This window comes from Anguilla rostrata, chromosome 15, assembly GCF_018555375.3.
Source record: "Anguilla rostrata isolate EN2019 chromosome 15, ASM1855537v3, whole genome shotgun sequence".
Classification (NCBI taxonomy): Eukaryota; Metazoa; Chordata; class Actinopteri; order Anguilliformes; family Anguillidae; genus Anguilla; species Anguilla rostrata.
This window is the reverse complement of record NC_057947.1, coordinates 8,779,863-8,908,599: the sequence shown is the minus strand read 5'-3', so window position 1 is coordinate 8,908,599 and position 128,737 is coordinate 8,779,863. Positions and strand designations below refer to the sequence as shown.

Genomic DNA, 128,737 nt, shown 5'->3' with positions numbered 1-128,737 from the left:
CCCCCGCCTTTTCCAACCCAAACCCAGCGCCCCCTAATTTAGCCCTAAACTCAAATTTTAAAGCCATTGGTACCTTTTGAAAACACCTAAAACCCCCTTTTAAAGGATGGAAAACAAGGTAAATATCATGAATACTTAATTTAAATGCAAATCATATGTATAGGTCATTTAAAAAAGAAAATGTTCTCCCTAAGAAAAAATCAGTATTGACATTTGATGGTCATGGTAACATAAGAATTTTTTTTGGTTCATTCAAAATAATAAAACTCATGCCCCAACCTTTTTTTCAAGTGCTGAACACAAACCGTAAACTGCCTCCCCCTCAGATTACCGTTTTCCTAACCCTAACCCTAGCCGAACCCTAATTTGAGCCCTAAACTCTAATTTGAAGCCATTGGTACCATTGAAAACACCTGAAAACTCATTTAAAATGGATGGAAAACAAGGTAAATATCATGAATACTATAATTTAAATGCAAAATCATATGTATGAGGTCATTTAAAAAAGAAAAATGTTCTCCCTAAGAAAAACATGCATGTATTAGACATTTTGTATGGTCATGGGTACACATGCTACTAGACATTTTTTTTGGTTCATTCAAAATCAATAAAACTCATGTCCCAACCTTTCTTCAAGCTGCTGAACACAACCGTAAACTTGCCTCAACCCTCAGACTTACCTTTTTCCTAACCCTATCCCTAGCTGAACCCTAATTTGAGCCCTAAACTCTAATTTGAAGCCATTGGTACCATTGAAAACACCTGAAAACCCATTTAAAATGGATGGAAAACAAGGTAAATATCATGAATACTATAATTTAAATGCAAAATCATATGTATGAGGTCATTTAAAAAAGAAAAATGTTCTCCCTAAGAAAAACATGCATGTATTAGACATTTTGTATGGTCATGGGTACACATGCTACTAGACATTTTTTTGGTTCATTCAAAATCAATAAAACTCATGTCCCAACCTTTCTTCAAGCTGCTGAACACAACCGTAAACTTGCCTCAACCCTCAGACTTACCGTTTTCCTAACCCTAACCCTAGCCGAACCCTAATTTGAGCCCTAAACTCTAATTTGAAGCCATTGGTACCATTGAAAACACCTGAAAACCCATTTAAAATGGATGGAAAACAAGGTAAATATCATGAATACTATAATTTAAATGCAAAATCATATGTATGAGGTCATTTAAAAAAGAAAAATGTTCTCCCTAAGAAAAACATGCATGTATTAGACATTTTGTATGGTCATGGGTACACATGCTACTAGACATTTTTTTGGTTCATTCAAAATCAATAAAACTCATGTCCCAACCTTTCTTCAAGCTGCTGAACACAACCGTAAACTTACCTCAACCCTCAGACTTACCGTTTTCCAAACCCTAACCCTAGCTGAACCCTAATTTGAGCCCTAAACTCTAATTTGAAGCCATTGGTACCATTGAAAACACCTGAAAACCCATTTAAAATGGATGGAAAACAAGGTAAATATCATGAATACTATAATTTAAATGCAAAATCATATGTATGAGGTCATTTAAAAAAGACAAATGTTCTCCCTAAGAAAAACATGCATGTATTAGACATTTTGCATGGTCATGGGTACACATGCTACTAGACATTTTTTTTGCAGTGTGTAATTTTGGAGAAACAAGCAAGAGAGAGTCTCAGTACTGGCCCTTTTTTAGAGAGAGGAGCACATAATTCACAAAAAATAAATGATATTTTTAAAGGAAGGATGGTTAACAGAGTAATCTGCTTGTAGCAGCAGTCCCGTAAAAGTCTTCATTTTAACAGCACTGAGCAAGCGTAATACAGGCTGACACGGACAGACAGCAGTTCAGTGAACCGTTGCCCACGGAGATCAGAAAATGGCAGAAGCGGCAGCCCATGATCAAAGCGCAGAAGAGGAATTCTGGGTATTCTGCCAGTTTCATGTGAGCACCCCCTCCAAACAGGTTCACAAGGTTCAGTCACCTGCTGAGGACCCCTGTTCGTGGAGAATAACGGCCTGTTCACTTCAACAACCTCGCTGCGAGCCTGAAGCACATGACACCTGGGCTCCATTTTGTGCTGTTGTCTAGTCTCCCTGAGCTCTTCCCCTCTTCTCTTCGCACTTGCATGCATTCATCTGTCACCAGCGGTAGAAATGCATGATTGACTGATTCATAATACTGCTGTTAATATCTAATTGTGCTACCTTTAGTGATCAGACCCCTTGAAAAAAAATGTACGCAGTGAATGTAATTTTTGCAATTAAAGACACATTGATTGAACAGAAAGGGATGATTATATCTCCAGGCTTTGCTTCACAATACAATCAGGATACCTTTTCAGCCCTTGTCCTCAACTTTTACTGACAATTGAGTGCAAATGGTGCCTTTTTGTTTTTATTGCAAACTTGTTGATGAGTTTGCAAAGGAGGATTCTGAACGTCGGAAAAACGGCAACGGAGCCGGTGCATCCACAGGGAAAAAACTAAATAAAAAACAAACCGAACACCCACCCTACATACTAGGGACTTACTAGACTTACAGGGACACAATTATGAAACACCTAACAAGATATGGATATCATGTAACTAATCAGGAATAGGACCACACTTCACCTTCAGAACAGTTCTTTGAGGAGGTGGAATTCTACTTTGCCCTCTGTGCACCAGTCATGAATGTTGAATGGTGCTTAGATATGGTGCGTGCCGTGGCTATGGCGGTCAGTGTTCTTTCTTAGGCTTGTTTAGCATGGTGTATGAGAGCGCACTCTTGGAATCTGTGGACACCATGAAAAAAGACAGCTTTGCGCCATTGGGTGTGCCGGGGTTTGCAAAATGGCTTCCTATCCACCGCCAAACACTGCCTGTCACCTCTGCGTGGGATAAAATGCCCCTTATTATATGTGAATGTGCATTCAGACATTTCTTAATTCACCTGTGAGAGACACACTGTACCCATGTGAACATTCAAGACTGCACTAGCTGCCCTGAACACAGTTACTCCTCACAGGAAATGAGGTACTAACTTTACCTCATATTCAAAGTTTGACGCTGTTGAGGTTCCAGAGCCTTGCTTCATACTCGGAGCCCTGCTTTTTGACTAGTGACCGGCCAGGAGCAGGGTTACATTCAGTGGATGGGGCAACAGGCTGGAGGGGAGGCTGGAGGACAGGCTCTGTTACCCTCCTGCTGCCCCACGCGCCTCCTGTTTGTCGGGTCGCTGGCGTCAGCATTTGACCCTGCCCTGCAGGTGCACGGCCGCAGTCTCAGACACCTGAACACTCCTGCTCTGAGCAGAGGAGAGCAGGGCTTCCGGTCCTGTGCAGAAAGACCCAGAAGATCAATCTCAGTTTAGCGAAACAAATATCCTTTCGGATACAGAAATAATGATCCGTCTGTCTTCACAGAGTTTTCCCTAAGCGTCCTAAAAAAGCTTTAAAGTTTGCATTTGACTCCATCTCTTCAAAACTTTCTGAGGGACATTGTAAAATTGTGATGATTCCCCAAGTTAATTCAGTGATCATATGTGCAGTTAAAAAGCCCCAGTGTTTTCTCATTTTGTCAGTCGCAGTAAGTGCAGCAGACAAATTGAGCTTTTGGACACAGTCCTGCATAAATTAGTCTGTGCAGAGGGAAAGGGAAATAACTCTCTCAATAACAGTAGTCTAGATCTCTGCTTGTTAAGTCAAGATCTTAAGCATCTTAATATGTGAGCGATCCATACGATGGGGACGGGCAGGCAACAAACCACAATTACAATCCTCTAGATGACTCTGGAGAGGTTTGGCACTCTTTGGAGAAAAGGTTTGGCACTAGGAGGACTGGGTGGCCCTGCTTCTGGATGTCTAACAGAGGTGTCCAAGGTTACGTTGATAGATGTTCCCACATGCCGTGCTAATTATAGTTTTGGACTCTGTGCACGGATGAGGGTTTAATAATGTCTTTCTCAGTGACTTAGAGAGACTGTCACAGACATTTCAGACATGCAGCTTTTTTAAATATGTGTGTCTCTGAGTGTATCTGCAGAGGGTGGCACTTTACAGCAAAAGAGACTGTTTATAACAGAACAATATACAAAACCAAAAAAGGTACATAGTGAGAAAGGACTTATAATGCTGCTAACATGCAAGTCTTGTTTTCAGTAGATCCAGGTCATGACTAAATACAATATTTTAGAAGATGGCCAGCCATTCTCTGTGAAGTATGTACATCACTTTGTGATTTATAATGACTGGGAAACAGTGACCCTGGCTGCACTATAATTTTCTCCTCCTAAGCAGCATTTGTGGCCAATTTTATTATTTTATTATGTATAAAAGTGAGAATCCCCATTCAGGGGCCACATTCAGTTAGGGTGGCCACAATACAGGCGGGCATTACGTACATAATACTAGACTGTTTGTTTTTATATGGTATACAAAATGAGTAAAACCTAACAAGACATTTTTAGGAATTTATATGTCTAGCCTGGATGGATTTTTTTTGTCCCAAAAAATAAATATCCAGGGAAAAAAGAGAACATCTGAATAACCTACATTCAGTTCTATAGTAAACCTAGCTATTTGGGCAGTGTGTCAGGCTGAAGACACTAACAGAAGCTGAATCCCATAATGCACATCAACTAGTACACAGCAGCCTCAGTCCAGACTCACACACAGGATGCTTTACATGCAGTTGATTTGAGGACTGTCTGCAAAGAGAGGACTGAATGACTGGACTCATAAATGTGTAGCACTTACAATGGACCAGATTAATAGCAGAATGTTGTATTTATTTATTTATTTATTTATTTATTTATTTATTTATTTATTTATTTATTTATTTATTTATTTATTTATTTATTCTTTGAAACAAACACTGTTTTCTGAAAATTGATTTGACAAAGTACTGCTTTTAATAAACTTTAAGCAAAATAAAATGAATTACTTAAATGCTCTAAATTGTCCGTAAATGTGTCACATCAAGTAACACATGCTGGGCAGCTTGTTCTAAAAAAAGACAGGACAGAGCCTGCTTGCTATCCAAACAGCATTACATACATTTTGCCCATCACTACCTCCTACAATAGAGGCTGTCATCTTCAAAATGCAGAAGATTCCGGAAAACGCATATCTGCATATCTCCCAGTGAGGAAGCCTGTATCCGTACCACACAGCAGGTCATGTGACCAAAGCCAGCGTGATCTATTAGCCCTGCTGACGAGGCAGCTCGGAGCTCTTAGCCCGGGAGAGCTTCTCTGACACTGCGTTCCGGAGGAACGGCATTATTAGATGCTCTGTCGCTGCTGTTTGTCACACGGAGCGGTTAGCCCTCCCCGTATCATAACGCGAGACCGCGAGACGCGTTATATTCCCACTCACGTCTGCCCGGGTCTCGGAGGGAACGGTCTGGAAACGCTGCTGCTGCTTTGGCTTTTAAAAAGTCACGACAGTAAAAAGTGAAAATGTTTTGTTTTGGAAAGTTGTTGAAAAAGAGTCGGAGCACCGTGATACATTGTGAATCAAGCAACAATAGCACTGCATTAAAATGCAAGAATAAAAGGGCACACACATTTCCATTGGCTCATCATTAACACCAAGCTTTAGAGACAGGTAGATTTTTGGGGGCATGCCATAGTTGCTCTCATCTTTGATTTCATAATTTGACTCAAATTAGCAGATCTCTCAGTCAAACAGGTGCTTAATTTCCTCTTGGGAAAATGACAAACTTGGCTGTCTAGGTAACAATACAGACATCAACATATAAGAAGTGCACTCAGTCAAGTAAATCAGTGTGCTGAGAAATGACTGGAATATATGTAGGGCATTATACAAATGAATGCCATTGATGGTCAGGTCTGTTGTCCATGACTGTGAGTGATTTCAGCTGTCTGTTTGCAATAGGGTCATGGAGTGGTCCTGCCCCAGTTTCAGTGAAAAAGTCTGTTCAGCATAAAAATTCAGTCATGTACTATATAGTTAGAAAAAACTAACAGGAAATCATCCTGAAAAAAAGTTACAAGAAACATCATAAAAAATAATTTACTGACAAAAATTATGTTTAGTTAACTTTATAAAATTATATTTTATTTTATTTTGTTTTAATCTGTTTTAAAACCAGTATTTTGTAGTTTATACTGATTTGTGTATTTCTCGGTAAGATTTTGTTAAAAAAAAAAAAAAAAAAAAAAAGTTTTTTCATTTTATTTTTCCCATCTCCGCGAGTGAAGGGTATCATTCTCACCCACATGCCCCAGTTAGGCTTTTCACGCTGTTTTCAGACGTGAACTGCACTCATTTAAAAGAAAAAAAATAAGACGATTTTTCTTTTAAACATTATCCATTCAATATGAATGGATAAATAGTAAAATAAATAAATAAATAAAATATAAACTGATCAACACTTTTTAATCAAATGAATGTCCCCTCTCCCAGCATTGCTGCTATTCCAGATAGGAAAAAAACATTTTGAACCATGAGAGGAGTTACTTTATAGATTCAATGCATAAAATGCACAGAATATTCCATCTCTGTTTACATTTTTAATCTCTTGGATGTACTTTTTCATACATCTATTACATTGCATTTTATATGCCTCAAAAGTGCCGCTAGTCCATACAAAAATATTTTAAATGTTTATTGATAATATCATGGGTGGTAGTAGTAATAGCATTCCTTTTTAATTATAATCATGTGAGTGCACTCTCTTTGCTTCCTCATATCGAAACCTTGGCATCCAGAGCAATAGTTTTCTATCACAATAAAGGATTCATATTTCATAATCAGTGTTAATAAATGAGCTGTCAAGGCTTAAGCTGCAGGCCCATATGATAAACCACATATTGATGCTACATTTTCTCCCCTCCCCCACATGGATAGTAATTAAATTATTATTGGTTACATGAGGTGGGGGTTAGTGAAGGGGGGGGGGGGGGGCTTTTCAATCCATAGCTTTATTGCTCTGTCAATTATTTCCATTATAGGTGGATTTATAGATGGAATTTTTTTAATAATGTGAAAAGACAGAGAACCTGACTGACCCACAATGCAATGCGCTGGGATAAAATAAGGAAAAGGCTCAGATGTGAACATTGGTCTCTATGGCTATAGTTGAACTATGCCCTGTGCTGTCTGTGTTGACAGGAAATGTCTATATACAGAACACAACTGGCAAAGGTTTCACATTTATAGCACAAGCAACATTTATGAGCCATCTGTTAGGAATCATATCCTAACCTAGTGAAGCACCAGCTCAATGATGCCCAGGCCTGTACCATCAGGAGGAGCAAAATATTAAAATATATATTTTTTTCATTTAGATAGTGTCAATTTTATTTATTATCGAACAGTGCTATCATTAGTGGAAGAACAGACAGATGGCTCAAACAGACAGAAACATGATAACTTTAAGATTCAAAAAATCAATATAATGGCCATGCTAAATGGAGCCTTTACCGCAAGTGCATCTTATACAGGCGACACCAGATAGCATGATAGCCTGTACATTTAAACGCCATCTGAACCAGATACACAGCCTGAATTTATGTGTGCCTGTAAATGCTTCACAAAAAAAGAGACCACCCTCTCATTTCCATGCTAGCGTTTGTCTGTGTAAATAGCATCACAGACTTCTGAGACGGTTGTAGTTTGTGGCCAGGTTTCCTGTGTGAAGACTGCGTGTGAATGCATTCACACGTTCAGCTGTCTCTCAGTAGCATCGCGCGAGCCTTGTGGCCGCCGCAGAGTGCGAGGAGACAGACGCTCTCCCCACATGCAATCTGCTAATATATGCTAATTTATGCACCTGCTAATTAAAACCTTCTGGGTCAGATAGCTGACCACGGCGAGTCAAGTACATTTTTGTTACCCCCGAGTTTGAAAAAGAGGGGCAACGGGTGCCTGCTGGGGTAGATTCAGCTGCTTCTCACTCCCCTCCCAAACTTCCCTGCCCCCCACATCACCAAATGTGAGTGGTTCCCTGGGTCCCCTGGCTGCTGTCAGTGACTGAACTCAGTTGCCTAGCAACCGGCTGCCTCCGTGAACAGTGAGTGATAGGATCATGCAGTGTGTGCGCAGAGAGGAGAAACCAGGCCACATCAGGAAACGGAGAGCAGGCCCCAACGAGCAACACCTTCCTAAACGGCCACGATTCATCATGCACACTACACAGAACAAACTTACAGCAATGATTACATTTAAACATAGCACAACACATTTACACACACAGAACAAACCTACAGCAATGATTACATTTAAACATAGCACAACACATTTACACACACAGAACAAACCTACAGTAATGATTTTAAACATTAAACATTAAACATTACAGGCATTTAGCAGACGCTCTTATCCAGAGCGACTTACACAACTTTTTACATTGTATCCATTTATACAGCTGGATATATACTGAAGCAATGCAGGTTAAGTACCTTGCTCAAAGGTACAACGGCAGTGTCCTTACCCGGGAATCGAACCTGCGACCTTTCGGTTACAAGCGCAGTTCCTTACCCACTGTGCCACACTCCGTCCTTTATGTTTGCATAAATGATTGCATTTAAACATAGCACAACACATTTACACACACAGAACAAACCTACAGTAATGATTACATTTAAACGTAGCACAACACATTTACACACAGAGCAAACCTACAGTAATGATTACATTTAAATTAATTATTTTTTTTTTTTTGCACTTAAACTCGAGTTCTGTTTACAATGCAATTTCACGCGGTGATATTGTCACAGCACACATAATGGAGTTTAAAGGGAGAGTGACTTGTTATAGCATCAACTGGACGTATCAGATATTCATTTCAGCCCATTTGGGTCAAGTCAGGGGTTTCCCCAATAATGAACGTTCTGCAATGCTCCTATTGAGAGAAATCAACCACTTATCAAGAGGACATCCTGATTTCTGTCCTGCTAGCAGCCTCAAAAGTCCAGAATGCAACAGCATGGGTTCCTGGGTGACTGGGGGCGTGGCCACAATCTCTGACTTTGCTTTTAGTCTTTTCGCTAAGTACTACTAGCTAATGTTAATGTCAGTTTAGCTGGCTGTGTACTCCGCACCCCTTATCACAAAGGGGGGTGGCAAAAGGAGTCCTGATTTTTCTTGGAAAATAATGTACTGAAGCCATCCAGAGGAAGCCTGACAGGACAGCAAATTAAAAATATGATGATAAACCCTGGAATGAATTTCACATCATGGCTACACGCTTACTAACAATGTAAGCGTTTTAGCCTGGAGTTTTCCATTAACTGATTCCATATGAACTGTTTAGCCTAACAAAAGTATGGAATTTTCCACCAGCAGTGGGAAAGGAAGAAAAAGTTAAAACAGTGGATGAAATGCAGACCATTTGCTGCAAGGCTTGGCTGTTGTCATGGTAATGCTTTGGAACATTAAGCCACTGCTCCCAGGCCCTGGAAGAGGCTCCTCCATTGATCTTTCTTGGGTTTAGTCTGATAGTGCTCTAAGCAATAGACCATCTGTGAAGAACAATAATGAATTAAGCCCTTTAATGCGTCCTGCTTTCACCCACACAAACCTGCAGGCACAGGAAGGATTTGTCAAAAAGACATTTACATTTCAGATTTCCTGGTTTCTGTTGCACAGGGAGAGTGCAGTGGTAACCCAAGCTGGTGTACACACTTACTCTCATGCATAAATGTGTTTGCTTGCGCATTTCTTGCATAAATTCAATGTGAACCATATCTATTTGATTTTTTTTTTTTTACTAACCAATAATCACGTTCACAAAAAAACCTGAAATGGAACAGTTACTGTACATAAGAATGTTCTATAATCTGTCATGTATCAATATACTGACTGGGAAAACACAACATGCATGGAACTGTGGGAGCCACCCTGGAGAACTGCTTTTAGATATACGGGAGCTGATTATGAAATATAAACTGGACCTCCCTCTGACCTGCTGGGTACACAGGCTCAGAGGTAAAGATGAGCTGAGACAGAGCCATAATGGCCTACGGTTGCTGAGGGAGAAATGGCAGAGAATGCACCCATTGGAAACCATACTGACCTCTTCCCCCTACCTGCAGGGAGTATCGAGTAACAGGATACTCAGGTTTACGCATATGCCCTTGTGTAATACGGTCTTCTGTAAGACTTAAGAGCCGATGACACACTTCCTCAATCTTGGACCGTAAGCAGCAGCAAACCCTATTTGTCATTCACTGCCATAGACATTGTGCAGAAAGGGATAAGCTTGTCCTTCTGGCTCCTCAGAGTGTTTGTTCTCAGGGTATTCTCCATATGAAATTCTGTTATTCTTCATATGAAATGTTAGCGCATGAATATATCAGCCCATAAAGCCTGCCGTGAGAACATTTGGGCAGGGCTGAGCCTAAATCGTGCAGGAGGTCTCAAAATGCCCTCAGCTTTCCCACGGCTGTGTGAGAAGAGCAGGGCCATGGATGCTGTCACCGGGTCACACGCTAATAAAGCTGCTCTGCTAAGTTAGCCCGCGATTGATCCGGGTTCTGCCCGTGTGAAGCCAAACAAGTAAAACTAATGAGAGGTGGCAGGACAAATCGGCTCTTTAATTTACCACCTCCCAGGGAAGCTGAGTCACTGCAGTCCTGCTAAAGTCATGGTAATTACAGACCGGGATACGCAGTGACCAGCACTGAAACGAGTTCGCACGGCGCACAGACCACAGCGGGAGGGGCTACTAACTGTCTGAAATTACCTCCAGAGCCTCACTATGAAGCAAAGGCCCTCCGATCCTTATATGACTCCAGAACAGCCAATGCTGTACCCCATGTTAGAGCAGTCTGTTAGGAGCGATGAATGGGCTAAAGATTCTCTGCTGGGTTTCATAATTTGAGACTTTGATTAGTGAATCTGGATTTAGCTAAAAGGTGATACAGAAACACAGAGCATGAAGGATTTAGACACTCCACTCCTTCCTCTGTATAATATCTAAATTTGCAGGTAATGCAGACTTTCCTGTAAAATCCAGACTGAATTTTATGAGATTAACATTTTTCCTCTTGCATATGATCAGGTTACAATAGATCCTATAAGAATACCCCATTCCGACCACCACCGACTTCCTGTGATATTCAAATGATCCATTGATGTTTCTTAAGGCTGATGTTACATTCACCTTTAGTGAATTCACCTTTTGGACCTCCACATTCAGCAGAGGTGAATGTTCCCCTTTCCCCATCTACTAATACACCAATGGCATGGGATTGCACAGGCACTGCGATTTATACTGGCTTTAACAAGTCTGTGCGAATGTGTTTGTCATACTGCAAGTAGACACATTTTTAAAAATATATATATTTTAAAAATTCAAGGATATCCACCCCAAAGTCTTGACAATTCGAGGTCTCTTGTGCAATAGATTTTAATCACAATAAGACTTCCTGTTGAAAGAGGTTTGTGATTATTTTTCATTTTCACCAAAAAAGAAAACACTGAATTAGCACAAAGAATAAAGCTACTGACAGAACGCTTTACTTTGAACAGCTTGTTACCATCTCAAACCTCATTAAATAGCCACTTGAAGTAGCCTGCACCAATACGAGCCATGTAACACCTCTGAGCAGATCAAAGTGGAAGGAGAACGGGTCCACTCTTGGAGCCATATTACTTCCTGCTGTTCCTTACAGTCCTGATGATGTCTGAAGCTCATTAGTTCCAGTCTTGGCCGCCATAGTTGCTTCATTCATCACCCGGAGCCAGCAGTGGGCAGGCTGCAGAGACCCCTGCTTCAGTCACGCCCGAGTCATCCACCCGGGGCTCCTCAACTTCCACACTGGGACCAAGGCTATCATTAAACACCAAAGGTCCTGTCTCCTAGCCTGACTTCCACACTGGGACCAGGGCTAACCTTAAACACCAAAGCTCCCGTGTCCTAGCTCGACTTCCACACTGGGACCAGGGTTAACGTTAAACACCAAAGCTCCTGTCTCCTAGCCTGACTTCCACACTGGGACCAGGGCTAACCTTAAACACCAAAGCTCCTGTGTCCTAGCCTGACTTACACAATGAGCCCAGGACTAACCTCAAACACCAGAGCTCCTGTCTCCTAGCTCGACTTCCACACTGGGACCTGGGCCCTCGCAGGAATAAAGTTGTACCATTTGATTAAGTTTTTCCTCCAAGTTGTCTTCATTTCCCCCACAGAAAGCTCCTCTGGCTGCCGGTGGACACAAGCACATTGATCGGCTGGGCCTCTTAAGCTCTGCTTTACGGTTTCACCTGGTGATTGAGGGTGATTGTCTGCAATGCGCCAGCATGTTGTTTTGCTTGGCATGTTCCATGCATGTTTTCAGCTGAGAAAACAGAGTTATAGCCACAAACCATGACTGTGCCATCATGAAAAACATCAGTAAAGCTCTTCAATTACTGCTTAACGATATTCTGGGCCGCAATTTGACATTTCGTCCTTGTAGGATTCTGTTCATATGTTCTCATGGCATCCACAACCATCCTTATTAGTCATCTGTGATCGCTCGGTGATGGCCTTTCTTTATTTACAATAGCTAGATTAATGCCAGGAGGCATTATTTCCCAAGACTCCCTAAACATTTCAGCCTATGCACAGTATGCAGAAGGGGAATCAGGAGAACGAGATGGTGTAGAACGTGGAGAGTCTGAGATTTTGTGAACAAACTGCAGTCTGCAACACCTCATCATTATTGGCCAGAAGAACCAACCGTACTTGGTTCCTTTCAGAATTATTTAATTTGCTACATTAGAAGTATTCCCTGACTGAAAATCTAAAGGAGCTACCAGTTTCTTGATCATTTCATCATATAATCACTGGCATAAAATTCAGAGCACTTGTCAACTTGGAAACACAACTGAAAAGTTTCCAGCAATTAAATAGGTCTGGAGAAGCCAGTGCCTTTCAGAAATTAAATTATTTTATTTTTTGCACATTGTTTGAAATAGGTTGGTTTACTCTCCAACCGTAAGGTGCAGAGAAGAGCGAGAGGTCCAAATTGCGTAATGAGCTCTGGGTAATGGCTAAAATATTGATGTTTTGGCTTGGGAGAGCCACAAGGGAGCCACACTCTGAAAAAAAATGTACTCATCAATGAGCACTTTAAGATCAGCGACTTGATCAGCTGGTATGGCCAATGCACAAATTAGCTCTATAACACGTCTGAGTAATAAAGCAAGCAGCCACACTGCTCCTAGTGGACTCTTAATCCTGCCTCCTACAATTACAGGCAGCAGTCTTAACAGACACCAGTTCTGAACTGCATGCCCACTAAGCTAGTCACTCCTTAAGTAAATCTCAGCTGGCTCATTGGTAGCATCATTTCATCCTGCATATGCTAATTGGTGGAGGCAGCAATTCAGCTCTACAGAAGTAAAGAATTTGTTTTATAAATCAAGGTACAACTGAAGATTAAATGCAGCAATGACCCCAAAGATGTCATAGCCAAGGCAGGGAGGCAAGCCAGTCTGGCATACATGGAAGTGTTCCAGGTAATTGAAAGGGGAGTCAAATTTGACCCCATTCTTATCACAACCACTGGTGGTCAGTTCCTGAACATTGCTCTAAAAAGACTGCAGTTCACCTTATACCAGACTCTAGAGGCATTACCTTGAATCTGTCCCTGTTGATGTCACAATACAGCAATTTGTGTTTTTCTTTGCTGAGCCCAATGGATTTACCATTTCAAAGGAACGCTGATTAATGATCCCAGAGCTAATGGGTCAGTTTGAATTATGGAATTTAGCATTTTCCTGAGAACATGGCACCTCAAGCCAATCCCCAAGAACAGATGATGTTAATTTAGTTCTTGAGGCAATAACTAATGGAGTTAATGCATGGACTGTAGCTTGCATGTAGCTCTCATTTTAACCGCAGTCACATAATAAAAAAATAAAAAAAACATTGTTCATGTTCAAGTTGCATTTATTGTCATTCTTCTCGTTACAGATGGTGTACAGAAAAGAACGGAATATACCTGGGATCACAGTGCTGTGTAAGAACAGCCATAAGCAAACAGAAATAAATATACAAATTAATTTTATTTTAAATTCATTTTATTAAAATTTAGAAGAATACCTTTTAATAAAAGATGAGAATGTCTACTTGAACCATGTGAATTATTTGATTACAAAATAAAAGTGCAGAGCCAAATCAAGAAAATAAATATGTATTTGTATGTGTACATCGTACTCACCATGGCTCAGCCAAATCAGACTCATACACATGAGGGGCCCTGTGCTCTGGACATTTGGCAGAGATACTTCAGTGAAATCAGCTGCTCACTCACTTCCTGTGCCCAGCAGATCATTGCTTTTCAATTCAGGTTCCAGTAAACCCACCTAAGCTGCCAGTAAACCTTCCATTTCTAGTGTTAGTTCATGTGCATACACTGGTATATTCACACAGAAGCACAAATGCACAAACGCATTCACATATACACACACACACACACACACACACACAGACATGCACTCACACGCACACATACAGGCACACCCACACACAGAGGGAGAATCATGCACACTGAGTACTTCAAAGGTATGGGACCAGGGAAACAGATGCCTGTGGTAGGTTGGGATATTGACAAGGACTAACTTGTTCCAGAATAAATGTCTGTATAGATGCATTGGGTGGAAGATTTATTGACCACTTTGCATAAAAGCGCCAGCTAAGAGGATTCATTTATCAATTGATTTCCCTGTTCATTTTTTTTCTATTTCACTTCCTGCTATAATAAATCAATCATAGAAACGGTCCTCATTATCCCATACAGTTATGGAATATGTTGTGTGTGTTGATCACTGCACCACTCAGTGTATAAATAAATGTGTATATTCGTTTCCCAGTAAGAGTTTAAATGGGAGGCCACGGTGAGCAGTCTGCACTTTCAGCAAACCCCAAATATTAGAGTCAGGGCAGGTCCAGAGCCGTAGGCAAGCAGAGCCTCCCCACTACCCTGCAACGGCAACTTGCACTGCCAGAAATAGTGATGTTCCTATGGTCTAATGCAGTGGCTCCCAACCTCCCAATCACTGTGTATGCTGGCTTTTGTTCCAACCACAATTGGAATCCCAGAATTTTAACTCATTTTGTGTTGAATTGTAAATTCATCTTAATTGGATGCTTTTCATATTTTTATTTTTTATTTCTTTCATATTGCAGTTGTGGTTGGAATGTAAACCAGCATACACAGAGGTACTCCAGGACCGAGGTTGGGAACCACTGGTCAAATGGCATAGAATTAACACAAGTAATACTAATACCAAACCAAAACTTGTTTTTTGAATTATCACTGCAAAGATTTTATATGAAGCAAACAGAGATAACATGATTGCAGATCCAATCAAGTAAAAGTAACAAAGACACACGTGAGAAACAAAGCTGATGTCAGCTGATTGATGATGGCTTTCCATCTGGTCATTATGGAAAGCAAAGTGCACCAAAAGCATCTTGTCTTAACGCGTCAAAAAAACAACATTTACAGAAGTGAACAAAATCTAAAGATGTCCAGAACTGCCATGTGTTGATGTGAACAACATCCTAAGGCAATCAGGCAAATGTGCCAAAAGAGCCCATAACTGTTAAAATTCCATCTACAGACATCAGTGAACACTGAATTAGCCAGCCATGCAAAATATGTAGGCCTATAAGAAAGAAAAAAACAAGGAAAATGATTGTGTTCTTGCAGCTTGCTACATTAATAGAACTATAAATAATAAACATTAGCAGTTTTATGCTAGGCTGTTGGTTATAGGGTGATATGCTTAACAATAAACATTATTGCTCACGAGGGTTTATGCTGTTGACCAATGTTCACTTATCACATTGAACATGAATAGCGTATTCTTGGCTGAGATTGGTTAAGGTGTCTGACCAGGGAAAATTTAACATCAATGCAGGTCAATTATAAATGTCTGTACATGTAATTGTTCCTACACATTAAGACGAGACATTTTGGCAAACAAGTGGCCATTTTAGCCCAGAAGAGGTTTGATGGCCACAAGCATAGCCAGACTTCACATCCATGTTGAGCGTGGGATCAAAGAGTGTCAAACATGTGACTCAACGCAGTAAAGGGGGGGACATCATGCGGATCTCAACTTTACGAAACGTATCAATTATTACATTATCTGAAGCCGACAAGACCTTCAGACTTTTTTCTCTCTTTCATATTGTCTGCTTATACAGCCCACATCTTCTTTAGCCACGTCTTCTTTGTTGGTGGAAGAAGCATTAGCTATGTAAATGACGTGGTGACATAAATGACATACAGAGTATTGTAATTACGTCCTCATAACAAATGTAAAAAAAATGTTGCTTAATACGTTTTGCCTAAACAATTGCATTTGTGGCACTTCATTTCTTCCAAAATTATTAATAAAAAGTAATCTAAGCTAGTATTGTAAATGGTACAAATGTCTTGCTTCATTTAAGCCATTTTTCAAGTCTCTGTGGTGTCCACATCTGGAGTTGTAAAGCTTTAAATAGGGTACTCCCTAAATGGGCAAGGATTGGCCAGATTTGACATGTGTGCTAAGGGGTTAATTACAAATCTAAAATTATGGAGTACATAAGCAAATCAAGAAAAAAAATCTTTCGTCCCAAACATTATGAAGCTCACAGTGTATATAGTTAAAAATTCCAAAACCATTTCTCTCACACAATGGCCATGGATGTTTAGGAATGAACTACTCCCATCTGGCAATGCTCACCCCACAAACAAACGATTTTTCTATTATTTATTTAACAATGATTGATTTCATGCTCCTGTGCCGTAATATAAATCATTCATATTATGGCAATCCATCTGGGCTTTTAATGTTTAACAGAAAGCCAACAAGTTAAAGATCAATTTGGGTTTGAGTGCTCTCACTGTGCTGCTTTATTTTTATTTATTCACTGATTTATATTTATATGACACATTTTCAAAGCCAGAAGCATGACCATGAAAAAGCTTTTACCCCTTTAAAAAGAAACGGAGACTTAGAATTTGATGGCTGTCGGGGTGAGATGTTGATGAATGGACAATGTGAAAAGGGCTCTTCCTCGGGTGAGTGGCAGTTATTTTATAGACATGTGGATAGACAGGTTACGGCTCATTTTAAGGCCTGGTGCAGCCCATCGGCCCTGTTGCATTCTGCTTACTGAAGCAGCTTTCGGGGGGGTGGGTGGGGGGGCACTTTATGGGCCAGGTGTCCCAGCGAGTTTGGTGGAGAGGAATAACTCATTAACACCCTTCAATACAACGGCGGTGCGGGGGAGGAAATCACTTAGAGTGTAGTATTTGTGTTTTAATTTGGATCGTGTGGATCAAAGGGCATGGATAATACGAAGTGCCTTGTCAGTTCTAATTATCTAATTGGCTGTATTTAAAGCAGGTCTGACTGGCTGAAGATGAGCGCTAGGCTTGTGCGTATACTTTCTTCTTCAGCCAAGCTTTAAATATGGATAAAAGAGTTCACCAAGTGACTACTCGGTCTGCATCCCTCCTGTTGAAATTAACGCGGTTCATTCAAACGACAGGTAACGTGCAAAGTTTAGCACTGCAGAAATTGCTATTATGGTTCTCAGTTTGTCCATGGGTACTTCTTGATTACAGCACTTCTCAACATCGTTTTTCATAAAATCTGATCTCTAGCTCTGAGCTTTTTTGGATTCCCTTTGACCCCATAGGAATGCCCTTTCAAGCTTTGTTGTGAATGTGTCGTGCTGGTGAAATCTTCACCCCTGCCGAATTGGAGCAAAGAGTCTCCTTACTTGGATCTATCCTGCATTCTCTGTGATGGAAGCCTCCATACCCCAGTGCATCATTCTGGGTGAAACAGTCGGTGCTGTTGTGGCTTCACCTGGAGGGTTCCACTCTGCTAGGTGGCAGGTGGGGGGGGTGGGGGTATAGGAGAGGGCGTTTGGTTTAGGGGGGGTGCACACTCCAAACTAAACAATGTCCAGCTCACACTCGTAAGTCACCATCGTGTGTTTTGTATTTCTCAGCTCAGGAAAAAGATTGCCTATTAGCCACCTTCTAAACACAGTGAGTCTGTTCACACAACTGAAAAAGTACCCTGGTTTGGCGGTTTTAAAAAGATCTGAATTGTGGGAAAAAGATAAACACATGGCAGACATTATAGAAGCATTCTCTGGAATGATACCACGACCCCAGGCTGAGCATACAGAGAGGATTCAGCCGGTCCTGAGAATGAGAATGCTTCCTCCTGGCACCCCTCTCAATCTCAGACAGCAGCAGTGCAGAGTCTCTCCTGTCACACTCAAAACTCACCTGATCCTCCTTAGCCAACAGAGTCCGCAGAGTCAAAAGCTCCTGAGGGCCTTTCTCGAGGAATGCTTCCTATTTCGCCATTTTCTTTTTGTTTGATAATTGCATTCGGAAAAGATATGACCAGCTCTCCTGCTCTCTTTGTTTTTAGATCCCTGAGACAGCTCGTCAAGCTTGTTAGAGATGTTACAACTGATCCTTTTGTGATCAGGTTACTGGAAAGGAATAACTCATTAACTGAAGTTAAAATTTTTGTACATTTATTCACCAGCAAATTGTCACCGTTGCAAAATATTTAAAATGAATTCTGCTCTGCATTTTTTGAATTAGTGCGTCTATCTTTGCTCTAAATAATACTTGAAATATGAATCTCAGCAGTAGCAGGAGAAGTCCTGAGGGAGTATGTCCTGCCAGCCAACCAGCCAGCCGGTGGAGCGAAAAATTAATCACAGTCCCCTCTGTGATTTTCCCCAAATGCCTTTTGATTGGTTATTTCCTTTGCTCCAGTACCTTTCTCAAGAGCTCTCCAGCGGTCATTAGGAATCTGTGTGTCCTGCCCCAAATGTTCCCAAAAAACTTGGGAGCTTAAGTGGCAGGTTTGCCCTCCAGGGAGGCTGGCACTAGCCACTGTCGCTGAACCCCCTCCCTTCGAACCCCCAGGGGACACTGGTGCTGTCCGAGCAGTAGAGGCCAGAGCTGCTTGTAGTTTCTGCACTGAGGCTTTGAAAGACAGGGAATGCAATGGCTGAGTCTCACAAAGAAGGATCAGAACCAGGGAGGGAAGAGCAAGAGCATTGCCATAAAAACAGTAACACCTTACTCGAGCGACAGTATGTGCTGTTAAGACTACTCAGTAGGGCATTCTTAACAACACACACTATAGATGTGCCGTACTTCTAACAAATATCATTCATGCGAAAAGACAAAAAGCATAAAAAGCATGCTTTGCATTTCCTCTACTTGATTCCTGCCTCTTTATATAGCGATTTTTATGAGCCATTTTACAGTGAAACCAAAAACAAGCGTCAGCTTCACAGAACAGCCTGTGCTCCATTTTTTTCTTTTTCTGAGTCCAACTAAAACCACAGCTACTGTGGCTTGGCTTGCAGATACAGGTCCGACTCTCAGTGCTATCATAAGCATGACGTAACTGCTGTCATAACCCCTAATGGCAGCGTTATTCAGCTTAAGAGCAATCTCATAGCCCTGTCGTAATGTACACAGTTATAATTATAAAGTATGTAATTATACACTTTGTTTTCCCCTTTTAAAAAAAAAAAACAGCTGGATTCACAGAGAAAATGTTCACTTGCTCAGTGGGTTGGTGCTACAAATGAAGACAAGTATTTTTCACTCAAGGTTTAAAATACAATATTATAGACTTTGCTTATTTTTTGTACAACAATCTGCTTTGATGAGTGCCTTTAAAGTATTATAACGTTACAACACTTCTGCTTTGTACATTAAACTGTACCCACTCTCCTACATTGGCGTAGCACACACCATAATTTGCTTTATGTATTTTTTTTCACGGTTAGTTAATTCTTTCATTTAACGTTCTTGAGTTTTTTTTTTAAGCTTTTGTTTCCTGGTCTCACTTCTTGTTTCAACCACTGAGCCAGATTGTAACACCCCCATCTGAAACTGAGCATGTATTCCACAACAGAAAATACATACTCTCTATTAATGTTTAAGTTGTGTGCAATTCCAACATCATCATCACGTGCGATGCTCACGTGTTCATGCATTTATATGGGCGGCACATTCGTAACAGCATCAAAATAACACAATGTGGGAGCATTTGAGTTTAAACCTGGCCTAACTGACAGTTTGTTTAAAATGCATTATTGAGCACCAAACTTGCACAGTGCTGAATGTTTATCTTTACAAGCTCCCTAAACTGGTTTACTGCAGACCACAAAACCACCAGACCAGGCGCAGGCGAGAAATATTCTGTTTGCGAGACACAAAACTAGGAATTCCACTTGTGCCCAGGCGTGTTTTCACTGATGTTGTCATGATAATAGGGCACTGGTGCACTGGGGCTTGTTGTTAGCCTCACTTGAATTAATAACTGAACTGACTGAAGGAGAGAAAGGGCTGGAGCTGGCAGCAGGCTTCTGTCACCCACACCAGGGGTTGAGAGTCTTTAATAAACAGGCCCAGATCCAGTAAGCATTTGTCATAAACTTTGACTTGAAGTAAAGGATAGAAGTTGCCTCATTGTAAATGTTTATGATTGATTGATAGCATTGTAAAACAAGATAAAATGGCCAACAAAAAAAAAAACATATCGAGCTGTAATCCTTTTGATATGATTGAGTTGGATGTTATATAATTGTCAAGTGTTATAAATGGAATACATTGTGAAGAACATTGCGGCTTATTTGACGATTTTGTATCGTATCCATTTAAGTCAAGAGAGTGTTCAGTATGTCTGGAAATTCTCACTCGTGTGACCTCTGAACTCCCAGCATGCCTTTGTAACACCCCATAGAGTGATCTCCAGTGGAATCCTGCTATGCTGTGGTTGCCTTGACCATATTCTTTCATTTCTGCAATATTCCAGTTTACAAAAACCAAATCCACTGCGTGTTTTGTGTGGAATTACACTGAAGGCTCTGAGAGAACTGAATCAGCAATGCCTGACTGCAATGTTCTAGGTAAATAAGTTAAGTAAATTAAAGTCACAAGTTTGTTATTCATGCTGAGGTTGCGTAACGCCGATGGTTTACTTCATTGGGGGGTGGGTGTTATCACATAAAGCACTGAGATATATGTGATGACTGTCTGCTTTACTGGTGGTTCACACACAGCAAGTAGTGGTATATGAAGTCCAGACCCATTTACGGTTCTTACATAAGCTGTGTTTCACACTCAGCCACTGAAAAGAAAAGATTGCTTTTAACTCAGAGCATAAAAATGACTTGAAAAGTCCACAGAAGGAGGCTGAGGACAGAGCTGGCTCTAAATTTTAAACATTCACACTGTAAGTGTTCTGGTTATTAGCACAAACACAGAGACACTGTCAGGACATGATATAATATGACCTTTAGGGAACACAAGTCCTGAGAACTTGTGCAAACAGGTCTGTGTGTAAAGTGTTTGATGCCACAAGGGAACCCTTAAAAAGGTCATAAAGTCATGCCATAAAAGTGACATAGGGATGAGAATAATATTATCATAATGTTGAGACAATGACGATATGATAATGTAATGATATCATCAGTGCTACTGTGGCCTTTGGATGAAACGCAAATGTAGTCCACTGCAGCACCCTCGCCGGTACCATTCCCTGTGTTACTAAGCACACTGAAATCCCAGGGAAGCCGTTAGCACTGCAGGGAGACTCTTATTATGGAAAGCTCTGGCAAATGGATTGTTTGAGAGAGCACAGAGGTGAATGGGTGTCTGTGATGTACCACTCAAGCCGGATTGAGGGAGGTCGTGCGGCGAGCGGCCTCTGGGGCCGGCATCCTGGGAGGACTCGTTAGCGCTAAACGCTAGTGCTTCACGCAGATCAGAGTTTAACCGACAGACCAGCCTGGGTGGGCCTGTTTACGGGAGGTTTCCTGAGTGACTGGAGAACACCGGCCAGCCTGTTAATTATCCGCTGGCTACGAGACCACTTCTGTGGCCCTCCAAGCCAGCATACCTCCTCCAACCCCTGGATGCTAGCAGCCCTTGTACCCGAGGCGATCTCAGGAACCATGTCAGATTTATGACTCACCTCAAAGTCTCAATCCTTAATTTTTTCATAATAAAAATGCCACATTTGGTACATTTTTACTTTGGCATTTTCATAGCAATATCCATTCAATATATTGGCATTCTGTAATGGCTCTCCTATATTCCATTTGTGCTGTCGGGGGTGACAATCCTGCCAAATGTATTAAAATTTGTGTACACAGGAACTCACAAGTCGAAGGCAGAAGAAAAAGCACCTATTGTATACAGTTGCAAGGAAAAGTGTGTGGACATTTTGGATTTCAATCAGGACAACTCACATATTAAAATATTTACATGGATATGTAAATACATATTTTCGGTTTGGCGGTGAATGGATCTGCTTCAGGTATTAGTGCACACACTGGCATGCACTACCCTATCTAAAAGGGAGTACTATGCATCTCCCCTACTAAACAGGAGGAATACCAGTAAACCCCCCATTATCTAGAAGCAGATCCAAACAACAGGTGGTGCTGGGGTGGTGGAGAGTGAGCGCAATTGTGAGCAGTGAGGCATGCAGAGCAGGCAAGCAGCAGCTTGGTTTAGAAAGGCACTCCGATGGTAATGTGTGCCTGTGATTGGATGGGTAGGAGAAAAGTGCTGTGTGTACACAATTGGTTGCTTATGGAGCATGCCACACACTTCTCACACTTCCGAGTACCGCTATCAAATGAAGCAGAGAGACAGAGTAAATGAAAACCTAGCAACAGACAGCTACTATGCTTGGATCGCCCAGCCTGGACCAGGATATAATTTTCAGCTCAGACGTTCTGTGCTAACTGATGGGACATAACAGGGTTCGGCTAGGCTGGGGCCATTGTGTCTCCTGTGCACAACCCGCCAAAATCTGACCCCCAGGCTTCTTAACCCCACCCCCAAGCACACTCCCTGAGTCTGAAACCAGCTGGCGGTCCCAATATGCTGCTCACACAGCACCAGAAACTTCATCGGCCTCCCTGTTCAAAAACATCCGATAAAATTTTATTTTCTCTCTAATTACCCTGAACGTTCTCATGATCCCAGGGACATGTGGAGTATAATGGCTCTCATGATGTTCAGATAGGCCACAAATACACAGTCACTGTGTTTTTGAGCACTACACCCTCCTGCTCAAATAAGGCTGCTCTGTCAACTCAGCCTATAACTCAGCCCAGCCTGTAGGCCTGCCCAGACAGGAAATGACAGATACGTGAACTCTTAATTTACTTGTTAATAACACTGTCATATAAACCACTGTAAGAAAAGAATGTAACAAGTAACAGAAATGTAATAAGGGATCACAGCAAATAAAATTGGTTGAGCAGGTTACAGCTGCGGTAATAAGCTAACTAAAGCTCTGTGCACATTCCCATAAAAGGGGCGGAGTCTGCAACAATCAGCCAATAGGTGTACAGCATGGATCTCACCAAACCAGTGTATTGAAGCAATCACACCAAAGTATATTCATTAATTCAAGAATTACAGAATGGGACTCGGACATATCACTGTCCTATAATTAAGGGATTAGTGGATATGGACATGTAAGACTCAAGAAGCTTGCATCATATATGAAGGCCTACTGTGATCCCATTATTGAGAATCTATACCTTTTGTATCCTTGGAGAAAGCCAGCAGATTTATTCAATCTCTAAATAGTATTTGCCCTGCAAAGAGCTCTGATGGGATCCTCCAGGAATGGAGACATCTTTTTCCAAGAAGTTGATTAGTCAAAGGGTGGTGCTTTTTTACAGTGCTTTCCGTAATGTTTGAGACAAAGATGGCCAAATTACAGTTTTCTAAGAAGGATTTAAAAGAGCCTGCAGAGTTCAGGAAAGAAGGTCTTGTGGACAGATGAGACCAAGATTCACTTGTATAAGAGTGATGGCAAGAGCAAAGTGTGGAGGTCAAAAGTAACTGCCCAAGATCGTAAGCATACCACATCATCCATGAAACACGGTGGTGGGGTGTTACGGTTTGGCCATGTATGGCTGCCACAGGTACTGGCTCACTTGTCTTTATTGATGATATAACTGCTGATAGCAGCAGAACAATGAATTCTGAAGTGTATCGATGTATCTTATCTGCTCAGGTTTTCCAAACTCATCAACTCCAAACTCACTGGAAGGCGCTTCATCCTACAGCAAGACAATGATCCAAAACATACTGCAAAAGCAACAAAGGAGTTTTTAAAAGCCAAAAACAGGAATATTCTCGACTGACTACATCAGTCACCCGATCTGAATTTAATAGAACTTTAATTGAGCAAGAGCTGAAGATGGCTGTAGTACAGGCCTGGCAGAGCATCACCAGAGAAGTTACTCAGCACCTGGTGATGTCTATGGGTCACAGACTTTAAGCAGTCATTGCATGCAAAGGATATGTGACAAAGTACTAAACATGACCACTTTCATTTACATAACATTAATATGTTCTAAATGTTATGGTGCCCGGAAATGGGGGACTGTGTATAAAAAGTGCTGTAATGTCTACATATTGAACACAAAATTTATAAAGATGCCCTTTAAGCAGCATGTTTCAGGTCCATTAACCTGAATATAACCTGCCCCAGACCAGGTTAGCTGTGCAGCATGTTACCATGACGATAGACCCCAAATTAAAAGTAAGTCATTTTTATGATATGGAAAACTCGGGGCTACAGCTTAAGTTAGCTTGCTAACCCCTTAAAGTTGTGTAGTAGACCCCCAAGGGCTGAGTTCTTTCTCAGTCCATATTCTTTGCCATCCCAGAATGCATTGGGGAAGCCCAGGGGTTGTGTCTCATTTAACGGGGACCTCAGTAAAACATTTGACTCCAGAGGCAGAACTTAAGGGCCTTTGCTCGTCTGAGTGCACGATGAATTTTCCCTTTTAGACGCCCATGCTCGCCTAAGTCCCAATGGCCAGCGAAGTGCCAATAGGTCAAGCTTGTCTAAGAAATAAGAGCAGCCAAACTGAGAAAGTGTGAGCACTGTGAGAGAGACAGATTGCACCCAGGGACTGAACTCTAAAAAGAACCTGTCCTGGTGGGACATCGTCACCCTGGAACAGAAGCAAATACCATACTTGCTTCAGAGTGCTTCTCTATGAAAAGCTTCTGTAACAATGTCAGGAGTTATAGGATATCCCCTGCTTTATTGGGCTGGAACTGCCGGGGCAACAAGGGGACTGGGGGTCTGAGTGTGGAATGTTAATTGTGGAATAGGATAATTGGTAGACTTCCAGGTGTTCATTGCAGAAACTGGTATAAATGCAGCAAGGCAAGATCAATGGGGAGAGATGCCCATAGGGAAGGGGTGGGGTTTCCTTGCTCAGCAGGTTATTTGCGTTTGGTTTATTGCTAGTGGCCGGCTACAAGTCACATTCAGGATTCTTTTTACTGTCTTACTTTTGTTTTCTTTTGGAGTGAGTGTTGTGTATTGTCTGTGTCTTGTTTGGTTGTGTGTAAGTGGATGACAGGCGATGGCAATCCAGTGGAGGATGCAGGAAACAGGAAGCTTCCAGCAGGAAGGGGCGGAGTAACCCTCTGATCTCCACAGGCCTCAGCTCCCCAGCATCACAGGTCTGTCGTTTGCCATGGTACTGATTCATTTTTAATCTGCCCATTGCCAGCTGCAAAAAGCAGGGAAATGAGTCCGGTGGGAATGTGCTTCATCTTCCTTTCATTTTACTTCTCAAACAGCTTTTTAGTTCCTCTGGGAGAAGAACTAAGCCGGCCTGAATGTCAGGAGGTCGACTAATCCCTGAAGCCCTTCTGCCGTACAAAACGCGGAAATCTCAGAAACCATGTCCCTCAGACGCTAAACATCACACAGACCGAAAGCAGGGATCATTCAATAGTGACCTGTGTGTTTATTTATTTATATTAATTTATACTCACGAACACTCTGATTGGTACAGGATGGGTGTGAGACCATACAGGGAGAGACTCCCCTGAACCCAGTGGAAACAGGGCGGGTCTATTCTGAGGACTGTGATGAGCTGACTGAGCTCTCTAGCCAGTGTTCCTGTATGACTCATGAATAACAGTCTTTTACCCACAGCCGCTAGCTCAGTGTGGCCTGATGAGGAGGATGGCTATCTAAACCAATCTGCCAGATGACAAGGCAGCTGTTTAAAATGACACAGCAAAAATGAGCTACATGTAGTAATGTATGATCGATGTTTACAGTTCAATCTGCAGTACTTCACTGTGTGAATTTGCTTGTATTTCCCTGTGCAAATGTAACCAAATGCATTTATCTGGTTTCTCTATCAGAGCACAGTATGTGTGTTTATACAGCGCATTCTGTTTAATATGCAGGAGCTGAGTTTGCAGATGCCTGCTGCTCTGGCCCTTTAGGGTTTTGCCTGTTTGTCTATTTGCTTACTGGCATCCTGGGAGACCGAGGACCTGGATAAATGCGCTTCTGTGTGGGAGCCTGTACTTACAGACGGATGTCTGTCTCTCCCTCTCCCCTTCTCCCCCCTCCTCTCTTTGGCTCTCTTGCTCCTCTCTTTCTCCATCTGTCTTTCTGTGTCTCTCTCTCTTTCCCTTCTCCTCTCTCTCTCTCCTTCTCTCTGCCCTCTCCTCTGTCCCTCTCTCTGCCCTTGATACAAAATCCAGGACAACACCCCTCCACCCTCTCTCTCTCTCTCTCTCTCTCTCACACACACACACACACACACACACACACACAGATTAAAGGCCTAGATAACAACCTGGAGAACTGGTAAATTAAGTCATCCTCACCCTCTTGTATGCATAATATGTCTGTTACATGCTACATGCTCCCATTCACCATGGGTTGTACAAAATATCCCAGCATCCCACTGCTGCCTATAACCAGTCTCGCACTGTTAACCCCCAAATGTTATAACAAATCTACAAGCTTTCTCTCATGACATGTCATACGGTTAGGTTAATGGTATGAGAGGCAATATGCAGCATCCTCCTCCCACCGTATCCTCCATATCCTAGCAACCACAAAACTGTCTGCATCACTCTGCAGCAAAGAAATGGCATACCCACGAACCACTGTCTTTGATTATTAATGCGCGGCAAGGAAACAGCGATCCTTAAAATTAAACAGTGACAGCATCTGAGATTAACATTATACAGAGTTGTGCATCTTCATGATTCTCGATAGTAGCATGATTTATTTCCACCAATATTCAGAACAGAATTATTTAATATATTTAATATGGTTGTACTATATGTTGTAGTTTGTAATATGTTTAAAACCATTACATTACATTAGCAGATGCTCTTATCCAGAGAGACATACATAACTTTTTGACGTATTAGAACTACAGGGCAGCGTCTTGATGCTCTGTGTGTTTTCAGCAGTGTAGCACTACATGTGGTGCCAATGTTTGTCAATGGAGATTGCATGGCTGCGTGCTTGATTTCAGTCACACCCATTGCTAACAGGTGCATAAAATCAAGCATACAGCCATGCAATCTCCATTGACAAACATTGGCAATAGAATGGGTCGTACTGAAGAGCTCAACGACTTTCAACATGGCACTGTCATGGATGCCACCTTTCCAACGAGTCAGTTTGTCAAATTTCTGCCCTGCTAGTGGAAATATATAGGAGTGACAACAGCTCAGCCACAAAGCAGTAGGTCACACAAGCACACAGAACACACAGACTGCCAAGTGATGAAGTGTGTAACACATAAAAACCATCTGTCCTCGGTTGCAACACTCACTACAGAGTTTCGAAATACCTCTGGAAACAACGTCACCACAAGAACCATTCGTTAAGAGCTTCATGAAATAGGTTTCCATGGCCGAGCAGCTGTGCACAAGCCTACGATCGCCATTTGCAATACCAAGTGTCGCTGGAGTGGTGTAAAGCACACTGCCATTGGACTCTGGAGCAGTGAAAACGCATTCTCTGGTGTGACGAATCATGTTTCACTATCTGGAAGTCTGACGGATGAATCTGGGTTTGGCAGACTGAATAGTGCCAACTGTACTGGCCCGAATAGTGCCAACTCTAAAGTTTGGTAGAGGAGAAATAATGGTCTGGGGATGTTTGTGCTAGGCCTCTTAGTTTCAGGGAAGGGGAATCTTAATGCTACAGCATACTATGACATTCTAGAGATTTGTGCACTTCCAACTTTGTGGCAGGCCCTTTCCTATTTCAGCATGACAATGCCCCTGTGCACAAAGCAAGGTCCATAAGGAAATGGTTTGCTGAGTTTGGTGGGAAAGAACTTCACTGGCCTGCACAGAGCCCTGACCTCTACCCCATGAAATGCCAACTGCAAGCCAGGCCTTACACCCAACATCAGTGCCCAAGCCTCTCATGACTGAATGGACACAAATCCCTGCAGCCATGTTCCAAAATCTACTGGAAAGCCTTTTCAGAACAGTGGAGGCTGTAACAGCAGCAAATGGGGGTCCAACTCCATATCAACGCTCATGGTTTTGAAATGAGATGTTCAACAGGTACATATGGGTGTGATGTTCAGGTGTCCACATACTTTTGGAAATGTAGTTCAAGAGTTATTTGACGAAGATAATTTTTGATGCAAATTGTGCCATTAGGCTTCAAAGGCATAAAATGAGGCCAGCTAATTTCAAATCTGATTACATGGTACCCATTAAGCACATCAAAACAAAGGCTTGTGAGCATAAGCAGTCATTTGAAGAATAACATATGGTAGCTTAATTCCTGTATGTGCCTTTTTAATGAAGTACTTGTATTAATTATAAATGAAATGTGTTACTGCCACAATAAGAGCATGTTCAGTTATGCAATTAAAATAGCTTTATGTAGATGCAAGCTGAAAAAGACAATGTGAGAGGAGAGAGAACACATGGAGCCAAGATCTTCATTACCGTTAGACAACAGGCCAACGCATTTTGTGTGAATAATTCCTCTGATCCAAAGTGATTAAATGTCTTTATAATGCCTTATAAGATTAGTGTTTTTCTTTTTGTATGCAGAAGTATTTCCACACTGTTTATTTTGTGCTGGCTTCCCATAATCCAATGCAATTACTGAACAATGTGCACCAAAAATAGGCTCTGTTCTTCAGGTTTCGGATGATTACAATTAACCTACATCTGGAGTGCTTGTGGCTAAGAATTATAATGTACTATATATTCCAGAAATAAACTGTCAGGAGCCCTAATGCTTTTCTCAAAATAAACGTAGTAGAAAGTGAGAGAACATCTGTGTATTTGGCAACCAAACAGGAAGTAACTGTTAGCCATAAGATGGTAGTGATCATATTCATCACCCCCAGATACTAAATGATTAATCCTTTAGAAGAAAGAAGACCAGGCAGGTCCAGATTTTCATTCTTAAAACAGGACTAGTGTTGCAATGCATAATTTGTATCCTTCACCTCTTCCCAGCTGAGAATTAGCTCAGATCTGAGTCAGCAATCACTTTTAAAAGTGTGCTGCCATAGAAGTTTAATATCCATCAACATGCAGCACTAGTCTTTGCTTTCTTAGCATTTCTATTGCCCACTGAGCAGTATTGAGAGAAGTACAATGCCATAAATAGTAATATGCTTTTTAATTAATTGAAGTCTGTTCAACTAAATGATTATTAAATAATATACTGGAACTTAATTGAGGGTAGTGGGAAGCACAAACCCATTCCACACTGTGTGTGTGTGTTTTTAAGAAGCCTGTTTGCAAACCTAATGGAGCCATCAGACATACTACCAAGTACAAATGTACACAGAAGCATTAATGTACAAACCATATCAATGGGCATACACAAACACTACAGAGTAACAATTATGCAATTGTTAAAAATATTTTTGATAGCAGGACAATGCTTTACCAGAATAAGAGTATATTTGAGTGTCACAGAATTGAAACCTTTCACAAACGGTTTAGTTCTTAGTTGACTTGAAAAAGGTTCCTTGGAAAAGTCCAAGCATTTGGTCTACTGTTCATGGAAAGTTCAAAAGAACAGAAAAGTAACTGGTGGCTTTTGATCTGGGAAATAATGATGCTCGAGCTACTATTATTGTTGTTGTTGTATTCTTTTTATTATTATCATTTGTAAAGAGGAGGAACCATAAAAGGAACACACCTCTAACCCCATCTCAGTTTAAGCGGTAATTATATTGAGCTGTTTTTTCCCAGTCAGATGCATTAAGTGTGATAATGTTTTAAGAGCACCTGCTTGTGTAGGTGTGTCATCAACAATTTCTTTAGCACCATGTGTTGGCAATGTCCCCTTGATATGAAAAAGGTAGAAAGGGGCCCCATGACGACGCAGCTCTGGCTATGTTTACACTGCAGCGAAATACGGCTGTCACTCCTCATCGGAGTGCGTAATCCTGTTATGAGTCACAACTGCATTCTACAGCCAAAGTCACTACCCAAAAAACTCTGACTACCGGATTTTAGTGCGGATGAGGTTAGTCTGAGTAGCATGTACCAGAACTTCACCGGACAACTAATAATGTGACACAAGGCACTGCACGCTACCAAAATGCTGCGGTCTACACAACACAGTATGTCAGTGAAAATTAGCTCATAATTATGAAAAACAAACATCATGGTTTGTCACGAGAGGTCGGATAAACTTTTATTTGAATTATCAAATGAAATAAGAACACTTCTTAAACATGCCATGACAGTCCCCATATTGCGCTGTAGTAAACATTGTTATGGTAACAGATGATATTTACAGTACATATTGTGAGATCTGACTAGGAGAGCGACTCCTGCTACCGTACATATACAGTGAGCTCATTCACTTTGCTCTGATATGTAATGTGTACAATACACAGTGATATTCACTCTTGAAAATGAATACGACTGTCACTCCAAAACAATTTAATTGGAAATTGGAAAATTAAATAAATATATTTATTTATATATATATATATATATATATATATATATACAGTATACTGAATGCACTGCACCCATATGTTAACATCACACTTTCCTCCAGAAGAATCGGAGTTGTACAGTCTGCACTATGTTCTTTACATGTCACACATGACCAAAGGGAGCCGCACAGTCTCAGAACTCACACAATGAACCAAGGAACTGAAGCCCTGGTGCTTGAAGCCCATCCTCCATCTCCCAAGTGACTCCAGTTCCCAGTCATCAGAGTGTTAAATGGGACATCTCTGGGTGAGCACGGGTGATCATGCCACCTTTCAGCTAGAGAACATAATCTTTATTGTATTCAGTGGAGCCTTGAGCTAGAGTACACCGACACCAGTTAGAACCCTACAAGGAAGGGCAGATCTGAATGCAAAGCTTCAAATCAGGGGCTTTGTGAGCCTCGGCCTACATCTCATTCACAGTGCATTTTTATTGTGGATTCGGGCTGACCAGATTTTGAGTGGAACTTGGATTATTTATTAATGCTCACACATCAGTAGACCCCTATTTCCAGCTTAATGTCCTGCAGAGTACCTCATCAATCCCCGCTAATTGGTTTTCAAGTCTAGCCACTCCCCTGAGACTGCACTTGCAGTCATAGAGGCTCTTCACTCAGTGTGCGATAAGTCACTTGTCTCCATCTTTATCCTTTTCGACTTTGTCTGTTTTGTTCGACACCGTCAGTTGCCAGATCCTCCTCTCATCTCTTGCAGAGATGGCTACTTGAACCTCCTCCCTCACATGGTTTGCCTCATATTTTTCTGACTAAACTTACCCAGCGGAAATATGTCTCCTTCCCCCACCCCCTCTTGACGGGTGTCCCACAGGACTCGGTGCTTGGTCCTCTCCTCTTCTCCCTTTACAATAAATTACTCAGCCCTACTACCTCTGCTCACAGCATGTCATATAATCGCCATATTGATGGCACAGCCCTTTTTCTCATTTTCTCCCTCAGGTACATATTTGTACCAGTGTGTCTCACTGAAAATGCAGCCTTTACATTATGTGCACTAGGGATGTCAAACAATAGGCCTATTTCACAAGATGGCGACCAAAACCGGATGTAGGGATACTTTGTTTCCGGTTACCGTTGCTACGGACGCAAGTCCATTTCTGACAGCGAAAAATTGAGCCTAAACAGCGACGTGTGTTCTCACAGTCCCTGATAGCTCTGCCAAAGTTCACTGTCCGATGTTATCCGCATTGTCGAAGCATTGCCAGTGAACGTTAAGCGGTCTAAACTGGACAAGGGCTATAAATTCTTTTTTGAGAAGTTTATATTCGGTTATGAAGGTAAGTATAACGTTAGCTCTGGTTCACAAGAAAGCTAAATAGCTAGCTTGCTAACCACATCAAGTTAGCCGATTAAAGAGATGTTGCACTTCGACATAACATAAATTCTTTTCTTGAGGCGGCTCCATTGTGTTTTCGTAGCGTGAAGCAACATCTGCTGTCCGTTAACAGCGTCTCTGTTCCTCTCGGTTGTCCCGAAAATGAATGAATAGGGAGCCTGACAACTGTGAGGAAAAGCGATTCTGTTAATGTTGACGGTCAGCAGGGGAGGCAAATGCTATGTAAGTACAATGTGTTAGGCTCCACAAAATTACTTATGTTATTATACCGAAGTGAAATATCTCTGAACTAAGTTTTGTACTACCGTTACTATTTTGTGACATGCTGTTTGTGCTGTACTTGTTCTAATAAAGATTTATATTGCTTGTCAGATCGCCTGTGTAATGGTGTTCAGTTCACTACCGAGCTGTTTTCTTTCATCGCTGATAAAAACTACCCACACATTTTTAAATCAGCTGATATATCTTAAGTAGGCTTGTCGCAATGTCCGTCAATACATTTTGTAATTACAATTAACAACTAAAATAAACGTGCATCTGCAGTTTCAACATTGAATATCCAAATATGTGCTTGCTAACAAGCTAGCTGTCTAAAATGTAATTTGCTAATCATAACATATAGCTCGCTAACTGATTTTATGACATTCCAAGTTCCAGCGCACACCAAACTACGGAGGAAGAGGTCTGCATGCTATTTCGCCGAGGCTCTCAACCAGGCGAACGTTTCCCTGCTCCTGTTTACAACCTGAGGCACTTCTCCAAAGCGCGCAAAGAGTACAGATGAGCTGCTTAAACTCTGAATAACTCGCGATGTCGGTGTTTGAGGTGCTTGGCTAAGTTAGCTAGCTAGATGCGTTTCCTCTTTCAGTTTAAAATGAGCAATGACAGTGTTTCCAAACGTGTTTTTGACAATGTTGTCTTGATTATATAACCAAGGGCAAAGTATTCACACACATGAATTATTATTTTTCGTTTCTCAAAGAGAAACAAAAAATAATAGAGAGCCTATGTTTGGTGGAACTGTCATGGCAGGCGCACTGCCGCTAGCCATCTTTCCCGAATATATAAATTCAATTCTGAATATATAAGTACAATTCCTGAATATATAAATTCAATTCCCGAATATATAAATTCAATTCCCGAATATATAAATACAATTCCCGAATATATAAATTCAATTCCCGAATATATAAATTCAATTCCCGAATATATAAATACAATTCCCGAATATATAAATACAATTTCTGAATATATAAGTACAATTCTGAACATATAAATACAATTCCTGAATATATAAATTCAATTCCCAAATATATAAATTCAATTCTGAATATATAAGTACAATTCCCGAATATATAAATTCAATTCCCGAATATATAAATTCGATCCCCGAATATATAAATTCGATTCCCGAATATATAAATTCAATTCTGAATATATAAGTACAATTCCCGAATATATAAATTCAATTCTGAATATATAAATTCAATTCTGAATATATAAGTACAATTCCTCAATATATAAATTCAATTCCGAATATATAAATTCAATTCTGAATATATAAATACAATTTCTGAATATATAAATTCAATTCTGAATATATAAATACAATTCCCGAATATATAAATTAAATTCCCGAATATATAAATTCAATTCCCGAATATATAATTCAATTCTGAATATATAAATTCAATTCCCGAATATATAAATTACAATTCTGTAAACAATAACTCAGTTTATAATCAGGCATATCACAAGACAGCCGTTTTTATTTTTTGAATAATTTATTTTTTTTTCTTCATGGGCTACTGAGTGAGAAAAACAAGTTTAACATTAGCATCAGTAAAATTTGACAGTACAATCAAGGATAAGAAAACAAAAATGTTAAATAATTAAAATTTGAATGAGGCAATAATTCGGACTTCATTAAGGGGTCCTTATTTTCTTGGTATTAGGACCTTTCCAGTAGGGGCACCAAATTTCACAGGGAATGGCCCAAAGAGCTAGAGAAATAGAAAATAATCTCTTAACCAGCGAGAGTTTCATAGAAACCCTTGCTGCAGCATGCGACAGAAGACCGTGTTATGGCTCAATGGCAAGCTCCAGCGCACACCAAACTACGGAGGAAGAGGTCTGCACGCTATTTCGCCGAGGCTCTCAACCAGGCGAACGTTTCCCTGCTCCTGTTTACAACCTGAAGCAATTCTCCAAACCGCGCAAAGAGTACAGGTGAGCTGCTTAAACTATTTGAATAACTTGCGATGTTGGTGTTTGAGGTGCTTGGCAGGGAAGGAAGAATGCAGGTTGGAGAGTTCAGTGGTGCAAAAACGATAGGCACTGGTCTACAGAGATGTGGAGAAAACTGATATAGTCAGATGAGTATTCACCATATTCTCCACAAATGGGCGAGGGCATGTGTGGCGTACACCAAGAGAATACACCAAGAGAATGGTACATGCCTGAATGTTTGACCCCTACAGTGAGTTCGGTGGTCCTGTGGGGGACATTTTCCTGGCGTGGTTTGGGTCAGCTTTTCCCCTTAGAGGGATGAGTCACTGCAAATCAATACAAAGTTATTCTGAGATATCACCTTTATCCTATGATGAAACATTTCACTCCTGATGGGAGTGATGAGCATGAAAATGATGTGAATCATATGCTATGGCCTTCACAGTCACCAGATCTGAACCCAGTGGAACATCTAAGGGAGATTTGGGACCGACGTGATAGCGCTCTCCGCCACCATCATCAAAACACCAAATGAGGGACGGTGTTTCCCACAGGTCTGGAATATACTTGTGGTGGGTAGCCAGCGGAAAGGGCCGGCATTACCTGCCGGCACAAAAATGGTCTACTACATGTGACAGACAACAAATACGTGTGACCTTCAACACAATATTTAGATCTATGGAATATTTCTATTTATTTCACATTAATTGTGCCGTCTCCCACAATCCATACATTTTTTTGCTGTGGAAGACAATGAAATACTTCTCAATCAAAAGGAACACTGATAAATGCACTCATATGCACTCTGGATGTAAGATTTTAAAGACATCCACAATCTAGGCGTAACAGTTTTTATAGTGGCAATATGGTGTGGCACGGTGTGTTCTATTACAAACATTATTTAACTCAGTCAGTGGGTTTACATGATGTTTGAAAAAGTCGATTTATTGTATTAGTCCGGCTAAAACTGGACTTCTAAAAATCATGTGAACACTGTAGTCCGACTGAAATCGTACAAAGTCTGACTAACATACCCAGACATCCGTCTTTCCTGGCGTGGTCAGGAAAAGGCAACACTCAGCAGGGCCCACTGCAATTTTCCTCATAGCCTCCCCATCAGCAGGGCTTCTCCCAATTGTCCTCATAGCCTCCCCATCAGCAGAGTTTCTCCCAATTGTCCTTATAGTCTCCCCATCAGCAGAGCTTCTCCCAATTGTCCTCATAGCCTCCCCATTCACAGTCCCGCTTGCTGCCTGGCTGTTGGTGTTCTGGGTGCCCCTGCATTCCTAAAAGTGGTCCTGTTGAGAACTGGGTTAATAAACAGGCCAGTTTAGGTGACCAAATCTCCTTTCCAACGGTCTTAGGAAGTTTCCTTTTAATTCGCTGAGGGCGACTATTTATGGGGGCGACATAGCTCAGGACGTAAGAGCGGTTGTCTGGCAGTCGAAGGGTTGCCGGTTCGATCCCCCGCCCTGGGCGTGTCGAAGTGTCCCTGAGCAAGACACCTAACCCCTAATTGCTCCCAATGAGTTGATTGGTACCTTGCATGGCAGCCTTTCACCATTGCCATGTGAGTGTGTGAATGGGTGAATGAGAGGCATCAATTGTAAAGCGCTTTGGATAAAAGCGCTATATAAATGCAGTCCATTTACCATTTATTTAGCTATCCCTTCGTTTTTAGAGATCAAATCTTATTTGAAACTTCAATGGCATTGAGAGAAATTAGTCTTAGATTGTCCCTCTTCTGCATAACACAAGGAATAATAACAACACAAAATACAAAATATATATATATATATATCACTGGAGAGTAGAAATGCCCAGTTACAAACCTTTTGCTCAGTTTCCCCCTTCTTTGCTACTCTGTGCATCTCTTCTCTTTTTGGTCAATGAGCACCTTGTCAATGTCTCAGGTTTCCAGAAATAACAATGCCTCTTTCTTATAAAGCACCCAGTGACCTTTTTTTTTTTTTGAAAAAGAAAAAATGCTCTGCATCTTATTTTTCCACCTCTTGCAGGGTTTTGGATTTCAGTTATCAGGCCAAGCTGCACACATAAATCTGTAAACCTGTACAATCCTGGAGGCAGGAGGAGCATTCTAAATCCTAGAACTGGTGAGATCTAATTAACCCCACAGTGACAATCCATTCTGAAAAACAAGCCACACTTTTTATATAGCAGCAAATGATCTTAACCATGCACGCATTTCCATAGAAACTTCCAGCCCTCAACTTGGCCTCACATTTTCAGGTATATCTAGTGACACCCCCCACCCCCCCCCCCCCCCTTATGCTGATCATGTCCCTTTGATTCATATTTAATACTCATGTTTTTTTCTTTGGAATGGAAGGCCTTTGGGTATACCTTTTCAACAGGAAAACAAAACGTGTTTGTGAGGATCATGTGACACAGAACAGCCTGGCTAAAACCATTCTGCTGACTGTGCGCACGCACAAACAGAGCAGAGCATTGTGTGAGACGCACCACCCTGAAGCAGCAGATAGAAATGATTGTTTCAGGGCTACAGGTGCCAAAAAGAGCCAAAATTCATGGCAGCCATTTTCCTTGACTTCACCAACTACCTTTTAATGACTTTATTTCCATAGCAACATGTTTCCAGAATGTTTAGTATAGTAAAAAAATTTAGTATAGTAAAAAAAATACTATAGTAAATAGTACATTTCTGGATCTGGAGATTTTCAACTTGACCAGGAAAGGATAGAAGTGCAAAAACATAAACCAATTACAGCTGTGTTCATTTGCACTTTAATGCATTTACTGGATATAAATGCGTAAAATGTTGAAATAACAAGGCAACTTAGAAACTGGATATAAATCTGTCATGCGCACAGTACTACAGCCCAGTACTATAACAGATATTGATCAGTGCTAAATAAGCCTCAGCTTTGCTCTGAAAGCTAACCAGAGTTCTGACATCCGGACCCTGGGGGAATGCAGCGAGGTATGGCTGCCTGGTGTGCGGAGAAGGCAATGGATGCACAGGGAGGGCAGTCCCACATTCAGTACAGCTCTGGACTGGACTGGGCTCTGGGACAGGGATCATACTTCCCCACCCCATTACACCTCCCCCCCCCCCCGACCCACCCAGGTGGGGCTTCCCACACTTCAGCAGCTTTCCCAATTGCCAGCAGAGTCCCCGATATGGAAGTTCACCCAGAGATTCCCCCATTTCAGTGTGTCAACAACAAAAGACCTCTGTACCTGGGCCCTGACAGAAAAGCCAGATTCACTCGGACACTCAGTACTGGGGCACACAGGCAGTCATAGGGTCCTCTGGATTACGCACATCACACATTCTACCCCTGAAACAGGTGCAGCAGCCAGATAGCAGTTTCTGATATTATGATTATAGATATTATGAATATCTATAATCATAACTTTAGAACAAAAGCTGCAAATTATCACTAAACACCGCACAATCACAAGAAACTACATCAGGCAGGTTAGTTTAAAACATTTTAATTAAAAATACTTAAGGGTTATTTTTGGCTTTACTGTACATAAACAGTCTTACATTGCTATACAGTGTAGCACTCCGTTTTGTTGAGAAAGTGCAAAGAAATATGCAACAGCTGTGGACTCTAGCCAGCAAAATATACTCCTGGTGAGTGTCACCATAATCTCAATATATTTAAATACTTCTCTAAGTAAATCTGTTTACAATTGAGGTGAAACTAAGTTATAATACAGAACAGTTATCCTTTTGTCTGAAAGTGTTAACACAAAAATCCCGACGGTTTCATGGTACCACACTCCAAAAGCCTACTGGCACAGGTGCGTTTTATATTGGACTTCAGTCAGTATGATCTACATCCAAAGTACGTGCAAATTAATTAATTTTCTTAATGAAGAATACAAGCATTCAGTTAAGATTTAGTGAAGGACAGCAACGCCCGGAATGTTCGATGATCGTCACAGTGCTATATTGACTCCATAATAATCTATAAATTGTCAAGCTACATTTAGAATCCGTGATGAAGCAGCAAAAAACATGGGCCCAGCCCATCTTTTAAATGTCACGTTATTTCAGTCACTAGTTAATGCAGGTTTTGGTTAACTTCGGTGAAAACATCCAGCACCCTTAGAATTATCATCCTCTTTTCCGTAATGCAGCACGCTACAAAAACCGTTTACAGCAGCAGAAACTGTCGTCAAACCAAGAGCAACGAAAATATACATCACTGCAAAGTAAACATTTCATTTTGGGGGCAACAGTGATGTAGGCTACCCGAGCGGAATTAGCTACCGTGCCCTTGGCTTTTTGTTATCGCTTCTTCTTTTGTTTAAGAGATTTTCTTCGTTTAACTATCATTTCGTACAGTTTATCCATACCCTCGTGAAGGCCCTCGCCAATAATGGCACAAGCTGGCTGGACGTGATACGTGGTGGCCGGGCTGAGCTCCTGAAGCGCCAGCTGTTTTTCAATGTCAGCGACTGGAAGAGATTTGGGAAGATCTTGTTTGTTTGCAATGACCAAAAGGGGAGTCCCTTGGTTTTCTGCGAATTTGGTGACTTTGTGCAGTTCGGTTTTGGCTTCTTCTAGTCTGTCCACATCCACAGAGTCCACCACGTAGATTATACCATCCGTGCACCGGCTGTAGGATTTCCACAAAGGCCTCAATTTCTCCTGTCCTCCGACGTCCCAGAAATGACAGCTGATGCCCTTTGCGGTACCGTTGCTCAGTTTAATTTTTTCTGTGTTAAACCCGATTGTGGGCACCGTGTTGACAAACTCGTTGAATTTCAGTCGGTAAAGAACAGTCGTTTTCCCTGCCGAGTCCAACCCCAACATTACAATATGAAGGGACTGAAAAGCTGATATGTTGGAAAAACTGTTTCCCATTTTGTAGACTGTAGACAGGTTAATTAAAACAATGGCATGTGCACAGCAAAAAAAAAAAAAAAAAACGCTGCTGCTCAACAACGTTTGATTTCGTCGGATGCCACCCAGTATTTTTTTTTTCGAGAATAGTCACTGCAATCCGTTGACTGACTTTGTATAGGCTATAACCCAAATAATGACCAAACCTGCACGGTCTGCAACCGCAATTCACTGGACCGGTCTCATAGTGCAGTTTCACTGAACGAACACCCTGTTCCGCCTCTGCAGCAGGCATACAGGGATCACTGAGAATGCAGCAGCGCAATTTTCATTTGTAGCATTGCCTAGCCTGCTCGCTGACGAAAAAGCGAGTCAACTAGAGGAACATTTAGCTATGCCGAAAACCCGTATGGTCTCCGAATCACTATACTGCAGCTGCAGCAGTGCACTGCCTCTTTTATCGCCTGTGGATTCAACAGAAGGCGAAGCGGTCTCCCGGTCGAGTCAAACGCACTAGCATTCAAAATTCAGCCGCAGCTGCAAAAATGGCAGGTAAAGACTATCCAGGGTCGGTCCTCTGGGAATCCAAGTTCCCGAGTCTTGCGATAAATGCAAAAATAAAAAAAAACGCTGTATCTTCTCAGGCCTCCTATTTTCACAATCACTTGCAAATGGCAGTGCTTGCAGATGTCAAGGAACCACCATCCATGATCCAGCTCATTCTGTTGCCGTCGGGTGCGTGCGCTGCTGAGGCTCCCGAGTCTGGCTGACAGCACCACGCGCAACTCCGAACGGAAGCCCCGCCCACTCGAACCAGGCAAAACATCCTTGCAATGCGCTGTGAAGCAGAGACTGCGTCTGGTGCACAAATCATATTTTTAACCCAAACTGTAAAAATCGAATCGTCCTACGATACATGCAACATTGTGCATGTAAAACTAATGTGTATATATCCGTATAGTAGCCTGTTTCTAATATAATATAAAATATAAATCTGTGATCCTCGTTGTCTTATTTTCCCGACTGAGAACGGGGAACTGACAGAAATATGGAAAGACAGGTGATCTGTAGAGAAAATCCTCGTTTTCTGGAAACTTCAGGATTTAGAGGTCAATGTTAGTAGCGTGTTTTTGTTTTTCTGTTTTGTAAGATTCGGGTATAATAATGCATTTTTTGTTAGTATATTTTTGTCCGTAGTTGACACTAGGCTATTGATAAATAGCTGCAACTGTTTTTTTATCAGGTCGCTTTCGAAAAACCGACTATACTGATAGCTGTAGGTCTATACCTCTTCACGAAATACGATATAGCCTACGATCGTGTTGTATTGTGTAAAATGCATCGGATGTGTCTTAACCTACAATACCAAGAGTAGTTTGCGGACTTTCACCGATAAAACGTAAACTCCACTATTGTGTAGGCTACTGCTTCGCGTTAAGTTAGTGGTCACTTCAGGTTCTGCTATGTGAAAGGCGGGTTGTGGCAACATACATATTTATATTTCATTGACATTTTTGTGTTGAAAAGTCGGTGAAACGCCGTTTATGCGCTCAGGTGAAAACCCGGGCACATTTGGTCGTGAAAGTTTTCTTACCAACTGGATGCAGCCGATATATTCTGATATAGTTGTGTTTTACAACGTTTACGATAAATTAACAAAATACTCAATTGCACATTTGTGTTTTGGTAAATCACAAAAGTAGATGTCAACTACCGAGGACGGTTTATTGCTCATTTAACAGCCTTTCTGTAAATTTCAGTACCACCTACTGGTAGCGAATAGAACTGCACGCACGCACCAAGGCATGGTTGCAGGAGCCAATTCGATCAACAGGGCAGAAACGTGCAAACAGCTGGAGCTACACGCATTACATAGCCAAGGGCGGTGATTTTTAAATTGGTTCGCCGAAATGTGCTTCACACATTTACAGTGGTTTATGGTTTCATTTGATGCATTTACCTCTGGTAGAGGTTCTAACAGGGGACATCAAAGTGTAATTTTCCTCATAAGGACAGCTTCCATTACTCTGCATTGTACTTGATATCACGCCTCCTTGCATTTCAGGGTGATTCGCTGTCTTTAGATGAATGCTTTGCTCTGTGATTTGGAGATAACATTCATGTTCGGGGAAAAATAAAGCCCTTCAAATATTTTAAACTCTCTTGTCATATTATAACAGTTTGCAATGTGAAACCATGTAATACCCTAATAGGGAGGTCGTCAGACCCGTTTCAGTAATTTTTCAGAAAATGTATTTTAACAGTTTGTTTTTCATAATGTCATACATGGTACCATTAAATCAAATAACAACATATTAATAGCTAACTTGTCAGAAAATATCTGTTTTCCTTAATACTATTTTAAAAAATTGGCCACTTCCCGCTTCCTGTGTAATCACTCTAGTTGCAGAAGGAGGTGGCTCGTTCTGGCTGCAATGAAATCATTACTTCCATGCACAAACATAAAACAAAATTGGCATCTAGGCTCACTTTAACTGGTCATTTAACAAGAAAATATATAAAATATATAGAGTAGATAAAGCTATTATATCATTTCAAAAGTGCACAAAAGACACTGACACAATTGTTTGGTCAAGGTATAACTTAGATCGTGCTCTGCTGCCTCGCTGGATATGCTGTCTCGATGTGGGGTGTTCTGAAAACCTTGGACCCTCCACGCTACAGATATAGTGCCACTTATATCAAATAAGTGTCATAGAAAATGCTGCTGGGGTTGAAATATGCAATATTTCGGCAAATTAAAGTGTATTCCTATCTACTGTATTGGACAGCTGGGCTTGTAACAGGAAATAAAATGCAAATGGCGTTCACATTAAGTAATAACAACAATCAGCAAATTGAATAAATAGATAATTACAATTTTTTATGTATGACATACAAAAATAAAGCTTGTTGGCTTAATTCATAGTGCAGATATGTCCACCAAACAACAACAAAAATGCGCAACTACATGCATTTAACTGCTTGTGAAAATGTGGGCAGTTGTGGGAGAATTCATTTAGAGATGCATTCACAACTGTGCCAAATAATGCCAAATGTTCTAAAATCTAAAATCAAATACTTTTGAAGAGAGAAGAGCACAGTATATTATATTATATCATTTCATGTGTTTTTAATGTCTCGGGAATTTTCACGCCAAGGGGAACAGCATATCCGTTGTCTTTTTTGTCTTTCATTTCAGTGATTATGGCAGGCCAATGAGATCTGATATTTAATTGAATCATAACAAAAGCGCCAGCAGTTTCTATGACTTTTAGAAATGTTTGGAAGAACCTCTATATTCTACCAAAACAAACAATTAAAATACTGGTTAACAAAGGTCAAAGGAGGTCTAGGTACGAATCAATTATTCTCTCATTTAACTGTTATCCACTTTTTAATTTAAGCTAGATCCTCTGGTGATACACTATATAACTAAAAGTACGCACGTTTTGGTGAGCTGAGCCCACCCCTGCCCATAGCCACCGCCGGCCGTGTATATAACTATAACAGTACCTGGACACTCCTTGGTTTGGGCTCAGCCTCTTAGTTCCAGTGAAGGCAAATCTTAATGCTTCGGCATACAGTCACATTCTAGACAATTCTGTACTTCTCCAATAGTTTGGGGAAGGCCCTTTCCTGTTTCAGCATGACAATTCCCCCGAACACAGAGTGAGGTCCATATAGAAATGGTTTAGTCAAGAACGATGTAGAAGAACTTGACTGGCCTGCCCAGAGCCTTGACCTCAACCTCATCCAAAACCTTAGGGATCAACTGGAAAGCCAACCACAAGCCAGGCCTAATTGTCCGATCAATGCCCGACCTCACTGATGTTCTTCTGGCTGAATGGATGCAAATCCCTGCAGCAACGCTCCAACATCTTGTTCTAGTTTGTTTGTGAGTCCTGGCGCCCACAGTCGAGGTGTGAACTGTCATATATGGTTTTCAGTGCTCACATTTTCCACCTGGTGGTGGCTGTGTGAACAACAAGATTCCACAGCTGGCCCTTACTGTGGGGACAGATGTGTGGGAATTCAACATCATGCTCATTTGGGCCCACCAACAGCCCACCCATCTTCAAGCAGCTAAACGAGTAAGTCCTGCAAGGTGTTCCTCCCACAACATAAGCACTGTACCTGGACGACATACCGGTGCACGCCCCCAACTCCTACGCAGCGCTAGCTAACCTGCAGCTAGTGATCAAGATATGTCCAACCCCCCATTTTAACCCCGCCAAATGCTAGCTGTTCCAGTGAAACAAGCTTCCTGGGCCACATCGTGGGGAGAGGGGGGATTGCCACTGGCATACAGACCTTTTTTTTTTTTTTTAAACTCCTGAAAGTGAACTATTCCATGAAGACAAGCATTTCAAACAGTTGCACCTTGTGTTATGGTTTGCCTTTGTGAAATAAAGTTTTCAAAACCAATGTTATGGTACGGTATTTTTGCATTTTTCTATATTTGAGCTTTGTCGGCACTTAGTGGACAGGAAAGAAATTGTCATTTTATCATTTCCGGGTACTTTCCATTCAAGGGGTTCTCAATCTCAGTACAGGGGGCATCCCAGTTCTTCTGGCTTCAGCAGCTGCTGAATTTTAATAAGCTGTTAATCATTCTTGATTAGAGTGTGCAATAGCGGCTGAGGGATGATTTAGGCACGTTAAAAGCTGTGCTCATCGTGACGAATAACCATCCCATCTTGTTTTCATATCACAGGGCCTTTAATCAGCTAATGGTTTGATTTTCTGTAATAAGCGATATGGAGAGAGTCATGTTTGTTTGCTAGCTCTAAAGGTACACTGAAGAAACAACATGCCTTTTGGGATAGCAAACAACTGTAATCAGTATGCTGTGTTTGTACACTTATAATTGTGAGCTAGCAGGCAAATATAATTTATTCTGATGCGGCTCTGCTTATTTTAGTAGCTAGAAAGCTAACATAAAATACTGAAAGGGGGCGTTTGTAAATAAGTGTATAATTATTTTCAATGGTCAGTCTGTAATCTTTATATTACAGATGCTGTTATCCAGGGAGACATACAATACAAACAGGAATAATAAGGGATTAAAGTTGTAATAATTCCCAAGAGGGGGGAATATCATCCTAAGTGTGAAGTCCTTACTTCATTGACTGTTGAACATTAAAATAAGTTATACTAACAAGAGAGAAAACTACCTAGTACTATATTAAATTAGCCTGGCACACTAGCACCACGGTTTTATATTTGATGTGAATGTTCATGGATAGCCAGTGGTGTGCAGTAAGGGGGAATTGGGGGGGGGGGGGGGGGGTTGGGTGATGTATCATCTTCGTCAGTTAATGGTGTTCTAGTTTAAGGGTTCCAGGGATCTCCAAGGACACATGCAATATCAAATATCATCACTTAAAAAATATTCAGTTTTCATGTATATATCTGAATACATTTAAATTTCCACATTCCTTTGATTTCCATTACAAAAAATTGAGAAGTGTCCATGTTATGCTGTCATGACAAATGATACGAACGCATACTTTTTAACAACAGCACAACAACATGCACATATTGACCACTAGAGGGCAGATAAATACTAGAAAGAGTGAAAAGTCCCGCTTTCGTTGTGGACGACAGATGCTGTGGACAAGCAGTATCACATATATGTCAGGAAACAGTATTGGGAATATGGGTATCAGGAGAGAGACTGTGTCAAACTGAAATGTTTTCTCAATATATGGTATTTTGAGATGTTTTAGAATTGTTTCACAAATACCTTTTCAGTTCTGTACACCTGTAGTTATTATTAGGGGTCCAAGCACTGCAGGTTTTTGTTCAGATTTCTAGAGGTCCATGCACGAACTGTTGGAACCCTATTGTTTTGGTTTGAATGTTAATGTGAATTTTTATTATTATTTTTCTGCCCTAAAAGTTTTTTCACAGCAAAACCTATAACCATAGAGCAAGCAAATTTGGCAGTTTGGTTCCCATTCTCACCCGCTACTCAGAAAACAAAACTTATCAAGATTGACCAGATTGTAGCGCTATAGGAATTAACTGACATTTACCTATTTTGCCTATAACTTGCCTATAACTTATGAGGCAGAGAATGCCATTCTCTGCCTCATAAGAAACAAAGGAAGAAATACCCATAAACACCGTTCGAAAGAAACACTCTTCAGGAAGACACTCTTCTACTGTCCACTGAAGACTTTACAAGCAGAACTACAGAGGCTACACTGCAAGATGCAAACCACTTGTTAGTCGCGAAAACAAGACGGCCAGGTTACAGTTTGCCAGTACCTAAAAGAGCCTGCAGAGTTCTGGAAAAAGGTCTTGTGGACAGATGAGACCAAGATTCACTTGTATTAGAGTGATGAAAAGAGCAAAGTGTGCAGGCCAAAAGGAACTGCCCATGATCCAAAGCTCACCCCCCCATCCCCCGTGAAACATGGTGGTGGGGGGTGTTGTGATTTGGGCATGTATGGCTGCTAGAGGAACTGGTGCACTTGTCTTCATTGATCATATAACTACTGATAGCCGCAGAATAAATTCTAAAGCGCTCTGCTTTCAGGCCTCCCTCTCTACAGCTGCCACATCAACACTACCCTGTCACAGATACGCAAATACGTCATTACCACCCCTGCATTTACCAACACTCCACTCTGCTAGTCTCTGCAATAACAGTGCCATGTTACCATTAGCTTACTAGCAAGCATACAGTGGCCTGTTACTGCCCTGCTATTGGTGAAGTCGTTACCCTGCCAGCATTTTGCAGACCAGCGCAGACAGTCCGCTAGCAGATAGCCCGCTAGCTGATAGCCGAGGTAATTTAAGATATGGCGATAGACTGTGAATGGTCCTGCTGCTAACTGACCGTTGCAGTTGTGATTTGCCAACTGCTGGCACACCAGCAGTAACCCCTGACAGCAGCCTGATATGTGGTCGCTTGCCGGATTGTATCCCAATATACTTTTTACTGTCAGTATTTACTGCCGACCGACAAGGCCTAAATTGGGACTGTAAAACACCTGGCCACTGTAATTGATAAGCCCCGTTTAACAAGCTACCATTTTACAAGCTGATACGGGAAGGGCAGACTGTGGTTTGTGGTAAATCGGATAGCAAAACATTTCTCAAGGGCGAAGCAGATAAAGGCTGTGTTGGACTCTGACACAGAACAGGTCTTTTTTAGTAGCATACAAAAGGGTAGTTTCACATGTGAAGGACAATTGGACAAATGGGGGATGGGGAGTACACATACTAACTAACATTCTCAACATCCTGCCCATGGTCAGATAAATGACAATTATTAGTTATTACAACATGCCCTGAGGTTATCACTGGAAATTCACAATGGGGAGGTTTCCTTTTCTCCCCCTATGTTACCTGTGCAGAGCGTTCCAGCAGAGGCTCTAGCAGACGGACCTGCATATCTTCCTCAGGTTAGACATGTGCAGGGCCACACAGGTGTGTGTAAGTGGAGATCTGAGATGTTCTGGGAGAAGGAGAGAGAGAAGAGGGAAAAGGAGAGGGAGAGGAGAGAGAAGGAGAGGGAGAAAGAGAGGGAGAGGAGGGAGGAGAGGGAAAATATGGAGAAGGAGAGAATGAGGAGGGAGAGGGAGAAGGGAGGGGATGGCAAGGAGAGGGAAAAGAGAGAGAAAGAGAGGGAGAGGAGGGAAAAGTGGGAGAAAGAGAGGGAGAGGAGGGAGAAGGAGAGGATGAGGAGGGAGAAGGGAAGGAGAGGAGGGGAGAGAGAAGGGAGGGAGAATAGAGGGAGAGGAGGGGAGGGAGAGGAGTCATCCAGCTTCACTGACAAGCATCACAATCCGATGCCTGGCTTGAGTAGGGCAGACTTTTGGCAGGTCTTTAAATTGGCAAGACTTTCACGGTTAAAACCATTCTGTGCCCAGTGCATTGTGGGCAGCAGTGGTGGCAGGAGAGGGGGCAGGTGTACATAAAAGGGACTAATGAACGATTTTGCCTCGTCAGCACTTGCCGGTCTGTGCTCGCATTAATTCACCACAATGAGCATTTCCATCACTGTTATCACTGTTCTGGGGGTCATGCAGGGGCCAGACTTTGCCCATTCCTTGACACAGCCTGGAGCTCCAGATCCATCACCCAGCTCCTCTAAACTGCACTGTACTGAACTATGCCATTTTGTCTTCTATTATTCCTGTTAGCTTTCACCTCAGCTGTAACCTGCTTAACCCATTTCATTTGCTGTGACAGATCCCTTGTAGCATTTCTGCCACATTCCATTCTACTGCTACTTTACACCAGGCTGGCCAGTGGAGGATGGGCTCCCCCTCTATAGCCAGGTTCCTCTCGAGATTAGCTCTGCTTGCTGTTTATGTTGTATTTCTTGCCTTGCTACTCTGTAAAGCGTTGTTGTGACAGTTCTCTGTAAAAAGTGCGATACACATAAAATTGAGTTGAATTCAACTTTCTGTACACAAAAAATCTGAAAGAGAAGAGTGGAGGAAAAAAAACATACCAAGTAGTAACAGATAGTTCTCTCACTGGATACTTTCGGAATTAATGCCCTCCAAAAATATGGTATTGGTAGAGCTGAAATTTGTTGCAAGAAACAAACCTTACATCAGCAGCAAGAAACCGAATTTGCCAGAAAACACAGAGACTAGCCAGAAGAGTTCTGGAACAAAGTTGTATGGACAGATGACTAGGGCTGGCTGATATCTCTAGAAATGATATTGGCACTTGAAAATATTGCTATAGGTGATTACATACATTTACTAAAGCAATGAAAAGCCAAAAGCGTGGAGAAAGGAAGGAACAACCCATGATCCAAAGATTCACTTCCATTACCATTTCATATGTGAAATATTGAGGAGGAAGTGCCAAGATTCGGCCATGTATGGCTGACTCCAGAACAGGCTCGCTCATCTTCATTGATGATGTTATGGAGGATGGCAGAAGAGGGATGAATTCAGAAGAGTACAGACAGATTTTTTATGACTGAGTACAAAGAAATTAATCCTGCAGCAAGTCAATGACCCCGAAGCACACTGCCTATGCAAACAAGACATTCATCCCTGGGAAAAGTGGATAGTTCTGGACTTGCCAAGTTAGTCACCAGATTTAAATCCAACTGAGCATGCGTTTCACTTGCTGAAGAGGAGTCCGCAGAACAACAGAAAGTGGCTGCAGTGAAAGTCAATGAAAGCTATTTATGAAAAAATATGCCAAATGTTTGGGTTAGAATAGACCAAGCTAACAATTTCAAAGAGATCCTTTTATAACAAACTGAGAAATCACAGTCAGAGCCAGTTATAATGTTTTTCGCTAAATGTTCATTCATAAGACAAACAACAAATTATCAAAATCACACCTATTAAAATGCCCAGTAATTCATGGATTCCCATTCAACAAGCAAACAATTCAACCCAATTCAACATCCCAACCACATTTTCAGAGATTGTCCAAATGTTCTCCCACAAAGCTGCTCATTAATTGAAGTCCATAAATTCCCCTGGAGAAAAATGTCCTTCTTCCATTGTCCAAAAGTAACAACAACAACAAAAACCCAAACACATTCATTTGCTCACCCACCTGTTATCCTTGGAGGGTTTTGCTGGAATATACTTTGTTGCTTTAGAAAAAAAAGTCCAAACACCCAAAAAGTGTTAGGTTACTGCAAAGTTTTTCCTGTCCCCTCTGTGGACCCAGTTCACCCTGTATTTTCTGGCAGTGGTCACTCGCTTACCTATGGAGCTTCTCACCTGCATCATTATCTGCCATTTTAGATTTCTCTCAGGCACCATTTCATACTGCCTTCATCTATTTCCTGTTTAGCATCCATTTTGTTTCATTTTGTCACTTCCTTCCAGTCACCCTCTTGTGAAGGTCTACAACACTGTCTACTTTTTTAAGGACCAAATGCCATTTTTATACTATTAGATGGCATACATGAAAAGCAGAAAGAACAACAATAGCTCTGTATACAGAAGCAATGGTTACCTTGCTAGGATTATATTATATAAAACCACTGCATAAACTGTATTATGCAAACCATTACATCCTTTGACACCTATATTATTTATTTTGTGGCAACATCACCATTTCAGACTCATTAAGTATTTCTAATGGTATTAAACTTTGAAACCATCTCACCTGCTGAAAGCTCTTTCACAAAAGGAACAGAGTGAGTAATTAATGCAAATGCAGTGATTCATCTCTCTTGTCTTGACTTGAGTAAAATGCAGAAAAAAAACCTTTTCTTTATGCCTCTATTCTGACACCTCGGTTTCTTGGTGTCACTAAAGAGGCACTTCTGCAGCCTCTGCACCACTGATCAAGGCGATAATGCAGGGATAAGATTGTCTCTGAGTTTGTAATGAAATGGAACCAGAGACACAGCCAGTACCACCTCTGAGAAGCATGTCTTGTAGATTATGGCTGCATTCCCTATCTCAACATCCTTAGTTCTGTTTCAAAAGAGAGAGCAAGCAGCAGAGTGCAGATCACTGTGGATGATTCACCCTGGAAACCTTCTTTTGAAATGGCCATAGAGTGTGTCTTAGAGGCAGAGAGGAAGACAGATAGATACAGACTGACAAATGCAGAGACATATGCAAATGCAGTACGCTCAGGGCAAGGGAAGCAATCACTGGGGTGGTGAGCCATCAGGAAATCTCTTCCAGCTAACCAAGAGGACTGGGACGATATTCTGTTTAGAGACTTATCAAATAAGGATTTCCACCAAACTACAGAATGAGATAAAACATTCCAAACTGACAAAAAAATTATTTTTGTAATTTTTATAGTTTGAATTACGCCACTGCTGTGTGTCTCAACAATTGATTTAAATTTATACAGCAAAGCGGAAGTGCTAAATGAGAAACCTTGATAAATCGCAAAACATTTTTTTGCATGCAATGACTGCTTGAAGTCTGTGACCCATGGACATCACCAGGTGCTGAAAATCTTATCTGGTGGTGCTCTGTCAGGCCTGTACTGCAGCCATCTTCATCTCCTGCTTGTTTCGGTGCCTAGTTGCCTAAAGTTATGTAAATGAAACATAGTCATGCTTACTAAAACAACCATGATTGTGTGGTTGAGCTTTCTTTTCGGAATTTTGAAACATATGAAACTTATTAGACATATTCTTTATAAACCTATTAATTTCAAATGTACTGCAACAATTCTTTCAGAATTGTGTCCTGTTCTCTCTCTCTCTCTCCATCTTTGTCTCTGTCTCTGTCTCCCCCCCCCCCTCCCAGCTAGCCTCGTCAGCCTACACTCTAAACCAGCTTAGTCTGGACGGGTGTTAAAATGAGGAAAAGTTTCTGTGATTTTTTAATAGTAGTAACATCAACAGCCACCACCTTTCTTTCAATCTGTGTTTGTCTTTGTCTCCTAACAGTGATTTGTACGAGACCCACTGTTTCTCAGCGTCATCCCACTGCTACAGGTACTCTCGTCTCGCCTGAAAACAAGGAGAGGTTGATAAGGAGATTACATCACATCAGACAATTCAGCTGTAGCATTTCTTTTTTTCCCTTTTCTTTAAAATTACAGCTGCCATTAAAGGCCAGACACTACCTTCTTAGAGACAGTGGTGGCATTTGCTATTTTCGACAGTCCTAAAAGGAAACAGTTTTGACTGCATCACATTCTCTACCCCATCCAAACAGGTTCTCTTTATCATTCTGAGTTTCACAAATTGGTGGCAATGCCCTTTGGCCACACATTCGTCTTCTTCAATTCAGAACTGACACGCCAATTCCCCTCATATGAATATTTCCTGTGAGACATTTTCTTCAATATTTTGTTCTTCTCTTTCCCATAATATAACTGTCTAGACTGTCCAATATCCCCAGAAATTGTCTGTAGGAAACTTGGAAGGAAGATAAAGCTGGGTGAGGGTGCGCATGCCCTGACCAGAGAGGAACCAGAGAAGCATTGGGACAGAGGCCCCTGTATTCTGAACTGATACTCAGTAGCGCTCATGCTCTCTCCCTGTAGGTACACCCGGGCTCTGTGCTGCATTTACAAAGCACACTGTGGCCTTCCTACGGGTCAGGGCCAGAGTTGGACTCATTTTTATGCCCAGAAGTTTCATGCCTCAGACAAGCCTACTGTGTGTGTGTGTGTGTGTGCGTGTGTGTGTGCATGAGTGCTTGTGTGTGTGCTTGTGTGTGTGTGCATGTTATTTTTAAAAGTAATAATCAGAAGGTATCATAAAAAATAATGTGAACAGTTAAGCTATCACATATAACAATCAAATGACATTTACATTGTGGCCAAAACATGGTCTCTGCAAGTATCTGTCTCCCTCTGCTTTGTTAAAGAAAGAATAATACTTGGCTACTAAGAAACTATTAAGTTTCTATATAGTTTCTGTTCAGCTACTAAGAAACACTCCTGGATGTCTATCATCACACACCAACTTTGCAGTATGTGTGGGTGTAGCTTTACAAATAACTGTGTTCTTGGCTATAAATAGCTGTACGAAATTAGTATTTTACCTTATTGAACCTTTGTTTTGTAGTTGTTCAATGATCATGACATGCACTTTTGTACGTTTCTTTGGATAAAAGTGTCTGCTAAATAAATGTAATGTAATGTAGCCCACACTAAAACATCAATAAATGCCTGAGCAGTGCACTGTTATTTGCAGCTTTGTTTATTGCACTATCATGTAATACTATCATAAATTTATTTTTCAGTGGATATGAGCATGAAGGCCCCCAGTTGCTCCTGTGTTAAAGTGCTTCTGAGTTCACTTTTTTTTTTTTTTTTTTACAAACTTGAGTGTTGAGAAGTCAAAGTCCCTAACACACTTCCTAAGGCTGTTCTCTGCCCCCTCAACCAGACGTTGAGCTGGGAGAATATCCGTTCCCCTTGTCTGTAGGTACTTTGAAAGAGATGCATGCTCAAAAGGAAGACTTGAGCAGTGAGCACTGTGTCACACTTCAGAAGGGCTTCTATCTTTTTTGTCCTGACCCTCACTGTTAGCTTCATGCTCCCATCGTCTTCGGTTGTGGCTAAAGTCAGAAGCAGGTGAACAAACCAGGCATCCTGAGGTATCCAAACACCTGGGTGTCCATTGTAGTGCTCAGATGTGTTAAATGAGGTTTTTGCTGGGGAAGATGGGAACTGCTGGTGGTTTGTGAAGAGTGAGGCATCGTATATGAAGAGGACCTTCACTAGGGGCAGGGGGAGAATTTTGAATTCTGAAGCATTTTGAACGGCCATATTGAAGGACGGTAGGCACTCAGAGATGGAGTGGAGAAGCTGCTCTTGACCAATTGTTGCTGCCTGACGAGACAAACCGTTGGGAAATTGATCAATCTCTGCTGGGTCTATGTTTGACTCAGTTAGGGGGGAGTACTGAGAGAAGGACCCAGGTGTAGAGCCTAAGGAGGCAGGAACCAGGATGAAATACAATTCATTTTTTTGAATAAACAAAACTAACATGGGGAAATGGTACTTAAGCAATGAACACAAACGTGAGGGGAAAACTACCAAAGACTTGAAATAGAACAGTAAAACACGAAGAAACTAGGGTATGCGCCACAATCAAATACACAGAAGAAGAAGAATCCACGACTGCGTGCCAAACAAAGCAAATGGGGCAGCTCAAATACACACATCAATGAGACTCAGGTGCAAACAATCATTAAACGATGATTCAATAATGGCACAAGACAAACACTAATTGCTGCCCTCTGGCAGTGAGCAGGAACTATGACAAATGTGTAGTGCCCAGCTGGGTCATGCACGGCAGCCATTTTGCACCAAAAAGCTCATTCCACATCAGCTGAGGTGGAGAGGGAGAGAAAGATTAGAGGCAATTAAAGTGGGGGATTATTAGGTGGCAGGATTGAGTGAGCCAGGTTGGGAATTTAGCCAGGACACCAGTGAACTCTTTGGGAGCGTCCCAATACTGGAAAAATGTATCCTCCTTTCCTCCACTACCGGCTCTCCTCAGTGCTTCGGAAATCAATCTGTGTGCACTCCCTCCCTCCTGTGTCTCAGTATTGGAAAGAAAAACCATCCATCCCAGAGAATCTGACACAATCCAAACTTAAGAAAGCGGAGATGACAGAGAAATTGCATTGTCCCCAATTATGCAAGATATTTAGTCAAATTTGTGCGTGGTTCAATGGGTTATGACCCATTGCGTCCTAGCCGAAAGCTGTGCCTACAATGGATATCAAAATATCAGATCATTTTTGTGACATATCTTACAGACAAATTGGGGTAATTTAAGATGAGCACGCAGGTTTATATATTTCCTTGTACATGAATGTTAGAGAAATGAGCTTGACTCTAAACATAAATAAGCTAGGCAGCTACAATTATGTGTGAATATGCATGAATGAACTTATTCAACCAAACATTTCCAATGGATGTATTTTTTACCAACACATTTGATTTCAGATGTTACAGTGGGAAATAATTGTTTTCAGTGTGAACACTGAACATTGGAAAACAATAACACATAATATGAAGTGACATCTGTTTCACTAATCCACAGAAATATTTCTAAAATAAATGCAGAGCAGCATTGCCAGTCTTATTTCTGCTTATTTGCTTATCTTCAACGAGTAAAATATCTCAGTGTTGGCTCAAAATGGCTGTGATGTAAGGAGGTGTGCAAATGTGGCCCTTTATTTACCAGTGTTATGTTCCCCATCCAGCAGCCCTCACCAGCCATTCTCCCGCTACGTGTAAAGTACCTGAAGATTTTGGGTTACTCAGACATACAAACCCAAGGCTGGTAATGACTAATATGACACATGTACAAATGTACCAGCTTAAACATACATAATTTTCCAAATAACAGTTTACCCTCCAACGAGGACGAGCTGTTTGAGACAGACACTATTGAGACAAGGGCGAGTCATGTGACTCAGTAGGACAATAAAACTGGAAACGAATCCCAGGCTCGGTCTGTAACCTTCACACAATGACAGGAGCGAGGTGCTTTCACATTATTCACTGACCCCTGGGGCCCCACCCTCCCCTCCTCTCTGGGGCCCCTCCTCTCTGGGGCCCGACCTTGTTGGTTTCTCATGGTGCCTGTCGGACGATGAGGGATTCACAGGCAGAGGACTGTTCTTGGACAATGATGCGGCCTCCTGCTCTCGCTGAAAGGCGGGTGTGTGGGGGGGGGGGGGGGGCTGTATTGATCCGTAACCAGGAGACCGGTAGGCATGCAATCTATGCATAATCCCAAGGGACAGAGGCAACCAAACAGACACCACATAGCATCGCCCACACTCCATTTACCCCACATACCACCACCCAGCACCCCCTCCACGCCACATAGCATCGCCCGCACCCCCTCCACCCCACATAGCATTGCCCGCACCCCCTCCACCCCACATAGCATTGCCCGCACCCCGTCCACCCCACATAGAATCGCCCGCACCCCCTCCACCCGACACTGTTATCTGTAAATAATTACGAGACCTCTAATTCACCACTTTATGAGACGTTAACACGTGACTGCCAGCCACGCTGTCAGAATGATTTATTTGTCTCAACGCTGCCACACGAGTACGCCTAGTTGTGGAGAATTCTTCTCAGCTCCATTTAAACAAACTGACAGAAAAGGCAGAAAAGCTCTCCATTTTCTGGTGTACTTCTGCCTGCTTAGCACGTAAGAAGAGGAAACTGAAAAGCTGTGAAACGGAACGGCGCAGGTACAATGAAACAGAGGGAAGCAGGACTACAGGCATATTCTGCACAATGGGAAATTAATGAAAAAATAATGAGAACCTCTGCTGCATTCTCGCTTATGGAGGCCGACCCTCACATGATAACCATGTCTGCTGCACCTGACAGCTCCTGTTCAAACTCCCCTCCCGGGGACGGTCCTGAGAGGAAGGGTAAATTAATAACGCGCCTTTGATTTTTCACCTCCGCTGTGATTTTATGAGATATACGGGGGAGTGTATTTGGAAGTGAGAGTCAACCACAATCTGGTGCACATAGGGAGAGAGCGAGGGAGAGAGGGAGGGAGGGAGGGAGGTGTGATTGTGGCTTTTATGAGGCCCCGTACGGAATGACAATGGGTGAAAATGTCACAGTGAATAGTATGAAATCTAGCTGGGTTTTTTTCAGAGAGCAATAAAAACTCACCGGGATCATCATTATTAAGTCAGGTCATTATACATTCCTTTCATCTGTCAACTCGTTCTCTATGTGAACAGAGGCCAGGCTGACAAGAGGAAGAAATAAAGGTTCATGGACCCATGTCAATAAAAACAAGATGTATGTCCTGCCTCCTGGGGCCCTAATCCAGTTATTCAAAGAGCCCTCCAGGGCACCGAGTAGGACTGTCAAAAATATCCTAAAAATATTCTTATATCATTCAAATTTTTTCTAACTTAAATTTGAGAATTCAAATCTTAGTTTTAGGTCCTACATTTTCTAATTAACTAAACTAATTAATGTTTCAAGCATACATTTTCATCACATTCACGAATGCAACTCTATTTTCAGTGCCTACATATTGCCCCCTGTCACATCTCATAAAGAAAACAAACAAGCTAAAGCTAGCAACAGTCAACAATTTCCCTTGCCAGTATAAAGTGATGCGTGTCCAGCACTATTGACAGCTATTATATATAACTCCCAAACAGCAAGAATGTAGCCAATGTTACACAAAAAATATTTCCTTCTTGTTCTGATGGTTTAGGTAAGTATGGATGGTGAAACTAATTTATTTACTAAATATGCATTTGCATGTAGTGCAAACATTTTGGCTTGTTGAATATGTTTTATTTCAAGTTTCTGTTTAGTAATAAACAGGGATAGTCCACTGTTAATGATCACAGCTACCAGAATAGTTGGCCACTGGTCCTATAGCCTAAGGTCAACCACAGTGACTTTATCTACAATGAAAATTATCATTTAGAATTTTTGGACAATATTGAAATGCAATTAAGGGCTATTGTGCCATCTTGTATAATTCTAAATAAATGCTGGTGAATTACATGGCTGAGACAATGTACTTTATTTGCTAGGTTGGTCCATTTTGATAGTTGAGATAATTTCCCATTTGTATGAACTGCACTAATAGAGTGAAGACCAACTACTGAATAACTAAAAAACATTGTATTTTGAACAAGACAATAATGCCTGTAAGAGTTTAGAGCGAGCATCACTGCATACTATGATATTACATATTGTGCCGGACGATATACATATGCAAATGATATTTGAATATTGAAGGTTAAAATTCAAACTCAAATTCAATTTGACAGCCCTATCGCCTAATTTCAGTTACGTTAAAATGTAAAAGTTATGAAAAATTGAATAAATCATACTGTGCATTTAAAATATTGATTTCAATTTATAATTGCGCGCCTGTAAGCTCAACTGATTTCAATTCATAATAGAACATTTGTAAGCTCATAATGCAAATATTAGAACTTGTCTGAACTCGGTCAAGTCCAAATTTTACATTCGGTCAAATCCGTCAAAATGGCTCATGTTTTTGCTGGACTAACAACATCTGATGGTTTTTTCACCAAAGAAAGTAAGACTAATTAAGAAAAATAAGAAAGAAAATTAAGATTGCTTGTCCTCCGCCCCTTTATGCTGGACTTGAGTAATTCTGTGAGTTAGCTTGTTGTATTTCAAGCAGCTTTATTGTGTGTTTTTGTATACATCTTTTAAAATTAGCAAAACAAAGTATAGCAGAACGGATCATCTAGTAAGGCTCCAGACCTGTGGGAGAGGCTTAAACCTACCGCTAACCCAAACTGCTACACTAAATAACCTAAAAATGTAAATTCTAAAAATGTAATTTGTTGACTGAAACACATTTAATATTTTGACATGTTCATCAAACAGATTTACAAGCTTTACCACCAATTGATAGTGTGAGGAGTTTCTTATCACAAAAAAACATCACAAACTGTGTATGTCATTTTGGGGTGTCGTGGAAAGGGAAATTATTTACAGGGTTGCCTTGGGTTTGAAAAGTGTGGGAAGCACTGCCCCAAGCACATTAGATGAATTTTAAAGGTATTCATAAATTGATTTAAGAAATGTATAGAAAACATGTGGTGCCAATTCTTTTTCTATTCTGTTATGTATTATTGAAGGGCAAAATGAGATTCAGGGCTCTATTTTCCAAACACAATGGTGCACGTCGCATGGGCGCTGTGGGTGTGGCTACTGAATCTTTGTATTTTTGTGACCACAAGCGAGGAGTGCACAGCTTACAGCACATGGAGCAGCTGGGAAATGGGCTGGATTAGGCTGAATATATGATCAGCGGGTGTGTTGCAGCTGGATTCAATCTTAGCCAATCAAATAGCCTCTTTTCAGTTAATTTAAGAGCCATTCGCATTGGGTCCTGGCATACTGCCAGTTTCTGTAGTCTACAACTGCAGTGGTAGAGGAGGATACACTCATCAGAAGAAACTCCTCTCAAGAGGTGTGTATGGCAGTTGCAGAAAGTGCAGAGTGGGGCTGTAACTTTTTCCAAAAAATGAGTTTGATTTACTCTCAAAAATAAGACAATTTCTACCATGACAATTTAAATTAAACTTTGCGCCTAAATGTATAATTATTATGGAGCGCCTTTAATTTGTCATTAAACCTGTAGTTAAATCGCTTAAACACGCTATGCTATAACAAAGAATAATGACAACAATATCTTGAAGTTTAAATAAACAAAATAAAACAAGGAAAGAACATAACAATGCTAATGATGCCCTTCGGAGCAATTAAATGACTCGGTAGATTAACTGTCGCTCAAACGAAAGAAAAATGAAAATGCATGAGCAGGGTGAACATATATTGGATTTCAGAAAAGAGCACAGGGGCGGGAGGGCGAATTATGAATATAACACTGGGCTATTTGTTTATATACAGGCTATGGAACCAGAAAAACCTGGACAAACTGGACAATAGGGGAATTTAGAAATCCCATCTGGACAGATATTTTCGGTCAATGTCAGGGAAAAAAGAGGACATCTTCAAAACAATATTATGGCTTACGTAGACTAAACTGATCTGACCAGGCTCCTTTGGACGGTTAGTTGCAGCTTGAATGCTTTGCAAACGACTACCGCCTTCATTTATTATTTTGCTCCCAATGGCATAAAACCCATAATATTTCCACATGGCTCTCCTAAGACACACTACAGCTACACTTTTCTTGGCTCCTCCATTTGGGATGTATAGCCTAGCATGACCCGCTCATGACTTTTGTTTTTAGGCTATCTAAAAGTATATGAGAGATACTGTATTTAGAGATACAGTAACTTATGGAGTTTAATGAATGTATGTCACATGTAGCTATTATTTTAACATAGATTTTTCACATAATTAAGACGAAAAGATTATTTCATTAAAGTTACGTTAATTGCCATTCTTCTCATTATGATATATATTATATAAACGGGTGTAAGAATAAGAAAAGAACACAGTACCCTGGGACCACAGGGCAGTATAAGAACAGCCATAAGCAATTAAAAACAGGAACTAAAGGAAAATTCCACGCTCAAACACTTTCATTGTGTAACCGGCATTTCTGCTTGATTAATGCTTGATTTCTCTCAGTAGAACTGTAGATGATTAGTGGGGATTCAAGGCAAAACCCCTGACAACTTGTCCATAATGGGCTGAAATGAATATCTGATACTTATGGTTGGTGCTATAGTGAGTTGAAGACACACTCTCCTATTAAACTCCTTTATGCCTGTGGTGGCAATAGTGCTGTGTGACATCATGTCGCCTACAGAACTGAAGTTCAACTGCGAAAAACTTAAATACTACACAAAATAGAAAAATAGTGCCTGGGTTGTGTTATACATCTCCAATATGCGGATTCTAGCAATGCCTAAGTGTTGTAGGCTGGAGTTGTCATAAAAAAAAGAAAATATTATAAAAACATTATAAAAAAAGAAAGAAGATTTGATACATGTAAAGTATGCATTTTTCCTGCTTGGGGGATTTATATTAAAGTCAAATTTTACAGCACATGATCCATAAAAACGGTTGAGTGGCTTTTGAATGGGTTACGGTCCTATGTGCGTTTTTTGGGAAAGCCCTGAAATGAGCAATTCTCCGTACACTGAGCTGCGACTGGCACCACAGACCTGGTCTGAGCAGGCAGGCAGTGCAGGCATGAGTCGCAGACTACACTGACTTCAAAATTGGAATCCGCTTCATCAAAATTGATTAATTTTCACAGACGAACCCCCAACAGCGCCTTTCCTCTCACTTTGGCGCACAGTGAGTCACCAAATTACCACACAGACTCAGGCGTGTCCAAATCCAGTTTGCCAGTGCAACCACTGCCACACACTGCAGAAAATAGAGCCCTCAAAAAATAGGACAATATTCAGCTTTGATTGTTTCAATTTCACTGCTTCAGTTTCCCCATCATTAATCAGCGCATTTAATTAAGGTCGGTTTGCTCTTATGCTGGGAGATTACTCCTGATGCCCTTTTCAAGGCTGTAAATTCCTCTGTAGTTTAAATATTGTAGGGTATTGATTTTTCAGCATCAGCGTGATTGGAGTCCTTTTAAAAGTAAAGTGTCAGCTAGAAGGCATCCTGGCAAAGTGGCAATGGTTTCCCATTGCATTCTTCTGCAGGGCTACCCCACAGTGTACGATCAATGCTGACCATAGCTCTAAAAACAACATTCAGTTCCTGTGACCTCAGTGCACTGCAGGCAGATTTACTAAAGTTGCTGTACGGCATGTTAAGTACAAGTGGAAGAATATCACATCCAACCACCCTTTCTTTCACTGGTAATGTGCCTCTAAGTGATCTGAAATGAAAACATAATACAACTCATTTAACAGACATATGACTCACATAATAGACAACAATTAAGCCATCAGATCAAACTTGCACAGGAATGAAACCAAGCCATGAAATGATGTTGCAGCAACGTTAAATCTTGGTTAAGCGCTAAGCAACAGGTTTTTTATGTGTTTTCCTTGGTAAAGAACAGTGAAATGGCTAATATAATGCTTGTGTTTATTATTGTTGTTTCAGAAAAAAGTGCAAAGGCCAGGTTCATCGTAATAATTAATTATTCTGGCCAATGCAACAGTATGTCGTTTTGACTTGTTACAATAGTTTTTTGGACAACAATGGAGTTCTATGACAACCAGGCTATTTGGTAGGCTATATCTGGCATTGGCTAGATGGACAACAGCTTATTGGTAGGAGAAATTAATTGTAGGTCTTTTCATAGAATATGAATATGCTCTAAAGAATCGCCAGGGTACACAGTGTGTAAGTTTATCAAGTAGTTAAATATCGTGGTAACGTATTTGCAGGTCAGAAACAGTCTCCCTTTCTGCAGTTTTGATTGTTGTAAAAACCACCCCAGCAGCATGGTATGGGTCACTGATATTCAGTCTGTCAGGCTTTTAACATGCCAATCAATGTCTTTTTGACTGAAGTGCATTGTGAACTCACAAGGTCACTAGGGCTGAATGGGATAAGGCCGCCATTCATTTTCACTCATTTCGCCTGTCAGCTTTTCTGCCAACATGGCGGTGGAAACAGATCTAGTCATGTGACGTCCAGAGCTCGATACTGGCAGCCGCTCTGGATAAGAGCATCAGCTAAATGAGCATAATGCACAGCACTTAGAGAAAGGATCACAACACTGCAGCCATTATTTACTAATGAGTCACAAACATTAGTAAGTGCCCTCTTCTTTTTGGATATCATGACAAGGAAATTGCTACAAGACAGAAGTATTTCCAAACGTACAGCAACTTTATTGAATTTACATCATACACAGAAACCGGTGATTAACTCACAAAGTCTAAAAAATAAAATATGTAAGTGGGGAGAAAAATGATAAAAATGTTGTTTTCGTGTTTGTGAATACGTATATTTGTTCCCCATACCACGGACAGATTAATGAAACTTGTACAGTATGACCATTCCACTGAAACATTCCCTTTTACTATGTACACACATTTAGTTTGTCCCTTCAAATGGACGGAAAAAAAACAAACCAAAAAAAAAACTACTGGTAACTTCCACACAATACACTGCCATGATTGCAATACACAGACAAATACAGAAAGACTGAAATGTTTGAACATTTTGTTGGCATTGTACTTTTTTTTATTACTTTTTTACTTTTTTTAAAAAAACTGCAAATACTAAAAAGAGCTGTGTTTTTATTTTACAGCATCCTTCAGTAGAAAAAATACAAAACCTGTTTGTAAAAAATGCTCTAAAAACACAGCAAAATTGAAGCCATGGATTTCTTCCTTAACAAGAGCTACAGCAGGAAGAGAGTGAAGAGGAGTATTAACATAAACACAGCCACTGCAAGCACGCTTTCATCCTTTTAAATGAGATATCTTCATAAACAAGCAAAATGTTCACAAACATACACATACATTTGAATCCTTTTAGACTGACATGTTTTTGAAATGAAATTATTACCCTTCCATTTGTGAATTCTTTTCATTACTGACATACATTCCAAACAAACTTTGAGCACAATTTCTGTTGTGCCTTATTAAGCGTAAAATATATGTCCTCAGATGAACATCAACAATATAAATATAATTTGAATTCATGGAAACACCACTGGCTGTATTTCTGAACACAAACAGAGATGTGGGCTGCTAGCACAAGCTCGTCCTTTACCTCACAGGGCTCTATATTTCGGAATCAAAGGTGCACGGCGCTTGGGCCCAGTCCACATGGTGCACTGGGAGTGGCTGCTGAATTCAGGTGCACACCGAGGAACACAGCTCAAAGTGCCTGGGGCGGGTGGGAAATGGGCTGGATTTGGCTGAATATATTACCAATAGGTGTGTTGCAGCTGGATTCAGTCACAGCCAATCAAATTACCTCTTTTCATTCCTTTTAAGAATGGGGTGCTTTGTGCCCGGTATACTGCCAATTTCCACGGTCTACCACTGCAGTGGAAGAGGTGGATACAGTCATCAGAAGAAGCTTCTCCAAAGAGATGAGTACAGGAGTTCTTGTGCAGAGTGGGGCTGTCAAACACTGAGTTAAAACATCTCTCATAAATAACACATTTGTTTTCCAATTTTCTACTGTGAAATTTTCAATCAAATGTTGCCTGAATGTAAAATTATCATTTCCCATTAATTCTGTAGTTAAACTTTAAGCTTAAGCACGCTATGCTATAACTAATAGATAAGGGCAACAGTATTTTGAAATTTTATTAAACAATATAAAACCCTGACAATGCCAATGATGGTTCACAGCAATAAAACGGTAGATGAACTGTTGCTGAATCAGAAGAAAAAATATAATGCAGTGTAGGGTTACCATATATCAGATTTCAAAACAGGACAACAGGGACAGGTGGGAATGTGAACATAGTACTAGGCTGTTTGTTTGTTTGTTTATATGCTAGGGAGGTAACGATAAACTCAGCTCACGATTCGGTAGGATACACAATACAGGGTTCACGATTCGATACACTCACAATGGTTTTAACAAAGTTTGAATGAAACAAATTAGGACTGTAGAAGACTATTCCTGCAAAACTTTTTAAGTTAAACCATTTTTTTTTTATTTTGCAAACAAAATGTACAGTTTTCAGTGCGAATGCAAAAAGAATCTCTTCAATAACATAATATAACAATAACAATAACAAGAACAGGCCATTCAGACCAACAATGCTGCCATTTTCCTGACTAGATTAGTGCCCTGATTACCTACAGACTAGATAGTATCTAACACTGTATCAAGCCTAGTCTTGAAAATCCCCAGAGTTTCTGCCTCTACTAGGTGACCTGGCAGGCTAATCCACACATTGACTACTCTCTGAATGAAAAAATTCTTCATAATGTCTGTATGGAATTTACCTTTTGCTAATTTCCATTTATGTCCCCTTGTTCTACTAACAGAACTCAACCTGAAGAATCTCTTGTAGTTCACTTTGCTGATCCCCTTTATGAATTTAAAAGCTTCAATCACATCACCCCTGAGTCTCCTTTTACTAACCTTGAAAGGGTTAAGCATCTTAAGTCTTTCCTCATAGCTCTTTCAATTAAATAGCTTTTAAAAGCAGACATGATGTTAAAATAAATCGCAATATAATGCAAATAAAATGTCTAAACAAGAATGTCCTCGTTTTAATAAAGTGCACATATCTTAACTCAGTTGGACTAATAGACTTTTAACACCAGAGTTGGGCTGTGGCCATAAAACTCAATTTAAATTGAAAGAATCTGCAGAATCTTCAATGATTAGAGACAGATTTTCTGTTTTTAAACTAGAATAAGGAAATGCTGTTTTCAAAAAATCTAAATTTTGAAAGCAGCTAAGATCTTTGAGAATTTACTATTGTCTCCTGCAGCTAAAAAATGGTCAGAATTGGGAATGAAGTAGCTGGAACTGGTATGCTTTTGCCTTTTGTTTTTGAGGCAAGCATAGAAGAAATGAGCATTTTCTTTCCACCACTTCAGTGGACAGCTGGAAAGCAGTAAAAAATTGCATCCCTGTTCTCTATAGGATAGAACAGAAAAGCCTTGGTTAACGCCCACCGGTTTAACCAACCAGCATGAGTTGCAGTTGTATTCCAGCTATCAAAAGTCACATGGATTCAGAGTTTGTGTGCAAATTGATCAAAAGCAAGAGGGGAGAAAAAGTACACTGTGTCCAGAACAGAAAAAGAAGGGATTATCCAGAATGCTCCGCTGCAATGACAAACATAATGGATAGAAATGACATTACAGGACCCCCTGGGGACGCCCTAAAACGAGTCCCGGGCAAATTGAGCTAAAGCGTGCTTTTTTGTGGCACTATTGAAAGAATTAAGATTTCACTTTTCAGCAGCACCATGGGTATCGTCATGTTTTTGAATAGCAAAATTTCGTACCACAAAATATCACTGCACCCCTATTATATACGGTCTGTGGAACGAGCAAAACCTAAACAAACAATTCAGGAATTTAGAAATCCAGTCTGAATGGATATTCTCTGTCACAAAAAGACAAAAGGTTCGAAGAAAAAAGATGATGTCTGGTCAGCCTATAGCATGAGCCCATCATTCACTCGACTCAGACTGTAATTCTCAGTTCAGTCTCTCAACATCGAAACTGAACGGATCGATCTCCTCCGTATTAGTCCCAAATGGCACTCCTGAGGTCTGGTGGAGTTACAATTTTTCTTCCTCCATTTGGAATCTATAGCCTACCGGCTATGTGGATAGCATGACCCACACCTGAACTTTATTTTTAAACTCCCTAAAGGTATTCCCCGCAGACAAAACAGTAACATTGCTTGTTGTCTATTAGTCACTATTGAGCGATACCCAATTAAGTTAAATTAACTAGGGAGGAGATAACTATTGTTGTTAATGAATGCAGTTTGCATGTAGCTATCATTTTAACTACAGTAGAATAATTACAATGAAAAATTGTTCAAGGTCTTGGTGCGTTCATCGTCGCTTATTACTGACGGATGTAAGAGAAAGAAAGGAATACAGTACCCCTGGGACCACAGTGCAGTATAAAAACAGCCATAAACAATTAAAAACAGAAATAAATGAAGGAATTAACATTATGAAAACAGAAAAGTATGCATTTATCCTGCTTGGGGGATTCTTTTTTATCAAATTCAAATTGGACAGCATATGATCCACTTAAACGGTTGATTGCCTGGTTATGATCCTCGATCATCCTACGCTCACTGACTAGGAAAGCCCTGAGATTAGCAACTCGCTGTACGCTGAGTACTCTGACACCCAAAATTCTGTGTACTGCTTGATCTTCCCTGACACACCCCCCCCACCGCACCTCTCCCCCTACTTCGGTGTTTTGAGAGTCCCTAAATTACCAGATGAACCCAGGCACGTCCAAATCCACAGCGAAACTACCGATTCCCTAGTGCCATAGCTCGCTACGCGCCATGAGACAGCCGTAAAATAGAGCCCACAGATTTCACAATAAAGAAGACTGTTTGGTCCTTATTTGCGGCAGCAGGTGCATTAGGTTTCGGAAATGAGGGATGCATCATTAAACCGCTGTTTTTTGCAGACTAGGGAGGGACAAGACTTTATAGTGTTGCAAATTACTCAGGATTGCTTCTGTTGGAATGGCTGCACGAGAATCTGCCAAGAAAATAAAAACATTATTACTACATTACAGACAGGGGTACAGGAAGCATATACTGCAACCCTATTACTGACTCTAGTAGGGAGCACATCTGAAAAATATATATTAGAAATTTGTCGCCCGGCAAAATGTGAATTTTTCAAAGAGAAAGTGGAAACCTGTAGGCTTGCTGACTGTAGCACATTATGTTTTAGGGCCCAACCTGCCATACAATCCTCTCATGATACATCATCGAATAAAATAAATACACCAGGATGAAAAGATAATTATAAAAGGAATAGAGCATCCATTTGGAATAAGCCATATTTTATGGCTCTGTGGAATGATTCCTCGCCTTACAAGTGATAGCAGACATTTTCCTAAAATAAGTCTTAAAGTCTGCCATGGAGTGGGTGCTGTGAAATCCCTCAAAAAAACCAAGCACATAAACAACACCTCTGACTTCGTATCCTACGTAAAAAAGAGCTGTGAATCCATCTGATCAACTTTGGTCAACACTTTTTGTTTTTTGTTTTTTTAAAATCTGTAATCGGTGTGATATGAAGCCACAGAAGTTCTCCTGCAGTTCCATACTCTCTTGGGTTTGTGCATTTCCAGAACCCTTCGTTAGACAAGTGGATGCATTCTGAGGTGGTCTCACAGCGACACCACTCGCGTGTTTTGGCTGCAGGCCCCGCCCGGGAGGTCCTGTGTGCCGCAGAAGGGACAGCACACAGCTATCAAGGTCCACCTGGGGGGGCGTGGTTGAAGGAAAATTCCAAAAATGATTGACAGAAAATGTAGAGTGACATCATAATGGAGGGGTGGGTCCTGGAGAGGTACGGGATCTGATTTTGTTCTCACCTTCATCGGCACCCAATTCAAGTCCAGGTATACATACGAGGCCAGTTAATTGACCAATCAAAAAGGTTGATTGCGCCATGCTGAGTAACCACAGAGACCAGCATACCCCCAGCCGCTCTGTAGGGCCTGGGCTAAACCCTGGAGTAAGGTCAGGCCAAAGGATGGGGGGGTGAAAATAGTAAAAATCATCCTGAGGGGGTGGAGCGTTGCCCAGGGGGCGGGGCTTAGATGGCAAAGTCGTCCTGGGAGGCGGAGCTAAAGGCGGAGCTGCGGAGGGAATCCAGGCAGTTGACGAGGATGAGCGTGCCCGTCAGGTGCTTCCAGCGCCTGGTGATGGGGCTCTTCATCTTGTCCAGCCCCAGATGCAGCTCCTGGATAACGTCCCTGTAACTGTCCCCAATCTGGGCCGCCCATGTCAACAGGAAATCATAGGCTGGCTTCCACATGGCCTGCAGAGAGGGAGGAAAAGGCTGGGAATTAATCTGACAACCAATCTGAGATTTATACTTTATATTTATTAAACAAAGCTAAACTTATATGACTTAAACAAGGCTGCAAAGACACAAATATCACAAGTATTGCTGCTTAAATTTAATGATGATGAATTAATGATGATATTACAAATAGTAACACTGACTGGTTTATTTTCTATCTTAGAGAAAAAAAATCAAATAAATGCTTTGAGCTCAAATAGCATTTGGTCAAAAGGTTTCCAATACATGAACAAAACAAATCATACTGATCTGTATTTTAGTAAGAGCAGAGGTCATGAGGATTTCCCATCATGCTCCTCACCTCGCTGTCCAGCACGCCGTTCTTATCCCTGTGGGGCGCCTCGTAGGCGTCCATCTGCTGCCGCGACACTTTGGCCAGCCTCTCCCGCCACAGCTCCTCAGAGCCGACCACCAACCCCTGGCAGTATCTCAGCAGAGCCTGCAGGGACCGGCCAGTTAGACCTGCAGAACACTCAGCAAGCCTGCAGGGACCAGGGACCAGGTTAGACCTCACAGAACACCACAAGCCTGCAGGAACCAGGGACCAGGTTAGACCTCACAGAACACCACAAGCCTGCAGGAACCAGGGACCAGGTTAGACCTCACAGAACACCACCAGCCTGCAGGGACCAGGGACCAGGTTAGACCTCACAGAACGCCACAAGCCAGCAGGAACCAGGGACCAGGTTAGACCTCACACAACAGCACACTATCAGATAAACAATCTACACAACACCACAGCATCTGATACACAACCTACACAACACCACACCACTCTCACTGTCTGATATAGAACCTACACAAAACCATTACACTACACATCACCATTCCTACGGTCTGATATACTGTACAACCTACACAACACCACACCATCTCATACACAACCTGCACAACACCACACCATTCTCACTCAAAACAATCAAATCTATCCCCAGGAAGCACAAACTAATGCACAGCACTCTGGGATACAACCTGTTTGCACTGGCAAACAAAAAGCACTTTAAACCAATTACAGAGAGCAAACAGAAAAAACAACTACATGCAATTAATGCTGCTTCTGGCGCAATGGGCAGAGGCATAGGCTTTCTTCAAGAAAAAGTCAATGAGGGGCACATCCGACCTGCCAATCAATTTCGATAATCTGTTTAACGCCCACACTCATTGCATTACATTCCCTTAGCAGAGAGCTCCTATCCACTGTCCTGCCATCTTACAATGCAAGAGAAACAAAATGCATTCACCTGATTAATATGAATGTGACAGGCCTGGATAACTGCATTCACAGACCCAAGAGCAATGATGTGATAACACTAAATCACTAGTGCAGGATAGCTATGCTAACCAAGATCCACATTCTAAGTACACATTCAAATAGGCTACATTCATAACAGGCCCAAAATAGAGAAGAATGAAAGTACCACAAGCAGAATTAGTACAAAAGGAGAGCTATGCAGCGGGGATGGGAGGGAGACCAAGATCCAGTCTGAAGTCGTGGGTCTCAGTTTGTGCTGGAAGATGACTAATGACTCCGCTGTTCTGACCCCTTTGAGAAGTTTGCCCTCCTACTGAGGGGCCAGTACAGGCAGGCATTGACTGAGACTGAAAGAGGGGGCGGAACAGAGAAATCTGGCAGGGGTGTGGGGTTCGACGACTGACTTGGGGTACGGTGGAGCCGATCCATTCTCTGCCCCGAGGTTTCAAGCCTTATGGGAGATGTAATAGGCAGTGAGATGATGTGGGGGGGGGGGGTGACATGAGCCCGTTTGGGAACATTTTAGGCTAGTCGTGTAACTGCACTCTGCACTAACTGCAGGGGTTTAGCGATGCAGAAAGGGAGGGCAGTGAGAAGGGAACTGCAGGGGCGAGAGTATCGCCACAATGCTGTCAGCCAAACTGGCTGCGGTCTCCAGAGCTCACCGCAGTGCTAGCTTACCCTCACAAAAACAGTGCAGCCGTCTGCTGAGGGAAACATTTTAACTGATTCATTAATACATCCAAAGACAAACAAACTTCCAGAGAAGTGCCAGCATAAACTGCGTGCGCATCACACACACACACACACACACACATGCTGTCAAATCCTATGAATAAATCACAGCCTATAGCTGGACCAGGTCCTGTCATTAACTGCATTAACTGAGATAAGCAGAACAGCAGAAGGCAATACAGAGAGGAGCATTCAGAAACCAGTGATAATGCAGAAGCCGCATGTGAACAACACAGTATGGAGTTACTTCTGTGGCAAATTTCTGCACGCGCAATCTAAAGGAGATTTTTTGCACACGCATGCACTTCATTTTGTAGAAAAATGCATTGTCAAAAAAACATTTAGTGCTCAATACAAATTGATTTTCATGTCTGCTAATATCCACATATGCGCAGAATTCTGACCTCTTTGCAACACGTAGTTCTCGCTCTCTCTCTCTCTCAACACCCCTGCTCTGTACCCTCAGAGATTTGCCTGTGCCACAATTTCAGCCAATCAGAGATGGAGGAGGTCATTTCTGATTGGCTGGCTTGATTTCCTTGATTTCCAGGCCAAAGGCGATTGGAAGAAACAAAACTTTTTTTTCCAAATGTGAAAGGAAGAAAGGAGGGATTTTCAGTGACCTCTAATGACCGGCCAGAAAGCTTTCGGAATTAAATTGTGAAAATAATACTCCACAATTTCCAATGAGTTATGATTTTCATTTTCATTTAAAATATTAAGATCATGTTGTTTTTGGCTGGACCGCAACAGCGGGGCCAGCCCTACAAACGCGAATGTCTGTGGCTGAGTGATGAAATTACACCATTGCTCAGCCGAGTTATGACGTCACACCATTGGTCGGCCAGTCCAGCCATATACTAGGTTTTGATCTGGTCTTGTTTTCTGGATAAAAACATAACACCATAATCTTAATAGTTAAACAAATAGGCTACATTCACATCATACAAATCTGAACACTGTTGTAGGGATGCTGTGCCACCTGTGTAGGCAACACAAGCAGTCGGTGAAGAGAGGCAGGGCAGTTCCCCCCCCACCCGCCACCCCCACTGTGACTCGGTCCTGGGTCGCACTGCGCCATCTCACCATCCCCCTACCAAGAAATCCTGGGGGAAACGCAGGCTTCATAAAAAAAACCCCAGCAATTTCAGGAATGCATGAAGGTGCGTTGGCCTGACCTGACCTCTTTGGAAGGGCACATCCATCAAGAGTTACTGTGTTCCTCTCTCCATTACTTCTCAGGACACGTCCGTGTGCGGGGCCACACAGAAAATTCCAGACCAGGACGTGTTTGGTCTCTGGACCGCAGACAATCCCATTATGGGCATTATCCGCTTAAAAGGACAGTCCTCACGACAGTCGTGCTACGCATTAAAATAATAACAAGTCTATTTGTTCAACATTTCTCTCAGCACTACTCTGTCAAGATGAGTCACCTCAGACGCATTTGTGCTATAGTCAAAATGGCGACTTGTTTTTTCCTTATTCTATGCGTCCTTTCAGGAATGTTCTACATACACGGACCAACTCTCCTCTCTGGTGCCTGTAAGTGGTTCCTGAAACTGCCGTGAGCCTGACCGTCTCTGAGAGGTGACTGGCTTGGATATTTTGGCATAAAGGATGACCTTGGACATGAGGGTATTTGATTAATGAGTTATATGTGGAATCATTGTATGCAATTCAACCAAAGAGTTTAGAAAGACAAGTGCAAATATAGGTGCAAGCAGCAATGTCGGGGGCCAAGCACCAAGGGTGAGCCGTAGAGCGTTGCTTTTTCAAGCAATCACCACCATTCAAGTTTTCCTTGTTGAAAGCCACCCATGTCCATCTAACAACAGCATGCATTGTCATGAATTTATACTTAGCATACCCAGCAAACCACAACCCTGAACGCCCCACACCACCAGTTAATTTTTAAAATTATTATTATATAGGCTATATTAAAATTCTCCAAAGCTTAAGACCAAGCCTGGAATTAGGCTAATCAGACCAAGAATTAGTCCTGTGACTTAGCATCATATGCTAATTTTCATATACTGAAATATGACTGGCTGTCATTTTGTTCACAAATGGCATCTTGATCAGACAGAATTAGTCGACATAGCTCAGGAGGTAAGACCGATTGTCTGGCAGTCGGAGGGTTGCCGGTTCAAACCCCGCCCTGGGCATGTCGAAGTGTCCTTGAGCAAGACACCTAACCCCTAACCCCTAACTGCTCTGAGCGAAGAAGCACAATTTGTAGCTGATAAAGCGCTATATAAATGCAGTCCATTTACATTTACATTACAGACAGCATTTCTAGTATAATTTCTTCAGATAAACCAATGGCCGAGAATGATTGTTTTTTTTTTTATAGCGGCCATGTTTTTCACGTCATCGACACCATTCAAATTCAGAACATGTGGCCTTCGATTCTAGAGGCCAAAGCCCAGTTTCAAGGCAAACGGTCGAGTAGTTAGCCCACCCGTGATGACCCAATGCACAATTGCAACAGAAACAGAGCTGCAATTCAAGCTACTATTCACGCATGTAAATAATTTGCTGTTACCAGTTAGTGCAATAAATGATCCTTTTTTATTTTGAACAGTTGTATATATCATTGTACATATCTTTATTCTTGCTATTGTTGCCATTCTCGTTAGTAATTCCCATTGAAGTATTTCTTTCACCTACTTGTGCTTGAAAAGCCTCTCCACGGAACCGCTAGCTGCGATGTACAGTATAAAGCATGCGCAGCAGTGTTAGGTCCTGTGGGCAAAATAATTATTTCGGTCAGAAAGCGGCATCAGAATTCAGTGCCATTTAAGAGAGAAATATGTCTGGATAAAAACAGCCCTGTTCTAAATGCCAGCTTAAATCACAGACAGTGACAGGGACGGTTATGTGAAACTCCATTCATTTTCTCCATAGAGAAATGTGCCTTTGATCCCAAAATCCATAAATGGGCAAAGGTTTTTCGCTCTGCGTTGCATCAGACCTCCAAGGCCTATTGCTTTCGGGCACACCACTGCTCCCAATTTAAATGATGGTCTCGCAGTTTAAATTTAGGCCACATACGCAACCAAAACCCTCATACTATTGAGTCCTGTATAGAATTCCTATGTATTTTTATATATAGCCTACATGAGTTACGTGATTTTAAAAAGAAAACAATAATTTACCGTATAAATAAATGATAATAATTAGAACATATTTGCGTAATCCAACTATTAATAATGCCCTGGATCAACACAAGACATCCAGAACAGTACATACTGCAGCATAAAACAGTCATCACACACAAAGTTTTAGTCTTTTTTCATGGTGCCAAGAGTAAATTCCCCCCAAATCAAGTAGGCCTAATATTTTAAATAACGTATTCCTGCACAATTATTTTAAAAAATATATATATATATATATATATTTTTTACTTTATCATTTTTTGTTATCTCTACTTTTATTAAGTGGATGTTTGGTCCAAATGCCCTTGACAACATGAAACACAATTGCAGACACTGGTTTGAAAAGAAAAGAAATGCAGAGCCAAATACACCAACAGCTCACAGTCCCCTCAACCTACCACTCATCTAAACCCAAATTCGAAGGGACGCCCTTTTTGTCAAGGACTAATGCGCCTCTCTTTAATATTTAACCTTTTCTAAACACATGCAAAAAGGAGTGGAAGGAAACGATCATTTCTTTCTTTTATAGCCATTTGTTTGAAGCAGGGCATATTACCGGTAAATCATTAAAAGGGCAAATCACATTTTCTCAGAGGAATCATTTATTATTTACAGATTCTGCGAAGGCAAACTGTTGCACTCTGTAGCGTTAAATTAAGGAAATAAAGCATAGGCCTAATTTGCTGAAAAACCCATTCCATCAGTATAGGCATTTTCCCCTCAATCCCTAAAACTTCACGTAAAGAATAAAGGACCTATTTTCCTTACTGTACTAAGATGGAATAATGAATTCTGGGACCCTCTGCCAAGTAGCAGCAATCCTGAAAGTGTAGAAAGGTAAAGTAAGTGGCTATTTTGCCCTTTGGTTTTGGAATTATATAAGGTCAACGGTGTCAGAATCCAGAAACTACACAATGATGCATTGGAAGGGGAATTTGGCATTTCAGCAGATGGTCTTTGTACTTACAGTACATTCCACTACGCATGTTCTTTGGCAGGCCCTGTTAAGTTCTCTAAAAATTCCAGACAGTATTTATGCAGAGGATTTTATAAGGGAGATTCTGGCCAAAAAAACCCAGCAGCAGTTCTGTAGAGAAGCTCTTTCTTCCTGCTTGACCAGTGTGAAGGACGAGCCTTCTAGAACAACCTATAAAATGTATACCTGCGTGGATTAATGAAAAAACTATTTTAACATAGTTAAATAATAATTTATACTTTCTTACGATCAGCATATCCAATGAAAAGACTGAAACCTACAATGAATGAATGAATTTCTCCTACCAACCAGTATCGTCCATCTAGCCAATGCCAGACATATCCAATATCCCAGAAGCCATAGAACTGCATTGTTGTCCAAAAAACTGCAAAAACAAGTCAGAGGTATGCTTTTGCTTTAGCATAATTCATTACGATAAACCTGGTCTTTGTACTTACTACTGCAAAAAACTATATGATGTGACAGCGATAGCTTTTTCGATGTGGAAAGTATCGAATGTAACCACATGCACTGCACCAACATGTTGAAAATAGTACAAACTGAAATGAAAAATTTCCTTTGTTTTGAAGTAAATGTGGTTAAAACTACATGTATGGTTTTATTACCATGAAAAACATACATGTTTTTTATGATCATTTTTGCCTTTTCTGAAAATGAAAATGTGTCACTGAGCTTTATTGAATGACTTTCGTGCACTATTTGACTGAATGGCTTTATGGCTGAACGTTAAATGGGGTAGGAGAATGTCAGTCAGTACTGAGAGATACAATCAGATATATTGAATTACCCCAGTCTTATCCTTTTAGCATGCATGGATGTCAGTCAAAGAGGATCCTCAACTTCAGGTAATCAAACCACCTGAACCATTTCATACGCAAGTGATGTGATTGATTGCATGTCTGCGTGTGTGTGTGTGTGTGTGTGTGTGTGAGTGCGCACGTATGAAGTCCATTATCAAATTGTGTAACAAGGTCACCTGAGCCAATAATGTACTAAGTGCAGGTGTGTGGCTGAAAACTGTCTTGTCTTGTTAACTTGGTTGTGAAGCGTTTCTAGAGAAGTGGTATTTTTGTAGAGAATCTCTCGTTTTTATGGGCAGCGTGTCAGAAAGGGCGAATCCCAGACCGCATTCTGTCCCTGCTGTTTATTCATGTGCTGAGATGCTTGGAGTTTGCACACCTCCCACATTTAGACTCTTCTATTATTAAATTGTGAAAATAAACCTAAAGGGAGCGTTCCTTCCGAGGGGCCATGTGGAACACGAGAGAGCGAATCAGGAAGAAGGTCTGACACATGACGCCCCCCCACCCCCACCCTCCACAAACACTGGGCTGCCAGTAGGTACAGGACTAAAGAACCCGGTTGAGCTTGGATTAGAGAACCTTGTGGAACCTGGGTAGCACCAGACATCTCTGCCAATAAACAGACAGTCGCGCGCGCGTGTGCACACACACGCACACACACACGCACACACACACGCAGGCAGGCAGGCAGGCACATACAACAAACACATGCACGCATGCAAGCACACACAAAAATACACGTACCCACACAGGCACACACACATACAAGCGCACACACATACAGGTGCACACACGTACAGACACACATACATACATATATACAAGCACACACACACACACACACACACAGGAAATGGAGAAAAGGACTGCAGGTGTAATTAAGGAATCTGTTAAAAAAAAAAAAAATTTTAAAAGCTATATTCGGATGTGATAATGGTTGTAGGAGTGAGCTGGAGGGACCCAGTGCTAGGATATTTCTGAAAAACAGTTTTTAAGTCCTGCAGCAAAATAATTGGATTATTACTGATGGGAACACAACCGGGGGAAGGGGGGCCAGGGATTATGGAGCGGACGGGGGGGGTTGTGTTTCGCCCAAATTTAAAGTGCCACTTGTGTACAGGAAACATCTGTAGGGCTGTGAATTTCCATGCATTCCCAGGACTTCCATCTTACACAAATTCTTAATTTTCTTACACATTTCTCCGCTCCAAGCTCAACCGTGGGTCCTACACTGCATTTCAAACGATACGCCTGTTCCCAGACCATGATTACACAAGATTGCTCTGCCATGCCATGACCCAAGGAAGTCATTTTAAATGCATTATTAGCTGCTTGTGTCCAGCGGACCCTGAAACATTTCGGCATCCCATCACCTCCCCCCCCCTCCCATTTTTACCTGTCCTCTCTACCTGTCCTGTCGCCCTCTGGTCTATTCCCGCTTCCGAGGCCTCAGGCACCTACCACCTCCCCTCTGACCTCTCATCTTTAATCATAGTCCTGTGTGTCTCCTGTAGGCCTGTTTGCTTACAGTGCACACTCTCTCTGCTACCCCTGCATCTAAACGGCATTCATACAGACCCACCACACTCAGGAGCCCTCAGCCTATAAACCCACAAACAAACACACCCTTCTTCTACAGCATCATTCCTTCATAGTTACGTACTCCACTGCTCTGCTAAATGTAGCATTGCTTTTATTGGACGATATATTACCTGCTCTTATTACAGGTTGTTATGTTCGAATAAGAAGAACTATAAAAATGTATTATTAGCTTATCAGGACCCGTGTGGTGTGATGCGAAAAACACAGAACCCAAAAACCCTTGAAAAAAGAATGTGTGGCTTACTAGTTTTTTTTACAAATGTGCAAAATGTATTTTTGCAGGCAAGATGATGATGGGGCAGTCTGAGTGATACAATTAGAATGACATTTTCTACATTAAAATGATTTGAAATTAATTATGATTCTGTAACATTTCAGATGAACACCAGTACAATGTGTACAATGCATTATGGGAAAACAGTAGCTATTTATATTTTTTCATAGATTTGATTGTAGCATCTAGATTTTTGGACAAAGGAAAGATAGCTACATGTACAGGTGCAGAATTCCCATTTATAATAGACCTACTGTCAAAGGCTGAGCTTCTTATCTGTGACGTCTTCAATATTATTTAATTTTCTGGGATTGGTTGCACTTAAGATAATTTACCAACGTGACAAACGTTCAGTGTTTTTTGCTGAATATCCCACTGCATAAGGCTGTTCTGAGGATCAAATGTTCTCCAGAGAATGGAACCACCCAACCTGCATAGTTAATTAATTAAAGTATGCAGCCATCGACTTGAACACAAACACAACGACCATGAAGCCTTCAGTTACCAGCCACCCATCTGTGTAAGCATTTGTGTGTCTGAATGTGCATGAGTGCATGTTAGCGTGCACACGTTTGTGTGTGTATTACCCCTCATGTGCTAGTATGCATGTGTGTATACGTGTGCAATTGTGTGAGTGTGTATGTGTGCACGTGTTACGCGCTCCTGCCCTTCCATGTTTCCCTTTCTCCCTTTCACAGGTGTGCATGCAGCAGGTGGACGGAATTGTGGGACAAGCTTACGTGTGCGTACGTGTGCACATGTGTGTGTATGTGTGTGTGTGCGTGTTTATGTGTGTGTGTACATGTGTACGTGTGTGTGTGTGTGTGTGTGTGTGTGCGTGCGTATGTGTGTACGCATGCACGTGTGTGTGTGTGTGAATGTGTGTGTGTACGTGTACGTGTGCGATTGTGTGTGTGTGCGTGCGTGTGTATGTGTGTACGCATGCACGTGTGTGTGCATGTGTGTGTGTGTGAGGGTGTGTGCCTCAGCCTCAGCAGTTTGGCTCCAGCAGTTTCTCTGAGCGCTCAGAGCACTCAGGAGTCTGAGAGAGACTGTTTAATGAGCTCTGTGTGCTGAATCAGGCTCCCATTCATACTGTCACTTCTGCTAAAAATAAAGGAGCCTATCCACTATCTCTCTCTCCCTCTCTCTCTCTCTCTCTCTCTGTCCGTCTCTCTCTCTCTCTCTCTGTCCGTCTCCCTCTCCCTCTCTCTCTCTGTCCGTCTCTCTCTCCCTCTCTCTCTCTCCCTCTCTCTTGCTCTCTCTCTCTCTGTCCGTCTCTCTCTCCCTCTCTCTCATAAAAGTTTGAAAGTTCAGAAATCCAACCTGAATTTTAAATATTGTAGTTACATCTAAAAAGCAGCACAGTGGATAACTGCTTAAACACCTAAGGAATGATAAGAATGTCTTTAACAGGAGACTTCAGGTATAATGAAAAGTTAGAACCCGTTCTGTAAAATTTGGTTTTCAATGGAACAAGCAGCATTCACCAGCGCAAAGTAAAAAAGCAACATTTTTAAATAGCCACAACACATACAGACTCCCCACAGACTACAACAGAGAGGCAAACGCACACGCACTCACACACAAATGCACACACATGCTCGTATACAAATGTATACACGCTCATGTGTGCAAGCACACACACACACGCGCACAAGTATGCACACACACACGCTCACACACAAATGCACACACACACACATACACAAATGCATACACGCTCATGTGTGCAAGCACACACATGCACACAAACAAGTATGCGCACACACGCACGCAGATGCACACACAGCCCTTCCTGTTTGTGTTTCAGCGATACAGAATCCTCAGGCTCCCTTTCTTCATTACTGATACCTTCACCGCAGCAGAGTTTTCCAGGTAAACCCACAGGTGAGATAAGAAACGCGGTTTCACTTACACAGGTGGGCTCCATGCCATCCGTGCGGTGTTGCCATGACAGTATCGGTTGAAGCAGTGTTATAAGAGCCCAGCTGAAAATCATTCAAACCCCCAGCAATTATTTACTCGGCCCAGCAAACACAGACAGGCTACGCATTTACGCGCCGAAACATTACCAAAATGTTGAAGAAACACATTTAACGCAAGACTCAAATTACCCCAACACCAGTCGTTTAACTTTTAAGGCTGAGTGCGACGAGCTCTACTGCTCTGGAGGGGTCTTGATGTTAAAGATACCTCTGCGTGGGAGGAAAAACCACTCATAACTGTAAGCTGTGATGCTTCAAGGCCATTTTGCTTCAGACTACACACTACTGACATTAAACAGACCAGTGCCTTTAAAACGAATAAACGATGCGTCTGGGTCCATTCTCCAGAGGTCCTGCAGCTCACACTTAGCAATAAAAAGAGCACGTGAAGACTGAAGAGGAGGGGAAGGGGGGGGGACTGTCACTCATTCTGATCTCATCTCCGCGCTCTTTCCCGTCTCACAGAGGGGCCGCAGACACTGAGCCCAGACTGACAGCTGCCTCTGACAGCCGCCGCTGAGCCCGGCGCCTCCCCTCTGCAGCTCGGCTCAGACCGAGCCCCTCCGGAATCAAAAACAGGTGTCCTCTGCTCCCGAAAGTGGGGTCAACACGCCGACCGCACAGGGGCACGCTCGTGCTTCATCGAGCTGGGCACCGACAGGACAGCGAGCGTCCCTCGGGCCGCCGGTAACCGAGGTCAGCGCTAAGCCTAGCCTTTAGGGAAAGATGTGCAGGAAAACTGACTGTTTTCTCACGTTGTGACAGCTTCACCGTGTCGTTGCTAAGCGCTGTCTCTCGGCTCATAAACTAAATAAATAGCCTAAATAGAACCATGCAGAGTGGCTCACAATAGTGACAAATTATAAGCTTGGTCCCATCATTATGTGATTCATACCAACTGACAAACTGTTTGGTAATATCAAGATAATCGTTAGGTAAACTGTCAGAGAGAAAGAGTGATTTCAACCCATTATAAAGTATCTATTAGAATAGTGAACCTCTTTGTCTAAGCCTGTAAAATTTGTTTATTCATCTGAAATTTCCCTTCTTGCATCTTCTCTTCAATAAAATGGGTAAGGGATAACAATCGTTGTTGATAGCCATGACAGCTTTACGGTTACGCCGTTTAACGATATTTATAAAGCAGTTTTAACAGTTTTATGTTTCTTTCTCTTGTGACTTATATCAGTGGTATAAGTGGTTTTACAAGGTGCTTTCTGCTCTTGATGCCCTCATGGCAGATTAGATTTTAGCCTCACTGCCTTGCGATTTGGCCCCGGTGACCAATAGGTGACCTATATTGTGGCCATGTCAAGGCCAAATTGGCCTGGCGCATGAAATGATGAAATCTGAGGACTGTAACCTATAAATTTAAAAGTGCTAGGAAGCCCAGGTATTTACAATAATGAACAGGCTACTTATCCTTAAATTCAAATGTGTGTGATATATATGCATTCTGTACAGTGAAACTGAAAAGCAAGCCAGCAAGATACATTACATGCATTACAACAGTATACATTACAACGGGACTGAACTTGGAACTGTTTAGTCTGTGGGAAAACGGAAATGATTCCCCTCAGGAGTTTTGGGGTGGGCATTTCCAGTGGCCCAGGTGAATGTGTTGGTGATACTGAGCGCTGGCTCTGTTCTAAGCCCTACTGAAATGATATGGGTCAGGATGATTTCAGAGAGCCACGTGCCTGAGACTGAAATTCAGCGAAACCATTCCCCACCATTAATATTTAATCATACCTCAACTCCATTACAAAATAACATAAACCAGAAACAATCCTGTCCCAGATTTTCTTAAGTTAATATTTATATTCCAAACCGAACAGAGCAGTCAGGAAGGGTAAAGCCCTACAGTTTGAGAGATGTGGGCGAACTGAAGAAGTCTGAAATGACAAAGGAAGACAGCGAGCTCTTTCTTTATGGCTCCATCACTTTCATCTCAGAAACACGAGAGCCATTTTCCTATTCTTTGATTTCAGTCGGCTGCTTCAGAAATGCTCTAAAAGGCCTCTTTAAGAACATCTGTCATTGTAGTCCCAGCATAATTACAGGCTCTAAAAAGGCAGAAGGGATCGTGCACAGCTAAATGTAAAAATGCTTCTGAGAGCAGTTAATATTGCCCACCTACACACCGTACATTAATCAAATTAACACTGCCTCCAAAAACTCCGTTTGAACGCATCTCATAATGGAGAAATTTTTTGGAATTCGTTGAAATTTTCTTCCATCAAAATTTCAATAAAACCTTGTCTAAATGTATATTTATAATAGCACAGTTTAAATTTCCATTAAACCTGTAGCTAAATAGATTAAATGAGCAAGGCTATAACTAAGAACTAATGACGACAGTATCTCGAAGGTTTTATTAAACAAAATAAAACCAGGGAAGATCGTAACAATGTCAATGATGCCATTCGCAATATACTTGGTAGACCAACTGTTGCTCAAACAAAAGAGAAAGTGCACGGTTCATCATTAATTCACAAGAATGGCATGGCTAAAATACACAAAAGGTTAACTGACTGATCTCCTTGGTTATTACTTAGTCTCCGATGGCATAGAACCTGTAATGTTTCCACGTGGCTCTCCTGAGGAGCACTGGAGGTAGAATTTTTCGAGGCTCCCCCATTTAAAATATGCAGCACTACAGGCTATACAGACAGCGTGGCCCGCACATGAAGGCTTTGTAATGGTATATCCTCCAGACAAGACGATAACATGGCGTGCTGTTTATCGGCCTCTTTGATATCCAGTGCTGCCCTGAGAACAACACGAATGAACGCAGAGCGCTACCGGGCTCCTTCCTGCGCCTCGGCAACAACATTACAAGTTTGAACGATTAATTACAATCACAAAAGTTTCTTTACTGTAAAAAAAAAAGGAACAGCCCTAATATGGCCACAAATCTAAAATATTTCCATCGTGTATAGAACTGAGAAAATTCACCAAGACAAAAGTGCAAAAAAAAAGGCTGAATTAATTAGTGTTATATACTGTAGCCTAATTGTAGAATACGTATAAAATAAGAATGAATCAAAATGCAGTAATACATTTCCATAAGTAATAATACATAAGTCCATAATTTCTATTAGTAACAAAAGCACTTTACTGGCATGAAATATTGAATAACATTCAAAAATTGGATAGTAAGCAATAAATACACTAATGGGCAACCTGCACATTGTTAATATACAAAATAGTATTTAAGAAAAATTAAAAAATCCAAGTGCCTAAATATGGAATTAAATGAGAAAAAAAAAGACCTATACTTCCAGGTAGGGCTGGGCAATAACTCATATGGACAATTATAAAATGTTTTAAGTGCAATAACAATAGGCATGAGGCATAACAATTTTCTTTTTTCTTTAATCATACTTAAATGCAGTATTAAACGTTCAAACTTCAGAGGCCACATAAAATAGTTCTGGGATAAAAATAATTAAATAAAATGGCACTCCTATCTATCATCTGGGTGTTGATGACATCCACCGAGCATCTATCCATCCATTATCTAACCTGCATATTCCTGGTCAGGGTCATGGGGGGTGCTGGAGCCCATCCCAGCGTGCATTGGGCGAGAGGTAGGAATACACCCTGGACAGGCTGTAAATCTATCACAGGGACATTCACTCCTACCTGTTCACACACCATTCAGTCATACACTCATACCTATGGGCAAGTTAGAGTATCCAATTAGCCTACCTGCATGTCTTCGGACTGTGGGAGGAAACTGGAGTACCCAGAGGAAACCCACACGGACACGGGGAGAACATGGGGGAGCAAACTCCCCACAGAAAGGCCCAGCCCGGATTAGAACCCATGACCTTCTTGCTGTGAGGCGGCAGCGCTACCCACTGCACCACCGTGCTGCCCCTGATTTTACATTATGCAACCTGCATCTGCACTACATTTGCACTTCTATCGCCGGTTATGGTATAAGGTGGGAGAAAACTGTACTCCTCTCAACTGCGCAGTGTAGTTACACATGACGCAACTCTGAAACTCCTTCAGTGTGATAACAGAAGGACCATAGAGTTTAGTGAGATGGAACCTCTGATGGCTCATCAGTGAAGTGAATCAGCTGCACCCGAATGCGGTTTTCTTTATCGGTGCTTCATCGGCGGGATTCGACCTGAAGGAGACCCCGAGGGATCCGAATGTCGTCTTCTTCTCACAATAACGGAGTGCGTCTGCTCTGAACCGCTGCGAGCTTCATTTGCATTTAAACACTATTTTCACTGAAAGCTCGGTTCTCCCGGAAGCTGCTGAACATGAACAGGCCCTGACCGAGATGCACCGTACGGCACGCGGCTGCAGCCGTCGTGATTCAGACCCCTTACTATCGACCTGCGTTAGAGCCACAGTCATTACTCTCACATCAGCGGACCCATGATTTCACCGTAATACACTGACGGATGAGCGCGTGTGAGTGGCCTCCTGGGACCGGCCAATGAGCCGTCTGCATGGTGATACATACGCCGATCGATGCGCCAGCCGGGGAGGAAGAGGGAGAAGGTGGGTCACTTCTCCGTCTATCTCTCCGGGGGGTGGGGGTGTAATCACATCTCTGTATTCTACATTCATCACACTGAAGGGGGGGGGGGGGGGGGGGGTTACGCATTGAGAACTGTAGTTTCCTGGGCTCTCTCCCTGATAGTTCGAGTCTTTGTTTTCTCTTATAAATATTAACACAGTAATTCAAACCAGCAACATTTGCATAATCCACACTGTACTGTTATTTCCTCTTTTAACTGTCTTTCCAAGAATATTCTAAAGACCATATGCAGGGTTTTTCCTGCATTGAAATGTCTTCGGCAGGCCGCCTAAGTGTTTCTTCAAGCCGCTTAAGCCACCTATAGGAGAAATCGTGAAAAAACACCCGTAAAACAATTAGAAATGGCCAGCGCATTTACTGGTGCAATTTGGTTGCGAATGATACTGCATTTCAAGTTTAAGTTTTGATTGCTTTCAAGTTTATGTGCAACCTCAGACGCAAGATTAACTTCAGCAGAATCCGTTTAATTGCATTAATAAATAAAACAGTAGACAGAGAGCGGCGACAACCATGAGTGCCACTCTGGCCTCTGCTATAGACGTGATTTTTCAAAAGAAACCATCTATCTTCGTAAACTTTGGCGGTTTTGTGTCTTTACGGGGTAATTGTTGGATTATTTATGAGGCATCTGCCGACTTTAAACATATATTCATAGTTCATTATGCAATGTAATTGGACGTATGTCCATAGAGATATCCGAAGTATGCAATAATGGTTTACGCAAACATGCAATCTCTTTAAAATGTAATGAATGGGAAATGGTTTGGTATTTGGCAATTCTATGCCAATACCCGAATTATGTGATAATCTGTTATGCGAAAAGTGGATTCTACTGTATTATCATTAATAAACACTGGATTTGCATATATGTGCAGATTGAACTGAGAAATTAAATTCTGAAAAACCCTCTATGTTGTCACAAGGTACAAGTACTATAACACCAGTGACGAAAAGATGGTGCAAGCGTTCTTGAGTTAATGAAAAAGTCATTGAAATATATTAATGTGCCATTTGTGTGGATTCATCAACCTAAAAGGTTAACACTGCACCCTACGTTTTGAGTGACAAAAATGAAATGCATTTCAAGACATCACTTAGGCTATACCACTATTCCCTATACCACTATTCCTGTAGAATGACCCCCATGTGTTAATCATCGATGATGTAACTACTGATAGCAGCAGAGAATGACTTCTGAAGAGTACAGAAGCATCTTATCTGCTCAAGTTCAAGCAAATGTCTCCAAACTCATTGGACGGTACTTCACCGTACAGCAAGACAATGATTCCAAATATACCGCTAAAGCAACAAAGGAGTTTTTCGAAAGCCAAAAACTAGAAAATTCCTGAAATTCAAAGGATATGCCACAAAGTACTAAACATGATTAATTTCATGTAGGCTATATAACATTAATATGTCCCAAACATTAAGGTGTCCTGAAATGAGGATGACCATGTTTAAAAAGTGCTCTAATTTCTACAAGGTGAAACCAAAGTGTATAAAAATCCCCTTACATAAAATCTGAGAATGTACACTTTAACCACATGCAAATTGTTTGAGTAAAAATCTAACATTTTAGAGTAGAGACAATTTTTTTTTAAATGTCTTTGTGCCAAACATTATGGAGCTCACTGTATATACAGTATATAGTTATAAGTTATAGCCTACACAATGTGTAAGGCTCGTTCTTCCCAGTTTCGTCTGACCGAAGAAGGCGAAGCCCCATGCAGCTCATGCACTTACCAAATGCTCCGCTCGCCACTGCTCGTCAAAGCGTCAACCTCACGCCTTACACGCCAACCTTGGCCAAAACTGCGCAACAAACCTCAACATCAGAGACGAAACCTCAACACCAGAGACAAAACCTCAACATCAGAGACGAAACCTCAACACCAGAGACGAAACCTCAACATCAGAGACAAAACCTCAACATCAGAGATGAAACCTCAACATCAGAGACAAAACCTCAACATCAGAGACAAAACCTCAACATCAGAGACCAAACCTCAACATCAGAGACGAAACCTCAACATCAGAGACAAAACCTCAACATCAGGGGCCATCTGAGGCAGCTCCTGAGATCTGAACCTCAGGGAGTGCTTATATTTACCAACTCGCTCGTACGGAAAACCGCTGGAAGCAAATGTTGCTTCGCCCGAGGATGTGCGTTAGGAGCGACTCGTAGCATCAGCTTCACGGGAACATTTGAAGTGGGCACGCTGTCACTCAAAGGATATGAGCCCAATATTATAATATACGCCTGTAGAGAAGCAGCTTTACCACCACCTCGTTACCTCAGAATAAAGGTCACCATGTATGGACGGAAGTCATCGCTGACAACTGGAAACAGCAGTGATGGCTGGATGGGAATACGTTTGCTCATAAATGTATTCACACGTGTTACTGTATTTCCAAAGGAAAACCATCTTCCCATGTACCTCCAGGCAAGAACAATGGCTGCTGCAGTTGTCAAAATAGAGAGGAGATGGAACAGAGCTTTCTCCATTCTGCTTGAATAACAGGCATAAATAGTCCTGCTTGCTTAAATAACATGCATATGGGCCTTAGAACAAAAGGTCCTCCACAACAGACAAACAGTTTACACTCTCCAGAGTAGAACATTTTTATATTGAGTATATTTTTTTATATAGTAAAGCCAGTGAGCTTAAATATAGCTTGGTTTGCTTAACCATAGAATGCCATTTAAAATACTGTGTGGGGTTCCCTGAAACATTGGGTTCATCCGGCCAGGCTTATAAACTGACATAAATAAACCAGTAAGTAATGAGCAAAATAATATTTTATTTATTTGTCTAGTGCAAACCCTCCACCGTTTTGTATTGAATTTATTTTTAAAATAACGTCAAATTACCAAGGAAAATCCTTTCCAGAACGCTAGTTGAAATGAACTAGCAGGCCACCTCAATCTCAATAATTTCAAATCACAACCTAGGTTTCTCATGATATCCAGAAGCGACAAAAAAACCTGACTGCCAGTATTTGCAGAAGGTCATAGTAAGGTATGAAGAATGGGTGTGGATTCATGTTGCCAGTGGTAAGACTCAGTAGTTGATTACAGAGAGCGTCTCTAACAGATCACATGGGAAGAGTTTGACAGTGGGGTCAGAGGTGGGAAATGCTACCTACTCTTTACCGATGTTTTATTAGCAGCCATGTTCAGGGTGTGCTATTTTTATCACGGTCCCCACATTCATTTATGCAGACTGCCACTGTAGCGAAGGTGTTGTAAAGGACACAGACAACAGTGACGGCTTATCTGGGACAGAGCTCCACTGCCTGTGAATGAACACAATGGCATAAGCACATCACCTATGCACAGGCATAAACACAGTCCCGATGCACAGGCATAAACACAGCCCCGATGCACAGGCATAAACACATCACCAAAGGACAAGCATAAACACAGCCCCGATGCACAGGCATAGACACAGTCCCGATGCACAGGCATAAACACAGCCCCGATGCACAGGCATAAACACATCCCCAATGCACAGGCATAAACACAGCCCCGATGCACAGGCATAAACACAGCCCCGATGCACAGGCACAAACACATCCCCGATGCACAGGCATAAACACAGCCCCGATGGACAGGCATAAACACATCACCAAAGGACAAGCATAAACACAGCCCCGATGCACAGGCATAAACACATCCCCGATGCACAGGCATAAACACAGTCCCGATGCACAGGCATAAACACAGCCCCGATGCACAGGCATAAACACATCCCCGACGCACAGGCATTAACACAGCCCCGATGGACAGGCATAATCACAAATGTATATGCATGAACACATCAGCTACATATGTGTACAAACATTATCCATGTACATGCACAAACACATTATCTATACACGCAGAAGCACGTCACCTATCAGTGAGCATAAACCCATCACCTAACAGCAGAAACACATCACTAATCTGTGTGCAAGCAACCCTTGATTAATAATGACATAATCTGCAGAAGTTGTATGCTTCTTAATACAGTGCAATCAGGCTTTGTTCGTAACACTGCTACCAGACTGTAAAACACACCACAGACTCGGGAGCATGAATGACAGCTTCAGTAAGTCTTACTTAGTAACGGCTCCTCTGTGTCATAATTTGCAGACAGCGCATACATTATACACAGTGCAGAGATTTAAGTCACTAGGTAGCAGACAGACCCATGTGCAAAGCCTGCTTTACACCAGCTGGGTGCACCTCTCAGCCACAGCAATTTAGAAGCCGGTTCTGCCAAAATATTCTGCTGTTCTTCACAATTCCCAGAACCCACAGAGCTGACGCGTATTCAGCTCTTACTAATGCCAATCACAACTGAAGGAGACCACCAAACCACAACATTAAACACTGCAAGGCTCTATTCAGCAAACCCAGTCATTCTGGCAAAACTCTTTCCGTCACAGAAGAAATCATCGAAGGCATCGGTACGCAAGAAAGCAGCGAACGTACAGCTCCATGTTCGTGGACAGTTTGTGACTGTTCGGCACTTACGGTCATGAGCTCCTTCTGAAACGACTTCCTCTCCTTGTTTTCCGGATTGTTGCAATCCTCCTTGAGCTTCTCGAGAACAGAGGCCACCCTCTCCGGCTCACTGTCCGTCTCTGCCCGGCAGAAATATGACAAAGGGAGGTTGCTGTAGCCCAGGGCATCAGCGAAAGCCCTCCAGTTCCCCAGGTTCTCCATCAGGATTGTGCGCACGGAGGCGTAAATGTAGGTAAGGTATTTGCATGGCTTTAGGATCTGCTCCAATAACATGGTGGTAGTGAGGTCAGGCCCGCAGAAATATATGGGCTTGACCTTCCCCATAACCAGAACATTTTTTGCATGAACAAGCCCGGTCCTTCCCTGATAATATCCAATATACCACTCTTTGGTCCACAGTTGTCCTTTTAGTTTTATTTTCTCCTCACTAAGCAATGCAATAACATCTCCTTTTTTGTACTCCAAGAGGTACTGGTTTTTAGTTTGCCTGATTACCGTTTTTAGTAACTTCCCGAATTTCAAATTGATGATACATCGTTCATGAAAGATTGGGTATTTGCAGCTTATAGCCAGAGGAGACAAAAGGATCTTATCCACTTCCTTTTTCTTTAGGAACCTCCTCTGGCCTGTTTTCCGTACCACAGTTTTTGGAGGGGGTTGTGGCGTCTGCACACAGAACTGGGCCAGGATGCAGTCCTGGTCATCTTTGACCTGAACCCGAAGGGTGAAGTCAGATAAGTCTTCAGAATTCCGTGAGGTGATGGCGTAAATGAGCCGGCTCACCTTCCCCAGTCTAATTTGAAAACCCTGTACCAGCCGAGCTTGTTCACTGTCCTTGACTTCATAGTTGGATATGTTGGAGTACATGCCTATCCGGAGGTCCTGCGGCCGTCCCAGGATGAACTGGTGCTTTCCCCAGAGCTGCAGGGCCACTGGAGGTGTGGAATGGACTGGTTTCCCCACCTCATTTGCCAGCAAGGTCTTGGGAGCAGAGTCATGTCCAAAGATGGCCACCACGGTCTTAAAGGAGGGATGGATGTGTTTAGGACCATAGACGCCCAGGGTGACCTTCTTCATCACATGATCCCACACTGTCAAATGTTGTGAGATGTGCTGCACTTTTGCCACGATAGCAACGTACATGCAGGGCTCAAGGTTGTCCAGATGGACCTGGATCATGTCCCCATACATGTAAGCTTGGGAAACAGGGGTGTAGGGACCCTCCTTGCAGTCACTCCTGACACACACCACCTCAGCCATCTGCCTGCTCTCCTTCCTCACCACGACGGACACCTTCATCTCCAGAGTGATAAAGCTCTTTATTTCCATGTTGCTCAGTTTGATCTCCACCACGGGACTCACGGTGGAGCACCTGTCACTGTTCAGCTCCAAAGGAGGATCCAGCAAGGCCTTCATGGAGATTTGCTGGTTTTCCCCAGGTACCACATGACCCTCAGGGATGTAAATACTTATGCTAGTGTCTGGTAGCTGGATTGCCCCTCCAGAGCTATCCAGTTTACACACAATGCTAGTCTCTAATGGCTGAGTCTGGCCCCACCCAGGGTTCTGTCCCAAGGAGTCCAGGTCATGACAAGACCTGGCCAGCTTCCTGTGGTTTAGCCATGCAGTCCTAAAGTCCTCCCTACTCTGGAACTGCTCAGGCGATGGGGCTTTTAAACCAGTACAGAACCCAAAGGAGGCGGGCACAACATTAGACTGAGCCTGCAGAATAGAAAGCTCCGACAAACTGAAGGACCTTTTGCTCCTGAAGAAAGGGTTGTCCCGGGAAAGGTTCTGCACAGCCTCCAGGTTGGGGCTTGTGGGTGTGATGTCGAAGCAATTGTTGCCATAGTTGCTGGAGGTGGCGAAGGGGTTGGAAATGGAGGGCACCAGGGTGCCATAGAGAAAGTCTGCGTTACTGCGCATGGCCTTCTCATTGCTGTTCTGGTCCAGCCCACCCTGCAGGACCCCGTTGAGAAAGGGGTTGGTGGAACTGTGGTTGGAGAAGGGAGTGGGCTCCAGGACCACCCCGGTCCACTCCCCGAGGAGATCGGGCTCCCTGGCCCCGTCATCGGCACTGTCGCCCGCGCTGTCGATGACCCCGCTGTCGCTGAGGGAGGAGCTGCAGTAGCTGAGCGGCTGAACGTAGGCAGATGGGATGTAGCCCATCTCAGTGTTGTTGTGGGCATACCACCATTCCCCGCTCGAGGCGTCCAGCACGAAGAGCCGGTCACCTTTGGAGAACTTCAGGGTGGTGAAGCTCGACGGACGGTAATCCTTGATGGCAACAACTTCCCGTATATTGCCATAGGAGGCAGAGTCGTCCAGCCTTAAGGCAACGGAAGAAGGCACTGCAAAAAATAAAGAAAAGGCTATTTCAAAGAGACCAAACATTTCTTCTTATTAACAGCAGTTTCATTTTCAGTTATGTTTACTCTAAAATAAATAACTCCAGCTCAATTATTGCACTGAAATAGTTACATTTAGACAATAGATTATATGCAGACAGTTGATCATTAAGAAAGCCCTATAGTGCCATGTGCAGGTAACACTGTTGCAAGTGGAAACAGTGAAAGACAGTGACCTTTGACATCCGTGAGGCCAGCCTCAGAAACTCCCTCGCTCAGATCAATCAGTGTCCCCTCAGACCTGCAGCGAGGGAGAGCGATATTACTCGTCGCTCGGATTCGATGAGCAGCCATCTTGCTCTTTTCCCAGTTCAGGCTAATCATCCACATCCATTATGCCAAGGGCCATGACCAGTCATTGGAGGCCTTCCATTTCATCTGCAAAAAAACAGTCATAATTAGAAAGGCTTAGGCTGCCCATGAAAATACTTCATACACAATATTAAAACAAGAGTCGGTTTCCTCATTAGGGCAGTTAAGATAGATAAGTACTGTTCGTTAGAGCAATTAAGATAGATAAGCACTGTTCATTAGGGCAGTTAAGATATATAAGCTCTGTTCATTAGGGCAGTTAGATAGATAAGGACTGTTCATTAGGGCAGTTAAGGTAGATAAGCACTGCTCATTAGGGCAGTTAAGATAGATAAGCACTGTTCATTAGGGCAGTTAGATAGATAAGCTCTGTTCATCAGGGCAGTTAGATAGATAAGCACTGTTCATTAGGGCAGTTAAGATAGATAAGGACTGTGCATTAGGGCAGTTAGATAGATAAGCACTGTTCATTAGGGCAGTTAAGATATATAAGCACTGCTCATTAGGGCAGTTAAGATAGATAAGCTCTGTTCATTAGGGCAGTTAAGATTAATAAGCTCTGTTCATTAGGGCAGTTAAGACAGATAAGCACTGTTCACAGCTTTAATCCATGCGAGCATTTTCCGTCTACCGACCTGCATGTGTTTTGTTCCACTAGAATGCTCAACAGCGCAAAACGCAGGACTTAATGTGCATCTAAAATACATCTTTGCATAGCCTGCTATTTACAGATTTGCATAGCCTGCTATTTACAGATTTGCATAGCCTGCTATTTATAGATTTGCATAGCCTGATATTTACTGATTTTAAAATCAATGATTCTTAGTGCAGTGAAGTCAGGGAGCACGACAAAGTGGTACTAAACACTGAAATATGAGAAAACAAATGAGTAAAACTGGGCATTTGCCATCAGCTAAAACCCACTCGGTTAGGTTTTACCTACTGTTTTCAACATTAAAATGCTTCCGCTGCTATGATCATTTTATTACTGTGACATGAATAACAAACTGTACAGTCTCTTTCCCAAAGGAGCCGACCAAAATGCAAAGTGGAATCCCTACCCCGAACAGCTAGACAAATTCCTGCTCTCAAAATTTCACAACAAAACTGCAGCTTGCTCTCAGTAGATTTTACACTAGGAGCAGCTGCATCTGAGGTATGAATGATTTAAGAATCCCGCAGATGCCAACTCCTTGTGATCACAAATGACAGAGGCAACACATGCTCTTCTCTCTGACCACTGTAAGGCGGTTAACAGAAGCGTGCCCAGAGGAAAACAGACTCTGTTTACTGTGCTGACGGGGAGTTGGCAGGCTCGGATAAAGAGAGAGTGCTCAGCTGCAAAACATCCTACTGGATCAGCATTATGCAAAAACTTAGGTTCTCCATAATACAGTGTAATCATATTTCGTATTGTTGGAAAGCTTATGTCATGGAGAACAAGATGGGTGTCTTTAGTGGTGGGGTGCTGACTAATGATCTTGATACCTACGGGTCAGAGCGCCCAGGCAGATACAAAGTTTAACCCAGGGTGGTATGCTTACAGAGACAGCACAAGCAGGATCATTAATGTATTGATTCGTTATCTTTGTGTCTTTATTTAATGACTTGCTGTTTTGCTTTGATCTCTGAATATATAAGGGGAAAGGTGCAATGGTTCAGGGAGACTCCTCAACACGGTCTCCTGCGAACATGCGTATAGCCACTGCACCACTCACATTTTGCAGCATTGTATATTGTCATTACTGAACACACTGAACAATAAACAGCATTCATAGTAACATGGCATTCCTCATTGACTCTTAACACTACACACCTAGCAGTTTTAAGATCCTAACATACACATAGAACTCAGGATATCTGCACCACATAGTCATTTGCCTATACCCTAGTATTGTAGCAGGCTACACAAGCCAGAGACATGTCCGCATCTAACAAGTTAAATAGCAATCGGTATAGAGCCACACTATTGGCAGACAGCCGTCTCCTCCATCTATGCATAGACAAAAGGTAGTAGGTAAAAAACAACAAAAGGTAAAAAACAGTATTTTGGATAATTGAGTCAGATAATTGAGATAACATTAAATGAATGCCATTTCAGAAACACCGGGTAAGACTACTATACATGCATTCCTTCCTACTCAGATACTTCTACTGTTTGGTGTATCTGAGGGGTTTCTTCCACCCACCACGTTCACTCTATACAGGCCTGCTTTTCCTGAGAGAGGAGCAGGGAATACAGGGAATACAGACCTGCTTTTCCTGAGAGAGGAGCAGGGAATACAGACCTGCTTTTCCTGATAGAGGAGCAGAAAATACAAACCTGCTTTTCCTGATCGAGGAGCAGGGAATACAGGCCTGCTTTTCCTGAGAGAGGAACAGAAAATACCGACCTGCTTTTCCTGATCGAGGAGCAGGGAATACAGGCCTGCTTTTCCTGAGAGAGGAGCTGGGAATACAGCCTGCTTTTCCTGAGAGAGGAGCAGGAAACAGGCCTGCACACCTGAGAGGCGTGTGTGCAAGTCAGCAGGGCTGCAGGTAGTGGGTAGCGAGCACTTGGCTAAATCCAGGGTCATCTTACCAACCCCTTCTGCCAAAGGCATCTCCACAGGGAACAGGTTAGGGTTGAGGCGTCTGCACACAGACAAACACTGCCAGTGGCACAGGGGGAAATTGCATATTTGCTGATGACAGATGGAGTCCTGCAAATGTCCTGACATAATTTGGCTTAGTAGAAGGGGGCTATGGGGATTTGACTGTTTTTAAAATTAATCAAAGGGATCAACAAAGTATCAGAAAGTATTTCTGTACACAGAGAGTTGCTAATTTGTAGAATAGATTGGCAGGTCATGTAGTAGAGAGTTTAACTCCAGAATAAATGCAGAGCTGGATACTGTAGGAAATTGGTGAACGAGGATGGGCTCAGTGTCCTGTTCTGGTCATTATGTGCTCTGATGTTCCTATAATGAGATTGGCTCCGCTACAGGAAGCTCTCATATGTAATCAGACCCCCGGGACTGAAATTGGTTAACAAGTTCTTTCAAAACGCAGCTGAAAATAACATTGTAATTTTCACTGCGTAGTTTCAGATCCTCTTTTTAAATAGTTTTTTTCTCTTTCTCACATTTGTACATGCTTAAAATGACTCCACTGGTGAAGCAAATATGTGAAACTGCCAGGATAGGTAATGCATTTCCTTTAATGACTACAGTTTGTTCGCATCTCAAGGCTGTTTGGTTTTTAGCTACTATGAAACCGCGTATTGAGCCACCACTTTAAACAGCTGAAAATAATATAAATAAAATTATTTAAAGAAATAATTCAGCAAGCGATACACTCTACCTCCACCTGAGTATGTACAATCCTGAAAACATGTTTTCAGAAGATTTGGCAAAAATAATGAGCGATGACAATGGACACCGGTTCGTAAACAGATTCATTGAGTGGGCGTTCCCAACTCCGGTCCAAGGCAAGTCAAGAGATTCTTTATTGTTCTATTTAAGATAATCAGTTTAGTTGCCATTTCCATGACTTAAAATGCTCACAATACAAAATATAAAATATAATAATACCGCATTTTTAAAAAACTAACTGGTCCTGGAAAACCCTTATGTATGCTGGGTTTCCTTCCAATCAATCTGATAAATTGAGGACACTGAAAATGTGTTGAAGTTCCAGACAGATCTCAGCATAAAACAGGTTTTGCTCGTTACCATTTGTGGCTTCAAATACAACAAAACATAGCTGATCACGAGGCACAGATGACATCTGTACTGCCTGGCTATGAATTGAGGGGGGCTTCCGCTCCCGATTGGACAACTCCTCCCAAAAGCTGCGCCCAGAACACATACTACTCTTTAAGAAACGATTGTCAAAATCTCTGCATAGCTGTGAGAAAAATAGCTAATGAAGTAACTGCCGAAAACACACTTGAAAGATTTGACTGTTCATCAGTTAGTTAGCCGCTCTGGTTCTCAGCAGAACTTCATTAATCTTACACCAGTACTTCGCCTGTCCCAGCACAACTCCAAAAGACCGTTTTATTACCATAATACACACTTTATAAAGGGACTTCACTTGAATCCATTTACATATCATGAGCAAGCCGGACAAATGAAACATTTCTCCTTTTTTGCTGACAGTACATTAATAGCACACGGTAAACGAGGGGAATATACCAACACTTAATGAGCACAAAAACAGCGCACTCGCCCGAATGTGCAAATTAGGCCACACGCGTTTGTACAGCAGTGGTGCTCCGAGCCAAGTTCATTACATAATGAAGTCTGCGGGAGGCACCCGCACAAGGCAGTACCGTTACTTCTGAGAACCTTATAGCTGTCAAAACACTGAGTTGTGAGTTTTATTGCCATGGCCTCTTGTCCTCTTCCTGTCCTGCACATGCTCAGTTTTATCTCCGGCACAAACACTGTACAACTACGAATGAAGAGTCATTCAATTTATGGAGGATAAAGAATTCGCTATTTGCCACAGCTCAGCACAGGGAAAGGTGTCCCCATGCTAATTTAGACAAAAGCCATGGTAACTTTCCACAAAGTGCAGATCAGATATGCTCCTTGTAGGGACCTGGCTGTTGGTGGCCCTCCTTAAAAAAACAATTGCAGGCAAGGAAAAATATTAGCACTGTAATTTCTGACCAAGCAGAGCTAAAGACCTAAACATAAATCCCATGTTACAGTACAAGGAAGGGATTACGTGGTCTTAAATAAAGCCTTTCAGCAAATGAATAATGTTGTTCTTACAAGTCCTAAATCAATTTTCAGCAACCACAGAAGACTGTAAGTTAACTGGATTTCTACTGCGGCCAAGTCTGTCTGTTACCATCCCGCTCACCACTCAGGAGAATCTCCACAGACAGCTGGCACTGCTTTGACCCCCGGGGAGAACTCATCTCGAGAGCAGACACTCCAATAAACAACAATAAGAAAACAGAGAAGGAGTTTATCTACCTCAGTGAAAACCTCCAATCACAATGTTCAGTTTATTACTGTTTTAAAACAGAACAGAGGATGCAGCTGATGCCGTGTCCCTGTTTATGTGGCACGAATGAATCACGTTTTTATCAATCCTTCAAGTAGGATCCCATCTTGACCCCAATAGGATTTTTTTTTCCACAAGTTGCGCAAAAGAAAATACACGCACACACACATACACACACACATATGCACGTGCACACACTTTGGCTTTGCTTCTGTGTTTGTGTGTGTGTGTATGTGTATAACCATGCAGATTTTGTGTACTCATTTCTGTTTGTGCAGTTGGATGTAGAAATGCACTCTCTGTAAACATTAGACTGACATTACGCTAACATTATTAGCTATCACACAAAATTTGCAACGCAGATGGCTGAAGCTCTAATCAATGACACAAGACAAAGATAGAAGTGGGTGCGATAATTAGCACTTGGTTCGATAAAGACCTTTCTGAACACATTCCTCTCTGTGGGAAGTGGGCACACACTGCTGTTAAACAGTAATGCTCGCTAAAAGTAGACTCACTCTCTCCCTTCATTATCTTCTTGTCAGAGTGCTCTTGCATAATAAATACAGAACAACAGTGTAACAGACAAGCTGACCTGCTAGTTGATTTAGCTGTTCCATGCCAGTCCTGTTCAGTTAACTGACCACAATGAAACAGCATATTGCTAACTGAATGAATATTTGCCCCCGCCTATGTCTAGCTAACCTCATGTAAACACACAGAATTCAGATACAACTTAAAAATGTCCACACAATAAAGCCCCAAAACTTTGGTTTTCGCATTTTTCTCCTTGTTTCCTGCCAATTTCATCATCACACATGCTCCAAGACCCTCAATCAATAATTCTCCCCACTGGACACTGAGCAACATCTTCTGTGATTCTGCCAATAACAACATCTGATCAAAGTAGTCTGATCAAAGTAGCCAATAGCAGAACACTCAGATACACAGGAAAAATGGACATATAAGGAAATGCACATGTGATGCTATTTCAGCCAATAGGAAATGCTTTTAAAAACTTAGCTGTCTTTGTTTTGTGTGGGAGCTAGCATGCTTGCTAATTAATAATTGCCAAAAAAAATTTAAACTATTGCTTTTACAGCTGTATGATCTTTATAGGAAGCTCACATTTATGAAATTAATTTTCAATCATTTTACACTCAAACCCCACATAATATTGTTTCATTACATTTATTTAGCAGACGCTTTTATCCAAAGCGACTTACAAAAATGCATATCAAGGTTATTGGAACAACTTACTGGGGATAGGTATTGTTGCCACACTTTAGACAGTTCTGCTTTAACATTTTGAAACATTAAACCAAGTTTAAACATTAGCTAGCTTGCTAATGGTACCAGCTATCACTGACAAAGCGAATGTAACATAAGTGAAAATGACACTAAAATGAAGCATCAAAATCTTTGTTGCAATTTCATCCGGTAGGTACCGGTCGTATGGGAACGGGTGCCATAGTACTACCAGATTTCAGAACCCAAGCCCATTCATGACTCAGACAGCCACATGACTACAAGGCAGGCCTCTATTACCACTTTGTTAGTACCACCATCAACACCCAGGGAGCAGACTATTAAACATGTCCTCACACATCATTTCTGCCCATATGGCCATGACATTCTCTCAATAATGAAACCTGCAGGGAACACATTTCCCATGATTCATATCCCACGCTTCCCATGATTCAGATGCACCTTCTCAAGTAGACATTCCTGTTATCGCGCAAGTGTAGCGTTAATAGGTAAGGGCAAATCTGATCACACCAGAAGTTTTCCCCGAAAACACGCTTAATGGTTTCCGGTAAAGGTCATGTATAAGCGGGGTATAATTACAGAGCCCCCCTCACACTCCTCTGCAGGGTTCATGAGAGGACGAACCCCAGCACAGCGGCCTCTGAAGCCCAGCAGTGAAGCTGGTGGGCCTGGGGCAGGCAGTGAGACCTCCCCAGGCGGGACGTTTAACAGGAGACGGGAACAAATTTGTCATCTAGACCCGCCCTTCTCTCTGGTGACTCTGCATCTCCTACCCTTATCTCCTCCGCCCGCTGTGCAATACATAAGGATTTTACTTCCTTCTTCCTAACCTGTGGTGATGGCATAGTAACATGTTCTTCCAGGTTATGTGTGTGGACGATGCTCCTTTCTGCTTTGTCAGGGTTGGAATGCGTGTGCTAGACAAAACAAACATAAGCCTCAAGACGGGAAAGCCCATTACTGGCAGAGTATGCAATAAGTGCCTTCAGAGGGCTTGGGAATACAAATAAAAAAGTAATGAACTATTTTAATAAAAAATTGGGTAAATGTTTGAGGAAGGGGAAATACAAGGACTGCTGCTCTGTGAACAGCACAGGATAAAGGATTGCCAGTGGCACAAACAGCAGGTATTTTAAAAAGCTTTTCCCGCAAACTTATCATTCAATCGCTACATTCTAATGCAATGCAAAGTTCCTTCCTGTTAGAAATGTGCTGAATATCAGAAAAAAGAGAACTACTCCACAGTTTCCAGTGTTTATAACTGAGGTTATGGATGTGACATTTTTGAGGTTGCTTCAAAGAGGAGAGAAACCTTCCATATGGAGTGAAAGCAGAAAGACAGACTGCACAAAACATAAGCTGCAATGAGAAAGATCATGCAAAAGGCCATAAAGTGAATCCATATTTAATGTTTTTGCATTTGGCTTGTTTGATTCTCCTGCCAACTAAACATATGTGAATGTTCCATGACTAAATCCTTTCTTCCGTTATAAAGCAAAAGATATGTCTACATACCAGAATGTTTCCCAGGATCTAATGTACAATGAGCATGTGTTTCCAATTTCTACAGCCTAGTTCAATAAGCAAAGTTGTGCATTATTGTGTTTATATAATGCTGAATTTAAGCATACTTTTACATAAAACCCTGGCTGGTAGCCTGTGAGTGCCATATCAATGCATATCACTACACATCACACTTATCCCTGGAACAGAGCACACCGTGTAGAGCTCACCTTTGATGGTGATAAGCACTGTAGGCTCCGTATGACATCATCATTAAAACATGCAGGCTCCAGGCTCGGCACTGCAGCCTAACAGGGCTGCACTCAGCGCTTCATACACGGGGAAGGGGCCTAACATGGGCCTCACAGGGGGAGGGGCCTAACATGGGCCTCGTGGGGGAGGGGCCTAACATGTGCCTCACGTGGGGGAGGGGCCTAACATGGGCCTCGTGGGGGAGGGGCCTAACATGGGCCTCGTGGGGGGAGGGGGCCTGTGGCTGGAACCGGCTTTTACTGGAGAATGAAAGGGGGGGGTCAGTAATGGTCTTATGCTTCTAATAATGTCAATTATACTTTGACATAGTTTTCATGTGTCTTTAGAGTATATAGTGTGCAAAAAGATTGCAGTGAAAGATATTACAGTGAGAAAGGCCAAAGTAAAAGACATTTCTTTGCTCATTATTTGCTCGTGGTCATCACTGTGCTGGGAGATATTCCGGTATGAAGACATATCTTCTGCATTAAGATGGAAGAAATTACCAAGTCATGAGAGAACAACCTGGCAACAAGCACATGCAGAGGAGATGGCTACGGCTGCCAGAGAAACTGCCCCTTTTGCCCCAAGCATCCAGTGTACCCCTGCCCTGTTATAATTTTTTATTTTTTTTGCAGTTTCCCATTAACTACCTAAACTGCAGCAGCCCGCCACAGATTAATGTGTTCCGCCAGTTTAAGAATGTCTGATAAACATACAGTACTGTGAAAACGTATTTGCCCCCTTCCTGATTTCCTCTATAATTGCACATTTGTCACACTGAACAGTTTCAGATCTTCAGACAAAATGGAATATGAGACAAAGGGAACGAGAAGAAATACAGAGCACATCTTTAAATAATTTTATTTATTTAATTTTTAAAAAAAGTTATCAAACACCCATGTCACCCATATATAAAATTGGCCACTTAAACTTAACTGGTCACACCACCTTTAGCAGCAATAACTGCAGCCAAACACTGCATAACCCAGTTGCACCTCAGCTTCACTCACGGACAGATGATTGCACATTCACCTTAAGAACTTTCTGCTACAGAGCAGAATTCATGGTTCGTTCAATAATGGCAAGTCATCCAGGTCCTGAGGCAGCAAAGCATCCCCACACCATCACCCTACCACCACCATATTTGACCGTTGGTATGATGTTCTTCCTGTTAAATGCTGTAGTTGCTTTACGCCAGACATTATGGTAACCTTGTTCCACTTTTGACTCATCTGTCCATAAAACATTATCCCAACAGGCTTGGGGATCATCCAGGTGCTTTTTTGCAAATGTGAAATGAGCACTGATGTTACCAGTGGTTGGCAGTGCTTTCTGCCTGGCTGCTCTCCCATGAATCCCATTTTTCCCAGTCTCTTTTTGCCTTCAGCACTGACTGTAGGACTGTAGTCTCTCTTTGGAACACGAGTCCTGCATCTCAACTTCCGCAGGCCACCGTCCAGAGCGCATTTTGAGGAGACAACATTATCTGAGGTAGGTATCTACTTGCTAGCTACATCGACATGAATGTGGTTACAATGGTTTAAAACATTTCGGGCATCAAGTTAGAAAAGCTATCTGTGTCTCGACTGTGAAGCCTAACGTTATGTTGATTATGTGAGGGAGTGACACTGTAGGTATTGGCACTGCAATATGTTTGATACAGTAGCCTATTCTCTTTGGTACCTCTCGCTACATTTACATCGATATGAACAAAGGAGTTACAATGGTCTGTCAAGTTAAAAAAGTAACATCAGCCACACACCTTTTCTGTACTAGTAGGCTAAATAATTTCCAGCATCAAGCTGACAAAGGCTGTATCTTGACAGTGATATGTAACATTATGCTGATTATACAAATTTATTCAAAGCTGTTGAGAGTTAATCAAGATCAAGTACTATTTTTAAGATGAATGTTGACACCAGATATTCATGCAGTTGGAATAACTCCCTTCTAGAAAATCTCTGCTTGAAACCTGATTAGACCTGTTTGAAGTAGGACAAAAAGTACTTTTTTGTTGTAGAAATGTTTTCCTTTGTGTAACTTTCATTGACTGTCAAGATTTTAGTTGAATGTGGTCTCTAAATCTGACGTAGGATGTGGTGCCATATTTTTACTGCAGCATCGGAGCGTGATTCCAAGCACTTAATACACCATAATTTATTTGATGGCACGAGTGTAGGCTGAAGCATCTTACAAATTGATATAACTGCATGGGGTTTATGATGGGATTGTTTACAAAATTCTTCACAGATCAAGCCTTTTAATCTTCCAGATTGATGCATTTAACTGTTAAAATTTCACCCAGTGGGCATGCCCCCAGACCCACCTGGAGGTTTGGGGTCCCCCCTCCAGCTTCTCAAAACCCTGTGTGAAACGCTGATTTGTAGCATTATTGTTGCTGTCATTAATTTTCATTCATTTATTTAGGTAAATATGTATTCTGTACAGTAACTGCGTGTTTTTCTAGGTTGGTTTCTCACTTTGAGAACTTGCCCGTGAAAAGGTCACAGCATGGCCTTGCCTAGCCTCTGGCACCGTATGTGGAGGACCCAGTTCAGTTACCATTATGATGGTATTTTAGACATTCATGATGAGACCGGAACATCCCAAATGGCGCTGGCTGGCACGGAGGCCAAAAGACGAGAGGACAACCCAGGAAAACGGGCAGTGGTCTCAAGACAACATCTGACCTTCAGAGGAAATGAACCTGTCATTTTGTTTGCTAACAGGCTGGATAAAGGACAGCACCCTCATTCCTTGAAGTCAAACCAATTCTCTCTCTCTCTCTCTCAAATTTCAAATTCAAAATGCTTTATTAGCATAACATTTTAAAATAGGCCTACGTATTGTCATAGCATAATAATCAATCATAATAACAACGATAGATATATATTAAAATCTCTCCCTCTCTCTGAGTGAGAATGTGTGAGTGGCATTAGGTTCTTACTCTGGACTAGGGACCGTTATTAGATCCACCACTGAGTTAGTCAAGGGGAGGCCTACACTACTCAGGGCAGCAACACAGGGTTTTCTGGTTTAACGTTAATGCTCCTTATCAGAGCTCAGAGAGGTAATCGTATTTATGAAGCCAAGGGAAGCTTTAGCACAGTCAGTCAGGATGAGTGCATTATCATAGGAGGGGACTGGAACTGCACTATAGATTTTACTGTGGTCAGGACCAGTGGAGTCCCATTTGCATTCATCCTCCTGCCTTTCAAGCTTAGTCACAAAGTTTGATTGATGCATGGAGACATAAGCATCCTACTACAAGGCAGTATGCCTGGGTGTGGCTAGCTGATAGCATGGTTAGTGCAGCCAGACTAGACAGGCTATATATCTCCTGGGACTGTAGTTAAACATTATGTAGGAGTTTTATTTACCATGTTATATTTACTGACCATCACCTTGTAACAGTTGATTTTTTGTCTTTCCTCTACTGCGAAGGCTACATCATATTGGCATTTTAACAAGCTAGTACAAGATGGAGTCTTTTGTAAAAAAATAAAATAAAATTCAACTTTTTTAGGTGAGTCCTGCACTAAGTCCTGCAGTAAGTGTGTGAAAGAGTGCATGAGTGAGTGAGTGAATGCATGAGTGAATGAGTAAATTAGTGAGTGTGTGAATGAGTGGGTGAGGGAGTGTGCACGAGTGAATGAGTGAGAGAGTGAATGACAGGGTGAGGGAGAATGTGCACAAGTGAATGAGTGGGTGAGGGACAGTGCGCACAAGTGAATGAGTGGGTGAGGGAGAGTGTGCACAAGTGAATGAGTGAGTGTGTGAATGAGTGGGTGAGGGAGTTAGTGAGAGCGTGGGTGAGTGGGTGCTCATGCAAGGCTGCTACTTCACCTTCTCTGCCACAGTCTCCTTGATGTTTGTCGCTCTCTCTGGGACCAGCGATCTCTTATGCCATTCAGCCCTTTCTGATACTGTTGACAGTCTTCCCATTTTCACCTCATGCAAGTCATCCTTTTGTCAATACAGTTCCTTTTTAACATAATCAGTTTCTGTTAGTGCTTCTCCATCCTCGGTTTCCTCCTGTCAGTTAAATCACAGTCTCTTCACCTCCTGCTCATCTCCAGGACGTCTTTCCCTTGCATGATGGAGCTGAATACCAATCGGAGATCTTGCAAGAGAGAGGGAGCAACAGACAATGTTCAAGTCCCCCCATTACCAGGGGACTAAACAAGAAAACATCCATTTTCAATATGTGTGGACCTCACCAGTACTGGTTAACGGGCTGTTTAATAGAAATCCTCAATGCTTCAACACTAGTGAAGCATTTATATTCAGGGTATCATATCAATCATGTTTCACAGACCCCCTGCTATGATCCTATTTCACACAAGTGACACACCTCCCTACAATGTCCCTGGAGGTCACAGTTCAGTCACCCTGCTCAGTCCCCAGAGAGACTGCACTTCCGTAATCTGAGTCTGCGTGGGCGAGGTTACAAAATAAGCCCCAAATCTCCACATGTCCCAGGGCCTTGTGCCCCGGAACCATGCCCCAGTCAGTCCCGGCTGGTCCCATTACGAGACAGTCTGGAGTAAGAGCTTTAAAAATCAGCCGGCGTGCCGCCACATCAAGCTCCCCGCCAGCGAGCGGGACGTGGGGCGCGGAGGGACACGGAGAGCAATCCCTTATCAGACGCACGACAGCTTATCAGTCGCAAACGGGCGAACAGGAGTAAATTAGGGGATCGGCAAGGTGACTGCGCCGCCCGCGCGCAAGGTGCCGTCGCGTCCCTCCGAGTCATTTTTCCCCGAAAGCTCAGAAGACTAACGTCAGCGAGATTTTTAAGTTTTGGAAGGGAATGCAAATCTTCCCCCCCCCTCCCCTCGCAGTCAGCGGAGAGGGCACACAGAACTGCCAGCAGGCCTGCTGGGTGGGGGGGGGGAGGAGACCAGGCTGGCCTAAATAATTGCGTGTCAGCATAAGCACATCCATGTCATGTCCCGCTGTCAGAAACCAGAGGAGTGTGCAGACCGTGGGGACTGGACGGTTTGACCTTGGAAAGTGACGTCATCACAAACTCTGTAGCAGTAGAAACTGCTGACAGAGGAGATGTTTCAGTCTTGGGATTCTTTTTCCTCTCTGTTCCCCTTCATCTTCGTCCCGTTTTGACACACGTGCTCTGATTCTGAGCTCACAATGGCGGTGGCGAGTTCTCATCTCACAAGGAGAGGTGGTTTCTACACAGATCCTGCACACTATTTCAGTGAATATACCATCAGGGCTGAGTGCGAACCAGCAAACACCTGCTTTACACCTTCAAAGGGAAGGTCAAGTGGAAAAGCACAAAAACAACTAAAGGTCACCAAATAGACTGGTAAACTAAAGGTCACTAAATAATTTGGGTGGGGGGGAGTGGGGGGGCACACTAATCTGTTAGAAAAACGCACAATTTTCATCCTTTTAAAGACAAGTGCACCACAGGAAAGCCACACTAGTTCACTGAATAGAATGACCTACTGTACATTTCTCTTTGGGATCTCCATGATACTACCATGATGCAGTAAACACATGCTGGATCTAAAAATGAAGTATACCCAGTTATCTCAGATCCCTTCCTGCATTAATACAGATGAGCATGTGTAATTCAGTAGGTTGAGAATGTTTTGCAATGCAAATACACAACAAACGGGAAAAAGTGTTGTGTGTAAGATACATCACAAGAAGAAGACTACATGTACATTTTAACTTCTAAATCATTATATCGCCCCTTCTTATTTAAATTTGAATCTAGAAACATGGTTTTGAAAGTGAATGACTACACCACAAAAGAAAGGAGTTTAACTTTGAAATAACTCAAGCACAATTTCAAAGGCAGCTGCACATGGGCATTATATTAAGTTGAATGCCAATTAGCAGTACGTATCAGCAAACAAAAGTTCTGACAATCAGCATTTTAATAAGTGGGTGTCCACAGCAACAGAGTTCCAAAAAGGTCAAAAAGTCGGCACCAGAACTGCAGGTGCGTTGGTCAAAAAAACTGAAAAATTATTTAATGTGGCAGGAGAACGGTGTCAAGTATTATGACAACGTATTTCAAACAACCTGCGTTGGCAAAGAGGAACAGTGGTCGCAACTCAAAGCTCACCAACAAGGACAAAACGACACTTCACAAGATGGTTCCTAAACAGCTCAAAACTACGGTCTCACAAATGGCCACAGAACTGAATCAACACCTCTGTATTCCAGTCTGAACAAACGCTGCACTTTGTGAGCTTCACACAACTGTTTTTTATGGCAGGGCCACAATAAAACTGAAGCTGTTCTCAAGGTGACTAAGGCCGTACTCCTTATCAGTTACCTGATATTTGAATATTGCCAAGTTTTGCCCAATAAATATTTAGCCTACCATTTCTGTATGGTGGAGGGATTTCTGCAGCTTTGAAAAGTTCTGGTACTTGAGTTGGATCCTTTCACCAACTCACTGCCTTCCATGGCCCTGAACTACAGTTCCCAGAGTCAGGCCTGCTCAAAATATGCAAATATAAGGCCTGTCCCCTGATAATATGAACAAAGAAAACTCAACATTTATAACTCAAATTTTCCAGCTATCATTTTCTCATCCTGAAAAAAAAAGGTTTCCAAAGCTTATTACAAAAAATTGCTATTTTATAAAGTCTCTTCTCCAGAGAAAGAATCACCTGAAGATGACAGCCATGACCAAAGTGACATGGAGAGCAGCTCTTTAACAAGTAAGCATGCAAGTTTGTTTAAGCAAGTTGTTATCTAGCCTGATAGATAGCTGGCAAGGTGAGTGTTTAGATACAAACCAGTAGTTTAAGCCAGCTTTCAAACTGAGCATTACAAGCTAATTTACAGAACAATTTGCCCTTGTCTTCAGTTCCAAGATCTTTGTCCAATTTGATCAGTATCTAACTGCAAAGCAGACCTAGCCAGCCTGCAAATGTTACTAAATTAAACTTGCTTAATTTGAATAGTTTAATTTGGAATGCAATCCTTTCTGTCTTGTGAATGATCAGTCTTTAACATTGCATCGATCTCCTCAGGCATTCTGAAAGTACTACAATGGGAAGAAGTCAGCATTTCTTAATCCAGTGGTGAAAAGGTTCAAGCTTGATGGTGGAAAGTTTATTGACACACCCTCTCATCTCTTGCACACCACTCACTTGAAACCCAACAAAACTAATATAAGCATAGAGAATTGCAGGAAATGTCATCACACACAGTGTCTGATGTGCGTTACAGATTTATGGCATGGTAAGAAATACATCTAGACAGCCACTGTTATTTTTGTTTTTTTAAACCTTTTTAATTTTAATGACCTGGAAAAGCGAATGTAAATACTTCTGACAGGGGCAGCGTACCAAAGCACTGTAGGTGGCCTAAGTGAGTGCCTTGAGGGGGAATACAAACTATTTTCATCACATACCATAATGCACCACTAAAGGATTAGTTTCCCCTTAAAACATTTCCTTGATAAAAATATCACAGATAGCCTGGGAGAAAGTAAAAATACACAACTGCCCAGCATGCAGAAATACACATGCATTCCTCTGATGATGGAAAAAAAGACCTGGAAAACAGCAGACCGTTGCTGGGGGTCACTGAGAGCAGTTAGCTAGAGACAGGGCCGTATAGGAGACATACACTGCCCAGTCAGCGTTCGTTCCCCCAAAGCTCCACCCGATCCCCCCTGCCCCATTCGATCCCCCCCCACCCCATTCGATCCCACCAGCCTCATTCGATCACACCCACCCCATTCGGAACCCCCTACCCCATTCGAGACCCCCTCCCCCACATTCAATCCCCCGCACCCACCCCATTTGATCCCCCCCCACCCACCCCATTCGATACCCCCCACCCACCCACCCCATTCGATCAGACAAACACCATTCTCTAGTTCCACAGCCAGTTCCTAACTGTGATGTTTCATTCCGGTCCGTAACTAAGAATTCAAGCCAAGCTCGATATTGAACTGATCTGGCAACTGAACTGATAATTACAAAGTTGTAATTAGTAAGGCTACGTGTGATTGTGTCCACCTTTGGCGCAATTACACATGCACCAATGCATTTAATCACCTGCACCTCCTCCGCCTCCTCACCTGAACATATGCGCACTCGAGCATGCACTGCACGTGTGCTGGTAACTAGGCCTGTATCACACTACATAGACAGATAAAAACATAATATTAGTGTTGATAATATAACAGTCGTCCGCTAGATCTGCTAGAGCCAGATTACAAACCGCCGCTTTCTTGCATCATTTCATGACACTTACCAATGGGCCGAACGGAGGCTGAATCTATACCTGAGGAACACAATGATGTAGCCTACAATCAAACCAATGAAACTGCTCTAGAGACCAGGCTTCCTCTTCACATTCTTGTACACCTGCGTTATATGTTGTGCTTACATGATTTGGTGCAGTACAGTGTCTGTCTATCAAACATGAACGAATTTGGCTGCTCTCAGTGTTGCGGGTTCAAGAAGCATTCAGACTTGGATCTGGCCAGGATTGGGATTTGGACAGGGTTTGCAGCAGCCCCATACCCGCAGGCCAAAGAGACCCATTATCACACAAAAAAGTCAAACAGCAGCTTCAATTATACGTTCATAACAAGACATGTTATTTTCAATTAAAGCCATAACTATTTTATGAAGTACAAACCCAAGCAGCTCATGAAATAAAACATTAGTTTTGTCAAATCCTCTGAAGTTCCACAGACTATTCGCCTAAATCAGGCATCTGGAAATCATTTTATTTATTTATTTGTTTATTATTTATTTATAACCACATCTGCAAAGCAAAACACCTAAAAAAAAACACGTAAAAGAATGGACTTTTAAAAAAGGAGCCATGAAGGAGAAGCTTCCTCTTTCAAGCCCGGCTGTCTAAATAAAACATGCATACAGTTGTCTATAAATTATTCAGTGTATTGGCTACTTGGTAGAAGTAAATGAGTGCAAGGTACGAGGGCACACACTCTTTCCAAGCTCCAGTTTGTTTCTGTGCAGAGAAAGCTCTACAGTTACTTGAGTGCAGGGGGTCTTTATTAGGGTAGTTAATAGCGATCCAAACTGTCGCCCATTATCTCATAGCATTCCTCCAAAGCTTCTCCATTTATTTAATCTTAAGGTTATAATAATAAGAAAGTAATTAACAGGACCCAAGCAGAGAGCAATAATTATGAATTTTGAAGCTCTAAGGACATGTATTGGATAAATGGCACCAAATCTTTCAGTCTCATTTGACATGGTAGTACCTACCTGAGAGGCCAACATGCATTGCAAGTTTCATGATGATCAGCCACTGCTAATCATCTCATGTCCACTGACAACTGATTGGCTGAATGCAGCCATATTTTATCAGGTATTACTTTATCATTGTACGTCTAATGGAAACGGGAGCCTTGCACAAAGACATGACATGCAAAGTTTCAATATGATTGATCAAAAGATTGAGGAGTTAGATTAATTTTTATTCTCCTCTTACAGCACCACCTATTGGTAAAAATTAGCATGTTGCATCAGAGGCAACTATGTTGTATGTTAACTTTCATGATGATCGGACAAAGCATTCGCATATTACAGCTGTTTAAGTAAAACATAACGGAGAGGCCACATTATTTAGAAAGTTTTTTGTTTGATAATTATAAAATTACTCCCCAGATTGTTTCGAGCCAAATTTGTGGACAGTCAGCCGGATGGCCTAGGCCTAGTTTGGTAGGTAGGTAAGAAGGTTTTTGGCTGGACCGAAACAGCGGGGCCTGCCCTATAAACGATAATGTCTGTGACTGAGTGACTGAGTGATGAAGTTACACCATTGGTCGGCCGAGTTATTAAGTTACACCATTGGTGGGGGGAGGGGGGGGGGGTGCGTAAAGGGTTGCGATTACCTTATAACAACAACAACAACAACAACAACGACGACGACAATACATCAGGAAAAAAACAATAGAGTTCCAGTTGTTCTGCTGCTGGAACAACTAATAATTATTATGTAAAATATATTTTTAACGAATAATGGATTATTATGCACAAAATACTGAGCGAGCATCAACGCAATTGTCAAAAAAGTATGGTAGCCTGTAATTCGTGGTGTTGCACAGCGGACTCCTTTCTCTTAGACGTGGGAAAATATATGAATTTGACAGATTGTTTTCCCAGCAATGCGCATTTTCCCGACTGAAGAACTATACAAAATAATGCAGCCCAATCAATCAGTATTGTTATACTGTTTGAAAGAAAACGATACATTCATAATCCTTGTAAATGAATACGATGCATGACTGCCATGCAATTTGTCAATAACAACATGCGTGTACCTGTCATCAAAATAACGTCAGTATGCCACGTTTAAAAAGTTTTATAAACGAAAGTTACAAATGGGCCAAAAACAGCACTACATGACATCGCGACATCGCATAAATTTTGCACAAGTTACAAACTCCAAGTAACGGTAGCCTTGCTAGTAACGTTACTATCACTCCTCAGACACGTTCATCACAACAAGCAGAAGTGGGCAATGCATAGCAACTACATCCGTCTGGCATGCATGCGATGTCTGCCAAGTAGAAATGGCCATCTGGAGGTTAATATGCCACAATAACGGAAAATAATAGGTGATTAATTAATGAAATGTTTTCATGTGGATGTTTTTAAAAAAAAGAGAGGATATGAGCTGGGTAAGAGACGGGGCTGAGTACATTAGCTAACGTTCCATGGAAAACTGAGATGTGCTTGCACAATTAAACAGTTAATTTTATGACAACGGAGAAGTTCTTTCTGTGTGAAATCAACGTCCAGCTAACCACATTCTGTTAGCGTCTTACATCAATTCAGCCAGGCAGTAATACCATGTCATCCCGATAGAGGTTTTACTGCTACCTATTTTTACATACAACCAAACAGCCGAATAAAAGTGATGTTAGATAATAGTGAAGGGCTGGTTCTGCATATCAACAGACGTAGTTAGCTGGCTAGACAAGTCAGTACAGTTGTCTCCTATCCATCGCAAGTAAACTAACATAAAACAACAACACCAGTGTGAATATCGCACATTGCATTCAATCATTAAATAAAACCGATGCCCTGTACGCTACAGTAATGATAACATTTATGTTACATTAATTTAACATTCAAACAAACAGCACAGGTCAAATATGTCAGTTTGAGTTTGATGACAATACAACGAAACAGAACACATGCGCTAGCGTACCCACTCACAGGCTAACACAGCATAGAGCGAACATTCTCTTTGAAAAACTGGGATCCACAAGAGAAACTGCAAAGCCTAACTAAATGTTGCCCTGAACTACCAACATCATGACATAAGTAAGATAATCAGGCAAAACCTGAAACAGCAGCAATAACAGTTTATCGCGCGAGTCGGACAAATTACCCGTAAACTTGTGAGTGGTGAAAGCATCCAGAGTTCCAGACGGGCGCGTATTATGAGCCAGGTGACGTCCCTCTCCTTTGTAGGACTGTTAGCGCGGATTCTCAGCGCTTGTAGAAAGCTATGGGCTTGGTGATGTCACTGCATGGGAGGGAACAGCGAGGTTCGCTATGCCACTCAGTCCAAGTTTCGGATTACATTTGGGACGCTTCGATAGGGTGCGACTTTATCTATGGCTAAAAACAAACAAACAAACAAACAAAAAAACTTTAGCTGTGGCTGTCAATATGTTAATACCAGTTATCAAAACGAGGAAATAAACGTCATCGTACTGGCTTTAAATATTTGGCTTTAGCATGTATACATTTGTATATGGGCTACTGACTTAAATGAGGGGAAGACGAGGTTGCGCACTTTACGCGTTAACATCCATGTAATGCAATTCTATTCTTATTCTCCAAAAGATCTATTCTAGCTATAATGATTATTTCTCAATTGTAAACAGCGTATCCGATTTTATGACACGATAACACAATGTCGCCCCAGGATGTGAAATGGTTATTCCTGTAGAAAATGTGAAACAGGCCTGTTCTGTTGCACTTCAGAATAGACTACTATTCACCCGATTTGTTAAAATTTCCAGACAACCGGTATGTCTATCAGAGACTATAAAATTCAATTCAAATTTATTGGTATATCTCTTTTTACAGAGACACTGTTACAGAGATGCTTTAGAGTGCAATTGGGCAAAAAAAGAAAAAATAATAACAGGCCTGAACTCCCAAAAAACAAGCAATTGATGGGGGAAAAAAACTCCCCAGTAGAAAAAACACTCAAACGGTGGCAAGAAAAAACTCCCCAATGAGAAGAAATCTCATGTGTTGGATATAAAGGGGAGCCCATCCCCCACTGGCCGGCCCAGTGTAATAGTTAAGAAGAATTAGGGATGTAACAGCAAATGATAACATGGGTTGAGCAGGTTACTGTCAGCGGTAGTTAAATTAGGTGGTAAAACAGGCAGTCCAGGCAGAGAGATGTGTAGTAATATGCCACTCAGAGGGGTGTGGTAATGCATCTAGGCCCCCAGGTTGCCTCATGGTGTGGGCTTGAACCAGGAGAGGGACACGGCTGGAGCGGTCTGCAGACTCAGGGCAGGGAAAGGGGGCAGAAGCCCCAGAGAAGAGAAGCATTAGACACTATATAATAAAGAGATGAACTGCGGCATATGTAGAGTGTAACATGGAAAAGCCCCAGGATGTTATGCTATGGCATGAACATATCTAAAAGATGTGGAGAAAAGGGGTATACACAACCATGAGTGTGAACCTTAACAGACAGCACCCCAACAAGGCACCTGAGCATTCACATGCAGTGGCAACAGCACATGCAACAGCACACTCAGCTCAGCTCACATAAAAGCTCTATGGTCCTGATGTACCCATCCCACATATCTCTAACTAAAGGTTCGACAAAAGAGGTAAGTTTTGAGCCTATACTTAAAGACAGAGTCTGTGTGTCTGAAGCCGAACATACAAAGGGAGATTATTCCAGACATACAAAGGGAGATTATTCCATTAAACTGGAGCTGTGTGAGAGAAGGCTCTGCCTCCCATTGTAATTTTAGATATCCTCAGAATTTTCCATTTCAAACAGGCAGCAGCTTGTGAATTAAAAAATACTGGAGAGGACTAAAGAGCAAGTAACTCACTAAGATATTCTGGAGCCACACAAAAGCCTTACATGTAGCATTAGAATCTTTTTGCCAATTCTAAATTTAACAAGGAATCAATGATGAGGTGTGAGCACCACATTGATGTAATCACATTTGTTAGTTCATGTAAGTACATTACATTGTATCCATTTATACAGCTGGATATACACTGGAACAATGCAGGTTAGGTACCTTGCTCAAGGGTACAGCAGCAGTATCACTACCGGGGAATTGAACCTGCGACCTTTAGGGTAAAAGAACAACTCCTCACCCATTATACTACACTTCCGACCCATTCTAGCAGCAGCATTCTGTACAATTGGAGATGTTTCAAGGCTGAATTAGTGCAAACAGACAATAAGGCACTGCAGTTCTCCAACGTAAAGGTTACAAAGGTTTGAATCAGCTTTTCATCATCCTGCAGGGACAATATTTTCCTCAATTTAGATTTGTTCCTCAGGTGGGAGAAGGCCGCTCTTGTGATATTATTAAAGTGAGCCTGAAGGGATAGAGCTGAATCAATAGTTATGACAAGGTTTTACCAACTGCATTGGCTGAGACAGAGAAGCCATACAGAATTTTTAAAAAAGTTTTAAGAATTTATCTCTCTGAGATTTGGGGTCTACTCACAATATCTCACAAATTCAATAAAAGGGAATTTTTGGTCATTCAGGCCTTTATGTCTTTAAGACAGACCTCTAGTTTTGCAAGCTGGGCAACTTCTCTGGGATTAACTGATATAAAGTTGCGTGTTTTCTGCATAGTAGTGGTAGTTAACACCACGTCTGCTCATAATGTCCCAAACATTACCATCGACTATGCCACCTCGTATATTTTGCCCAAGGAAATAGGGGTTCCACACAGAATAAATTAAGAATGAAGAGCAAGTGTATTCAGAGTCAAACAGTATTCACTTTATTTAAGATTTAAGAATCCACTCAATTCAATATTCTGTGTCAGATTCAGAAAGGGAATGAAAATATGCCAAGGAGAAAGATCACTGATCTACACCTGGGGGGGGAGGGAGGACTGCCCAAGAGGGAGCTACTGCATGGAGTCCTTAGAATACTAACCCCCCCGCCCCAACACCTCTCCTCCTCCATGCCCATGCTTCACAACACACGCACAACAAATCAGCAAGTTAATGGTGCCTACACAGTGTACGCTGTTACCATTAGCATTATCACACAGCATGCTGTGATCAGACCTGTTTAGCTCTACTCCTCACAGAAACAGGCCATGACTCTCCAGTCTTCTAAATGGCACAACTAGTATATTCATCTGTATAATAGATAATTAAACTGAAAAATAAGTAACAGTCAACAATATCAATAAAAAAAAATGTAGCCAGCTACATGCATCAGTTGGTTTGCCAATTTATTGTTGCAGATCAAATGTATGATGCGCATATACCAGGCAGAGAGCAAGACAAGTTGCAGGCTCGATATTTACAATTTAAACAAGTACTTAGTCCTCAGCAGCAAATACAATGCTAGGCTGAGACAAACAATAATACACTCATTTAATTGCTAACGTATACAGTATGTCAAGAACCAACACCAACTGACTTAGTGGTAATAAGGCTTCCATAAATACATGCCAAACCAGCAGAAGCTGGTCCAACAGTTTATTTAAACTATACACTAAAGGAAATATATTAAAGGCAGAAGTACAAGTCCATTAATGCAATGGGAAATACTAGCCTACATAAAACAGTGGCTGGCGTATCTCTGTAAAGAATAGTGACACGCAGATCAACGCTTTGTAAGATGGAACCCGATCAGTGATTACCTCAGGTGCAAACTACTCCCTACCGATTAGGATTGTACTATTTACCTTAATGAGCTCTGAATGGTCCCATAATCAACCAAGAGCTGCACAAATTACTCCAACGTAATAATACATAACTTGAATGTAAAATGGAGTCTACATACAGTCAGTATGTTCCTCTAAAACACAAAGCAATCAAAGGAACTGATAGTCCTTGAAGTCAGAGGAACAGCGAGATGTGACTTCTCAACCCAAGGAACACCATTATGCACTGCTTAATTGGTGGGAGTACTTATGTTATTGCCTCTCAAGCATAGGCTTCACGCATGATATGAAACCAGGAATTACGAATATATGTGTTCCTTGTCACAATCACGTGAAGAGATATGAAACCAGGAGGTGTAATCGTGTGTGTTCCCTATCACACTAAAAATGAGCACCCAGAGGGACCCAGAACAGGTCCATGTGGTACTCCAAAGTTTGCCCTTGAGTACTCAGATGACTCATTGTTTACCCTCATAAACTGAAAAATATATAGATAGGATTAAAACCGCAGAAGAGCTTGTCCAGTGAGACCAACTGATTTTACCAGCCTGCGGAGGAGAATATGGTGCTGTTTTTATCAAAGGCAACACTTAGATCCAGTAGGATGAGTAAGGAAACACAGCCACAATCCAGGAACAGAAACAAATCATTCATTACAAAGGCAAGGGCTGTCTCTGTTCTATGGTGCTTCCTAAACCCAGATTGAAATCTCTCTTAAGCATTATTTACCTGTAAGAAAGAAAAAAGTTGTTGAGCTACACATTTCTCAGGGATCTCTGCTAAAAATGAAAAATGTTTGAAATAGGTCAATAATTAGACTGGTCAGTCATGTACAAATTTTATTCCTGAGTAGTGGCTTGATTTTTGCCATCTTAAAGGATGTAGGAACAAAGTCTGGTAACAATAAAGAATTTATTATGTCCAAAATCGGTTTACCAAGGACAGGAAATAACTCCTTCAGTAGCTTTATGAGTATTGGGTCTAGAAGGCATGTGGATGAATTGGAAGTAGAAACTAAATTGACTAGTTCACTGTGAGATATGGGAGTAAACAGATTGAGGCATTCTATGTGTCTAGCAGCCAGCTCAATATTGTCAATAAAAGTCTCTCTGATGTGGAAGCAAATATTTTCTCCCTAATTCCTGTTATTTTGTCACTAAAGAAAATGAAGAAATCATTACTACTCCATGAAGCAGGAATTTGAGTGTTGTTGAATTATTATCAGTTAGTCCAGCAACAGGTTTGAAGAAAAAACATGTATTATTCTTATTTACTTATATAAGCTTGGAAAGGAAAGAAGACCTCTCTTTGGAAAGAGCATTCTTATAAGAAAAAAGACTCTCTTTCCAGGGAAAAAAGAATATCTACAATTTAGTGGAACACCATTTGCATTCCGGTTGATGAGAATTGCCCTTGTATGGTCAGTTTACCAGGGGGCCAGTCTCATCTCAAAAACTAGTTTATTTTATCTAAACCAAAGTATTTAGGCAACACGTCAATAAAGTTTGTAATCGCGAAGGTAGCAATAGTGTGACATTTGTACATCCTAGATTTAGTTTGAGTCGTGTGAGTTTAGTTTACCAAATGTGTGGCAATTGGGTGTGCAGTGTAATAAGACAATGGTCAGAAAGAATAGGATTATGTGGGTGGATATTGACATCAGTTTCAACACAAAAACTCAAGACCAGGTCTAAAGTATGACTGCGAAGATGTGTGGGCCAAGAACAGTTTGTGTACAACCAACTGTTTCACCTGATAGCACCATTTCATCATAGCTAACAGTTAAAGGAGAGAGAAATTCTGAAAATTCATGGATACAGTCAGAGTATGGGCCAGGAGGCCTATAGGCTGCCACAAGGGCAATATGTTCAGAAAAGGGTCAGTTTCTACCTGTATTTGGCTGTGTAAGATTAATGACTAGTACTTTGAAGGAATCAAATTTACACTCTGGTTCTAGGGTTGAGTGAATAGAAGAACAGTAAATAGCAGCAACACCATCCCCCTCTTTGACAGTGATGGAAGTTTTGACTATATATGTGACCAGGAGGAGTTCTGAAAGTTCTCATCCACTTTCAGCTGTGTTTCAGTAAGACATAATGCATCCAGATGACGATCAGTCTAATAATCAACAAGCCAGAGCAGGATTCCTCATAGGCTTCTGGCTCCAAAAAGGCACATATATCTATCTTTAGTTAAGTGGATCCAATAGATATGCCTTGAGTTATTTGGGTCTGTCATTGTCCCTACCATTGCAGTCCTGAAGTCATTTATCGGTGAAAAAAATGAAATAAGTCTTGCATGTCTGCCCTAACGCAGTGTTCTTGAGGTCTTGCTGCAAATAAATATGCTAATATAGACTTAATTATAATTACATTAATAAGGGTACCTTTGATTACGTACAATTGGTTATACCCTTGAAAAGAGTCACAGCTTACAACCCTTTTGCATTTAAAATTATCACAGAGAATCTCTAGACACCGCTGGCATAAGGTAAGGTCACATTACAAAAAAAAAAGTCCACTTCAAATGAGAGGAGCGTGATACTCACAGGAAGATGGGCGGAGTGAATTTATGCAGTAATTTATGATTAGACATTGTGCGGGGACTGATCATATTAAATAATTTATGATGAAATAGTGTGCTGGGAGTGACTATCCTGTCATTTATGATTAGTCAGTTTGGATAAGCACTTCTTTGCCTGTCCTTGTATAACTTATGACAATTTGTGTGAAAACTAGCATGTGTATTTTGTTGACATTCCATTGATAAAGTCCAATGCCCTATCATTTGACTTATGTTTAAGTACGGTCCCAAAAAGAATTCTGTATGAGTGTGAGTGTGTGTGTGTGTGCATGTACATGTATGTGTCTGTGTGTGTACGTTTGTGTGTGTGTTTGTGTGTGTGTACGTGCGTGTGTGTGTACACGTGTGCACGTTTGTGTGTGCGTGCGTGCATGCGTGTGTGTATGTGTCTGTGTGTGTGTATGTGTGTGTGCGCCAGCATGTGTCTCCACTCACAGGCAGCTGCATTCAGTTTGCATTCTCCAGTGCTGCCACCATGACGCAAATCAAAGTAATTATACAATCAAATAAGTTATGGAATAAAAACGGGCAGAATGAAAGCACTCTTCTCTGTGGAGCACTTCTCTACCTGCCAGCATGTATACCATTATACCTGACTCATGTACACCAGGGGCAACATTTATACTTTTATACCTGACTGATCTACACCAGCATTTATACTTTTATACCTGTATACTGTACCTGACTGATCTACACCAGCAGCAACATTTATATCTTTATACCTGACTCATCTACACCAGGGGCAACATTTATACTTTTTATACCTGACTCATCTATACCAGTGGCAGCATTTATACTGTTTATACCTGACTGATCTACACAAGTTGCAACATTTATACTTTTATACCTGACTGATCTACACCAGCATTTATACCTTTATACCTGGCTCACCTACACCAGCGGCAACATTTATACCGACTTACACGGACATAACTTATCTAAAATTCTGACTCTACACCAGTGCAACATTTATACCTTGATACCATTCATTACCCTATACCGCAACATTTATACCTTTGTACCTGACATAGCTACTAACAGCAGCAGCATTTATACCTTTGTACCTGACATAGCTACAACAGCAGCAGCATTTATACCTTTGTACCTGACATAGCTACAACAGCAGCAGCATTTATACCTTTATACCTGACTCAGCTACACCAGTGGCAGCATTCATACTTTTATACCTTATGGATCCACACCAGACCTTTCTGAGACATGGAAAGGAAATAAAAAGATGGGTTTTTTTTGTAGGGATTCTATTAAACCATTTCTGACATTCTTACAATGGGAATAGTTTCCCTCTGGGTGCACAGGGAGTTTTAACAGGCTGTCACTTGGTACAGGGTTTTCATGCCGTCTTTTGAACTTTGACATTAAAAGGAATTGATTGAAGCTGAGGCACTGTACGGAGGTGCACAAGTTCCTCCCACACATTATTACTGATAACCCAAGAGAGCGGCATGAGGCATGACAGAATATGGATGAATGCTTCTTTGGGCATCAAACATCAGAAACACACAAAGTACATACAGTATTTTCACCAGAGATTATCTGATGACTACTGTTGATGTCTCGCTAGGAAGCCATGTAATAATTAAAAAAATGGATGTTGGGCATATGATTTCATACCATGGGAAATTCACAAATACAAATAGGTAAGTAAAAGGTTACATATGATATCATTTACTAGATTAATTTTCTCATATTGATGGTGGCATGAGATGCCTCTCATTTTATGGTCCACAGAACACTTAATTCTCTCTATGACTTGGAGTCATCCTGAAGCATTATCAGGCTGAAATGCAGTGCTCATGAAAACAGAAAGGAAGTTTTACAACAATGAGTCTAACTAAAGTGAAACAGCAGCGCACAGTTTTACAGTGGATAAGCCACAGACAGGGGTGGGATGCGGTTATGAAGTAGGCCCTACTGTTCCTCTGTGTTTTATGTCAAATGAAGACAACGGAGGATGGAATAGACAGGACGTGTTATGTATTTAACTGCATTGCCTATTTCAGCTGTCCTGGTAGACGTACTGTACTTGTAGCATTGCTCCATGGGAGCTCCTGTTCTGTTGTTCAGAATTACGCCTATAGTAAGGCAGCTAAACTCATCAGCGCTCCATCTCCTCATTATTAACTGTTGAATCGGAGAAGTTTAGAAACCCTCGGAATATAACAGGAAGCAGAAGTGCATGCTGGTTGTTGTGGTTTCCATTAATTCCGCAGCCAGCTTAGGCCTTGGAAACAAGGTGAGTGAACTCCGCAGCCAATCAGTGATCTCAATTAAGCACTCAAGTGCAGAAACGCTAAAAACCATCAGACTCTGCAGCCCTCAAGGGCCTGCGTCTGAGATCCCTGATGCAGAACCAAGGGGAGAGCAAATGAACCGTGGTTAAGTGTCGGGAGAATAGGGCTTTAGCATACAGGCACACAAACAAGTCATTAAGGGGTTTTCAGAGAGAATGTGCCGTGGAAATCCCTCTCCTACCCAACAACCCCCCCACCCCAACAGTTTGGGCCTAGGGAGGTCATGAACCTGAAGCCAGAGCTTTCCATCCATACAAATAAACAGCTTAAGACAAAGCACTGCGGACTCACTCAGGATAGCTATAGTATGGTACTAGTATGGTACTATTGTGATGTCAAATTTATGTCCAGTGAAGACAGACTGTTCCATAGCTAATAACAGGACGGTATTGAATAGTACTGTACATGTAATGGTTGGAATATTATTATTTGCATATTATTATTAGTATATGCATTCTTCATCATTATGACACTGCTGTTTGTCTGTTTCCCTTATTATTGCAGTGGCATTTTAAAATGCAATGGTAGAAAATACAGAAGCCTGTTAGTTCAGACAGGACATGAGTCAGACCCGACTCCAGCTGATGCAATTAGGCTTTTTGAAACTGGCTAATTCTACATTAGATGCTTGACTCCATGGTCTTATGTCTGTTATTTGGAACCAGTAAGAGCAGCTGTCGTGCCTGTTAATATACAGTTCTCTGTGCCTTCTTGGTTCACTGTTTTGAGTCAAGAGAAAAGCCTTCCTCCATTAATACATTTGTTGCATGTGTCCACAGTCCCCTCGCATTAAGTTCACAGACTGGTGTCTCACTTAAGAGGCTTACACACCTTACGACCGTGATATCCATAGGGCATTGGCAAACTTTTCCCCATTCAAAAGCAATGAGATTAGCAGAACAGAAGCATGGATGCTACCATTTTACTACCAATGACTCATTTATACTGCTATGGGAGTAGGATATTTCCCTTGTTTAATCTTGTAACTTGGGGAAATACCAACAGGTTTATTGGCGCAAATACTAAATATTAATTCACTAGTTAAAACAGCCTTGGGCTTACATAGGCAGCTAAGCTAAAGGTTATATGCACAGCCTAGCTTTCATCATTACACAAAGTACTTTCCCCTGATTTTCTTAAAATCTTACTTCAAGCCTTCAGGGGAAAGCCCACAAGCTTTTTGGCACACACACCCACTGACCCACAGACTGGTCTTGAGCTGACTGGACGAATGGCTTCTTCCAGTAGCTGAAGGTCGCTACACATAGCCACCGTACTAGCAGTGTGTTGGCGTACGGTTGTTCTGGGGGGTTTGCTGCTGGGCCTCCCTGCCTTATCCATGCATGCTTGGGTTTCCAGAACAGAGCCGTACTGCCAAACATAACTGTGCTCCCTTGTTAATTGTTAATAAAGATTCTAACTTTGATGGCAGCGGTCCAGACTTAACCTTTTTTCCTATGCCTTTTCTATGCAGCACCACCGGCACAGTCTTAAATTGTCACGACTGGGTAGCTTTAATTACTCCATTCTATTTGCCTGTGGAATGATTCCCCCAAGCTCAATAGATATATTTTGGATTAGAAAAAAAAAATTTTCTTCAATTTTCTATGAACTATACATTAATTCCACAGCTACTATATGTTGTGTGAATATGGGACTGCTCTGATTTTAAAATTTTAAATACAACATAATCAATAATAGATCACATTCTTCCAACAGAAAGTTTTTTTTCAACTCAAGGAAACTATCCGCATGGAACACATATTTGAAAACAACTCCAATTCATAACAATAATCCAGAGATCTTCTATCAGGAGTGAGAGCTTTGTGCAATACCTGCAACTGAAACTGACCTCACTGAAAACAGCAATTACTTTATCAAACAATATCCTTCAACCACTGACAGAAGAACTGAAGCTCACGGCCAACTCACAGAAACTGTTCTCAAAATCATATGATCTACTGTTAAAAACAAATTGCACTCTATCAACTGCAGAATGGAAAAATAACTATAATTGCTGATATCAAATACTGGAAACAAATATGCAATAATCTATTCCCTGTGACAACCCTGATACACAACTCATCCAGTACAAACAAGAATATCCAATAAGCACAAATATCACCTGACAAAAAATGGATATATGGGATTGATTTCCACAGACACTTCTTCACACTGCAGTTTCAACACAACTACTTCCATGCTACCTGGTTCTGGCTAACATTTTCTGAAAAGACATCATGAACAGAGCATCCACCATTTTGGGCCAAAACACTCTGGGCTGCATCTCTTCCTTCCCTGTCTGTAACTGAAGATCTGTCATTGATTGAACTGCCACCAGACCTGCTGTCAGTGGTATAATGATCAGGTACTGACAATAAGGTCAATTACAGGAACTCACAATGCTGAACTGGGCACATCTTAGCCACTCTGACACACCTGTAGGGAAACCGCTGACTTGTACTGAAACACCTGCTTAGACAGCTGAGGACCAATCTTGCGGCACCTTGCACACGCACTGCTCCGCAAGGATTTGTGTTATTACAGACCCATTTTGAATGAAATTAATAATAAACCACAATATCTAAAATATGAGGACCACTGCAGCTATAATGTATTCTTAGCTGCACCTGGCAGGAAGGCAGAGACCATCCACACCACAGGTCACACAGTACTACAAGAGAGCTATCACAAACCGTATTAGTTTTACACAGAGATTTACTTAGATTCTACCCTTTGTGTGTAGTTCCCTTCGGGCAGAGAGTTTGAGACACACTGTGCCCTCCTGAATTCGGCTTTCTGACAGTGTGTGGGACTGGATGCAAACAGGGCCCAAATGTGGTCCTGTAATAATGCAGTGCGCCTTTGGAAATGCTAAGTGCTACTTCGCAGAAGCCCTCTTCCAGTAAGTGGCGGAGGAGATTTACGAGCAGATTCGGATACTGATTTACGATCTCCATCTGCCGGGACGCCAGGTTTGTGAGTAACCAGCAGTGACAGATTGAGGGGCGAACACCGGCGCACAATTTGTGCAACAGGATGAAAAGTTAAAAATGTATTTATAAGCCTCTGTGAAGACAGAGATGGGAAACAACTTTACCCCTGACGATAAGCGCTGAAATGAAGCAGACTCGTACTGAACGCAGGGTGTGTGCCACCCTAACACATCTTTGCTCGGAGTGAGAGTTAGAGCACGTGATTTATTTGCCAACTCATTCCAAAAAATATCCATTTCATCCTGTTTGAAACTTGGCACATATGACGGAAGGCTACAGATGAGGGGCTACTTAGAGAAGTGCAAGTCCTGTTTATCTGTGATTTATCTGAAACTACTAGCTGCAATAAAATTATAATATACTAATGAACTGTATTCATATGCACCATTCATCCAGTATTAAAACCTGAACTGCATACAGTGAAAATGAAGTGAATTAAAATGAACAAATCATAAAACACGATGTAAAGTAACCCTTCTGATATCAGTATGCTTAACCTTAAGCAATTCGTATGCTTTTTTTATGATGTCATTTTAAAGGCTGCTGTTAATGTCATATTTTAATATTCTCACAGATAAAGTTATTGTTATGGTGTGCCCCACAGCTGTTGGTGCCCAGTTTGCTTGTTGAGCTGCCTCGAAACAACATTTCCTGACTGGGAAAAACATGGCGTTGAATATCCAGTAAACATCAGTCAAATGGTTCCGTGCTACTTGTTGGTACATGTGACAGTATTTGAGGTTATCTTTTATAATCCCAAAAGTAGACCCTACATGTAACCAAAACAATGCAATTAGTACTAAGCAGACAAACACCATTAAAAATACAGACTATGCAATTCCCAGACAATTTTTGTCCTTTATGTAGGGATCAGTAAGCAAGTTGGAAACAGCACTACTTGTTCACAGGCCAAACTGGAATCAAAGGAACCATCCTTGTTTCGTGCAGATGTCTAAAGTCCCAAGGCCAGACTTACTAATGGGCTGAACTCACCAATGAGGACAGCAGTACACACAGGTGCTCCTTTTTGATTCTAAGAGTTTGTCCGTTACCATGGCAATAAGGCAGATACTGCTTTGAAACAGTACACGATTGACCTAGGCTTTGGCGACAGTAGAGAATATTACTCTGCTTGTCACAGATCCTTTTCTCAAACCGATTACTTCATAAGTAATTTTATTATATCCAAATCCGCTTTATAAATTTAAATGACTTAGAATGGAATAAAATAACAAAAAACCAAAAGGCAACGAATACATGGCACTGTTGCAAAGTCCTTGACAAAATAAAAAATAGAATAAAATGAAATAAAAAAAGAATAAAATAATGAGTACATGGTCGGAGAGTTGGAGAGCAGAATACAGTGCCTGAAAGAATAATAAAACGACCAGTACAAGTCCAGTAGAACTTTCAGATCTGGGAAATAAAATGTAATAAAACAGATCGCGAATGAAAGGGCAGGTAAAAGCAGCCTGTAAGAAGTGTGTTTTTAGAAGTGATTTAAAAGAAGATATTGAATTTGCTAGCCTGGTCTCCTCAGGCAGGTCATTCCACAGTCCAGTGGCCCTCATGGAGAAGGCAGGATCACCATTAGTTTCAGCCTTGACTGTGGAACAACCAGAAGAGCCCTGCCTGAAGATAAAAAGGTCTACGATATAAAAGCAAGCATTCAGGGTTAGCCATCAGTTGACCAGCAGTTAAGTGGGACCTATTAGGTTTCCTCAATTTAAAAGGTGCAATGACATCAAGTATAGCTAAGCTAATTTAATTTAATTTTTAAAGGAGATGATTTGAGTCTGAAGAAGGTGAAACTTCAGCCATTGAGTAGCTTCTGAGAGTTTCCTGGCGGACGAGGTGTTAGAAATGCGAGTGCGCAAAGCCACGTGTGGTGCTGTCAGTGTTGGGGAGCACGGACCCAAACACTTCTCTGATCATTGAAATATCTTTACAGTGCCGATTGTTTAATGTTAAGTCTTGAGATAGGACAAGGTCACGAGTGTGACCTTTAATATGATTTTGTCCAGTGACTGCTAAAACTGGCTTAAAAGACTCAATGATATTTAAAAACTCAGTGGCTAAGTGGTTGACAGGGCAATATATATGGATAAATCAGCACTTGATCTAGAAGGTTTGTAGACTAAAACACATAAGATTTGCAGTTTGCCTAAGATCCAGAAGTCTTTTGTGACTCGTTTCAGATGCGGACATGACGCATTCTGCCCCAGAAACATACGTGTTACGCATCAAACAGGTAGGCACACGGGGCTGGAAGTGCAGTATGTGTGTGTTTCTACCCGAGTCATCACCAGGTGCACTTCTCTCCATATGCATTTAAGAGAGGACTGTGCAAATAACGGGCAGAGATATTAAAAATTCAGCTGATCACGTATTCCATTGAATTTACTAAAGTTTGTGCAGTTAACGAGGGTCAATATTTGCATTGCATTTCTCTGCCTCTGAAGAGCAGGTGTAAATCAAGGCACAAGCAGGAAGGAGACACGAATAGGCCTCAAAGATGCACTGAGAGAATCTTTACAACAAGAATGATGCTATTTCAACTCCCCAAGCAAGAAATCATCAAACAGTACAGATTTTTGCAGTCATGCAATAATTAAGGCTGGCTGTTTGTCACCGTAACTTTAGCTTTATTGGCTGAAATGACGGAACAGTCAAGGCAAAAAAAATTTGAAATCACGGAAAACTGAAAAAGAGGGAGAAATTTGTGTTTAAAAAATCTATTTATTAAAATAACCAACAGATCTCATGCGCAGCGGTGGGAAATAATTGAAATAGCATGCACAATTGTAGTGGCAATAACAAGTGCGTGAAGTTTTAAAAAATCAGTGGCCAATTGCCACTCGTAAAAAAAATATGAGTGAATGCATTGATAGACTGGTGCATTTAATTGCTTTTGTCCATCACGGAAAGAGCATGCTTTTTGCCTTTAACAGAACATTGATAAAAACAGAGCATGCTCAATTTGCATTAGTAGAATAATAAATAGCGGGTTACTGCATGCTTGTTTAAAACGTTTAAAAAATTTCTTTAAAATTATATTTGTACATGCTGTTGCCTACATTTCAAGGTTTGAGTCTTTGATGGAGCACCTGTTAACCGCTGCAATTGACTGCAGACTGCATTATAGTTATGATCCAAAACTGACAAAAAATCACAGAAAGCACTAAAAATGGCAAAAAAGAGACAAAATGCATGGAATCAGTGACACTTGCACCTTCTGCGACAAACACCCGGCCATAGAAATAATGACTCTTTTGGGAGAAATAAAAGATGACCTACAACCCCTCACATAAAGTTCCGATTCAATGCCGCCAGTAGTCAAGCCTCACATCTTTACACTGTCTCGCATCTGGATTATTTCAACCAACAATTGCTGCCACAGCAGGATTATCACAGTCTACATTTTGTTCTGTGCTGACCGTGGTGCTGGTTATTCTCTTATGTCACACCAGAAAATATATAAATTTCTTCACATCTGATGAATATACTCAAAGCAGGAACGTATTTTAAGCTCTGCTTCATAACAAATGTGATTAGTAGGCAGACCCATTCGCTGACTGCATAATTAGGTGTAGCTTTAGTAATAAGATGTTAATTTCACACAGACTGTGTACCCAGTAACATACCCTCTTCTACCTGAATTTCGCGCCGCAAGTTCTATGTACATAAATCCGTAAAAAAAGATATTCAAAGGAAGAAATACTACCCAGATTTGTGTGAGAGCATTTAAATATATCCTTGTAAAAAAAACAGCTAGCTCTCCTCCACAACCTGTCAGCCTCGGCTGGTGCAAGTAAAGAAATGTCGAGGGTGACACCTCAAGTGTAACAGCATCATCATCAGCCAGGATTCAGCAATCATAAAAAAATGAAATTCGTTTGAGGACATGAAATCCTGACATAAAGGTTATATTCTAACATTTAGTAACCCAAACACAGCATCACCAGACTCAGGAACCTAGAGCTACGCTAAATGGGTTTCAGGCTGTCAGGACATCTGCCTGCCAATGAAATCAGCGTTGTGTCCAGCACATGCAGAGAAGAGCCAGACGTGCAGATTCAACAGCCTGCTGAAACGACCTGACTCACGCCCCAGAGCTGGGATCAGACCAGATATAAAAATTTGACCAGTAAATTTTATGCCGATGAACAAAGTCGTTTTAACAATTCAGGCTGTTGGTCCGGGAGTGTCGTTTCTTCAGATGTGAACAATGTCTGTCAATGGTCTGATATTCAGATGGATCAGTGGAATTTCATTGGCTGTATCACGTAATCTGGTGCCAGAAAAAAGTGTTATTTCGCCGCATTTAGCCACAGTTCCATAATGATAGAGTCATCGATGATTACACTTTTTGGGTCAGATGTCTGTTGGACAGGGGAACCAGATCTGGGGCTAACCTGTCAGTTGGAGAGTATAGATGGAGTCTGAAGATGCACCTTGTGGCAGATTTTTTTTTAAATATGATTTTTGATGCAACAATTATCAAGGCATCTGTGAGAACAGTAATCTGGGGAAGGTTCTATGTTGTATCATAAATTCTAGACTTTTAACCTTTTTTACTTAACATAATGTCTTGAGTAGAAGTCAGATTGGATTTTTAACAAATAACTGCACAAACAATCATATTTACACCATACACCCTAACTGAGAAATCTGTAAACCAAACAAAAAACAAATATTTGCTTGCTTTTTTAATTTTAGAAAAGTGTTTGATTCTATTTGGCACCAATGGTTATTCTACAAAGTTATTGAAAGAGGTGTAGGGGGTAAACCTGTGATTGCAAAATATCACTGTACACAGGGAACAAATGCAGCAAAATTGACAACAAAACAAATTTCTTCACTCAGGAGAGACGGTGCAGACCACGACTGGTCCTGCCACGGCATCAAGCCCTAATTCCAAGTAAAAGTTGTTTCGCTCCTGTAGTGCGCTACCGAATGAATGGGGGGGCTACAGCATCTGCTAGAACACTACTGGGCCCTGGCACTAAACCCGAATAAAACTAAAATTATGACATAACAAAAAACATCTAGATCTCAGGGAACAAAATACAAATTCATGTTAGGAACAAATTATATTGAACATTCCTCCAATTACAATTATTTAGAATTAAAAACCAGTTCGCCAGGAATCTCTGCAGTGAGACCCAGAGCCTTCTATGCCATAAAAAAACACATTTCTGTTGAGATTCCAATTAGAATTTGGCTCAAAATGTTTGTAGCTAAAATTTAACCAATTGCTCTTTATGCCAGTGAGGTGTTGGGTCCACTCATCAGTCAAGAATTTGGCAATGGGACAAACATCCAATTGAAACCTTGTTTGAAACCTTGCATACAGAATTCTGTAAACAAATCCTAAAGTTACTTAGAAACAAAACAAACAATGCATGCAAGGCAGAATTAGGCCAAACTCATTACTTATCAAAGTACAAAAAAAGGCAATCAAATTTAGGAAGCACTTGAAGTGTAGTGACCCCCATTCACATCAATACAAAGCCCTGTGATACCAAGAGTTGAGTATAGTACACTGTAACAAACTACCTGACCGGAGTCACTGACAAAGAACAGAACCACCTTGATGAGGTACAGACTCAACGAGCACCACCTAACCTGAGACTGACAGGCATAAAAAATCATGGTTGCTGGTAGAAAGAAGATTGTACCAACACTACAAAAACAACAAAATTGAAACAGGGAAACACTTCCTGATAGAATGTGCCAAATTTGCAATATATTCCAGTGTTTCCCACAGGTCTGGAATATATACTTGTGGTGGGTAGCCAGCGGAAAGGGCCGGCATTACCTGCCGGCACAAAAATGGTCTACTACATGTGACAGACAACAAATACGTGTGACCTTCAACACAATATTTTGATCAATGGAATATTTCTATTAATTTCACATTAATTGTGCCGTCTCCCACAATCCATACAGTTTTTGCTGTGGAAGACAATGAAATACTTCTCAATCAAAAGGAACACTGATAAATGCACTCATATGCACTCTGGATGCGAGACTTTAAAGACATCCACAATCTAGACAAATAACAGCTTTTATAGTGGCACTATGGTGTGGCATGGTATTTTTTTACAGTCTCTGGTACACGCTTACACCTAGACACACATGCATTCACACACAACACACAGCAGACACACACACACACACACTCCAAACATCATTTACTGCTTTTTTTTTTTTTTTTTTTACAAATCCATAGTCTATCATTCATATTGTTCATAGTTGTATTTTGTAACCTCTGCTTTGGCAATACCAATGCCTATATTTATCATGAAAATTTGAGAGCAGAGAGAGAGAAGCGAGGTAATCTTTTAACCTGGGCGTGTGTGTGTGTATCTATACTTTCATTATGTGTATGGGGGGTTGTTACTCTTTTTTTATTTTTTCCCTCTTCTGGTTGTAGGGGTCTATTTGTCATTTTGTATGTCCCATTGCTTTTGAAACACAAGTTTACTTGTCATGCAAATAAAGCACATTTGAATTTGAGAAAGAGAGAAAGTGTTCAAGAATCATAAATTTCCTTATCGAGCACAGTGTCTTGAGTAAGAGTCAAATTGGCTTCCTCCCAAAACACCACACAACTGATATTTATACCCCATACACCCTCATAGATAAACATGTTCAGCAAATTAAAAAAGGCAAAATCTTTGCATGCTTTATTGACTTAAAGAAAGCATTTGACTCAATCTGCCACCAAAGATTAAATCACAATATACTTCAAAGTGGTATGGGGGTAAAGTATATGACATTATTAAATCAATGTATTCAGAAAACAAATTTGCAGTGAAAATTGACAACCAGAGAACAGAATTCTTCATTCAGGGTTGTGGAATGAGACAGGGCTGCAGCTTAAGTCCAACGTTATTTAATATTTACATTAATGAATTGGCCACAATGTTGGAACAATCTGCCGCTCCTGGACTCACTCTACGTGACACCGAAATTAAATTTTTATTGTATGTAGATGACTTGGTTCTGCTGTCTCCCACAGAACAAGGGCTACAGCTGAACTTGGCTGTCTTAGGAAAATGCTGCCAGTTTACTTGGCAGTAAAAAAAAACAAAATTAATGATTTTCCAAAAAAAGGCCAGGTCTCAGAGAAGCAGATACAGTTTCACCTTCTGTAACACAACACTGGAACACACCACAAATTACACATATCTTGGTCTGAAAATCAGTGCATCAGGGAGCGTTACCCTAGCAGTGAATGCTCTAAAAGACAAAACCAAAAGGGCATTTATGCCATTAAAAGAACATTTTAGAACATTAAAATACCTATAAGAATAAGGTTAAAAATAATTGACAGCATATTCCAGTCGATTGTGCTATATGGAAGCGAGGTAGGGGGCCCACTTAGCTCCTTACAATGGGGAAGAAAAACCCAGTGGAAACCCTGTATGCTGAATTCTACAAAACAATACTCCAGGTCCACCGAAACACACCAAACCATGCATGCAGGGCAGAATTAGGCCGTTACCCTTCACTTATTAACATTAAAAAAGAGTATTCAAATTTTGGATTAATCTAAAACAAAGCGAACCAAATTCCCTCCAATATAAGGCCTTCCTATACCATGAGCTAAGCCCCAATAGAAGTCCTCTCAGTCAGCTGGCCCCGAAACTATCAAACCTAGCAACTAACAGCACTAACTAGGACCAGTTTCACATCAGCACTGCGTCAATTAAAATCAATGAATGAATAAATCAGGCAAAAGATTCTTATTTGGAACATTACGAGATAATGGCAAAACTACAAAACAAACTAAATTGTTCCAATATGCTAAAAAGAAATGAAGAATTGACAGAATATCTCTCCACTGTCAGAGATATGAGGCAGAGACAGATCCTTACCAAATACAGACTAAGTGATCACAGCCTACCCATTGAAACAGGAAGACAGAAACAAACCTGGCGCACCAAACAGGAGAGGACATGTGATCACTGTGAGACAGGAGAGGTTGAGACAGAAGTACACTTACTTCTACACTGCAACAAATATACTGAAATTTGCAAGGAGTTCTTCGAAAAAAAATAAAAATAAATAATACATCCATGTTTGTATTCCTATTCTTATTCCTGTTTCTGTGTGTACGCTTTGGAAATATTTACAAATGTATTTCATGCCAATAAAGCATTTTGATTTTGAATTTGAGAAAGAGAGGGAGGCAGGGATGCACGAGGGAGAGAAAGAGAGAAGAGAGACAGACAGAGAGAGAGAAAGAGAGAGAGGCAGGGTGGATGCATGAGAGAGAGAGAGAGGGGCAGGGTAGCAGGGTGGATAAAAGCCATTAGCACTGACAGACAGAGCAAAGCCTGATGGGACGCTCTGCGACGTGCTTAGCTGCATAGAGACAGACAGACAGCACACCCAGGGGGCTCTGCAATAACCCTGGGGATGGGGGTGGGGAGCGGGGCTTCGGGGGGTGTCATTGGTTTTCTGCAAGGTGGCAGGAGAGATGACTCATGTGCCACACCGCAGGATTTCACCCGTTCCCTGCGCAGATTATGATGTGGAAGCGCTCAGACCCTTTAAACACTCATCCTTTATACCCGTGAAATATTATCCCATAAACCGCAGAACATGGCCCCGTCTGACCAAGCAGTGTAATTAAAATCTGGATGTCAAGTAATAGTCTCATTAAATGCTGCAGTG

General features: G+C 41.6%; 2 protein-coding genes and 1 long non-coding RNA gene across 5 annotated transcripts; all 3 read right to left on the bottom strand.

Annotated features, from left to right (window-relative positions):
* Positions 1 to 7,280: 7,280 nt before the first annotated feature.
* Positions 7,281 to 49,009, bottom strand: LOC135240863 (uncharacterized). 2 transcript variants are annotated; one of them, XR_010325813.1, is made up of 4 exons: positions 48,781 to 49,009; positions 46,594 to 46,702; positions 8,574 to 9,471; positions 7,281 to 8,268 (listed from the first exon to the last, which is right to left on the bottom strand). It is a non-coding gene; the product is annotated as an uncharacterized LOC135240863 (long non-coding RNA). The 2 variants fall into 2 exon arrangements; XR_010325814.1 differs by lacking the exons at positions 7,281 to 8,268; positions 8,574 to 9,471 and adding an exon at positions 34,727 to 35,696 and having other exon boundaries at positions 48,781 to 48,993.
* LOC135240862 (ADP-ribosylation factor-like protein 4C) lies at positions 37,853 to 40,067 on the bottom strand. The gene has a single exon (XM_064310868.1). It carries the CDS (start codon positions 39,250 to 39,252, stop codon positions 38,674 to 38,676), a length of 579 nt encoding a protein of 192 aa, XP_064166938.1. The 5' UTR covers positions 39,253 to 40,067; the 3' UTR covers positions 37,853 to 38,673.
* An 11,915-nt stretch (positions 49,010 to 60,924) lies between the features above and the next one.
* Positions 60,925 to 108,843, bottom strand: LOC135240781 (SH3 domain-binding protein 4-A-like). Of its 2 annotated transcripts, XM_064310700.1 has the most exons (5): positions 108,636 to 108,843; positions 89,096 to 89,297; positions 86,521 to 88,862; positions 66,924 to 67,061; positions 60,925 to 66,577 (listed from the first exon to the last, which is right to left on the bottom strand). In XM_064310700.1, exons 2-5 carry the CDS (start codon positions 89,247 to 89,249, stop codon positions 66,353 to 66,355), a joined length of 2,859 nt encoding a protein of 952 aa, XP_064166770.1. In that variant the 5' UTR covers positions 89,250 to 89,297; positions 108,636 to 108,843; the 3' UTR covers positions 60,925 to 66,352. The 2 variants fall into 2 exon arrangements, with proteins under 2 accessions (XP_064166770.1, XP_064166769.1); XM_064310699.1 differs by lacking the exons at positions 60,925 to 66,577; positions 66,924 to 67,061 and adding an exon at positions 101,106 to 101,382 and having other exon boundaries at positions 83,746 to 88,862.
* Between the last annotated feature and the right edge of the window lie 19,894 nt (positions 108,844 to 128,737).

Bases quoted from the DNA above. Each gene is read 5' to 3' on its own strand.
- LOC135240862 (XM_064310868.1), bottom strand. From the start codon at position 39,252: ATGGGAAACAGTTTTTCCAACATATCAGCTTTTCAGTCCCTTCATATT.
- LOC135240781 (XM_064310700.1), bottom strand. From the start codon at position 89,249: ATGTGGATGATTAGCCTGAACTGGGAAAAGAGCAAGATGGCTGCTCAT. The intron at 88,863-89,095 runs GTCACTGTCTTT...TATTTTTTGCAG, and splicing joins TGGCCTCACGGATGTCAAAG to TGCCTTCTTCCGTTGCCTTA. The intron at 66,578-66,923 runs GTGAGGAGCATG...CCCTCTCTGCAG, and splicing joins ACGGCGTGCTGGACAGCGAG to GCCATGTGGAAGCCAGCCTA.